The sequence below is a fragment of the Meles meles genome, chromosome X (genome assembly GCF_922984935.1).
Source record: "Meles meles chromosome X, mMelMel3.1 paternal haplotype, whole genome shotgun sequence".
NCBI lineage: Eukaryota > Metazoa > Chordata > Mammalia > Carnivora > Mustelidae > Meles > Meles meles.
This window is the reverse complement of record NC_060087.1, coordinates 83,538,432-83,667,558: the sequence shown is the minus strand read 5'-3', so window position 1 is coordinate 83,667,558 and position 129,127 is coordinate 83,538,432. Positions and strand designations below refer to the sequence as shown.

Here is a 129,127-nt window from a genome sequence, read left to right as displayed (position 1 = left end):
AAAAATCCAATGTAAAATGAGACACAAACTTGAATGTACATTTCACAAAGAAAGATATCCAGTCTTCAACACCTTTAGTAATCAGAGAAATGTACACTGAAATCATCACACACTCACTAGAATGGCTACAACCAAAGACTAACAACACCAAGTTGGTGAGAATGGAGAAACCAGAACTCTAACACATTACCATTAAGGATGTAAAATGGCACAACCACTTTGGAGAACTTTTTCTCAGCCTTTTATGAAGTCTAACATTCACTTGCCATATGACCTGGAGAAATACCCGGTTTATTTCTGAGTAGTTCATCAAGAAAAAAAATGAAAACTTATATATGTCAACACAAAGACTTGTACATGAATATTTGTATCAGCTTAATTCATAATCATCCAAAACAGGAAAACAATAGGAGAAAGGATAAACAAATCGTTACACATACATACAATAAAATACTACTCAGCAACAACTAATAAAATACTGATACATGCAACAGCATGAATAAATCTCAAAAGCAGTATGTTGAATGAAAGAAGTCAGACACAAATGAGTATTACAGAATTCTATTTAAATGAAACATAAGAGTAAAAACAATCCATGGTGATAAAAATCGGCAAGTGGTTGACTGGGGAATAGAGAATAATTAAATGGAAAGACGTATAAGAGATCTTTCTGGAATGATGGAAACGTTCTATGGCTTATTTTGTGTGGAGTTTGCATGGTTATATGCAATTGTTAAAACTCTTCAAACTGAACATTTAAGGTATGTGTGATATACTGCATGTAAATTATTTCAATACACCCCAATTTCCTCCCCAGAAAAAGTCGTTTTATTAGTTTGGATATTACATACTACACCTTTTTCTGTGAATTTCATACACATATATGTACCTATGGAAATGTTGTTAGGGGGCATCATATTGTACATACATTTCACAGCTTGTTAGTTTTCACTCATCAACATATCTTGGAGCTCTTTCCATGTCAGTAAATATGGATCTTCTTTTTTTTTTTAAGATTATTTATTTATTTATTTGTCAGAGAGAGCAGGAGCACAGAGAGCTGCAGGCAGAACAGGCAGAGCGAGAAGCAGGCTGCCTGCTGAGCAAGGAGCCCGATGTGAGACTCGATCCCAGGACTCTGGGATCATGACCTGAGCCCAAGGCAGATACTTAACCAACTGATCACCCAGGTGTCCCAAATGTGCATCTTCTTAACTATGTTCCATAGTGTGGCTATAGTATGGTTTATCTAGCCATTCCTTCACTGATAGACATTTAGCTTTTCTTTAATTTTTAACAATAACAATGTTACAAAAATTTTCTTTGAAAATTTTTGCCAATCAGAAAACTGAGAAGTGGTGTACCAATGTTGTAGATTACATTTTTCTATTAAGTGGTGAAATCGCACATCCATTCACATGTTTATGGTCATTTGTAGCTTCAAAAATTGCCTGTTCATATCTTTTTCATATTTTCCTGTTGTATTATATTTATCTTATTATTTTTGCAGAAGAGCTGCATTTAGTGTGGATAGCACTTGCTTCTCTGTTTCATACGTTGCAAATATTTTCTTCCAGTCTGTGGCTTGTTTTGATATTATCTTGTCTTTCCATACACTGAAATTTCCCAACTTTAATGTAATCAAATGCATCTTTTCATTTAAGGATTTCTTTCTTCCCAAACTAAAGCTTATGAAAAATACTCTCATATATTGTTATGATACTAATATAAATTTAAAAAAATCAATTTAGAATTTAATAAGTGACATGAGATAGTCTCTGGTGTCATTTATTTCCAAATAGATACCCAGCTTCCCAAAAGTATGTGTTGAAGAGTTTTCCCTTCTCCCACTGATATTTTTATTAACATGTAGTCTACACACAATGTTACATTAGTTTCAGATGTAAAACATAGTGATTCAAGAAGTCTGTATATTACGCTATGCTCAACACAGGTGTAGCTACTATCTGTTGCCATACAACATTATTACAATATCAGTGACTATATTCCTTATGCTGTACCATCCATACCTGTAACTTATTCATTCCATAGCTGGAAGCTGTATATTCTATATCCTTCACCCACTTTGCCCATCCTCCCACCCCCATCTGGCAACACATCAGTTTGTTCTCTGTATTTATGCATCTGTTTCTGCTTTGCCCGTTTGTTTATTCTTTTGTTTTGTATTTTAGATTCCACATATAAATGAAATCATATGGTATCTGTCATCTTCCACTGATTTGAAGTACAACTTTGACCATATATTTAGTTCCCATAATATTTGGATCTATATGAAAATATGTAGGTTAAACACCAAAGTCATCTTATACATACTTTTCTGTACTATGTTTTTTTTCACATTAATTTATAAATTTAGCACTATGCAATCAAACTTATTCTTTTTTAAATGACCTTCAGAGCAACAGTTTGAACTGGAACAGAATTTCTTATATTTTCTAAAACTATTAGACTGAGGAGAACTAAGACTGAGCAAAACCAAGGCAGAGAAGCCTTGGGAGCAATCCGTTTCATTAAAGGAAAAGAACTGGGCATTTGCCTACCTCTCTGTCCGGAACCGTATTTCAAGGAACAAAATAGCCCAGTTATTGAGCAAAAAGACTTGCTTACAGATTAGAAGAATGTTGGCTAATAAGCAGAGAAGAAAGATAGAATTCAAAAATTATCACTTTGTGATCCCCAATGAAATCATTGATTCAGGCAAGGATCATCTATAGATGTTTAAATCATCAGATGCTAGTCATGAGCAGAAAAGTATAACTTTACAAAAGAGGAATTATGTCATCACCAGCTTAACCCAGTTTAATTTGTTTATGGGTTTTTTCCTTAGCTTCTTTTTTTTTCCATTTTATTTATTTTTTCAGCGTAACAGTATTCATTCTTTTTGCACAACACCCAGTGCTCCATGCAAAACGTGCCCTCCCCATTACCCACCACCTGTTCCCCCAACCTCCCACCCCTGACCCTTCAAAACCCTCAGGTTGCCCCAACCTCCCACCCCTGACCCTTCAAAACCCTCAGGTTGTTTTTCAGAGTCCATAGTCTCTTATGGTTCGCCTCCCCTCCCCAATGTCCATAGCCCGCTCCCCCTCTCCCAATCCCACCTCCCCCCAGCAACCCCCAGTTTGTTTTGTGAGATTAAGAGTCATTTATGGTTTGTCTCCCTCCCAATCCCATCTTGTTTCATTTATTCTTCTCCTATCCCCCTACCCCCCCATGTTGCTTCTCCATGTCCTCATTTTTCCTTAGCTTCTTGAAGTAGATGCTTTGATGGTTTATTTCCAACTTTTCTTAATTTCACAGGTTTGTTTTTTGTTTGTTTGTTTTGGTCAGGTTTATTGCAGTAAAATTTACACACAGTAAAATTCACTTTTTTACATGTAAATTTTTGTGAGTTTTGACAAATGTATGCGTTCATGTAACTACCACCACAATCAAGATATGGAATATTATCCTCATCCCCAGAAAGCTCCTTTGTACCTTTATAATCAAGTATCCCCAACCTCAGTCTCTGGAAACCACTTATCTGATTTCTGTACCTCTAGTTTTGCTTTTTTCAGAATGCCAAATGAATGGAATCAGATTAGAGAGTCTGAGTTTCATTTAACATAGGGCTTTTGAGCTTGTCCATGTTCTTACTTGTATTAATAACCTGATTCTTTTTTAAAAAGATTTATTTATTTATTTGGCAGACAGAGATCACAAGTAGACACAGAGAGAGGGGGAGGCAGGCTTCCTGCTGAGCTGAGAGCCCGATGTGGGGCTCCATCCCAGGGTCCTGGGATCATGACCTGAGCCGAAGCCAGAGGCTTAACTCACTGAGCCACCCAGGCGCCCCAACCCAATTATTTCTGTTGCTGAACAGTATTCCGCTGTACATATGTAGCATGATTTGTTTATCCATTCCAGTTTCTGAACATTTGGGTTGTTTCCAGGTTAAGCCATTTACCAATGAAGCTGCAAGAAATATTTTCATACAAGTCTTTGTGTGGAGTTATGTTTTCACTTCTTCGGTAAATACTTAGGAGTGGGATTGTTGGGTGATATGGTAAGCATATGTTTAACGCTATTAAAAACTATTTCCTAAAATGGCTGCACTATCTCACATCCCACCAGATTACTTCAGTCTTCACCTGCACTTAGTTTTCAGTTACTTCAATCTCCACCTGCACTTAGTTTTGTCATTTTTTAAAAAACCACTTTAATAGGTGTAGCTATTCTAATCTTTTGCCCAGATTTTTCAATAGAGTTGTTTATTATCCTATTATTGAACTGTGAAAGTGTTCTTGTATATTTTGGATACAAGTCCAGAATTATATTAGCTATGCTGATTTACAAATATTTTTTTCCCAACCTGATGTTTGGTTTTTCATTTTCTTAACAGCATCTTATAAACAGCAGCAGTTTTAATAATACATCTAATTTACCTATTTATTGGCTATGGTTTATACTTTTTGTGTCCTATCAAAAATTTTTGCTTCAATAAATGGTGTTTGGAAGGCTGGACAGCTACATGCCGAAGAATTAAACTGGACCACTTTCTTAGACCATACACTGGCCTCAAAATGGAATAAAGACCTAAATGTAAGATCTAAAACCATAACATTCCTAAAAGAAAACGTAAGTAGTCATCTCTTGGATATCACCCTTAGCAACGTATTTATAGATATGTCTTCTGAGGCAAGGGAAACAAAAGTGAAATTAAACTATTGGGACTACTCTTAAATAAAAAGCTTTTGCACGACAAAGGAAACCATCAACAAAACAAAAAGGCAACCTACTGAAAAGGAAAAGATATTTGCAAATGATATATCTAGGGTTAACATCCAAAAATATATATAGAACTTATACAACTCAGGGTGGCTGTCTGCCTCAATTGGTAGAGCATGCGACTCTCAATATTAGGGTCATGAGTTCAAGACCCACATTGCACATGGAGCCTACTTTACAAAAAAAGAACTTACACAACTCAACACTAAAAAAATCACAATTTAAAAATGAACAACCTGAATAGACATTTTCCAAAGAAGATATACAGATGGCCAACAGACACACAAAGATGTTCAACGTTACTACTCACCACAGAAATGCAAATCAAACCCACAAGGAGATATCTCTTCACACCAGTCAGAATAGTTAGAATCAAAGACAAAAAATAACAAAGACATCCTTGTTGTCAGGGATATAGATAGAAAAAAGGTTGGCACTGTTGGTAAGAATGTAAATTGGTGCAATGATTATGGAAAACAATGGTGGAGCCTCAAAAGATTAAAAATAAAAATACCATATGATCCAGTAATTCCACTACTGACTATTTACCCAAAGAAAATGAAAACACTAATTTGAAAAGATACATGCAACCCTATGTTTATTGCAGCATTATTTACAATAGCCAAGATATGGAAGCAACCTATATGTCCATTGATAGCTGAATGAATAAAGAAATTGTGGTACACACACACACACACACACACAATAGGATATTACTCAGCCATTAAAAAAGCATGAAATCTTGCCATTTGGAACATGGATGGACCTAGAAGGTATATGCTAAGTGAAACAAATCAGACAGAGAAATACAAATACCATATGAGTTCACTAATATGTGGAATCTAAAAAGCAGAGCAAGCAAACAAACAAAACAGACTCTTAAATACAGAGAATAACTGCTGGTTGCCAGAGGGAAAGTGGGGGAGGCATGGACTGGGTGAAATAGATGAGGGGTATTAAGAGGTAAAAATTTCCATCTATAAACTAAAAAAGACATGGGAGTGAAAAGTACAACATATAAAATAGTCAATAATATTGCAATAACATTGTGGGGTGACTAAACTTACCATGGTAAGCATTGAGTAATATACGGAATTGTCTAATGAATATATTGTACACCCTTAACTACTATAACATTGTATGTCAATTATACTTCGGTAATTTTAGAAAACCACAATGAGATGATAATACCATGATTTCAAAGAAAAAGACACAAAACTCTATGTGTAGGTAAGCATGTGAAGCAGCCAGAACTGTTACTGGTTAAATTGAAGAAAATATCAACACAACCATATTGGAAACATTTCAGCAGTATCTGCTGATTTGAAATTACATACTCTATGATCCAACAAGGGGTATGTCTGTGTACTAAATGACATGAATGTACAAGAATTATCCATTAAAACCTCAGCCTGATCCGCAACCCAACTGTCCATCAGCAGTAGAATGGGTAAATAAATGGTAGTTTATTTCATTGCTCTACAGCAATGAAAACAAATTGCACCTATATGCAGTAACATGAATGAATCTCAGACTTATGAGTAGGTCAAAGCTAAACCCAAAATAATACACATCATATAGTTCCACTCACATAAAATTTGTGTATAAAGTATTCCTTTATCAGGAGAGAAGAATTAATCTTTGGCGTTAGGCAGTGATTGTCTTTGGGAAGGAGACACAGGCTGAGATTAAGAAGGGCACAGGATGGGGCGCCTGGGTGGCTCAGTGGTTTGAGCCTCTGCCTTCAGCTCAGGTCATGATCTCAGGGTCCTGGGATCGAGCCCCGCGTTGGTCTCTCTGCTCAGTGGGGAGCCTGTTTCTCCCTCTCTCTCTCTGCCTGCCTCTCTGCCTGCCTCTCCGCCTACTTGTGACCTCTCTCTGTCAAATAAATAAATAAAATCTTTATAAAATAATAATAAAATAAATAAATAAATAAATAAAAAGAAGGGCACAGGAGAGCTTCTGTGATCCTGCTATTCTTCTGTGTCTTGCTCTACTTATTATATGAGTATTTGCACATTGAGAAAATTAATTGAGCTGCATGCTTAAGAATCTCTGCATTTATTATACTTTAATAAAAAGTACTTAAAAGATAAAAAAAATGCTTGACACAGATTACAGAGATTTTCTATTATATTTTCTAGACATTTTAGAGTTTGACCCCATACATTTAGGTAGATGATGCATTTTGGGTTGATTTTTGTGTAAGGAATGGGATTTATTTTTTTCCATGTGGATGCCCAATTGTGCCAACATTCTTTGTTGAAACAACTATTCTTTTTCCACCGAATTACCTTGGCACCTTCGCTGATAATCAATTGCCCATTTTTGTGGGTATCTTTTCGGGCTCTTTATTCTGTTCCACTGTCTATCCTTTCTACCCAAAACCATACTCTTTTGACAACTATATTTTATATAGTCTCAACTTCAGGTAGTGTGAGCCCCCCACTTTTGTTATCTTCCAAAGTTGTTTTGGCTATTCTAGGTCCTTTGTTTTCCATAGAAATTCTTGTATAGATTTTATTTGTTTATTTATTAGAGAGAGCACAGGAGCGGGTGGGGGAGAAGCAGAAGGAGAGGGAGAAGCAGACTCCTCACTGAGCAGGGAGCCCCACAGGGCCTGGGAGGAGTCCATCCCAGGACCGCAAGTTCAGGACCTGAGCTGAAGTCAGATGCTTAGCCAACTGAGCCACCCAGGCGCCCCTCTATATACATTCTAAAATCAGCTTGTCAGCGTCTCATCCAAGAAAAGGCCTGCTGGGATTTTGCACCACACAAATTTTAATATGTTATCATTTCATTAACACTTAGTTCAAAATATTTCCCAATCTCCATGTTTATTTCTTCTTTGACCCATAGGTTATTTAAAAATGCACTTCTTCATTTATTCTTCTCCTATCCCCCTCCCCCCCCATGTTGCTTCTCCATGTCCTCATATAGCAATTCCCAATTTAATTTTTACTAGTTTCTACCTTAAATTCACAGCGGTTGGAGAACCTATTCTGTGTTATTTCCATCTTCACCATTTGTCAAGATTGCTTTATGCTCTTTATGGAGTCAGATTTTATAGATGTTCCATTTTTTGTGTTATTTAAATATATATTCTTACTGCTTTTTGTCTTTATTATAAATTTACCAATACAGGTAGGGATCTGCTAAAAATCTCCCATTATATTTTTACAATGAAATATTATACAACAATAATATGAATGAACTGCAACTGTATATGCAACCACATGGATGAATCTCACAAATGTAATATGGAATGAAAGAAGGCAGACCCAAATAGCACATAATGGATGATTCCATTTATTTATTTACTTTTTGCCTGAATTAATTTTATTTTTATTAAGTAGCCAACACAAAGTATATCAATATTTTCAGATGCAGTGTTCCATAATCAGTTGTGTATAACACCCAGTGCTCATCAGATCACATGCCCTCCCTAATGCCCATCACCTGGTTACCCCATCACCCCAGCCCCCTTCCCTCCAGCAACCCTCAGTTACTCCCCACCCCCCAAGTCCAGAGTCTCTCATGGTTTGTCTCCCTCTCTGATTTCTTTCCATTCAGTGTTCCCTCCCTTTCCCTATGATCCTCTGCAGAGATAAAATTTAAAAATAAGCAAAACTAATCTGTTTTTAGAAGTCTGAACAATGGTTACTCTTGGTAGGGGGAGAGAGTTTGTGACTGGAGGGGGACACCAGTGGGGCTTCTGGGATGCTGTTAATGTTCTCTTTCCTGATCTGGGTTTGGCCACACAGATATGTCCATTTTGTAAAAGTTTATCAAGGTGTACATGTATGGTTTGTGCAATTACTCTCTGTTACATTTCCAAAGGCACTCCTTCTTTTTTTAAAGATTGTATTTAATTTGACACACACACACAGAGAGAAAGTGAGAGAGAGAGAACAAGCTAGGGGAGCAGCAGGCAGAGGGAGAGGGAGAAGCAGACTCCCCGTGGAGCAGAGCCAATTCGGGGCTCCATGTGGGGCTAGATCCCATGACCTGAGCCCAAGGCAGATGTTTAACCAACTGAGCCACCCAAGCACCCCTCAAAAGCTCTTTTTTTAAAAAAAATTTTAATTAACATAAAATGTGCCATTAGCCCCAGGGGTACAGGTCTGTGAATCCTCAGGTTTACACATTTCACAGCACTCACCATAGCTCATACCTTCCCCAGTGTCCATAACCCAACCACCCTCTCCCTACCTCCCTCAACTCAGCAACCGTTGGTTTGTTTTGTGGAATTAAGAGTCTCTTATGGTTTGTCTCCCTCCCGCTCCCATCTTGTTTCATTTTTTTCCTTCCCAACCCCCTAAACCTCCCACTTTGCCTCGCAAATTCCTCACATCAGGGAGATCATATGATAATTGTCCTTCTCTGATTGACTTATTTCGCTCAGCATAATACCCTCTAGTTCCATCCACATAATCGCAAATGACAAGATTTCATTTCTTTTGATGGCTGCATAGTATTCCATCGTATAGATATACAACTCTTCTTTATCCATTCATCTGTTGCTGGACATCTAGACTTTGGCTATTGTGGACATTGCTGCTATAAACATTCAGGTGCATGTGCCCCTTCATATCACTACATTTGTATCTTTTGGGTAAATACCCAGTAGTGTGATTGCTGGCTCATAGGGCAGCTCTATTTTTCAACTTTTTGAGGAACCTCCATACTGTTTTCCAGAGTGGCTGCACTAGCTTGCATTCCTATCAACAGTGTAGGAGGGTTCCCCTTTCTCCACATCCTCGCCAGCATCTGTCATTTCCTGACTTGTTAATTTTAGCCATTCTGACTGGTGTGAGATGGTATCTCATTGTGGTTTTGATTTGTATTTCTCTGATGCCGAGTGATGTGGAGCACTTTTTCATGTGTCTGTTGGCCATCTGGATGTCTTCTTTGTAGAAATGTCTGTTCATGTCCTCCACCCATTTCTTGATTGGATTATTTGTTCTTTGGATGTTGAGTTTGATAAGTTCTTTATAGATTTTGGATGCTAGCCCTTTATCTGATATGTCGTTTGCAAATATCTTTTCCCATTCTGTCAGTTTTTTCCCATTCTTTTGTTTTTCTTGACTGTTTCCTTTGCTGTGCAAAAGCTTTTGATCTTGATGAAGTCCCAATGTTCATTTTTGCCTTTGCTTCCCTTGCCTTTGCTGATGTTTCTAGGAAGAAGTTGCTGCGGCTGAGGTCGAAGAGGTTGCTGCCTGTGTTCTCCTCAAGGATTTTGATGGATTCTTTTCTCACATTTAGGTCTTTCATCCATTTGGAGTCTATTTTTGTGTGTGGTGTAAGGAAATGGTCCAATTTCATTTTTCTGCATGTGGCTGTCTAATTTTCCCAAAACCATTTGTTGAAGAGACTGTCTTTTTTCCGTTGGACATTCTTTCCTGCTTTGTCAAAGATTAGTTGAGGGTCTATTTCTGGGCTCTCTATTCTCTTCCACTGATCTATGTGTCTGTTTTTGTTCCAGTACCATACTGTCTTGATGACTGCAGCTTTGTAATAGAGCTTGAAGTCTGGAATTGTGATGCCACCAACTCTGGCTTTCTTTTTCAACATTCCTCTGGCTATTTGAGGTCCTTTCTGATTCCATATAAATTTTAGGATTATTTGTTCCATTTCTTTGAAAAAAATGGATTGTATTTTGATAGGGATTGCATTAAACGTGTAGATTGCTTCAGGTAAGTGTAGATATTTTCACAATATTTGTTCTTCCCATCCAGTAGCATGGAACATTTTTCCATTTCTTTGTGTCTTCCTCAATTTCTTTCATGAGTACTTTATAGTTTTCTGAGTACAGATTCTTTGCCTCTTTGGTTAGGTTTATTCCTAGGTATCTTATGGTTTTGGGTGCAATTGTAAATGGGATTGACTCCTTAATTTCTCTTTCTTCTGTCTTGTTGTTGGTGTATAGAAATGCAACTGATTTCTATGCATTTATTTTATATCCTGACAATTTACTGAATTCCTGTACAAGTTCTAGCAGATTTGGAGTGGAATCTTTTGGGTTTTCCACATAAAGTATCATATCATCTGCAAAGAGTGATAGTTTGACTTCTTTGCTGATTTGGATGCCTTTAATTTCTTTTTGTTGTCTGACTGCTGAGGTTAGGACTTCTAGTACTATGTTGAATAGCAGTGGTGATAATGGACATCCCTGCCGTGTTCCTGACCTTAGCAGAAAAGCTCTGTTTTTCTCCATTGAAAATGATATTTGCGGTGGGTTTTTCATAGCTGGCTTTGATGATGTTGAGTTATGTACCCTCTATCCCTACACTTTGAAGAGTTTTGATCAAGAAAGTATGCTGTACTCTTTCAAATGCTTTTTCAGCATCTATTGTGAGTATCATAGGGTTCTTGTTCTTTCTTTTATTAAGGTATTGTGTCACATTGACTGATTTGTGGACTTGCAGCCCTGGAATAAATCCCACTTGGTCGTGGTGAACAATCCTTTTAATGTACTGGTGGATCCTATTGGCTAGTATTTTGGTGAGAATTTTTGCATCCATATTCATCAAGAATATTGGTCTATAATTCTCCTTTATGTTGGGGTTGTTGTCTTGTTTTGGGATCAGGGTAATGTTGGCCTCATAAAATGAGTTTGAAAGCTTTCCTTCCATTTCTATTTTTTGGAACAGTTCCAGGAGAACAGGAATTAATTCTTCTTTAAATCCTTGGTAGAATTCCCCTGGGAAGCCATCTGGCTCTGGGCTCTTGTTTGTTGGGAGATTTTGATGACTGCTTCAATCTCCTTACTGGTTATGGGTCTGTTCAGGTTTTCTATTTCATCCTGGTTCAGTTGTGGTAGTTTATATGTCTCTAGGAATGTATCCATTTCTTCCAGATGTCAAATTTGTTGGCGTAGAGTTGCTCATAGTATGTTCTTATAATTGTTTGTATTTCTTTGGTGTTGGTTGTGATCGCTCCTCTTTCATTCATGATTTTATTTATTTAGGTCCTTTCTCTTTTCTTTTTGAGAAGTCTGGCCAGGGGTTTATCAATCTTATTAATTCTTTCAAAGAACCAGCTCCTAGTTTAGTTGATTTGTTCTATTTTTTTGTTTGTTTGTTTCTATTTCATTGATTTCTGCTCTGATCTTTATTATTTCTCTTCTCCTACTGGGTTCAGGCTTTCTTTGCTGTTCTTTCTCCAGCTCCTTTAGGTGCAGGGTTAGGTTGTGTACTCAAGACATTTCTTGTTTCTTGAGGAAGGCTTGTATTGCTATACATTTTCCTCTCAGGACTGCCTTTGCTGTGTCCCACAGATTTTGAACAGTTGTGTTTTCATTATCATTTGTTTCCATTAAATTTTTCAATTCTTTAATTTCCTGGTTGACCCATTCTTTCTTTAGTAGGATGGTCTTTAGCCTCCATGTATTTGGGTTCTTTTCAAATTTCCTCTTGTGATTGAGTTCATTGAGAGCATTGTGGTCTGACAATATGCAGGGAATGATCCCAATCTTTTGGTACTGGTTGAGACCTGATTTGTGACCCAGAATGTGATCTATTCTGGAGAATGTTCCGTGTGCACTAGAGAAGAATGTGTATTCTGTTACTTTGGGATGGTATGTTCTGAATATATCTGTGATGTCCATCTGGTCCATTGTGTCATTTAAGGCCTTTATTTCCTGTGGATCTTTTGCTTGGATGATCTGTCCATTTCAGTGAGGGGGTGTTAAAGTACCCTACTATAATTATATTATTGTCTATGTGTTTCTTTGATTTTGTTATTAGTTGGTTTATGTGGATGGCTGCTCCCCTGTTAGGGGCATAGATATTTAAAATTGTTAGATCTTCTTGTTGGACAGACCCTTTGTATATGATATAGTGTCCTTCCTCATCTCTTATTATAGTCTTTGACTTAAAATCTAATTTATCTGATATAAGGATTGCCACCCCAGCTTTCTTTTGATGTCCTTTAGCACGGTAAATTGTTTTCCACCCCCTCACTTTAAAGCTGGTGGTGTCTTTGGATCTAAAATGAGTTTCTTGTATACACCATATTCATGGGTTTTGGTTTTTTATCCATTCTGGTACCCTGTGTCTTTTGATTGGGGCATTTAGCCCATTTACATTCAGGGTAACTATTGAGAGATATGAATTTAGTGTCAAAGGCTCTTTAAAAAAATTAACCTTACTAGTAATCAAGAATCTACAAATTTGAACTACAGTGAAATATTATATTCTCTCAGCAGAATTAAAATTCTCAGTATTTGTGTAGAGGTAGAGAAAAAGACACTGGCTTTATATTGAAGGTGGATCTTTTTAAAGCACTCTATAGTTATTTTTTATCCATTTGGACAAGTTTTGTCTTTAAATTGTAATGTTTAGGCTGTTTACCCATGATGTGATTACTGGCATATTTTGACATATATCTACCATCTTATTTGCTTTCTATTTGTTTTTCCTATACTATATTATTTCTTCTCTTTTCTCTTGCCCTCTTTTGTATTGCTTGATTTTTTTTTTTTTTTTAGAATTCCATTTCCTTCTGTCTAGTTTAGAGCCCTCCTAAATAATTTTCAATCTCTTGGCTGTATTCCTCATTCCCATCTGTGATTCAAAATGCCTGTGCTTTTTCCCTCAACACATCACTGCCTTGGAAACCAGTGATTTTGGTTCTATACCTCGGCCCTTTACCACAAGGAAAGGGTTTTTATCTTCCTTTCCTCATCTCATCAAGAAAAGTTAATGAACTTGTAACCATATGCATGCACCATTTCATGATATATGTGCACTGTTTGAAACAGCTGTAACATAGCCAAATCCTGATCCCTAGAAGTTCATCATCCAAAAGAGGAACCAATCGGATAAAATTGGGAAGTTATGCCTATAGAAGCCAGGGTAAGAACCCTGGGTGGATGTTACCTGGAAATGCTTTTTATCCTATCTTGACCTATCTTCCTGTATAGGTAGTGTCTGATATCCTCAACTCTACCACTAGATGTCAGCAAATCCCTGAAAGGATTGGGCGGTTCCCGTTGTAGGTGTTTATTCCAATTCTTTTTGTTTTATTGCACTTTCTAAATGTTACAAAGAATGTGTATCACTTAAGTTCAATAAAAATAAAACTATTACACATAGCAGGCACTTAATGGTGGTGAGCTCCATACTTATTCCTCTTTGTTAAGGAGCAAAATACAGCTCATTATCATTACTAAGCTATAACTGGATATCTTACCTCTGTAACCCTGGTATCTTTTCCAAAGATAAGCCCGGTTCTCACCCTCTCTGGGCCTCATGTTTCTATATCTCTAATACATGGATAACAATCCCCCCTCAGAAGGTTGATCTGAGTATGTAATATCACCATGCACATGCAAAGGGAATGCTCGGGGCAAGTTGCTCCCCACCCAGTTAAAGAGGCACACAAGAAACACAAGGGTCCTTTGAGGGAGCAGCCCATGGTTCAGGTTGCTCAAAACACAAACCACTTGGTAGACAAGGTTGGATATGTAGTCTGGATCCACCAAGTGGGGAATGCCAGCTGGGGAAAGGAGTTTGCAGTTCTCTTGGTAGGTAGCAAATTGCCTCTGAGGGTGTTTGTGTGGTAATATCAGAGCCAGTGGCAAAGAAACTGTTCTGGGCATCTGTGTGTAAAGTGGCCTGGAAAGAGGTAGATGGAAGACTTGGGAAGCCATTCCAGGGGTTTGGTACTTGGGGCTTAAGCCATCTGCTTTCTCCCCAAAGCGTCCTCTCTACAATGTAGACAGGTTAGCAGACCTTGATGAAGAGAGAGAGAGAGTAAGAGGGAAGCGAGAGAGAGAGAAGGAGAGAGAGAGAAATCAATGAATAAAGTATATATGAAACCGCACTGATAGTCTTTTAGTCTTTGTATATGAAAAAAACATTTTCAAGCACAATTTGTGCCATCCTATATATACTATTTAATAAGAGACTTTAAAAATAACATTTTGGGGATGCCTGGAAGGTGGTTAGGCATCTGCCTTCAGCTCAGGTCATGATCCCAGGGTCCTGGGATGGGGTACCGCATAGGGCTCCCTGCTCAGCGGGGAGCCTGCTTCTCCCTTTGCTTGTGCACTCCCTCTCTCTTTCTCTCTGACAAATAAATGATAAAATCTTTTCAAAAATAAGTAAAAAATAAAAATAACTTTTGTTTCTTTAAAAATGCCTTTTTGTGACTAGGTAATATTCCTGTGTGTGTGTGTGTGTGTGTGTGTGTGTGTGTGTACACTACATCTTTAGGAATGGGTGAAATAGCTGAAGAGTATTAAGGGTACAAACTTCTAGTTATAGTTATAAAGTAAACAGGTCACGGGAATGAAAAGGGCAGCATAGGGAATATAGTCAATAATACTGCGATAACACTGTATGGTGACAGATGGTAACTACATTTATCATGGCAAGCATGCATAATGTAGAGAATGGTGGAATCACTATGTTGTATGCCTGAAACTAATATAACATTTTATGTCAACTATACTCCAATAATAAAATTTTTTTAATGTCTTTTCATTTAAAAAAGAGGAAAAATGGGGACAGATGCCACCTGGTGATCAGAGTCAGAATTGCAGTACTGAAAAACAGGACAGGACGCTTTACAAGGGGAGGAGGAAGTAAGGGAGGGACTTGCATTTGGCCTCAGCCAGGTTTTCTTAGAATTTACCATCCACTGGTAACAATCTCTGACTATAGGACTTTCTGTGGCCCTAAAACTAGACATCTGTCTCCTGACTGAGCTGAAGGGAAAGCTGCATATATGAGTGTATTATCTGGAGGAAAGAAGTTTGAGACATAGAAATACACATTCACAGATACACTGTCAAATCACTTACTTTACTCTTTTCCCAGCAAGCAGGCATATTGTGAGCACGTTTCCAAAACACAATATGTGTGTACATAAATTTTGTCACTTGGGCTACGTATTTTTGCTCTTTACAATTTTATCTTAATAAATTTTCCTGATTACAAAATTTTAAACATGACAAAAACATATATGTGTACATTCAGCTATACTGTACATCCCATTTACCTAACCCTCACTCCCTGACCCAAAGATATTCACTGAAAATAGGCAGGTGAATGTTCTCCAGTTATGTTTCTCTGCATGTAGTTTATTGATGTAGTTACACATAAAGAAAACTGCATAAAATATATTAAAGCACACATGTTCTTCAAAGCTGTAATCATGTTACACGTATTCTTCTGCAATTTGTCCATTTCATTAAAATACGAAAATCTCTGATTTTCACTAGCATTTCATTAGCTAGTATTTACTGTGCACAAATATTGCCCATTATGTGAATTTTCTGTTGACATCATGGACCTACTCATTTAACATATCACAAATATGAACCCTATAGACTTTGCAAATATTATCTCTGCTTTTCACATAACTTTTACAGTTTTTCCTGCCACACAGTGTTTTAAATTTTGAATATTATTAATTAAAATTCATTTTGTAAATCTAAAATTACTATAAAATGACATTTATGCTAAAAATAAATAATAAGTGTCCCTTAGGTGGCTCAGCTGGTTAAGTGTCTGCCTTGGGCTCAGGTCATGATCCCTGAGTCCCAGGATGGAGCCTGCATCAGGCTTCCTGCCCAGCTGGGTGTTTGCTTCTCTCTCTGCCCCTCACCCTTCTCCTGTGCTCTATCTCGCTCTCTCTTCTTCTGTATCTTGCTCTCTCTCGCAAGTGAATAATAAAATCTTTTTAAAATAAAACAAAACTTTGCCTTCCTATTTTTTTTAAGATTTAATTTATTTATTTGACAGACAGAGATCACAAGTAGGCAGAGAGGCAAGCAAAGAGAGGGGAAGAAACAGGCTCCCCGCTGAGCAGAGAACCCAATGTGGGGCTCGATTCCAGGACTGTGGGATCATGACCTGAGCGGAAGAAGAGGCTTAACCCACTGAGCCACCCAGGCACCCCTGCCTTCCTATTTTAAATAAATAAATAATCGCATCCATTAGGAAGGATATTTTTTTTTAAAGCAAAAAATAACAAGTGTTGGTGAGGGTGTGGAAAGCAGAGACTCAGATATTCGTGCACCAATGCTCATAGCAATATTATTCAAACTGACAAGATTATTTCCTTGACCAAACTTTAATCGCGCACCTCTGAACCCTCTCCTCAACCTTGGACTTCCACGTTCATCTTTGCCTAGCCTAATTTCAGCAAAAATCCCGCTCAGGACATTCAGCAAGAGTCCCCACCTCAGATGTCTGATCACCCAGCCTGCTTTCAGCGAGGATCCTGGTCAGGTCATTTTAACCAGAATCCCTCCCATACTCCTGAGGCTTCCTCTTCTATTTTCCACCCTGATCTCTACTCTGTTCCTTGGTTATAAATCTCCAAGGAAGATTTAAAGATTTATTTATTTAGTTAGTTAGTTAGTTAGTTAGTTATTTGACAGAGATCACAAGTAGGTGGAGAGGCAGGCAGAGAGAGGAGGGGAAGCAGGCTGCCCCTGAGCAGAAAGCCAGATGCGGGGCTCCATCCCAGGACCCTGGGAGCATGACCTGAGCCGAAGGCAGAGGCTTTAACCCACCGAGCCACCCTGGTGCCCCTCCAAGGAAGATTTAGAGCTGTATTCAGAACTGAGCCCAGTTTACATTGAAGTCTCTTTCCCCATCACAACAGTTCCTGAATAAAATCTGTCATTACCACTTTAAATACTATACAGATCTGTTTTTCTTTTTCTGTTTTTTTTAAGATCTTATTTATTTATTTGACAGAGAAAGAGAGCACAAGCAAGGGAATCGGCAGGCAGAGAGAGAGGGACAAGCAGGCTCTCTTCCCAGCAGGGAGCCTGATGGGGGACTCAGTCCCAGGCCCCTGGGATCATGATCTGAGCTGAAGGCAGATGCTTAAATGAGTGAGCCACCTAGGCAACCCAGCTCTGTTTTTCTTTAACGACAATAGCCAAAAGATGAAAACAATCCTAATGGCCATCGATGGGTAAATGTATAAACAAAATATGACATATTCATAAAATGAGATACTATTCAGCCTTAAAAAGAAATGAAATTCTGATACATGCTACAATATGGATGAACCTTGAAAACATTATGCCGAGTGAAAGAAGTCAGACACAAAAGGACAAACACTGTATGATTCCACTTATGAGATACCTCTAATAGTGAAATTCATAGAGAAACAAAGTGGAATGGTGGCTGCCAGGGGCTGGGAGGATGGCAGCATAGGAAATTACTGTATAAGGGATATGGAGCAAGATGAAATGAGTTCTGGAGATGGGTGGTGGTGACGGTTATACAAAAAAAAAATGGATGTATTTATTTTTTTTAAAGATTTTATTTATTTGTTTGACAGACAGAGATCACAAGTAGACAGAGAAGCAGGCAGAGAGGAGGAAGCAGGCTCCCCACTGCGCAAAGAGCCCGATGCAGGGCTTGATCCCAGGACCCTGGGATCATGACCCGAGCCGAAGGCAAAGGCTTAACCCACTGAGCCACCCAGGCGCCCCAAAAATGGATGTATTTAATACCACTGAACTGTATACACACACACACACACACACACACACACAGATTCAGGGCGCCTGGATGGCTCAGATAGTTAAGCGTCTGCCTTTGGCTCAGGTGATGATCCCAGGATCCTGGGATCAAGTCCCACATAGGGCTCCATGCTCAGGGGGAAGCCTGCTACTCCATCTGCTTCTGCCTCTCTCTCTCTATTTCTCTCCCTGTCTCTCATGAATAAATAAATAAAATCTTTCAAAAAAAAAGATTTAAACGGTAAATTTATGTAATGCCTATTTTATAAATACGTACATAAGTACACAATACAGTCCATTTAACAAATTGAGCACTACCCTGCCAAGCATCAAACACCAACCCCCAGGGACATTTGAGCACTCAGCCCTGGAGGCTTCGGGACACAGGGCAAAGCTCTGGAGTAATTCCAGCTGTAACTACTTATCTCTGCTAACTCAGCCCACACTCAGTGATAGGAATTGTGCATTACTCACATGCATGAATACCAGGAGGCCTGGGTCATTGTGGCCATTTTAAGGACTTCCTCCTGCAATATCATTTCCCCATCTCTCTATATGGATTACTGGGAATGTTTTCTTATAGCGTGACAGTTAGTCCCAGATAATTTGCAAATATTTACTCTAGCCATTTCAGACAAGCTTTGCTCATTTATTTGCCATAGAGCATTTTAATTTTTTCAGTAGTATTATAATTTAAAAGTAATACAAGTCACTATTAAAAAAAAAAAAAGCAATACCCTGGCCAGCATCGATTGCCCAAGGAGATTAGAGCATTCAAAGTCTTGGCCACTTGAGGGGCACCTGGGTGGCTCAGACCGTTAAGCATCTGCCTCCAGCTCAGGCTGTGATCCTACAGTCCAGGGATTGAACCCCACATCGGACTCTCCAGAGAGCCTGCCTCTCACCTGGCTCATGCTCACTCTCTCCCTCTTTCTCTCAAATAAATAGTTAAAAGTCATTTTAAAAAATAGTTTATCGGGGTGCATGGGTGGCTCACTTGTTAAGCGTCTGCCTTCCTCTCAGGTCATCATCCCAGCGTTCTGGGATGGAGTCTTGCCTCCCTCTCCCTGCTCAGTGGGGAGCCTGCTTCTCCCACTCCCACTTGCTCTGCTTGTATTCCCTTTCTCGCTGTGTCTCTATCAAATAAATAAATAGAATCTTTAAAAAAATAGTTTATCAGGGGCGCCTGTGTGGCTCAGTGGGTTAAAGCCTCTGCCTTCAGCTCAGGTCATGATCCCAGGGTCCTGGGATCGAGCCCCGCATCGGGCTCTCTGCTCAGCTGGGAGCCTGCTTCCTCCTCTCTCTCTCTCTGCCTGCCTCTCTGCCTGCTTGTAATCTCTATCTGTCAAATAAATAAATCTTTTAAAAAAATAGTTTATCAAAGCCCTGGCTGGTTCAAGACCCAAGGGGAAATCTTTAGCGTAATTCCAGGCTTGACTACTAAGCAGGCATTTACAAATTTACTTAACTTCTAATTTCTTATGGCCTGATCTGAATTAGTGATGTAATAACAAGTAGCTCACATAGCTGTTAAGATCAAGGGACATCTTGGGGCACCTGGGTGGCTCAGTTGTTAAGTGACTGCCTTCGGCTCAGGTCATGATCCCAGGGTCCTGGGATCCAGCCCCACATCAGGCTTCCTGCTCTGTGGGGAGCCTGCCTCTCCCTTTCTCTCTCCTCCTGCTTGTGTTCTCTCTCTCTCTCTCTCTCTGTCAAATAAATAATACAATCTTAAAAAAAAAAAAAAAAACAAGATCAAGAGAGATCTTGGGAGCCTGGTGCTCAGTCCCTCACACACAGGGCCTTCCAGGGTGAGAGACAGGATGAAATCACAACAACACCACATGAGCTATTTTATAGACCAGTGATCGGTGCCCTTATACTTTAGGGGAGTGACATTGTATCACTCACTGCCCGAGTATATGGCCCAGACAATGGGCCTGGGTACACTGTATACTGCATCCCCTTTGACACAAAGCCACCTACATCCACCAGCCCTCTCAGGTCACTGTGATTCTCTAGGTATTCTGGAAAGGCTAAATGACACTTTTGTTTATTTTTCTATTAGCCACATTAATGGTTGTCTAACTGGTCCTTGGACGCACAGCATCAGCATTACCTGGAAACTTGTTAGAAGTGTTTATCCCTGGGCCTCACCCAGATGCGGTCCAGCAATAAGACTTTGCACATCCTACAAGTGATAAAGGGCAAAGTTGAAAAATTCTCGGCTTTAATCCAGAAATGACTGACAGTTTTATATGTTATCACCTCTCAGAGCCTCAGTCTCTTCAGTGAGTGTGAAAAATTGCACCACTTCATCACAGTGGTATGAGGAATAAGTGGGAAATCCTTTGCAAATGGTATCTGTTGATACTCCTGTGTTGGAAGATGAATTACCTCCTGGAGCTGGGAAAAGAACAAAAAAATCCTAACGCCATTTCCTTTTTTTAATATCCTGAGACTGTCCTAAAAATGAATACTTTAAAAAATGTGCTCCCGAGAAGCAGAATTGTAGGAAAGGACTTATTTGAGCTGGCCCTGAAGATTGGGCAAGATTCAGGTGAGCCATGATAGGTGAGAGGTGGGAAGGAACACTGCAGAGGGGAAAATCTGCCTGAGCAAAAAAAACTCTAACACGCCCACCTCCAGCACCAGCAACAACAACAGGTTTCAAAATGGCAAATGCGGATACTCTTCCATGATACATATGCTCTTATTGTTGCAATTAAATAAATCATCAATACCTTTTGTCTTAAAAAAAAAAAAATGTGCTCTGTTGTCCTTATGTTTTCTTTGCAGAGACTGTAATAAAAATATAGTGAGAAAACTATGTTATAATGTCTGGCACAGAATAAAATTTCAACAAATACTAGTCCTGGCCTACCTTAATTTCTCTCTCACATAAAAAATATGACTTTGGGGGCACCTGGGTGGCTCAGTGGGTTAAAGCCTCTGCCTTCAGCTCAGGTCATGGTCCCAGGGTCCTGGGATCAAGCCCCGCATCAGGCTCTCTGCTCAGTGGGGAGCCTGCTTCCTCCCCTCTCTCTCTGCCTGCCTCTCTACCTACTTGTGATCTCTGTCTGTCAAATAAATAAATAAAATATTTTTTAAAAACTATGACTTTGACACAAACTACATGGAACACAGCTATCATAGACAGCATCTGAAGATGTAATCAAGAAGTAAATTATGCATACATTTGCATAACATATAAAGCTTTGGTTCCATATCTTCATTGATGGGTGTGAGTTCTGAGGGGAAAAAAAATACTCCCACCATTTCCTTTTATTCCAGGTGCTTACTGGGCCTTAGTAGTTTAGCACAAGTTTGACATTGGAGGGGAATTATTCCTGACTGATCACTGTGGCTAGAGGTTTATCAATGCCCAGTCAACAGCAGCCAATCTGAGCCTCAAAGGTAATTAATGCAATCATTACCAACCCGCCTAGAACACCTTCTGTAATATACCAGCCACTCAGTACATTGTAATTAATTAATTAATAAAGAAAGAATAGTGACTCCTAGGCTCAGTCTCAGCTCAAATTTACACAACATTATCTCAGTAAAGCTCAGGGGAGAGAAGGAAGATGATATATTGAAGATTTGTTTTTTAAAAACTGGAAACAATATGCCAACATGTCAACAGTAATTTCCTTTGGCATATATATTTCTATACTTTCATAAATTTCTACAGAAAACAAATAATAACTGTTCACAAAACTAGAAAAAAGTTATCTGCCTTTAAGGATTTTGGTACATAATAGTACATAAAGTTGTATGAGACTAAATGTGGGTCAATTCTTTAACTTCTTCTTTTTTAAAGATTTTATTTATTTGTTTGACACAGAGAAAGAGAGAGAGAGAGTACAAGCAGGGGGAACAGGCAAAGGGCCATAATCACGATCTCGGGTAAATGCAAAGAAGCAGGTTCTGAGCACCTCTGTGCATCAAGCTTTGTTCTGGATGTTTGAGATACATTAGTGAACAAAACAAAGTCTTTGCCCTCCATGAAGCTTATATTCTAGATTCTTAGAATATAGAAGAAGCAAATAGTAAACAATTAAATACCTTATGCGCTATAATGTGAGGTAGTGATGTGTGCTATGAATATGCATGTGGATATGAGGCTTAATAGATGGAATTATTAGGGACGCCTGGGTGGCTCCGTCGCTCAAGTGTCTGCCTTCAGCTCAGGTCATGATCCCAGGGTCCTGAGACTGAACCTCATGTCAGTCTCCCTGCTCAGTGGGGAGCCTGCTTCTCCCCTGCCTGCCATTCCCCCTGTTTGTGTTTGGTCTCAGACTCTCTCTCTCTCTCTCTCTCTCTCTCTCTCACTTGCTCTCTCTGTGTCAAATAAATAAATAAATAAATAAAATCTTTTTAAAAAATATATGGAATTATTATACCGTAAACAGCTTGGAGAAATGGCTGATGCCAATTCTGGGGTATTTAATATATAAGATAAGGCTAGGCTATCTTGTCATATCATTCAGCAAAGAAGCTGTCAAAGATTGCTGGTGTGTGTTGGGGAGGGTGGAAATTAAAATACTGAGGTCATAGCCAGAGGAAACAGTTGATAACCTGAAGAGGCTTCTACTGACCAGAGATGGAACCTGAGCATTTTTTTAAAAGGCTATATTAGATGAAAACACATTGAATATAATTTTCTAAACTATTAAGTTCATTCTCAAAAAAGATAAATAAATGACTCTTAAATATGTGAAAAAATATTCATCCTTACTCATAATAAAAAGCGTATAAATTAAAAGTAAAATGAGATGCAATTTCTCATCAGATTGACAAAAATTCAAAGGTTTGATCACATAGACTTCTGGTGAGGCTATGAACAGGAACTCTTGTGCTTTGACAGTGAAAATATAAAATAGTACCACCCAGTGGAAGGGAAATGGTCAAATCTAGTAAAATTACATAAGTATTTACACTTTGACCCAATAATCCCACTTCTAGAAATCTATCCTAAGAGTACATTGACAAAAATTAAGACATATGTATTAAATTATGCATTTCAGTCCTGTATGTGATAGCAGAAGGTTAAAAAAAAGTCCATCAATAAGTGACTGCTTGAATCACCTCTAATATATTCATATGTTGGAGTATTATGCAGCTGTAAAAAGAATGAGGACTATGTACTCTATATACTCCTATGGAGTGATCTGCTGATATATTGCTAACGTGAAAAAAGCAAGAGTGGGCGCCTGGGTGGCTCAGTGGGTTAAAGCCTCTGCCTTTGGCTCAAGTCATGATCCTAGGGTCCTGGGATCAAGCCCAGCGTCAGGCTCTCTGCTCAGTGGGGAGCCTGCTTCCTCCTCTCTCTCTGCCTGCCTCTCTGCCTACTTGTGATCCCTGTCTGTCAAATAAATTTTTAAAATCTTTAGGAAAAAAAAAAGAAAAAAGCAAGGTAGAGTGAAGTATAAATAGCATGCTACCATTTATCTAAAGGGGAGAGTGGAAGGGATGAGTACACAGATGATAGAGAGAGGAAATGATAGATAAATAGGTCTTTTATATCAAATCAAGATAATAGGTAGACTCTCAATCCACTCCTATCTGGAATTCAAGCTGTGGGGAGTGGTAACAGTTAGGTGGTCCAGCTTTGTGAAGATCCACAGACCTCTAGTCACCCATCTTCCCAATGAGACCATGACCAAGAATTTTTTTTAGAGAGGGAGGTGGGAAGGGGCAGAAAGAGAGAGAGAAAGAGAATACTAAGCAGGCTCCATGCCCAGTGTGAAACCCAATGCGGCACTCAATCTCACAACCCTTGAGATCATGACTTGAGCTGAAATCAAGACTTTGACACTTAACCGACTCAGCCAATCTGGTGTCCCTAGGCCACCACCCAGTTTTTTAAGAAGAAAGTCAATTCAGCTGAAGAAACAGTAAAGAAAGAGCCCAAGAGAGCCACAGGTTGTAACCAAACCTGTTTCTGCAAAAGTTGAAACTAAGACAAAAACAAAAGGCAACAAGAAAAGATAAACCTTTAGGGAAAATGTGTGAACATGACAAAAAGGAGAAGAGCCACCGGAGTGGCTAACAAAAACACTAAAGACTTCAGGAAAGAAGAAAAAAAAAAAGGAAAGCACGGTCTCTGATGTAGCAAAACAGAAAGAAGTTGAAGTATGCCAGTTAGAACTGGCATACCTATACTAAGTCTTATCAGACATCACAGTACATCTCATCTTTTACAGCATAGAGGAATGGTTTTTATCAACCATTTTGAAAATTAAAATTTCTTAGCAGCTCCAGAAACACATTTTTTAAAAGGATTAAATTCAACTTTATACTAGTATACTAAAATATATATTTAGATCAGTGTAAATGAATGCTTTGTTTTGGAAGCAAAATCATGGGATGGCTGCTTGTTTCTCTGTAAAGCCAGAAATCAGTGGGTTATTGAATTAAAAAAGGCTTTGACTGCATCCCATAGACTGGAAGCAAGGGTAGTTTTTACATCCTGTCACAAAAGGCATAACTAAATGATAGAGTTGAGTCACAGTCCTGCAGTTAACATGTCACACATTTTTCAAATTACTTATTCATGTTGTTGTAATTATATCAGAAATCAAGAAAGCTCTCAAGGATAATTGGGATCATGTCCAAAGCATTCAGCAACCAATTTGAAAAGAGTCACAATGGCCAATTTCAGTATCATTAAAAATAATAACTCTAAGAGCTTGGGAAGATGGCAGAGTAGGAGGACCCTGAGCCCACCCCATCCTCTGCTTACAACTAGATATCATCCACATCCAAGTCAACAAACCAGAGAGAGATCCAAAGACTGACAGAACAAACTCCACAACTAAAAATAGAGAAGAAGCTCCATCTGAAAGGTTAGGAAGGTCAGAAAAGCAGAGAGAGGCTGCCTACAGGAGGGAGGAAGCTGTGTGTACAGATAGGAAAGAGAAACAGGCCCTCCCACTAGGGAGTTCACAGGGGGAACACTAATCCCCATAGTTCTGGCTTTAAATGCCAGAGGGGTGGAATTCTGTGAGTTTGTAAAACCAGTGGGACTAGGAGCCTGGGGCTTTAAAAGTCAACTGAACTGAGCCAGAAGAGCCACTGACAGCTGTGCCTCCGCCTTTAAAGAAACAGTTGCCTTTGGAGAAGCAACATAAAAACGGCAGTTTGGAATAGAGAACCCAGAAACAGACCTTCAACTCTATGGTCAACCCATTTTCAATGAAACAGGAAAGAAGATCCCATGGAAAATGGACAGTATTGTCAATAAAAGGTGCTGGGAAAATAGGACAGCCACATGTAGAAGAATGAAACTGGGCCATTTTCTTACACCATACACAAAAATCAACTCAAAATGGATGAAAGACCTCAATATGAGACAGGAATCCATCAAAATCCTAGAGGAGAACACAGGCAGCAACCTCTTCGACCTTGGCTGCAGCATCTTCTTGCTAGATACATCTCCAAAGGCAAAGGAAACAATAGCAAAAATGAACTATTGGGACTTCATCAAGATAAAAAGCTTCTGCAAAGCGAAGAAACAGTCAACAAATCTAAAAGGCAACCTACAGAATAGGAGAAGATATTTGCCAATGACATATCAGACAAAGGGCTAGTATCCAAGATCTATAAAAAACTTATCAAACTCAACACCCCCAAAACCCCAAAAAATCCAGTCAGGAAATGGGCAGAAGACATGAACAGACATTTCTCCAAAGAAGACGTACAAACGGCCAATAGACACGTGAAAAAAATGCTCACCATCCCTGGGCATCAAGGCAATACAAATCAAAACCGTGATGAGATACCACCTCACACTTGTCAGAATGGCTAAAATTAACCAGTCGGGAAACAACAGATGTTGGGAGGATGCGGAGAAAGGGGAACACTTTTACACTGTTGGTGGGAATGCAAACTGGTGCAACCACTCTGGAAAACAGTATGGAGGTTCCTCACAAAGTTGAAAATAGAGCTACCCTATGATCCAGCAATTGCACCACTAGGTATTTACCCAAAGGATACAAACATAGTGATTTGAAGGGACACATGCACCCTAAAGTTCATAGCAGCAATGTCCATAATAGCCAAAATATGGAAAGAACCTAGATATCTATTGGCAGATGAATGGATAAAGAAGAAATTTTATATATATGTATATACATGTATGTATATATATACATATACATGTAAATTTTATATACATGTATATACATATATACATATATGTATATGTATATAAAATATACATATATACATGTGTGTATATATATATATTCCTATATATCTATATATGGGAATATTACTCAGCCATCAATAAAGAATGAAATCTTTCCTGTGCGATGATGTCATTGGAACTAAAGGGTATTATGCTAAGTGAAACAAGTCAGTCAGAGAAAGACAAATACCATACAACTTCACTCATATGTGAAACTTAACAAAGATGAACATGGGGAAGGAAAGGAAAAATAAAATAAGGGGGGGCTGGTGGGTGGGGGCTGGGAGATGGAGTAACTGGGTGGTAGGCATTAAGGAGGGCATTTGATGTGATGAGCACTGGGTGTTATATGCAACTGATGAATCACTAAATTCTACCTCTAAAACTAATTACATAGTATATGTTAACTAAACTGAATTTAAATTAAAAAATGTTTTTAAATCCTGCTGACAATATGCTCCATCAACTCTATCTCCTTCTTTTCCTATTGGCATGCTTTTACTAAGGATAATCTGAAACTTCAAAGGCTTCTTTGGGAAAGTTAAGATCTCCCCCAAATTTGTTCCTCTAAAACCTTTACCTTACCATCACTTCTGCTCTTCCTTCCTCGTTTCACCTTTTTTAAATTATGTTCTTATTATGCCCAGTTGGCCAAAATATAGTACACCATTAGTTTTTGATGTAGTATTCAATAATTCATTAGTTGCATATAACACCCAGTGCTCATCAACACACATGCCCTCTTTAATATCCATCACCCAGCTACCACATCCCCCTCCTTTGTGTAACCCTCAGTTTGTTTTCTAGAGTCCAGAGTCCCTCATGGTTTGGCTCCCTCTGATTTCTTCCCATTCAGTTTTCTCTCCCTTCCCCTATGGTCCTCTGTGCTGTTTCTTATGTTCCACATATGAGTGAATCCATATGATAATTGTCTTTCTCTTTTGATCTTCCTTCTAGTTCCCTTGAATCCTTTGCTATGTCCCCTTTCAAACTCTTAGCTCCTCCATTCTTCTGTCCACTCTGACAGACTTACCTTCCCACTTCACTTACCTTCCCACTTAAGCTCCCCAAAGTCACTTGAACTGTGGACCCCTTACCTTCTGTTGAGGTCCCTCAAGGAATTCAAGGACTCCCAAAAGTAACCACCTGAGGCTGAATGGGGAGGGGGAAGGCTATTTGGAAACAGAACTAGATGTTTTATCCCTCAGATGGCTGTAGAGACATATCCAGACAGCTGCTCGGTGTCTTCTCAGTCACTTGCCTAAAATTTGGTCACCAGCCTCCATGAAATTACATATAATGGCAAAATAAAATCGTGTCTGCTTCAAAATATTAGTAAACAGGTGACCTTAACTTGTCTTGTTTGCCAGAAACATTATTTACATAAAAATATAAGGTGGAGATGAGTGGTAACTATTTTATATAAATAAATGAGTTTGTATTACTAAGTTTTACTGATTAATGGTTATAATTTTAGAGTAAAAGATATAAGACCTCTGTTTGTGTCTGTCCGTGTATTTATGTCTCTATGCATGTATGTTATGCATAAATGTTATTTTTTTTGCCTCTGGATAGTATTACCAAAATACTTTATAAAATCACTTAAAGAACCTCTATTCAAATTGGCTTAGTGATAAACGAGCATTTAAATAAATTAAGTATGCCCAAAACTCTCAGAAATGTAGAAGCTAATCCAAATGTGTTTTTAAAGTTCACATGACCTAGGATCATTGTTGGTAAATAAAGCTAGTTTTTAAATCACTGGTAAAATCAAAACAAGTGTGTCTTCACAATTGTCAGCATTAAATATTATGCAGACATAAAAAGATTTTCTATCTAGGTTTACTAATCAAACAAGTTTATGTTAAACACTAGATATTTAAAATTATAAAACTACAAATCTAAGCTAGAACAAAATGTAAAATATAAATCAATCACTTGATACATGTCAAGCATGTCAGTAAAAAAGGGGGGAAGAATGGAAGAACCATCTACTTAAATTTTTAGGATCTTTGCTTCTATCATATTTCTGACACTTCTCTGATTTGTCAACAAGAAAAATAACTGAAGATGATGGCTAACTTTAATGTCTCATGAAAGTCTCACGACCAGTTCAAGCATTATTGTTAAGAACAAGTAAATTAAATCTATGTAAGGGATAAGAGTTTATAAATGAACTTTTCAATAATAATTGTGCTTTATATCTGCTTAAAAATAGTTTCAATAGTTTTTTTGATAACTTGAAACCTAAATGATGGATATTCATTAAATATCTAGGTCATTTCCAAGTAAGATGAAATATTAAAACATTAATTGCTGAACATGAGATTAAATTTATTTACTTTTGGCATCTTGGTTTTTTTAAAGATTTATTTATTTATTTGAGGGGGGAGTGGCAGAGGAAAAGAATCTTCAAGCAGACTCCCCGCTGAGCACAGGACTAGATCCCAGGACCTATGAGATCATGATCTGATCTGAAACCAAGATTGACTGAGCCATCCAGGCGCCCTTTTGACATCTTGTTTTTATATGATTTAAAGAAGCTAACTATATTTGAGTCTGCTAATAAGCATGAGAAATTGTACTATGAAAAAGATATATGCCTCTGGAAATAATGAAATGATGTATTCTTAAATTTGCTACAGTTTACAATTGCTTACTTCTAGTTTTCTCTCCCAGAGAAAAGGAGGGTGTTACTAATGCTTAAAAATTTTAATCAATATATATATATATACGTGAAATTACTAGGAATAATAAAAGTAAAGAAAACACTTGGGGCGCCTGGGTGGCTCACCCAGTTGAGCATCAGAATCTTGATTTCAGCTCAGGTTGTGATCTTGGGGTTGTGGGATGGAGCCCCACATTGGGTTCCATGCTCAATGAGGGCTCTGCTTGGGAGTCTCTCTCTCCCTCTCCATTTGCCCCTCCCGCCGCTAAAGTAAGTATTCTTAAAAAATAAATTAGAAAGAGAAAAAAAAAAAAAACCCTCTGTGTGCAAGGAAAGTGGGATGTGTTTTTATAAGAAAAAAAAATAATTTTGTCCTAAATTAGAACAACTGATTGTTCCAGAATGAGAAAGAGGAAAGAGCAGAATAAAAGCCGAATGGATATTTAACAAATAAGTTATAGGAAGTTTAAGGAAAAGGAATTTTACGTGTGGTCAAGTTACTAAGGTCAAGTAAATTTATAAGTTTTTAAAAACTGAGTCAATATCCGAAGAACACTGGTGCAAAACTAGAATTTGGTTTTCTATTAAAAATGACAAAGTTTTCTTAGATTATTGGTCTTCTCTTTAAAAAGAAATCATATAAATGTTTTTCTTTACCTTTTAACTAATCTTCTTGGGAAAGCAAAATATTGTGTCTTATCAAAATAATTTCCTGTGCTTCATGTTGTCTTTATCAAGTCTTTGATTACTTAAGAAAACTGAATTTCTCATATTAAGAGCTAAAAGAAAGATATTAAGCCAATTAGATTTATTTGGTATGTTAAACTACATGGGAAGCCTTGTCAAATAAGTGATGATAAACCTTCTTAGTTTATATGTGAATGGATATATATTACAAATATAAATGCTGCAGAAATTTTGTGAAGTTCACAGAAATTTATCAATACCTTCCTTGTCCAGTTATTTATGTTAAAATGTATTTCACAGAAATAACTAAATTTCTTTTATATATATATATATATATATATATATATATTATTTATTTGACAGAGAGAAATCACAACTAGGCAGAGAGGGAGGCAGAGAGAGAGGAGGAAGCAGGCTCCCGGTGGAGCAGAGAGCCCGATATGGGGCTCGATCCCAGGCCCCTGGCTGGGAGCATGACCTGAGCCGAAGGCAGAGGCTTTAGCCACTGAGCCACCCAGGCGCCCCAAAATAACTAAATTTCTTTATCAAAGTTACTTTCATCAGATCTGTACCCATGGCTATTTTAAGTCATTTATTACTCACAGTTATTCTTCTCTTAGAGCATTTGATTGTTCTCAGAAGGCATTCTTCTCAGTCAGCTACAGCAAGAATCCTCTGTGATGACATCACTTGAATAACCTTGAGACGATACCACTGGACTCTTACAGTTAATATCAAGGGCCTGCAAGAGCATATGGATCCAGTAATACTCAGCATTGCATGTTTTCAAATCTGCTCATGTACAAGAGACAGAAATGGTATCATAAGCAGAGCTCTGGTGCAGAGAAGAACAACCATAAAATAGCTCTGGCCAAAATCTTGAACTCTAACTCAGCTAGCTATTCTTGATCTGTGACTACAAATTCCTAGACAACCAGAAGCACCCCTGGTTATTCCAAGAATATTTATGAATGACTACTCTTTAGTATTGCTACTCAAAGTATGATCTGAGATTAAGCAACATCAACATCACCTGTCAGTTTCTTAGAACTGGAGAATCTTAGGCTCTAGTCTGGATCTAATGGATCAAAATCTGCATTTTAAACAGATCCTCCAGGTCATACATATACATATTTAAGTTTGAGAACAGAACACTGAATTTTCTGAAACTAAGCAGTTGGCCCCTTAGAGTCATGGAGTTTAGGGTGTTAATGCTAATGGCACTTCATGATAACAAATACTACTTATGTAACATGAAAATATTTACATTCACTTTACCATTAAATCAAAAAAACCAACTCTACGACATAGCCAATTTTAATCAATCTGATCCTGAAGCTTGTAAGCTCACCATCTGAAAAGAAAGCACTCTACACACTACAGGCTTGGAAATTAAACAAAGCCTGGGTTTCGGTCCTACTCATGCCACTTGTTGAGTGATCCTGAAAGAACTACTTAGCCACTCCCAGCTGACCTTCAGAAGCATGTGAGATAATAAATGTTTATTCTTTTAAACTGCTAAATTTGGGGGGAAATAGTTATGCAACAATAGATAATTAATAAGACACTTTTCAAATAATTTGCTCCCCTCAAAACAGTAGACTTACATATATTACTAGAAGCAATGTATGAAGTTGCTACTCTATATCCCCAGGTTTTGCTTAACAATTATTTCCATAAGAGATATCGCTTATCTGTTCTTCCTTTTTTAATTTTTATTTATTTATTTATTTAGAGATGGTATGTGTTCAGGGGTAGGGACAGAGGGAGAGGGCAAGAGAGTATCTCAAGCAAACTCCCCACTGAATGTGCAGAGCCAGACATGGGACTCCATCCCACTACTCTGAGATCACAACCTGAGTCGAAGTCAAGAGTCAGATGTTTAACAAACTGAGCCACCCAGGCACCACCATATCTAATCTATTTTATTGCTGTTGTTGTTTTATTAACATATAATGTATTATTTGTTTCAGGGGTACAGGTCTGCAAATCATCAGTCTTACAGTTCACAGCACTCACCATAGCACATACCCTCCCCAGTGTTACCCTCCCCAGTGTCCATAACCCAGCCACCCTAGCCCTCACTATCCCTTCCCTCTAGCAACCCTCAGTTTGTTTCCTGAGATTAAGAGTCTCTTATGGTTTGTCTCCCTCCCCAGTCCCATCTTGTTTTGTTTTTCTCTCCCTACTCCAAACAACTCCCCCCATCCTGCATCTTAAATTCCTCAATCTTCTTAATGTATTACTCAATCAGCTTTTGTGGTGGCTATAGCATTTGTTTAGGGGTGAAATCGAATGGGCAAAATTAGCACATTGGAAACTATAAGAGACCAAAGAAAGAGGACCAAAAATCTGCTTTAAAATAACCAAGATACAAGAAATCAAGGTGTGTAGAGAGTAAAAAGTGGTTTCAAAGAGGAGTTAAAACATTTGCAGTATATTCTGCAGAGAATAAAATTGTGTTTTCTAACCAACAAAAAGTAAACTGATACAACTGAAAAATACTAATTTGGAAACAAATGGAAAAGCCAACATCATATATAGCAAATTTTCCTATCCAATTCACATATACTTCTATAAATTTGAAGATAGTGTTATAACAGTGGGTAAACAATTTGTCCTTGACACACTCTGCAATGAGAGCTTCTAGAACAAAATACAAGCATGTCATCACAATCCACAAACAATAAAGTCACTGTCAATTGGAAATAAACCTGCATTGATCACCTGTTGTGTGTCAGGCAAGGAACTCTACATGGGGAAAGTGGCTTACTTTACTACCCTCTATCTGGTAGCTCCTGCCCATGTATAGACCCCTCCTCCCCAGGCCAGCCTCTCCTCTTCTCCATCCTCAACACTTTCTCCACAAAATAGGTAAGAGTAAAGGCAAGGGATCTAAAAATAGAGCTAGAAAGAAAGAGAAAATTCCTGCCACTGTTGCTAGTGGGACTTCATAATAATAAATATCATTTATGTAATTTATATAAACTAAAGATTTATATTCATTTTGTTTCTGAACCCAGAATAACTTCATTTCCTCTACTCTTCTCTCATCTCTAGAAACCTGCTTCTTTACCAAAGGTTTTCTCCCTCTTTGAGGCTTGATTTCTTTTCTAAAATGAGGATAATGGGACACCTGGGTAGCTCAGTTAAGTGTCCAACTTTTGATTTCCACTCAGGTCATGATCTCAGCATTGTGAGATTGAGCCCCTCACTGGGCTCCACACTGGGCTTGGGAGCTTGTTTAAGATTCTCTCTTTCCCTCGCCCTTTGCCCCTCCCCCCTCTACATTCATTCATTAATTAAATAAGGATAACAATGCTCCTTGCAGGGTTGATCTGATCTTGTAATAATACCGTGTCATTATGACATCATGTGTGAGGGCCGAGCCCTGTGAAAACTAAATGCCAGCATGCTAAAGGGGTGTGGAAAATGCAGGAACTCCTTCAATAGACAGAAAATGGTGCAGTTTGCCAAGAGCACAGAGGGCTTAGGAGAAAGGACTAGAAATGTACTCTGAATCCATGGCATGAGGATCATTGAATGCCAGCTCAGGACTCTATAAATCATGTCAGAAAATCTGGCCTGGCTCAGTGGCTGTTGTCTGGGGCAGGAGTGGAGATACTTTGGTATAAGAATGTCAAGAATGATGGTATTATTTCAAGTGATAATGACATACACATGCTCTATTTTGTTTCCTTCCACTTATACAAGATTTTATTTATTGTGGTTAATATACATCATGTCTTATTTTTTAGAATCCCAACTCCTAAATTTAATCTCAGATAAAGCTGTGTACAAATATAACACTTATATTTTACTCACAACTTTCTGACAGCAATGTTATTCCAAGACCTTAGGGGATACAGAATGGAGGGAGGTGACAGCCAGGGCAAGCAGTGTGTTGTTCTGTTGATAGGCAAGTAGGATGCCTCTGAGAGTGTCTAGGTGATATGATGGCATCCAGCTTCAGGAAAACCAATCTGAGCAACTCTGAACTATTAAAGAGAAATTATTCTGACATTTGTTAAAACAATAAGAAAGATTTCATTCGACACTACTGCAGTAGGGGGGAGAAATTGAACTCAACTCCAAATACAACAAAGACAGCTAGAGATTTACAGCCAGTGAGTAGAGTGAAAGGGTCGGGGGGTGGAAAATTATTAAGAGGAGATAAGGTGAAGGGGATTCTTTTCTTTAAGATTTTATTTATTTATTTGACAGAAAGAGAGAGAGAGAGAGATCACAAGTAGGCAGAGAGGCAGGCAGAGGGGGAGGGTGAAGCAGGCTCCCTGCTGAGCAGAGAGCCTGATGTGGGGCTTGATGCCAGGCAGGGGTCAATCTCAGAACACTTGAGATCATGACCTGAGCTGAGGGTGAAGGCTTAACCCACTGAGCCACCCAAGCGCCCAAGGTGAGGGGGATTCTTGCTAAAGACAGGCCAAAGGCATAAGGCCAAGGTCATGGCTTAGTTCAGAAGAGGGTTCAGAGGAGCTTGACTAAAGTTTGGTCAAAAAGAGTGTCTTTGTCAAGGCACAGTTGCTCAGAAGAGAAAGACAGGGGTGAGGGGAAGTCTGGAAAGACTTTATAGAGGTAGAATCCTGGGAATATGGATGGGTTGCTTTCTCTGATGAGCCTTCCCCACTGTGTGGATGGCTCTCTTGATGTGGGAAAGGAAAGAAGCAGATTATCTGGGAGAGTGTCCTATCAATCACCTGTATGTAATGCCTCCAGTCAAGAGGCACTGGCCAGTGAGGTAGTCTAATAATGGCTCCCAAAGATATGTCTACATCCCAATCCCCAGAACCTGTAAATGTTACCTTATTTGTAAAATGAGAATTTGCAAAAGTAATTATATGAAGGATTTTGACATGGGGAGATTATCCTGGATTATCTGAGAAGTCCTAAATGCCATTACAAATGAATGTATAAGAGGCATGAAGGCAGAAGGAGATTTGCACACAGAAGAAGAGGATAAAGAAAGCAAAACTAAAAAAAAAAAAAAAAGACCAAACAGAAGGGGGACAAATACAGGGTATGCCCTGATGCTCACGTGAATCTTCTACTTCCATTTGCAATTACTCACTGGGAAAAGGGCAGGACTATGAAGAAGGCAGAGAGAATCTTGACAGCATGCTTATCCTAAAGAAACTAAGTTCTAACCCAGAAGTAACTGGGTTATCCTGAATTGGCAGATTTAGCTTTCAGGTCTCATTAAAAAGGTTTAGGATGGTGGGGTTGTAGTTGTGAGATAGGTTGACTTCAGTTATAGAGAAATAAAGTTACATTTTTGCAAAGAAGAAGGAGGAGGAGGAGGAGAGGAAGAAGAAGAGGGCACAATGTGATCATGGAAACAGAAATTTGAGTAACCTGGCCACAAGTCAAGCAATGCTGACAGCCACCAGAAGCTGAGAGAAGCAAAGAATAGATTCCTACCTAGAGACTCTGGACTGGGTATTGATAGGTCCCCCCAATAATGGGTCCATGATTAAAGGAGCTAGACTGATACAAAGCGAAGGTCAAGCAAAGCTTTATTTCGTGCCAAGCATCAAGAATCAAACCAAACGTTTGGGGCCGCACCTCTTACAAGAGAGGGCAACCCTGGTCTGTTTCACAGACTAGCTTTTAAGGGCAAAGGCCATGTGGTTGGGCCTGGCCACGCACAGGTGGCCAATGAGATTGTAACACACAGAGGAAACTCCACAGTCATGTTAGGTCACACATAAGTGACCAATTGAATTACAGTTTACTCTATAGTAGACATTTGACCTAGCCTATCACCTTGGTTAGAATTGGCGCCCAAAAGGCTCCCAAAGGGCGGGGCCCATACTCCTTGGTAGCTAGGGAGACATTATGCAACCCCCCACTGATAGGGTGTCTCCACCTGGCCTGATCCACCCTTGTATCTGGGCTTTGTTACCTGGGGCTGGTTTCCCGGACTTGTTTTTAAGTAAGTCCCCTGGGGGAAGGGGAGCAGGGACAGTTTAAGTTTTAGACAACAAACTTATCCTTTAACTGATGGAAGCGCTCTACCTAACAGGTCCTTACAAGTTATAGCCCTACCAACACCTTGGTTTCAGCTCAGTGAAACTGATGTTGAATGTCTGGCCTCCAGAACCAGGTAAGAATGAGTAAGTTTCTGTTCTGAGCCATCAAGTTGATGATGACTTGTTACAGCAGCCTCGGGAAACACATAGAGTCAGGCAGAGCAACCTCATTGTTAACATCAGCATTGTCACCCTGCCTGATACACACCAGCCACTCAGTATGTGGACCTGAATGAATGGAGGTGACTCCTGGCTCAGCCTCTGGGTGAACACACACATTCTCATGCAGGAGATTTTCAGGAAGCGGGGTCTTAGTACCTCTGATCCACAGCCACGGGAGGCCATCTGCTTCGCAGTCAGAGGGCAGCATATTCACAAGTCTGCCACCTTTCTCCCATGTAAACAAACCCTGAGCCAGGCTCCTCGCAGAAGTCCAAACACAACCCTGCCTCCCATCCTGAGTATTGAATTGAGGTTTCTCTGTGCTGAGGCTTTTGGGGAAATGGCTCTCAAGAATATGACAGAAGGGGTGCCTGGGTGGTTCGGTTGGTTAAGCATCTGTCTTCAGCTCAGGTCATGATCCTGGGGTCCTGGGATCAAGCCCTGTGTCGGGCTCCCTGCTCAACTGGGAGTCTGCTTCTTCTCTCCCTGCCCTTTCCCCTGCTTGTGCTCGTTCTCTCTCACTCACTCTCTCTCTCTCAAATTAAAAAAAAAAAAAACTTTTAAAAAGGGGGCACCTGGGGGCGCCTGGGTGGCTCAGTGAGTTAAAGCCTCTGCCTTTGGCTCAGGTCATGATCCCGGGGTCCTGGGATCGAGCCCCGCATCAGGCTCTCTGCTCAGCGGGGAGCCTGCTTCCTCCTCTCTCTCTGCCTGCCTCTCTGCCTACTTGTGATCTGTCTGTCAAATAAATAAAATCTTTAAAAAGGGGGGGGGCGCCTGGGTGGATGTCAGTGAAGCATCTGCCTTCAGCTGGGGTTTTGATCTCTGCCTGCCCTGTGTTGATCCTCTTCTTTCTGTCTGCAAAGGCATGCCTGCCCTTGCTTCCTGGTCCTTTCCTTATCTCTCTAAATTCGGGTATAAGTCCAAAGGTTTATAGGATATAGGAAATTGTATCCAAACTGGCACCTGGCAATTCTAGGGGGGTGGGTACCAGCACTGACACAAAAATGACGGCTGTGGGAGGGAAAAAAATGAAGCAAAATGGGACCGGGGAGGGAGACAAATCATAGGAGACTTTTAATTTCAGGAAAAAACTGAGGGTGGCTGGGGGGTTGCAGGGGAGGGATGGGGTGGCTGGGTTATTGACACTGGGCAGGGTATGATGTGCTATGGTGAGTGCTGTAAATTGTGTAAGACTGATGATTCACAGACCTGTACCCCTGAAGCAAATAATACATTATATATTAATTTTTAAAAATGACAGCTGCCTTGCAAATGGATCTACGGCAAGTTGATGAATGGTATTAGGTGAATTTGGAATTTACTTCAGAAGTGACAGCTACTGTTCCAGCTTGCTACATGTAGCAAATTACAAATTGTAATGACATCATACAACAACATTATTATTACCTCCACGTCACAGGTGAGGAAATCATCTCAAACAGGGTTTCATGTCCAAAATCACAAATCAAATAAAAGATTGACGCAGGATGCTGACCTAGACCTGTCTAATTGCTAAGGACTATGTATTTCATTCTAAAATGGAGTCTGGTCTAACGGGTTGCAATAGCCATGGTTCTGCTACCCATGGCCTCCACTAACACATGTGTAACACTGATTTGCCCCAATATCTGAATTTCAGAACCAAAAAACCCCCAAGCATGAAGCCTGGGATACAGAAGCAACTATGCTGATTGGTCATAACTCCAGCTCTGCCCCACACCCAGCTCCACCCCCACCTCCTACAAACGTGCACGGGAGCTTTCACTGTTAGGTCCGTGATCAAACGAATGAGACTGAGACAATGTTAAAGTTATGCAAAGCTTTATTTTATGCCAAGCATTAGAAGTCAGACTGATTGACCAGGGGAACGAGACTGAAACAAATTTAAAATTATGTGAAGCTTTATTCTATGCCAAACGTGTTAGAATTCAGACTGACCGGCCAGGGCTGCCTCCGAAGAGAGAGACCACCCCCAACTTACAGGCTCAAGAATTGACTGACTGACCGGTCAGGGCCGTCTCTGAAGAGAGCGACCCCTCCCAATCTTACAGGCTACCTTTTATTGGGTAAAACTGCAACCCATATTTTGGTATCTCAACTCACCAGGTTTGTGTGTCTCTTGCTGATTGGCTAGTTCCATCCGGTCTGGTGACGTGTTATTCAAGATTACCCTATATCAGGAAATGTTACAAATAGTACTTTTTGGGAGGGCTTAGTCAGTTAACATATTCAGTGTGAATAATAAGATCATCGTCCTTCAAGATGGAGTCATTTTGGTTTGGGCAAGACCTTCTCACTGTTACAAACAGTACTTTGTACTGATTAGATGTCTCTGTCTGGCCTGACTCGTCCTTGTATTCTGGGTTCTCTTATCAGGAACTAGCTGACTACATTTTACTGGTTTCCTGGACTTGCTTCTAAGCAAGTTTCTCGGGGGGGGGGGGCGGTCAATTTAAGTTTACTGCACAAACAACAAAATGGCTATTTAACCGAGATGGAGTCGCTCTGGCTAAATAGGTCCTTACATTCATAACAGCTTATCCCCCAACTGTGCAGCACCCATGGTCTCCTCTTGCCCCTCTTAGTTGCCATGGATGCAAACCTGGGTTTGCCCATTTAGCTTAACTTGGCTCTCTTCTGTCCTTCATGTAGCTTAGGTAAATCTGCCTTATGGTCAGGTTTGAACCAGACCCTGTTTATTCTTTTTTTTTTTTTAAGATTTTTTTTTAATTTATTTGACAGAGAGAGACCACAAGTAGACAGAGAGGCAGACAGAGAGAGAGAGAGGGAAGCAGGCTCGCCGCCGAGCAGAGAGCCCGATGCGGGACTCGATCCCAGGACCCTGAGATCATGACCCGAGCCGAAGGCAGCGGCTTAACCCACTGAGCCACCCAGGCGCCCCTACCCTGTTTATTCTTAGAACCTATCCCTTCTTCCGTTAATGAGTTGCAAAAACTTGAGGCAGGCCCCCTGCAGTCAGGACTAAGCAGGCTGAGTGGGATGTGTCCAGTGTGAAGAAGATACAGAGGGGGCATACTCAGGAACCTACTGGAACTGGGCAGATTTGCAAGACTGCAGAAAAGACTTGCACAAGTCCACTTGTGTGTGAGCTGAGGAGACTCCTTGGAAGGTACCCTTGATTCGTATGTATTTGGGGGGAACCTAAGAGACTGTTGGTGGCTGTTGGAGATTAAATGGACCCAATCAAAGTCTACTTGCAGTAGAGGCTCAGGAACCTCCAGGAAAGGACTCAAGCTATGTTCACTGCTTGAGACAAGGCGCATCTGAAGAATAGGCTTGCCATAAGACCATTTCAGGTCATAGTGGGGGTAGAGAGGTCTGATGCAAAAGGAAATTCATCCTGAGTGGAAACGGAGCCACGTACAGTGATGTCTGCCCAAAAACAAAGTCTTGTCATTAGGGAGGTAGGGTTATTCCAATGACAACACAGGGACTAGGACTCCTGATAGTACTTATTCCAATACCTCATAGTCCAGTATAGGTAAATGGTCCAAAAATAATTACTGAATAAATCACGGTGATTCTCGGATGTTGTCTCCCAGGACACATATCTTTTTTCAGAAAGCTAACATTCTCTTTTCAGCAGCTGGTGGCTGACAGCTGGTGGGAGGTGCGTTCTGTGCCTCTGTCTGTGTGATTGCTGCCAGGGGGGAGGACGCCTCCCACAGACAGGATCCAAGCACAAGCTAACCCTCTGCATGGGCTCCATGGACCCAGCTAACCTGGGAACCCCATGACATGACTGCCCTGCTTTCACAAGACTGAATTTTGGTCCCTGTGAGAGCAGGTTGTGAAACAGACCCTGTGACATTCCCAGCTAAGTGTCAGGTGCAGTGAGTGGAATGTCATTTCAACAGCGAGAGTCTGTTCTTGCAACAGCCCTGGAGGCCCGTCTTGGAGAAATCTTCCTTTTTGCTGACAACTTAGGAATTCTCCCCAAAGAGGAAGAACCTTGATTTGTAAGTGAATTTGCCATGTGTTTTCATACCAGTTTGGGAGGGGAAAATACAAGGCTGCACTAGGCATACAGCTAAGATTGTCTCTGGTTTAGTGACCTCCTTTAGGGTTGGATAAATGAATGCAGGGATAAACGAATGGGTGAATAACAGGATGCCTACATCAGCCAATGGTTCTGTGCATCAGAACCACCTGCAGAGCGTGTTAAACCACAGATCTGGGACGTCACCCCCAGAGTTTCTGATTCAGTCAGTTTAGGAGGGACCTGAGACTTTGCATTTCTAACAAGTTCCAGGCCAGGATGCTGGTGCAGGAAGCACACTCTGAAAACCACTGACATCAGCCATCAGCGGAGACCCCCTTAGGCCATGATTGTTGTGGCTGCAGACTTTCAGCCTGGGCCTGCCAAGTAGCTCTCAGGTTACAGTCTAAAATAAATCCCCTGGTTTGGTGGGATTTGCCAAGATGAAGGAAATGGTAGGTTGCCTGTTTCCCTGAGCCTTTCAGCAACCTTAGCCTCATGGCGGAATGGGGGAACCATGGGCTTGGAGCCAGGCACTCTGGGGGTTTGAATACAGGTTCTGTCTCTTAGCAGTTGTGTGAATTTTAAAATTTAGAGACCAGTGTGAGGCTCAGCTTAAATTTTTTTTATTTTTTTTTTTTAGAGAGAGAGAGAGCAGGTGGAGGACAGAGAGAGTGGGAGAGAATCTTAAGCAGGCTCCAAGCCCAGCATAGAGCATAGTCCAGGGCTTGATCTCACAACCCTGAGAACATGACCTGAGCCAAAACCAAGAGTCAGAGCCTTAACAGAATGAGCCACCCAGGCGCCCTTAGCTTCATTTTCAGTAAAAGGTTAGGATCCTGACTCTTACAATAATGTTGAAAGCATTAAATGAGAAACCCTGGGGGAAACATTTGGCACAGCACCAGGCACATAGAAGCCATTCATAAAATGTTAGTTCCCTTCCTACCCTCTGTTCCACTCTCATTTTGATGTTTTCTAAGACTCTCGGGTAAACTGCTTTCTGAGGTGGTCTCAAGGGTCATTTTGCAATATGTGAATACATCAAATCAAGACCTTAAACTTATACAGCTTAAATTTACACAACATTATCTCAATAAAGCTCAGGGGAGGGAAGGAAGATTATATATTGAGGATTTGTTTTTTTAAAACTGGAAACAACATGCCAACATGTCAACAGTAATTTCCTTTTGCATAAATTTCTACAGAGAACAAATAATAACTGTTCACAAAACTAGAAAAAAGTAATCTGCCTTTAAGGATTTGGGTACATAATAGTACATAAAGTTGTATGAGACTAAATGTGGGTCAATTCCTTAACTTCTTTTTTTTTAAGATTTTATTTGTTTGACAGAGAGAGAGAGAGAGTACAAGCAGGGGGGACAGCAGAGGGAGAGGGAGAAGCAGGCTCCCCACTGGGCAGGACCCTGGGATCCTGACCAGAGCAGAAAAGCAGACGCTTGACTGACTAAGCCAACCAGGCATCCCATTTCCTTAACTTCTTATCAGTGGTTTAGGAAACATTGTGTACTTCTGAGAAGGAAGTACAGAGTATAATAGAGCCATAAAACTATGCTCAAGACTAAATATAGAAAACATGTATTAAGGGACACTTCATCCTTCATCCAAACCTTGGTCATAGTGATAGATTTCTATACTCATTTTGGTATCCAAGGGAGGGAGACCCAACTCATTCTTTCTCCCAGATGCAATGTATATCCTGACAGCCCCTCTAAAGCGGGAGGACTTCCAGTTTCAAATCTGACCATTCCAAGTGAAGAAGATATCCTTACAGCATGGGAGGAAATATACACATGCTAAAAAGTAGGTTTTGGATACAGAGATAAGCATGACCATCTGAGACCCAGGAGTACAGGGAATGTGAGGAGAGCGACCTAAAGGGGGAGCATCTGAGCCTCAGATTCTTCAGAACTCCACCTCCAGGGAAGCCATCCAAAATACTGCTGCCTGAGGCTGAAAACAAGAATACTTTGGGGGTTAATAAGTTTCCCAGAATCCCACGGATCTGACACAATATTTCTTTTCTTCTTTCTGAGACTCTATCTCCACTTACCCTAAACCCAAATCTGCTCACTGCTAACACAGGTCCCTATAAGGGCCATGCTTCATTTGTGGAAGAGAGATGATTCCACTCAGGGGTTAACAATCACACTCACAGGAGTGTGTATAGGCACACTCACAGGCCTAGTATAGGTCACTGCTCAATAAATATTTGTTGAAGGAATAAACAAAGGGATGAATATGTAGATGAATGTCTGGCCAAAGCTTTGGTGGAAATTATGGGCCATCAATGTATGATTTGTTTCTATGGTTAAGCTGAATGGTTTTGGTTTCAGGCAGACATCTTGACTGATGGTGACTGCAAAGGGGCTGACACAGAGAAAGGCTGGCCTATTTGTCACATGTTCTTTATTCAAATATAAATATGTTCTTTATTCAAATATATATTTATTCAAATATAAAGCAAAAAGAAATCAAATCAATGGATGAGGATAAGAAATATTGCCTCTGCCACATATTAGCTGGGTGACTATCTAGGAACTAATTGTCTTTTCCAAAATCAAGTCTCCTCATCTCCAAAATCCAATAGTAGTACTTCTCTCACAGGATTGTTTAGACCCCTATAAAACAAATAGCTCCATGCTTGACACAGAGAAGTATTTAACAAATATCCATTCTCTTTTCCCTGCACCTTCCCTAAAAGAGACAGCTTAGAGGGGTGCCCGGGTGGCTCAGTGGGTTAAGCCTCTGCCTTCAGCTCAGATCATGATCTCAGGGTCCAGGGATCGAGCCCTGCATCGGGATCTCTGCTCGGTGGGGAAGCTGCTTCCCCCTCTCTTTGTCTCTCTGCCTACTTGTGATCTCTCTCTCTCTGTCAAATAAATAAATAAAATCTTTTAAAAGAAAGAGAGACAACTTGGAGATCGACTAACTAGCATAACTAGCATTCAAGGATGTCTAAAATGGGTCAACAAGGAGGGAAATAAATAGGTATATGTGTTACTGTCGACTTTCATGGTCATGTGGTAGGAATGAATTGGGGGAGTCTGACAGAGTCTGGGGTAGAGAAAAAAATCCTAACTCTATTTTTATTTACTTTGGTGACTGCAGTGTCTTATCATGCCCCCCCAAAAGGCAAGATACAGAAGACTTGTCCATGCTAGACCTATTGCCAACTATATAGAATCTTGGAGAAATCAAGATCTCTCCCTTGTCCTCACTTCTTTAACAGGATAGCAACAACTAGCTTTCTCCAATCAACCATCCAGGAATGTTGTGGAGGCCAATGAAAAAGCCCTCTCTGTTGTTCTTTAGTAAGAAAGAGGCTATGTAAGGCCAAGGACAAGGTTAAGAATCATAAAGAAGATGTGGTCCATATATACAATGGAATATTACTCAGTCATCGGAAAGGATGAATGCCCAACTTTTGCATCCACATGGGTGGGATTGGAGGAGATTATGCTGAGTGAAATAAGTCAAGCAGAGAGAGTCAATTATCATATGGTTTCACTTACTTGTGGAACGTAAGGAATAACATGGAGGACTTAGGAGAAGGAAAGGAAAAGTGAATTGGGGAAAATCAGAGGGGGAGATGAAGCATGAGAGACTGTGGACTCTGAGAAACAAACTGAGGGTTTTAGAGGGGAGGGGTGGGGGAATGGGTGAGGAAGGTATTAAGGAGGGCATGTATTGCATGGAGTACTGGGTTTGATGCATAAACAATGAATCTTGGAACACTGAAAAAATTTTAAAAAAATTTTATTAGATTTTATTTATTCATTTGACAGAGATCACAAGTAGGCAGAGAGGCAGACAGAGAGAGAGGAGGAAGCAGGCTCCTGGCCGAGCAGAGAGCCAGATGTGGGGCTCGATCCCAGGACCCTGGGATCATGACCTGAGCTGAAGGCAGAGGCTTTAACACACTGAGCCACTCAGGCGCCCCTAAAATTTTTTTTAAAAAAGAATCATACTGTAGGTATTAGTCTTCCTCCTAGTTGTTGTAGTAGTAACAACAGGAGAGGTGGTTTAATGTCCCAACAGAGCAGGGCCAGATGTCACCAGAAATTCAAAAGGCACAAGTTCACAACCAAATGAGGAAATCAGAAAGACTTCCAAATTCAAGGGGTTTCTCTGTGGCAAACAAAGTGCTTTACGTGTATTACCTCATTGCACTTTTTAAATTGAAGTACAGTCAACATACAATGTTACATTGGTTTCACATGTACAACATGGTGATTTGACAATTCTACACATACACAATGCTCACCATGATAAGTGTAGTTACCAAAACTGAATTCTTAAAACAAGCTCAGGGAGTAGGGATTGCTACACCCATGTTCTGAATGGAAAAAACTGAGAACCACAGAACTTAAGTCATTCCCCCAAAGTCAAACAAACAGTTAATAAGTGGTGCAGCAGAGATTCAAAGGCAAATCTGCCTGACTCCAAAGACATTAGCTCTTCGAGAAAGACCACAGTGGACATGAGGGTCCAAAGATACATATCTAATCAAGGTGCAAGGGAAGAGGAAAAAACGTCATTCCCAGGAGCCATCCCTCAACCCCAAACTTTTTAAATCCTACTCCCTGAATAAACTGTCCTCTATATTTTCCACTTAAGGGGGATGTGAACATTTGATAGGCAGGATTATGGGTAGATTGGCATCAGTGCCTAGATGTGCCATCAACTCTCTCTCAAAAGAATACAAGAAATGGAGAGTGGGATGGAGGGAAGGAGAAAGAGAAGAAAAGGTCAAAAGAAGGAGGAAGGGGACTGACAAAAGCAGTTGCATTTTCTTTTAACCTTTTTATTGGGGTATAACTTTCACACAGTGAAGTGCACAAATCTTAAATATACAGCTCAGTGAACTCTACATGTGTATCTGTCCATGTAAGACCAAGATATACAACATTTCCATCACCTCATAAGACTCCCTTGGGCCTCTTCACAGTTAATCCCAACCTCCAGAACTAACCACAGATCTAATTATTGTAAATATACATCAGTTTGCCTTTCCTAGGATGTTGTATAAATGGGATGATACAGTATATACTCCTGTCTTTTTGGTTTGGCTTCTTTCACTCAGCATTATTATTTGGGGATTTATTTATTTTATTGTTAAGTAGAATCTCACTGTATGGATGTACTGTAGTTTGTTTATCTATTCATTTATTTATGCATATTAAGGTTGTATCTGATTTGAGGTAATTACAAAAAGAGTTGCTACAAAAAGAGTTTGTTTGTTTTTTTTTTTTTCCGTTTTAACATCTTGTTAAAAAGACATTCAAGAAACCATACAAATCAAGGATAGTAGATACGCAGCCCTCATTCCAGGAATACAGTCTGTCAGAAGCATGAACACTTGAACAAACATAGGCTGGGAGGGAGGAGTCACAGGAGGACTGAGGGATATCAGGCCCAGGTCGGTATGACAACCTCTCCCTGCCTCCGTTGCTTTAGGAGGTGGCAGGAGGGACCCTGCCTGCTAGCACCACATGGGAAGGGATCTCCTGATCCAGAGTTCCCATTTCTATCTACTAGGAGCTGGGGGAAGAGCTAGACTGGAGACGTGGGGTTCAGAGCTGAACAGTCAGGAAGACCCAGTTCCTGAGGAAAGGACGGTTCAGGGAGGGTTCGGAAAGTTCAGAAGAAGGCTATCCTCTAAAGAAGACGCCCTCTGCACTCGATGGCCCCACAGCAGCAGAGCAGCTCCTTGCCTTCCACGCTGCCCACCTCGTAGTTGTAGTCCCAAGTGAGCTCTGTCCCAGGCCGGATCCTCTTGCTGGCAAAGAAGGCCACCCAAGGGAAGCGAAGATCGTGAGTGTCCACGAAGACATTCTGGACAAACAGGTTGGGGCTGCAGCTGTGGTTGAGGTAGTGGCCGAGGTTGCCTTCTAGCTTGGCATCAATGATGTAGCAAGACTCTTCCCCATCATAGAACTGGCGTGTGTTCTTAAGAACAGGTGCACTCTCCCCCTTTTCCACAGATGCCATGTTGGTGGATTTAATGGCAATCCCATGAGTGGACTTCAGAGCAAAGCCTCTGGTTGATTTTACTGCCACCTGGCGCTTTGTCAGACCAGACATGTTCTTCTTGTCCTTCATGTACACGTCTATGTACACATATGCATTTATTTCTCTTGGGTATGTACCTAAGGAAGAAATTGTTGGATCACAGAGTAAGCATTAAGTTTAGCTATAGCAGATTCAAAATCACCAAATCTTAGACCTCTATCCTCTGCATAACTTGGCTTTTTATTTAGGCAAGTTAACTTCATTTTTCCCCACAAAATGAAAATTACATATACTCCCCATAAAACTTTGGAAAATCCAGCAAAGCAGAAAGAGGGGGAATTACTCCTGTAACTCAGCCCCAAATAAGCTATCTTCTTTCTGGAATTGCGGGTCAACTATTGGCTGGCTTGAGAATGTAGAATTGTAGTTGGAGAATTTCTGAAAAATTAACTGAGCAGACTGTCAAGCATAAAACCAATTTACAAATCCATGGAGTCTCCCTCTATGAGAGAGTCAGGGGCCAGTATACTGTGATGAATAGTTTGGATGGAGCCTCTAGTCAGCCCCAGAATATAAAAACTGAAACAAACACAAAAACAAAAAACATGTTCTCTCCCAGCCTTCCTGAGCCTACTACTACGTGGCAGTCGGGGTAAAGAAACACATGACAGAGTTCCTTCCTGTCTTGGAAACTGAGCTTGTGCCTATTAAGAGAAAAATGTGTACGTCACATCCTAACGTGCTATATCTATACAATGGAACACAATACAGTCATTAAATATGATTTTTTAAATTTTTATTTATTTGACAGAGAGAGGGAGAGAAGTCACAAGGAGGCAGAGAGGCAGGCAGAGAGAGGGGGGAAACAGGCTTCCTGCCAAGCAGAGAGGCCAATGTGGGGCTCGATCCCAGGTCCCTGAGACCATGACTTGAGCTGAAGGCAGAGGCCTAACGCACTGAGCCACCCAGATGCCCCTAAATATGATTTTATAGATCTATATTTAGCAATAGTAAAGTGTGACCAGGACCTATATGGGAGACTTATCTTAGTGTAGTAGTTAAAACCATGGGCTTTGGAGACAGAATATTTGGTTTGATACCTGGCTCCAACGTAAGATCTTTGACTTTAAACAAGTGATGTCATTTTGCTGTATCCATTTCATGGATGAAATATCCATTTCATCATCTGTGAAAAGGGAGGGATAATAACATCTACCTTGTGGGGCTGCTTTGAGGATTAAATAAAATAAAATACTGGGACATGCAGAAAAGCACTTAGAACAAGTAAAGCTTGTTTCATGATAAATTTGCCATCAACAACCTGAAAGAAATTGGTCATCAACATTAATCCCCGTTCTTTCTACAATTCTCTGGTCAAGCTACTCTCACCCTTAGAACTGATTAAAACTTCTCCATTCTCTTCGAACTTCCAACTCCTCCTCCTGGTCTTCTATTCTCTCTACAGACAGATGACCACACTCTCATTGACAGAAATAATAGTAGGGGGAGCTTTCAGAAGGGAGCTCCCTCATCTTCCTTAACACCAAACATCTGACACCAGCTGACATCATGTCAGCAGTCCCTCAGTTTAGACAGATATGTTCTCTTCTACTGAATACTACATTCCCCACCTGTGCTTTGGCTCCCAGACCCTCCTCTTTCTCAGCAAATGTATCCTATAATTTATCCCTTTTCTCCATTATATTTTCAACCACACAACTCCCAATAGATTCTGCATTATAAACTTGACACATCGACAAAATTTCTCCTTGTTTAAATAAACAGGCTTCTCTGGACTTCTCCTCCCAATCCTGTGACTACCCTGACATTCCCATGCCCTTCTCAGCCAAATTGCTTCAAATAATTGCCTATACTCTTTGTTTCCATTTCCTTGCCTTTTCCACTCTACTAACCACACTTCAGTTCATTCCAATCCGGATGTCTGCCCTGTCACTCTACGAAAATAGATCTGGGTAAGGTTCCCAATGACCTTCCATATTCCTAAAAACAACACCTGCTTACCACTCTGCATCGCACTTGACCCCTCAGCACCAATAGACTCTGTTGACAGTCTACTCCCTACTTCTTGAAACAGTCTCTTCCTTTGGCTTCAATGACACGAGCCCCTCTTAACATTCTTTTTAACATCCCTGCCTGCTCTTTCCCTATCTTTGCAAGCTGATCCACCTCTACTCCACATTAAATCCTGGAGTTTCTCAAGGCTACTTTCTATCCTATGCTCTCCTACATTCTTCCTCTCATACTCTCTGACCTGGAAAATGTTATCTACACACAAGGCTTCAATCACTACCCATATGCAGTTTATGTCTCCAGGTTAGATTCCTCTTCTGAGCTCCAGATCCATCCACTGAGGTATCTGCATGGCTCTCTTGGTTTTCTCAAAGGCATCTCCAACACAGCATATCTAAGACCAAACTCACAAACCTCATCCTTGAACTTACTAGTTTCTCTGATCAATACCTCCAAACATCCAGTTGTACAGGCCAGAAATTGGGAAGTCCTTCTTGACTTCTCACTCTTCCTCATTCCCAATTCTAGTCTATCACCGAGTTTCATGGATTTTACTTCCCAGGTAATTGGGAAATTACTTGGGAATAAAATATACCTATTCCCTCCATTTAAACCAAGACTACTGTAGTCAAGCTTATCATCTTGTGACTCTAGATTGTTGCAATGGTTCCTAACAGGACTTCTCAGTACCTTCTGAGCCCTTCCCACTCCTTTGTCCACACTGTAGCCAAGGTGACATTTTCAAAAGACAAATCTGATTCATTATCTGCAACCCATGGGGCTTCCAGTGGCTCTTAGGATATAGATGAAATGGTTCAAGCTGACTTCCAAGGTCCTGTATGTCCTGACCCCCTACATCTGGGCACAGTGTCATTTCTTACAATGCTGTTCTTCCACTCTTTTGAACTCCAGCCATACTGGCATTCTTTCAGTCTCTTCTATTCACCATGCTATCTCTGAACAAACAGCTTTAAACCTTCTTCCCCAACCCCTACTTCCAACCTAATTCATCTCTACTCTTCCTTTACCTTTACCCCTCACCTCAGCTCGATAATCATGTTCTTTGGGCAGCATTCCTGACCACCTTGACCAAGCCAAATCCTGCTATTCTATAGGTTCTCATAACTCCATGGACCCATTCTTCCTGGTACTTGCTCTTAATGCAAGTGCACACTTGTATGGCTCTTTGCAGGCTATTTGGCTCCTCCACTAGAGTATGAGCACCATGAGAATATGGACAATGTAGATGATTTTTGCTCCCATCTGTTTCCTCGGCACCCAGCACAGTGCCTGGCAATAAGTAGACACTCAGCAAATATCTCGTGAACAAATGGGTGGGTAGGCACTTTTAGGTGGTCTTTTAAAAAGGAATTGCCCTCCCAGCAGGCCCGACTGATATATATATATACACTACCAGAAGCTCTGAGAATGCCTTCTGTCAAAGACAAACAGGACCAGACACTAGTTAAAGGTGGTAAAGACAGATTTTATTCAGTACTATTATGATGAGGGAAACCTGACTTCAATGTAGAAGTGGGCTCAATTCTGAATACAACAAATGCAAGTGGAGATTTGTAGCCAAAAAACAGAGTGAGTCCGTGTATAAGAAATTACTAAGACACATCGAGGGAGGGATCGGATTCTTACTAAAGGCAGGGCAAAGTCATCAGATGTCAAGGGCAGGGAGATGACAGCAAAATTCTTGCTAAAACTGAACAAATCTTGTCACAGATTAAATCCCAGGACAGGTCTCCAGGACCTTGAGGGGCTAGCTGTTGTCTGGGGAAAAGGTTATTCATTACCAATAATAAAAATCTTCTTGTGAGACCCTTTAGATGTATACCAGTGGGTCATATGCCTGAGAATGATCGCTGTCTCCTACCAAGGGTCCTTGTTAGTGAGATTTAGGTTACGAGAAACTTAACTTTATTTAGGGCTTGAGCAACTGAGTTATTTGCCTCTGGAAATTGTGCTATTGTTAATCTAGCTTCTTTGTTGTAAATCTCTAGGACATTTGTAAACCAAGGGAGACTCCTGCCTTGCAGGATTGTGATCTTTGCAAGTTAACTATTTGCTTTTTCCACACAGCAGCCAGGGGTGGCTGAGGAATGTCACACATACTACCAAGGGGAGGGGAGCAGGTGGAGAGGGGGTGCAAGGTGCCAGCTTTTGCTTTGCCAAGATGGCTGTACTTATGCTAAAGCTAAATCTGAGGTGGGTTGGCCTTAATTTTCTCAGCCTCCACACCCAAGGATAAAAACTACAGCCTAGGGGTTCTTGGGTGGCTCAGTGGGCTGCATGTTTAAGCCTCTGCCTTTAGCTCAGGTCATGATCCCAAGGTCCTGGGGTCAAGCCCCATGCAGGGCTCTCTGCTCAGTGAGGAGCCTGCTTCTCCCTCTCCCTCTCCCTGCCACTCCCCCTGCCTGTGCTCTCTCTGTCAAGTAAATAAATAAAATCTTTTTTTAAAAAAGGCTACAGGGGCGCCTGGGTGGCTCAGTGGGTTAAAGCCTCTGCCTTCGGCTCAGGTCGTGATCCCAGAGACCTGGGATCAAGCCCCATATCAGGCTTTCTGCTCAGCAGGGATCCTTCTTCCCCTCCCCTACCCCCACCTCTCTGCCGGCCTCTCTGCCTACTTGTGATCTCTGTCTGTCAAATAAATAAAAATCTTAAAAATAAATAAAAATTTTAAAAAATTTAAAAAGGCTACAATCTAGTCAAGCAAAAATCAAAACAGCCACACCTGAAATTACTTGAGAATCACCAAGCAACAACTGTGCAGCCTGATTATTTGTTCAAAAAGAATTAAGAAAAGACAAACTGGTGTGAACTGATGAGTGGGAGGAAGTTTCAAGGAAGACTGCAGGATATTTTAAGGCTTTGCTGCAGAGGAAACCCTCCCTCCTCCCCCTACTGCCAAAGAGCAAAATACTATGAGTTGAGAAATAAACAAAAGAAGCAACTTGTCTTCAGAACTTTTTATGGACTCCGGGAAACAAAGGGAGGGTTTTAGAAAAGGGGGGGAGGGAAGGGTTTAGCGAAACAAAGGGAGGGTTTTAGAAAAGGGGGGAGGGAAGGGTTTAGCCCGGTGGTGGATATTAAAGAAGGCACGTATTGCATGGAGCACTGGGGTGTTATAGGCAAACAATGAATCACGGAACACTACATCAAAAACTAATGATGTACTATATGGTGACTAACATAACACAACAAATAATAATAAAGCAGTATGTCTTTGCAAAAATAAAAATAAATAAAGTTCCAATACGATGTTGTGGCAGTTGGCAGGCTCTTTGTCCGTGATCCAGTAGGCAATGGGAGTTTCAAGAACAGAAGGAAAAGGATTAATCACCGGCCATAAAAGTTGAATCAACACTCAACCAAAATCAAAGTGTATTGAGCGCCTATCTTGTGCCAGGCAAGGGGCTCCACAGAGGCGCAAAGCGGCTTTCCGCTACGCACCAGAAACGGGCTCCCGCCTACTCTCACGGCTGCCCTGGGGCAGAGGAGCTAGGGGCAAAGGAAGCACCATTCCCCAGGGAACAGACCCTCAGAAGGGGCGCCCAGCAAGGTTCCGAGGCTATTTGTTCAGTGCCCCATAGTCCGGTTCGGCCGTGGCCTCCTGCTCCCAGCTCCCAGCTGCGCCCAAAGAAGTGAGAGGACCCTGGGAGGGGGAGCGAGGTGCCCGGACCAGCCTTAACTAGTAAGGCCGCAGTTATTGAAGCGTTAGGCTCGAGGCTCAGAGCTCAGTTAACACCCTTCTCCCCAGCCCCGGGTTTTGGTCCCCCGACTAAAGCCGCACTAACCACTCCCCCACTACCGCGCGCACCAGTCCCCGCCCAGCCGGCCGCCATTACCCGGGCCGCCTCGCCCCTCTCCCTTCCACGGAAAAACGAAATAACACAAGGGGAGTGGTGGCAGGGGCTGTGGAGTGAAGGTCTCCGGAAACCGGGAGGGGAAAGGAAGGAGTCGAATCTTATCAAACTCCCTTTCCGCTTTCCTGAGCCTCACGCCCACTGCTTGCCTCTTGGCAGGCTTGCGGGAGAGTCCGGGGACCAGGGGCTGAGCAGCGAGAGTGGAGGAGCTGAACTCAACGCTCGTCCGAGCCACCCTCACCACACAGGTCCCAGGACGCGGCTACTCTTACACCAGCTCATTCGGCTCTGAGCCGTACCCTCTTTCCCTGGTTAGACATCACTTCCTCCTCCTCTCCAGTATTCTGCTTCTTTCCCAAACACAAGATTGGTCTTCACCCTTCCTGAAACTCAGTTTGGGCATCTCTATAGTGGGGATGGCATTAACATGGAACAGCCTCGCGTGTAAGAGAAACAAGCTCCCTGCAAAGAAGTGGGGGTGGGGGGGTTGGCAGGAAGAGGAAGGGCTGGAATGAGAAAAAGGACCTTAGAAAAGGGTCCTCACGATATGCTTTGGAATAGGTAAATAGTTCACAAAATAATTACTGAATAAGTTACAGCCATTCTCAGATATTGGCAGGAGGTGCGTTCTGTGCCTCTGTCTGAGCAGATCGCTGCCAGGGGGGAGGACGCCTCCCGCAGACAGGATCCAAGCACAAGCTAACCCTCTGCATGGGCTCCATGGACCCAGCTAACCTGGGAACCCCATGACATGACTGCCCTGCTTTCACAAGACTGAATTTTGGTCCCTGTGAGAGCAGGTTGTGAAACAGACCCTGTGACATTCCCAGCTAAGTGTCAGGTGCAGTGAGTGGAATGTCATTTCAACAGCGAGAGTCTGTTCTTGCAACAGCCCTGGAGGCCCGTCTTGGAGAAATCTTCCTTTTTGCTGACAACTTAGGAATTCTCCCCAAAGAGGAAGAACCTTGATTTGTAAGTGAATTTGCCATGTGTTTTCATACCAGTTTGGGGGGGGAAAATACAAGGCTGCACTAGGCATACAGCTAAGATTGTCTCTGGTTTAGTGACCTCCTTTAGGGTTGGATAAATGAATGCAGGGATAAACGAATGGGTGAATAACAGGATGCCTACATCAGCCAATGGTTCTGTGCATCAGAACCACCTGCAGAGCGTGTTAAACCACAGATCTGGGACGTCACCCCCAGAGTTTCTGATTCAGTCAGTTTAGGAGGGACCTGAGACTTTGCATTTCTAACAAGTTCCAGGCCAGGATGCTGGTGCAGGAAGCACACTCTGAAAACCACTGACATCAGCCATCAGCGGAGACCCCCTTAGGCCATGATTGTTGTGGCTGCAGACTTTCAGCCTGGGCCTGCCAAGTAGCTCTCAGGTTACAGTCTAAAATAAATCCCCTGATTTGGTGGTTGGGTAGCTATGGGTAGGTTTCCCACTTTACCTCCCAGCGAACTCTCCTGGGTAGTGTTAGGTTGTTAGATTTGAGAGTTAGAAGGGGGTGTGTGTGTGTGTGTGTGTGTGTGTGTGTGTGTGTGTACACATCAGCACTGCTCCCCTAACAGGCACTGCTGTCCCTTTCCACACCTCTAGTGCTGACTGCTGAACTTCTCCAGGATCGATTGATCGATGGATCTCTCTCTCTCTCTCTCTTCCCTAAATGTCCTAAATGTTTGGGAGAGTCCTTACCCAACAAGAGCCGAAAACACCTTTGAGCACAGGTCTCAGCCAGTCCTTTCCTGGCACTTGGTGCCATCTAGTGGCTAACTGTAGAATCTATGCTCATACTTACAGAACATTCTGGAAAATTGAGCAACGTAGAAAGCAAAAACACTTACTTGTCAATTCCCTGAGAAGGGCTTCCTGAAGTCGCTTGGGAGGGCAAGGTAATGACTGGCACAGTATGACATGAGTCAAAATGTATTTCTTGCTCTGTTGGCAGCTGTGACAGAAATTAGAAGTCATTAAAGAATCTCAAATTACCTCTCACTGTACCCCCAGTGTGAATGATTTACTAGAAATGATACTCAACAAAAAGTGTCCTTGAATAAACGGGTAATACCGATTTGGTATTTGCTTCCCTCTCAGAGCATTTCTCTGGGCCCCAAGCTATAAGCAGAGCCAAAGATAACAATCTATGACCTGGCTGGTCAGGAGATCATAAAACCTACTTGTAGAATTCAGGTGCAGCTGGTAGTGACCTGAGGGCATCCGGGCCCTAAGATCACTGAGAGGTGTAATTGCTAACAGCAACTACATATGCTGTAAGATATGTAAGATATCTGTTACAGATATGTAACATATCTGTAAGAAATTTAAGATAACCCCTGGTGTCTCAGGTGTTTGAAGTCCTCCTGGGAGGTACAAGATATTGTAAACAATCATATGCAATCTGTACTTTAACAGAAAGTTTAAATTACTTGTTACAGGAATGTAGGGGAGACAAGCAGGATCACAAAGGAAGTTGCTTAAAGCTGGCATTCTGAACCTTTAGCCATTAAAGAAGAATGGGCCACAAATGCAGTCATTGAGACCAAGAGCATCAGCAGATTCCTAAACACAAATTACAGAATTTCAGAAACTCTAGGAGTGAGGCCCAGTAATCAATGTTTTTACAAGCCCTGCAGATGATTCTGGGAACCAGATTCTGAGAACCAATGGTTAAGAACAAGCTTTTAACTGCCCTGAAAAACCTTAAAGGGTGTTAGACACTATTAATAAACTCATGGAGGAAACTGATTTATATAACATAGGTTTCCTTCTTTTTTAAAAACATACAAAGGTGCCTTAGATTTTCCACTTATGATTAAATGAAAAGAAGGGGATGTATTTGCCTTTACTTCTTGGCTTTTAGAGAATGCTGTCTTGATGAAGTCCAGTCTCCAGAGTAGCTCAATAGTCCTGTGGACATTGAGATGGAAATGAGAGGTTTAGAAACAGAAAAATACTCCACCTCAATCTTAAGCACAGAAATTAAAATAGCAATGGGATACCATTTTTCAACTAACAAATTAGCCAAGACCAAGAATAATAATATGCATCACTGGTGGGGTGGGGAGATACATTCCTGGTGCAAACACAAGGTACCATAACCCTTTTTTAAATTATTTTTATTAACATATCATGTATTATTTGCCCCAGGGGTACAGGTCTATGAACTATCAGGCTTACACATTTCACAGCACTCACCATAGCCCATACCCTCCCCGATGTCCATAACCCTACCATTATCTTTCTGATAATGCAAAATCAAAAGCCTTAAAAAATGTGGGTATCTTTGACTCAGCAATTCCACTTCTGGACATACAGTTTAGAAATAATTAATGATATATGCAATAATGTATGTATAAAGATACTAATGTGCATTTATTAAAAATTTAAAAATTAAAAACAACTTAACAGGCAGAGGACTTGTATCAGAGAAATGGTTTGGGCTGCCTGAGTGGCTCAGTCAGCTAACTGTCTGCCTTTGGCTCAGGTCATGATCCCGGTGTCCTGGGATCAAGTCCCACATCAGGTTCCCTGCTCAGTGGGGAGTCTGCTTCTCCTTCTGCCTGCCTCTTCCCCTGCTTGTGCACTCTCTTGCAAATAATAAAGTCTTAAAAAAATGGTTCATATGAATGGGAAGAAATCAGAGAGGGAGATAAACCATGAGAGACTCTGGATTCCAGGAAACAAACTGAGGGTTACAGAAGGGAGGGAGGTGAGGGGATACAGTAACTGGGAGATAGGTATTAAGGAGGGCATGTATTGGGATGAGCACTGGGCGTTATATCCAACTAATGAATCATTGAACACTACATCAATAACTAATGAACACTACATCAAAAACTACTGATGTGCTGTATGTTGGCTAACTGAACATAATAAAAAAAAATGGGTCATCCAACAGAACATTTTTAAAAAGTCACACCGTACAAGATTATTTTTCCAGTTTTTAAAAGGAAGATTTATTTAACAAGTTTCACTTAGTACAATACATCTAATGGAAATCACAATACAAGGAAAGATTTAAATCAAAGCCTCAGAATCTCATACAAACAACATGACCAAACTCCTAAGGTATTGGTATTACATCTCAAAACTGTCCCAGATCTTTAAAAAAAAAAAAAAAAAGTAAAAGTGTACACTCACGTGCCTTACAGGATATTAAACCAAAAAGCTAGAATTAACAAACATGCCAAATGTTTTCACTTTGAATCGTAGACACAGCTCCTATATTTGTTTTACAGAAAAGCATGTTTCTCAACACGCGTCCAAAGTTTTCAATGTATTGTGGTATAAGAGCAACATTTAACATAAGTGAAACTGCTTTAACCTAAATACGCTTACTGCTTAGGTACACTCCTACAACATAACTAACTTGAGGAAAGCTGAAAATTGTTTTAACAGTTATGGTCAATACTGAACGTTGTTATTATACCCTAGATGAATGTTTCAGTGTTCGAAATTACTGAGCTTGAAGTTGTAAAACCTTGACTTCCACTTTACAGTAAGCATGAATCACAAGCCTGTAATGCAAAACTGTTAAACTTAATTTTTTGTTTTCTTTATAAAAAGGAAAGAAAGAAAGAAAGAAAAAGAAAGAGAAAGCTGACCAAGAGTGATCAGAATCAATGATATTTCCCATTTACCAATCATACTGGATATACTAGACATCACTCTCATTCTACAACTCCCAAAAATGCAGAGCTTTTATTTCTGTAATAGGTGTTTATTGTTCCTTCACCTAAGCGAGGTTTGACTGATAGTCACTGGAGTTTTCCTGCAGAACTTGGTCGTATCCACTCATACTGCTCTGACCACCGTAACCACCTCCGTAGCCACCACTCAGCTGCTGACTAGCAGGACCCCCATAACTAGACTGGTTGGATAAGCCCATCCCTCCCATCATTTGACTACCATAAGCACCGCCACTTGCCCCTGCTGTAGAATTCAAAAAGAGTTCTACATAGCTGTGGTCATATGCGCCCCCACTTGTTCCTGCAGTAGAATTCAAGAAGAGCTCCACATATCTGTGTTGCATATTAGCCTTGTCTTTTGCCATTGCTGCCACAGCATCTTCGTGGGTAGCAAATTCAACATCTGCCTCACCAGTAACTCGGCCATCGGGTCCAATTTCAATGTGCACTCTCATGGGGTTAAGAGGTGAGAAAAAATTGTAAATATCATTCTCAGTGGCTCTGTAAGGTAATCCCCTCATGTGTACACAGTGCCCTGTGGTGCTCTGGAAACTGGACCCACCATCTCCGTATCTATGATCAGACATTCCTGAAAAACAGTAATTGAGGTCTCTTCCAAATCTATCAGACCCAAAGCCATACCCATCATTATAGCCACCATAGTCATCATAGCCTCCGTACCCTCCACCATAGGCACCACGCCTCATCCTTTCAAACCCTGCCCCTCTGCCAATACTATTATACCCTCTGCCAGCCCCCGGCCTATCATAGGGACCTGGCCGCTGCATCGCCATGAGCTTTCGAGGGGGGTCGTAGTGGGTTCGGACTTCAGCTCGGCTACTCTTGAAGATTTCAATGTACCTGTGCCCTATTCTTTCCTTGTGTTTCTTTAAGGCCTTTTCAGCTATCTCCTGTGAAGCAAACTGCACAAATGCCTCCCCTGTGCTCCGCCCCTGAAAGTCCACCGGCAGTGTCATCCCATTTGGCACAATTTCCAACCCAGAAAAGAACTGAACAATCTCTTCCTTGCTACAGCCAAATGGGAGTCCTCTAAGCCGGACGAAGCCATCGTTGGCAGTATCGGGACTATTCGGACCTGTATGCTTCAACACCCAATCCATTTCAACACTGTTGGACTTGAAAACTTCAACGTATCTGTGTCCCATGGTTTCTCTGTCCTTCTTCAAAGCCAGTTTCACTTCATCTTCAGATTCAAGTTCGACAAATGCTTCACCACTTGGTCTGCCTTCTCTGGTGTAGATGAAACGAATACCTGATGTGCCATTTTGGATTTTACAATCAGAAAAGAAGCGCATCACTTCATCAGCTGAGCAGGACCAGGGTAGGCCCCTGACCTTCACCACGAACCCCTCCCTGCCTTCTGTGCTCAGCATCATGGTGACTGTTGGGCTCTTATTGGCAAGCTTGGCTCAATGCGATTTTGGTGTAGCTGAAAAAAATTAGAAGACTACTGTCATGGAAAAATGTTCACAGTACAGTAAGAGAAAAAAGCAAACTAGTACTGTAAAACTCACATGTATTAATTTTTTCTAAAACATTCATATAAATAAAAAGACTACACCAAATTTTTATTTTGTTTATGCAAACATTATTTACTCAATACCTATTATGTGTTGGATACCATTAACAGTTGTTATTTCTGGGCAGTAGGATTATGGGAACTTTTTGACTAAAGGAATATTTTCTTTGGACATTTCTGTATATTCTAAGTTTTCTACACTGAACACATATTAACATCACGTATATTCTAAGTTTTCTACACTGAACATATATTAACATCACAGTCAGAACATAAAAGCATAAAAACTAACAGGAACAAAATCACTGGAAGATGTGAACAAATACAAGATGGTTATCCCTGATTACATAAAAATGAAAAACTTCATTACATCAAAGGTAAGATTCAACAGAATTAAAAGACAATACAAAACAATACACCTGAAAAAATACTTACACCAATACATCACTATCCTTATTATATGAAAAACTTATGCCAATTAGTAAAATCACGGAAATATTAAGGCCTAAGAGATAAATGGAAAAAAGACATTATGGGTAATTCACACTTTCCTTTTATATTTTTTAACTGCAAAGTCCAGTACTTGTCTTTGGGATACAAGCATCAATAAGCCCAGAAAGGGTTTATGCTCCTACAGGGGCATTATACATCTTTACTAAAGACAAACGGGCAAATAAACAGTATCCCTGCTATGACAAAATTCTGGGCAAGGTGAAAAGGTGGTATAAAACAGGGACTAATTGGTCAATTCTAACAGTTGGCACAGAACTGTTAAATAAAACAGACTCACCAGTTCAGGGATCCACAAGTAAATTTTAAAAATTATGGATGGAGCATAAAACAGGATGAGGCTCGGTGAGAGGTAAGGCTGGCAAGGCAGACATAAGATCCCAAATACCTTACTTGATAGACAAACACTAAGGCCCTTCTAAGGATTTTTAAACAGGGGAGTGAGGACAGGGGAGTGAGGGTAGGGGAATGGGTAAGGGAGTGAGGAGAGGGAAGTGGGCAGGGGAGTGAGGGGAGGGAAGTGATGTAATCAAAGCCCTTTCAAATAATAGATCACCCTGGCAACAGTGTGGAACTCAAACAGAGGGGGCTGGTATGACACCAGCAAGATCAGCTAGAAACCTAGTCACTTTGAGGGAGACATAAGGGATTCACCTAAGGCAACAGCAGTTTTTTTTTGTTTGCCTTTTTAAAGATTTTATTTATTTATTTGACAGACAGAGATCACAAGTAGGCAGAGAGAGAAGAAGGGAAGCAGGCTCCCTGCTGAGCAAAGAGCCCGATGCGGGGCTCGATCCCAGGACCCTGGGATCATGACCCGAGCCGAAGGCAGAGGCTTAACCCACTGAGCCACCCAGGCGCCCCTTGTTTGCCTTTTTAAGATCTTATTTGACAGAGAGAGAGAGAGAGCATGCGAGCTCAAGCAGGGGGAGCAGCAGGCAGAGGGACAAGAAAAAGCAGGGTTCCCACTGAGCAAGGACCCACCCTCCCCCATCAGGACCGGAGAAGGCAGAGGCTTAACCAGCTGAGCCACACAGGCACCCTAAGACAACAGTAGTTTTAAAAAAGGAGAGTGCTGGGGTGGCTCAGTGGGTTAACTGGCTGCCTTCAGCTCTGGTCATGATCTCTGGGTTCTGGAATGGAACCTCGCCTGGTCAGGTTCTCTGCTCGATGGGGAGTCTGCTTCTCCCTCTCCCTCTATCCTACCCCCCCCACCCCTGCCCGCTTGTGCACGCACTCTCTCTCTCAAATAAACAAAATCTTAAAAAATATAAAGTAAAAATTTATAAAGAAAGCAGTGGATTCTGCGGTACTTGATAACAGATTAAATACAGGGGAAATATAGATGTGAGGATACAGGAGAGTTGTCTAGGAAATGTTCAAACCTCATCAATCATCAGAATTCCAAGTCAAAACCAGAATTAATAAATACTTTTCACCCACAAAGATAATAAAAATTAAACAGTAAGGATAAGCCAATGCTAATATTCAGGGTTCTTGAAAACTCCTAGAAGAGTGAAAGTAGATACAATATTTCTGGAAAGCAATCTGGAAACATGTATCACACTTTTTGATACAGTAAATCCAGATTATGTGCCCTAAGAGATGACGTGAAATTCGAAGATTTATGGAGCTCTATATTCTTCAAAAGGTATTTTATTAAGAAAGATTACTTATTTAAAAATTTTAATTTTAAAATTATACAAATTTTAATACTTAATTGTAAAATTATACAAATATTTAATAACATGAGGAAATACATATGCGATAATCTTATGAACCAAAATCATGGCTGCATCATAATCTCAACTAGGTAGAAAAATATATATATATGTTCACATATCCTTTGAACCTACTAAAATTCCTTCCAGGAACCTGGTCAACAGAAATACTCATATTATGTTCATTGCTACTGCACTGTTAGTAATGGCTGAAAATTAGGAACCTAACTATTCATCAATAGGGAAACGGTTGAATGAATTACAATATACTGTATCCTTGAAATGGAATCCTATGCAGCTGTTAAGGAGAAAGATCTGCCCTGACCTAGGAAGATTTCCAAAATGTATTAAATAAAATGTGCATAGTTATGATCCTACTTATTTTAAAATATAAGCGTGCATGTATTATGCATGCAAATACACAGAAGATCTGAAAGCACATAATACAAATCTGTTTTCTGAGAAAACAGGAACTAGAGGGTAGAGTGAGGTAAATTTTCACTTTTTACCCAAGATACTTCTTTACAGTTTGAATTTTTAAAAATCACTGTCATTGGAACAAAATGTTAGAAAAATATATATATACATGGGGAATGCAGCAAATGTTAATAGTGGCAGGTTTCTGGCTTTTTCAATGTTATTTTTTCAATTTCTTGTGCATTCTTAATTTTCTGTACACATTAATTTTATTTTAGCAAAAAATTAAATTTAAATGTTTGCTCTTATAAAGTTTTCTAATTTTGTATATGTGGATTTCTTATGGTCTGGAAACACTGGACCTCTTGGAAAGTACAAAGTGTAATAATTGCCATAAAACTACACTGAGGAGTCAACAAACATTTATTAATTGCCTATTATATGCCTGGCACACTGCATCTACAAATAACAGTCTCCCTATAAACCATCTTCAGGCTTGAATGATTTATGGACTGGTTTTCTGCATGCCTGAAGCACTCTAGAAATTAACATCCCCTCTATAGTGGCAGGGAGGTTCTGCTTCATTACTGTATCTCCTGGGAAGGCCACCTAAGTTGCTAAAGTAGAAACCAGGATTCCATTTGTGGGTTAAGAAACTGTATTTATATGTGTGTTATACACATACTTTTTATACACCAAAATGCTGAGTACCTATCTCCCGGTGACTGATTACGTGTAATTTTAAAAAAATTTATAGTATACTGTTACTTTTTGAATGTCCAAAACTGAACATGTAGATTGTTATGATAAGTAGAAAAATAGACGTTATTTAAATGTTCAATTTAGTAGTAACATTTACTGAGCGCCTCGCCTCTGTCAGGCACGCAGCATCTGCCTAGATGTGACTCTACAGATACAGTTCACTTGGTGCCTCCCCCTACAGACCGACAATCTGTGGGAACTAAGTGCCTGAATGGATGGACCGGCACTCCAGCCACTGGTCTCAATATTTGTTTTTCCTAATCCAGGGACGTGGTTTTCAAGCGTTTTCACCTCAGAGTTTCTCTTAAGGGTCCCCTGAGACCCGCCCAGACAGACAGATATACAAAAACACACACACAGTCACGAACGTCCACCATTTCCCCACCAGGCGCAGCAGAAGCGGCTTCCCGGCACTGGGCCCGGGGGGGGGGGGGGGGGGTGGAGAAGGGAGGGGGAGCGGGGGAGGGGAAAGCAGGGAACGAAAAAGGCGGAGGCGGCCCGCGGATCTTACTTTAGTCTTCAGCATCACCACCCTCGGGCCCCCAGTTCCCACCCACACACCAACCTCTAAAGATACCGGATAATTTTCCTCCTTCTTCCCTCAAACGGCTATAGCGAGACGGTAGACGACGACCAGAACTACTTCTGCTCACGTAAGCGACTGATCACGTGATCGCCTACGTCATGTGAGATCTCAGTCACGTGAGCAACTCTCGGCTCAGACTCGGGATCTCTAAAGTGCCGCACTTCCTTCTGGTATAGAAATAGGGCGGGCCAATATCGAGAAAGGCAGAGTGTGATTGGTTGCGGTGCGTTTTACGTGACTGATCATTGGTCCGCCTCTGGGGATAACCGTCCCAGTTGCCTGAGAAACAATAACGTCAGTATTTAATAACTCACCGGTGATTGGTCCGCTTCTAAAGTTAAACTTAAAAGCCCAGATTACCGGTGGAAATTTGTTCTGTGTTACGGTGGCGATGAAGCTGAAAAGCCCAGTGCCGCAGTCAGGCTTCCTGCTGGCACTTGGCTTCCTGGCCCTGGTTCTCTGGAGCTTCCATGGTGCCAGGACCCTGGATAATGGCTTGGCGATGACTCCTACCATGGGCTGGCTGCACTGGGAGCGCTTCATGTGCAACACTGACTGCCAAGAAGAGCCGGATTCCTGTATCAGGTATGAGAGATATTGAGTAACCCCTTGCATTCGCCTTTCCGTGAGTTCATTTTCTCTGTTTGGGAGGATGGAGGGCCGCAGAGAGAACATTTGAGCCTGAGGGAGGGCCCCCCTACTGCTGCTGCTTTTTTATCCCCAGCAAACTGCCCTGGTTGGAAACGAGAACTAAACTTTCTCTGGCGTGACCCCTCTTGCGGTAGGAGTCGGGTCAACAGCCCCTGCTTCTCCATCTCTCCGTGATGGATCACCCAACTAGGAAATTGATCCATTCACCATCCAGTTCTGTTCAGGCCCTTCTTGTGAACCGCTGTTCTGCCTCTGTCTGCCACGCACTGGTAGTGACCACAGCTGGGGTGAGTAGGAGAGACAGAGGACTAAGACACGTACGTGCTGTTTCTTCTGCTTTTGGGGCCAAGGGTTCCTTGGCTGTAACTGGAGGAAGTTTAGAGGAACCAGGGAGTCTCTGAAATACCCCACTCCCAGCCACCCTAGCCAGTGGCATCTGGCAAGAAGATTGACCTGGAGGAACTTTATGAAGGTTTCCCCTGCTGTTCAAAAGTTGAGTGTTCCATAAGCGGAAATGGCTTAAAGTGAAGAATTACCATTAATTTATATGAAAAATTTTTTGAGCATTCCCAGGCCCAAAATATAACCTCTCTTGGTTTTGATGCACAAAATAAATGAAGATAAATCACAGATGCTTCAGACACAGTTCAAAGCTGTGGTGGCTCAATACAGGGATGCTGAATGTACTTCCCATCACATATTTCTTTTTGTCTTTTCCTTTTTTTTCTAAGCAGTGGTGGGTTTATTTTTATATGTGGTAATAAAACTAATGCATGAAAACTGCAAAAAAATGTAGATAGTGAAGAAAAGTATAATGAAAATGAAGTTTTCCTGGCACAGAATAAGCACTTCACAAATGCAAATTATATATATATAACTTATTTAAGCAACCTCCTCTTTTTTTTTTTTTTTTTTTTAGATTTATTTATTTGACAGATAGAGATTACAAGTAGGCAGAGAGGCAGGCAGAGAGAGAGAGAGGAGGGAGCAGGCTCTGCGCTAAGCAGAGAGCCCGATGCGGGGCTCGATCCCAGGACCCTGGGATCATGACCTGAGCTGAAGGCAGAGGCTTTAACCCGCTGAGCCACCCAGGCGCCCAAGCAACCTCCTCTTGATAGATATTCAAGCTCTTCAAAAATTTTTTTTATTATTGTGAAGCTGTGTTAACCATCCTTTTACATTGTAAGATTCTTTCCTAAAAGTGTAATTACTGGATCCAAAGGTATGTTACATATCAAACTATTTTGTTACATATCAAACTATCCTCCCCACGAGTTTTACAAATGTACGTCCCCAAGAACAGTGTATGAGAATGTCTATTTCCCCACACCCTGGCCAACGCTGCATTTTTGTCAGTCTTTTAAAACTTTGCCAATCTGATGTTTTTATTTCCACTTAATTATTTTTAGTTGAAATGTTTTGGGTTTGGTTTTGGGGTTGTGTGTGTATGGGTGTTTGGTCTATCATATATTATGAAAATGGTGGTTCCAACTTATGTTGGCTTTTATGATTTCTGGCTCTGGCATCATGTTGAGAAAGTCTTTACCTACCTAAAGATAATATAGTCACCTACATTTTCTAGTAGTTTTTTTTTTTAATGGATTTTTAAAATATTTAAACGTTAATCCACCTGGACCTTATTTTCCTATAAGGAAAGCCACATTTGATATATATTAAATTCCTGGGATACCTGGTTGACTCAGTCGGTTAAGGGTCTACCTTCAGCTCAGGTGAGGATCCCAGAGTCAGTGAGGAGCCTGCTTCTCCCTCTCCGTCTGCCCCTCCACTCCTCGTGCACCTGTGCATGTGCTCTCACTCTTTCTCTCAATAAATAAATAAAATCTTTAAAAATATGTATATACTAGATTCCATGGTACCAGATGGCTGGAAGGATCTCTTTCAGAACTTTCTCTTTAATTCCATTGATTTGTGTATTCTAATGCTACTGGTACTGTACCAGCTTCATTTATCTTTTGTAGAATGTTCATATGTTTTATCTCTCAGGTGAAGTTTTGAACCATGTTGCCAAGTTCCTTAAAAAGTCCTTTTTGGGGGGGGGGCACCTGGGTGGCTCATTGGGTTGAGCCTCTGCCTTTGGCTCAGGTCATGATCTCAGGGTCCTGGGATGGAGCCCTGCATTGGGCTCCCTGCTTGGCAGGGAGCCTGCTTCCCCCTCTCTTTCTGCCTGCCTACTTGTGATCTCTCTCTCTGTCAAATAAATAAATAAAATCTTTTATTAAAAAAGTCCTTTTGGGGTTTGTTCAGGATTTTGTTAAATGTATAAGAGATGCCTGGGTGTCTCAGTAGGATTAAGCATCCTACTTTTGATCTCAGCTGAGGTCTTGATCTCAGGGTGGTGAGTTCAAGCCCCATGTTGGGCTCCACACTAGCGTGGAGGCTCTTTTAAACAATGTATAAAGTGTGTTTTAATATTGAGTTTTCTTATCCCAGAGCAAAATAACATCTCTCCATTTACTGAAATCATTTGGGAACATCATAGTTTTATTCATATGGATCCTGCACATGTCTTAAATTTATCTCTAGGTGTTTTAGGTTTTTCTGTTGTTTTTTTTTGGTTGCTCTTGTGCATGGTATCTTGTTGTTGTTGTTTTTCCAAACAGGTTATTGTTAATATCTAAGAAACTGTTGATTATAGTAACTTTGTTGTTTCTTACTTTACTGAACTTTCTTAGTTCTAATTATCTTTTCAATTTCATGTATTTCTCATTCCTAATTGTTTGAGGTTCTTAGGGTGGAAGTATTTGGCCAGGGGGAAATTAAAAAAAGGCCCCAGTCCATTTTACCTTGCTGATTACTACTGAACTGGGTAGTAACTGGGTTGAAAAAAAAACTTGGAAAAGCCAAAGATGCCTTATTATTTGTTCAATGAATTACAACAATTTTTGGAATTTCTCTTTCAGTGAGGAGCTCTTCATGCAGATGGCAGAACTCATGGAGTCAGATGGCTGGAAGGATGTAGGTTATCAGTACCTCTGCATTGATGACTGTTGGATGGCTCCCAAAAGGGATTCAAAAGGCAGACTTCAGGCAGACCCTAAACGCTTTCCAAGTGGGATCCAAGGCCTTGCTGATTATGTGAGTTTACAGATAATGCTCTTTCATTCAGGAGACTGTAAGCACTTTTGTACAGAAGCTTATTCAGAAAAACTGAGAAAGTAAAATAGCATCTATTATCTGAATATCAAATTGTAAGGCTTCTCAGATGGAATTTTCATTCCATCAAGGATCCCCAGATCCTTGTTTTTCAGTAGCTCTTGAGGCCAGTCTTGAAGAAGTTCTCCTTTTGCTGAAACCACTGAATTCTCTAGGAGGAAAAGGGAACTTGGTTCTTGACATATGTGCATATATTTCCGTATGCTTTGTGAAGCTATTACAATTGTAAGTATAAAGTAGAAGACAGAAGGAATATATTCTGGAAATTAAGGAGTAACAGAGCTGGATGCTAGTTAAAGGCAATGAAGACAGATGTGTTCAGTACTACTGTAATAAGGGAAAGAGCCAAGATCAATTTCAAATACAACAAAGATGAGTGGGGCTTTATAGTCAATGAGCAGTCTTGAGGGGGTCAGTGGATGGAAAATTACCAAGAGGAGACATCAAAGACAAGAGGATTCTCTCTAAAGGTAGGCAGGCCAAGGAGTTAGACATGAAGAGCAGGGGGGTGAGGAACTTGATTAGATATCAAGGGTAAGGCGATGACTTAGCAGGATTCTTGCTGAAACAGTGTGAGACCTACTTGAGAAGAGGGCACAGAGGAGCCTAAGGTATGGTCATGGTGAGAGTCTGTGTCCCGATAATTGTATCACTGCCATGGAAAGGTAACTTTTAGAATCCCATTAGAAAAAGATAAGAGTGATAGCTTTCCCTTTAGTTCTGTATCATAACTTATATATGTAGTTTTAACTCAGCAGCATTGGAGACTTTGTCTCCCAGCTAACTCATCTGGATAATTTTGGGGGTTTGTGAAAAAAGCCCCTGATACGTAGTGAAATATACTTATCTGTGCCCCCAGCCTAGAGTGGTTCTCTCTAATTCATGATTGCCCTTCTATCGTGGTGATGCTTTTCTCTCATTTCAGGTCCATAGCAAAGGACTGAAGCTAGGAATTTATGCGGATGTTGGAAATAAAACCTGTGCAGGCTTCCCTGGGAGTTTTGGACACTATGACATTGATGCCAAGACCTTTGCTGACTGGGGAGTAGATCTGCTAAAATTTGATGGTTGTTACTGTGACAGCGTGGAACATTTGGAAAAAGGTATGATTTACCCATGAGCAAAGGAAAGAACTTGGAGGCCAGGGTAACTGGAGCATTCCAAAGAGCTCATCATCACATTTTAAATGCTTAGTCACAACACTGGAAATAATTATTCTCAATGTGCCAGAGCTCCTAACTCTTTTCTTTCAGTTTGTCCATGCATTCCTTCATGCATGCATGTAAAATCCATACATGCCTAATCATGGCTTATAATGTGCACGGTTCATTCAGGAGGGCTCCAAGTTCATTACAAATAGTAATCATAACTTTCCATAACATCACTTGGGAAAGCATCTGGAATGTCAGTTCCAGAGAAAAGAGCATCTACTTTCCTCCCTTTCCTCAGTGTATGCACCATCCCACACTACCTCCTGAGAACAATCCCAGCAGTCTGGGAGGTACTAAACACAATTTAATCACAGAGCAGCCACCCATCACTGCTCCTGGTTTAAAATATAACCACGGCCCTTCCAGGCAGCCTCTTTTTAAAATATACAATGCCAGCTGGAAATTCCCTTCTTTCCCTTATTTTCCCCATTGTTTTCTCATACAGGTTATAAGCATATGTCCTTGGCCCTGAACAGGACTGGCAGAAGCATTGTGTATTCCTGTGAGTGGCCCCTTTATATGTGGCCTTTTCGTAAGGTGAGCTAGTGAGCACACAGTCCAACAGAGCCTTGCTGATAGATTTTCAGAACTTGAGAACAAAGGAGACTGAAGGGTCTCCTTCAAAATCCAGTCTTATTTAACAGGCTCATCCTACAATCTCTCTCAGGATCCAGCCACTTCTCACCCTCTCCCCTGCTGTAATTGAATTCTAATCTAGGAAATCAGTCATTTTTTATTCTTCCTTTTGTCCTGCAGTTCACAGCCTGTTCGCCAGCAGTCCTATCAGTACTATCTACAAAACACATCCCGAATCAGCCCACTTCTTTCCATCTCTGTTGCATTCACCCTGGTCTTCCAGCCACTATCGTCTCTGCTCAGCCTAGTCCATCTCCACCATCCTGCCATCAGTTTTCCAAGCAGCACCACAGTGACCTTGTTAAAATGTAAATCCTATCACTCCCCTGCTGAAAAAAGCCTTAACTGGCTTCTCATTGCATTTGGAATAAAATCACACTCCACTGATGTGGTCCTGGCCTGCCTCCAGCCTCCCCTCCCTCTTTCCATGACTGCACTGGGTTTTCTTTCTTTCCCTCAAACACACAAGCCTGCTGCTGCCCCAGGGACTTTACACTTGCATTTTGTTTTCTGCCTGGTACATTCTTCCTCCAAGATTTTTAAATGGCTGTCTCCTTTTAACATTTAAGTCTCAAACCAAATGCTACATATTCAAACAGCTCTTGTGTACTCTAAAATAGCCCTCTATCCATTTATTCTTTATCACATTGATCAGCTGAATTTCCTTGTAAGAACTTAGCACTGTATGGAATTATTTGTTTACTGGCTTATTGTCTGTCTCCCCCACTAGAATGTAAGCTCCAGGAGGGCAGGGACCTTGTCTGACTTTATCACTGTATCTCTAGCTTATGGTAAGTGTTTAATAATTACTTATAAAATGAATCCCTGTTCTTTCCTTCTAATCTCTGCAAAATACTCTCCCCTTTCTCAGCATCGTAAACCTGATATTCTCTCTCCCTATCTACAAACTTGTATTCGCTCCATTAACAAATTATGTACCTTGGATTCAGATTGCCTTATCCTATGCTTATTTGTCCTATGTAATTTTGCAGCCTTTATTCTTACTTATACAGATCATTTTAATTATTTGATTATGGAAGTGATACATGTCCATTTTAAGAAAGTATGAATATCCAGTAAGTTGTGAAAAAAGTTAAAATCTTCATAATCCCAATACTTAGTTACCATTTGGCAAATTTCCAGCATAAACAGTGTTAAAGCCATTTTAAGGAGAGATTTTAAGTTATATGGCCTACTTCTGAAGCAGACTTCTTACAGTGAAATTCCATTGTAATAGGGATTTAGCTCTTCTCATAGGATACCTTTAATCTGTACATTAAAGAGGCTGGAGGTGCCTCCTTTAAATTTGACTGTTTTCATGTTGCAAGAGTGGTAGTAGAAAGTAAATAGAAGAGTGATGTCTGTTTTCACAGCCCAATTACACAGAAATCCGACAGTACTGCAATCACTGGAGAAATTTTGAGGACGTTTATGATTCTTGGCAAAGTGTAAAGAGTATCTTGGCCTGGACATCTTCTAACCAGAAGAGAATTGTTGATGTCGCAGGACCAGGGGGTTGGAATGACCCAGATATGGTAAGAACCTGAGCCCTCCTTGTTCAAGCCCATGCAGTGGACCTGTTTCCTATTTGATTTTTCAAGGTAAATCAGAAGGGAAAATTCCTGGAAGCAGGCCTTACCTGAGAATACTCAGAGCAGGGTGCCATAGAAAGTGGCTTATGTCTAGGTAACTTTGAAAATGTTTCATCTTTTTAATTTAAATTCTTGCTCTTCTTTGTCCCAGTTAGTGATTGGTAACTTTGGCCTCAGCTGGGATCAGCAGGTAACTCAGATGGCCCTGTGGGCTATCATGGCCGCTCCGTTACTCATGTCCAATGACCTCCGACACATCAGCCCTCAAGCCAAAGCCCTCCTTCAGAATAAGGATGTAATTGCCATCAACCAAGACCCCTTGGGCAAGCAGGGGTACCGGCTTAGAAAGGTACAGTAAATAATGTTCTATGGGAGAAAATAGGAATTGGCCAGGAACTTACTCTTGTCTTCTAGTCTACATTTTATCCAAATGTTTGTGCATTTTAAGATGGAATGGCTTTATGCCCAAGTACCACCGTTGTCCTGGGCCTAAATCTGTTAAATAAGAGGATGTGCACTCATCTTTTGAGAGTATTTCTTTTAATCTTCATGTTATAATCAGTAATGAGGCTCCTTTTTTTGCTGACCATTACCTTATTTCCAAAGCATGCTGTAGGATTTTAATTTTTCCCAGAAGTGCTCAGTAGTTCTGACAATAATACTGAATGCCACTACCAACAAGGCAGCTTCTTGCTGTTACCAAGCTCTCACACCTATTTTCTTGGCTTACTTTTCAGGAAGACAACATTGAAGTGTGGGAACGCCCCCTCTCAGATTTAGCGTGGGCTGTGGCTATGGTAAACCTGCAGGAGATCGGTGGACCTCGTTTTCATACCATCTCTATTGCTTCCCTGGGTCAGGGGCTGGCCTGTATTCCTAACTGCATGATCACACAGCTCCTGCCTGAGAAGAGAGAGCTTGGGCTTTATCAGTGGACTTCAGATTTAAAGACCAAGATAAATCCCACAGGCACCGTTTTACTTCAGCTGACAGCGACCTAGACTACACTAAAAAACCTTCTTTAAAATGTATTTTGTTGTGGCTCCTGTGGCTCATTGATTAAGTGTTTGACTCTGTCTCAGCTCAGGTCTTTATCTCAGAGTCATGAGTTTAAGTCCCTACTTCAAAAGGAAAAAAATGTGTGTTTTGTTGCCACACTGACTTCCATTCCCACTTTAGCAGTCCTTTCCTTCAATAAAATTTTCCACAGTGAACCTTAAGAAAAACTTGAAAAGGTATCTCTAAACATTTTGAGGAAAGGCTTTTGAAACAAATTGCTAAATAATAGCTGTAATTTATTGGGCACTATAGTATGTGCCAGGTACTGTTCTAGATATATGAACTGTCGAGCCATTTGAATCCTCACCAACAGAGGCAGGTACTTATCCACTAAAGAATTATAGGCAAGATTTCAGCCCAGACTTTTAACCCTTAACTACCTACTGAGGTGCTTGGATGGCACTCTTTAAGTATAATCTTAGCCCAAAGGGAAGACAAAAACAAAGCTACTTTAATTGAAGGGCAAAAAAAATACCCCAGCAGGAATAACCTACAGAGGCAACCCAAGAGACCGCATTACTGAATCTTTATGGAACCATCTTAAGAACCATTCCACCACACAGGTTTCTAAATCCTAAGGTTTTTTGCAATCTAGAGCCAACAAATGCAGGTGACTTACTTTCACAAGCAGTAGTTGCTCCATTATGATCTCTGGCCAGAACACCCTCTCCCCTGGCAGTGACCTTCAGACTGGGGTATGTGGGAATGGATCCTTTTTTTTTTAAGGGGGAGTGGGTGCAGAAGTAAAGGGGATGCCAACCAGGCCCTGCACCCAGCCTGATGTGGGGTTCAATCTCACAACCCAGAGATCATGACCTATGCCAAAATCAAGTCAGACACTTAAGTGACTGAACCACCCAGGTGCCTCATGGAATGGATCATTTTAAAGGCATTTCCAGACATCAGAATTTTCTCCTTTCCCTACCATTTGCCTGAGGACCAATCTGTAGTCAAAGCTTCAAGCCTGCTCATCACCTCTCCCCTCTCAGTCAGCCTTCTCCCACAGAACCAAAGGCTCCACCATCTGAATGTGCAACAGCACAAAATTAGCAAGGGACAAAGGCCCTCCAAATACAAAGTGCATGTTGTTAACAATTCCTTTGCCTGTCAGGTGATTTCCATTTATTGTAAATAAAATTGGAGGAGTAATCATTTGCTAAACCTGGCAAACCCAGACTTAACCACCCACGGAAACAAGGCAATTTGGAACTGCTCCATCCCACTGAGATGTACTTGGTCACCAAAAGGTATAGCTTCTATGCTTTGCCTCCAGTTTTGCTGCACAAGTATGAAAAGCTGAACATCAGTTAAGAATCAAGTATACAGAGGCGCCTGGGTGGCTCAGTGGGTTAAGCCCCTGCCTTCGGCACAGGTCATCATCTCAGGGTCCTGGAATCGAGCCCCACATCAGGCTCTATGCTCAGCAGGGAGCCTGCTTCCCCCCTCCCCTGCCTACTTGTGATCTCTTGTCAAATATCTTTTTAAAAAGTTCTATTAGAAAAAAAAGAATAAGTATACAATAGTATACCAAGAGAAAAAGGATGTAAAATTTGCAATTAGACATCTTTAAAAGTCAGCAGATATCCCTATTAAATTCTGCCGGGCAGCTTACTTCACTAGAAATTATATCCTCTGCTGTTATTTCAACATGAGAATTTATGTCTACTTTGAAATCTGAGGGGGTACGTCAAAAGGTCTGAGCAATGTTAGAGTTAAGTCTGAGAACACAGATATATGTAGTGTGCTCTGTACAGTATGCTGTGCATAAAAACAGCCTAAATTCCTCACTGAACGACTGAAGTAGCAAGGGTATAGGAGAGAAATTCTATCGCTCTAGGTAAACTTTACATTCACTATGGATATAATTGGTAGTTACCATGGGACTCTACTTACATCCCATGATAATAACCCTTGTTTAACAGCAAAAGGAATCCCATGAAACCTCATGTAACTGAAGTGCCAAACTGGAAGATCACCATGTTTGATATGAGTTCAACCAATTCAAATTCAATCCAAAATAAGCAAAGTACCCAGAAGAATCATCAAGCATAAACTGCCCCACAAGAGGAATTTTATTGATACCAGTACTTTATTTCCATCTTAAAAGACCAACTGCAACCAAATGAAGTGAACATAACCTCAAGATTTTGTCTTCATAATATAATATGAAGCTTAGAACTGGATCACCTGGCCCTGTAATGGAACAGGAAAAAAAAGTGAGTTTTTTTTTATTTTGCAAAGAACCTCTACTCTCTCAAGTACACAATTATCCCCCTAAAGGAATCACCACCTTTTAATTAAGTCTCATTATCCCTCTACTACTCATGCCAAAACCAACACCAAAACCCTCATACCTTTAGCTATGGATCTAGCTATTTTTAAGAGGATTGCCCTGTTCCTGATTCCACCATCAGTTAAGTGGAGAGAAATGTTCACCTCACCCAACAGAAAAGATTGCACCTTCCACCTGCAATTATATACCTTTCTCTTCTTATCTCCTCCCAGTTCAAAATGTTTGCATCTTTTAATAGCCAGCATTCTCTTAGATCTGCAATTGGGCTCAACACATTCAAGCCTCAGCACAATCTTCTTTGTAGTTTTAGCCTGGAAAAAATGAAGTCAATCCTTTCATAAATCACTGCAGAAAATCTTTCTTCAAAATGGAGGACTGCTGGGTTAAGTACTACTTAAAGGGAAGCTTTGCAAATGACAGAGTTTTAGCAATTTGTCTTTAGCTATAGGGAGAAAACAGAAATGTGAAAATCAGTGCATTTAAGACGAAATTTAATAGCAAAGGTAGATCACCTAATTGCCATCAAATTCTGCATTCCCATCAAACACCCTGGAAGAGCTTCTTACCAAATGGTCATTTATCACACCACCTTGAACTTGTGGCCTTTCACCAGTTCTACATACTTGTACTCCCCACAAACAAAAATGGGTCAACCAAGTCCCTGAAACTATGAACTGAACACAACTTTCTCAGTAAACAGACTTTAATAATTGTTACTTCAGATTTATCAAGTCTCTGGAGACTACCTAAAATTATGTCTACAATTTATGTGTATTCAACTGTATCTATTTAACTCAAGGTACAGGAATCAACTTTTTAAGACTACTCCTATAATCAGAATTCTACCTTTGCCTATTCATAGTTCTCCAAACAGCCAAAGCCTAGGCAGAATCTTCCCACCTTCTGAACAAATTAGCCAAATGCGAAAAGGCAATCTTTACCACCTTGAGCTCAAACCATTTATGGCACCTAAATGAACACAACTGTTATTCCTTAGTACTTTCTGGCAAGAGGCTGAATGAGCAAAACACCAAAAGAAATGCTGTGTTCACAGGAATGCTGTTCCAGGCACTGTGTACTTTAAGGGGCACCAGATCACCTAGGGCAGAACAGAAACTCATTTGGCCTGGATGAGAGTGACAAGAAAATTCAGGAGTGCAGTGGAAGGCTTACATGAGGATTTTAAGGAACTTTAAAAACTTCATGAGGTTGGTTGCAGTATACAGGCTTCTGAACTGAGGAGCAAAGAGAGCAATTCTCACTGCAAGCAAGGGCTGAAGATTCACTAGGGTATGACAGGTAACGAAGAAAGGATTCACCGGTGTACTGAAACTTCAGTCCTTAGGAAATCAGAGCACATTCCTCTTTACTTAATTTTGCCTCTTCAAAAAGGTTAGGACAAAAATAATAAAACACCAAGCTAGTGCAAGATTGTAGACTAGAGTCTGACTAGAGTCAGACTAGGGTTGCGCTCACCGCTACACTGCCTACTAGATGTGTCACTGCAGGTAACGTAGGGAACTTCGCTGAACTATGAAAACACACACCTGTACTGTATTTAGGCTAGAGAAAAATGCAAAGTCTTTACTACAGAAGCATGTCAAATGGTAATTACTAACCTTTTTCCGGAAAATGGGCTTTGTCTGCCCACCATAGCCACTCTGCTTCCTGTCATAACGCCGCTTTCCTGGAAGAATGAGGTTATTTGTTACCGTATACCAAAGATAGTCACAACTGCCACACGAAGTCTTCTTACACGTTTTATCTTGGGTTTTCCCGCAAAAAACAATACCCAAGTGGAGTGAGGGACGGGGCACGGGATGGCATATGTATTACACTAGTTCCTGAATAATTAAAACCAAATTACATACAGACCGTCTTACCCTGGGCATAAAGAGAATCTTTTCCTTTCTTGTACTGTGTCACTTTGTGGGGTTGGTGCTTGCCACACTTCTTGCAGAAAGTCCGGCGGGTTTTAGGAACGTTCACCTAGTAAAGAAACCGTTCAGAACGAGCAGCATTATCAGATACCCATCGCACAACGCCCTAAACGACCCAGCCGAACCTAAGACATCCCCCGTAGGCTCGATTCTCAGTCCTCGCTAGCGCACACCACTTTACTAGAAGGTGGTACAGCCGCCATGTGCTTCAAGTCCAGCGGCCTCCGCTGGGCCCCGAAGTGGAGAGCGTGCATGTTCCCTCCAACCCCGGCTAAGTCTACCTCTTTGATCCCATCACTTCATTTCCTGACCCCGAAGCCCAGTGCCTTCGGGGCCGATCCCAGCAGTGCTGGGTTTCTTTGGTACAACGAGTCCGCTAATGGGTCTAAAGCCAGCCTGGGACGGCCTCCGTCGAAGGGGATGAAAAGATTAAGCTGGATGTTACCGGGCCCGCTCCCAAAGTCCTACCATGTTTGCGAGAGCGCAATCGACACAGAAAGAAAGACAGGCCCGGAAACGGAAGTATATAGGAGGTTTCTGGTCGCTCTTCCTCATGGGAGTCGGCGAGAAGGACCATAGAGTCTAAGGCTCTGTGAGCACCGCCCTCTGGCAGCTGAGAGGACTCGCTTCGGAGCCGTGGGTAGGAGCTTAAGGAAGGGCTCAACCTGAGGCCAATCCTGTTTGACTTGGGTCGGGTGCCCAAGCTTTTCAGTTTTTCCTCACTTCATCACCTCTGGCGGACGCCGCTAGGTAGCAGCGTTAAACGAGGGAAACAGTGCTCGTTCTAGACCCTCCGGCATCCCTGTCCCAATCTCCGAGGGAAGCGAGGACTAGGATCAAAGGGAGGAGCTCTACACACCCAGGTTCCTGTTACTGTTTCATATCAAGGACACTGGGAGTATCTTTGACAGGGAACTACTGCTTAACTGAAGGCTTGGAGGGAGCCAGTGCTCTAATTCATTTATCACATGGCTGTTTGGTCCATCCAACAAATGTTAATTGAATTCCTATTTTGTGTTGGGCACTGTTCTAGAGCAGGGACACGATAATAAAATAATCAGTCTCATAAATTTATAATTACAAAGTATTTTGTAAAACAGTATGAAGGATCGGCATTCAAGCAGCCCCCTTTTATTGAAGGAACAAGTTGGCTGTCCTGGGTTCTGAAAAGTGACAATGAAATTGTTCAGCTCGCACAATAACAATCAACAGGCCAAGAGATAAAAATATCCAGCAGCTCTTCCTTTCACTGCATACCTGGCAGAAGTCATGTGCTAGGTTTCAAGAGTCTAGCAGAGAAAGACTACAGGGTACTGAGTATTTAAAATGGATTGTCTCATAAAATTCTCACAATAATTCCAGGAGGTAGGTGGTACTATCATACCCATTTTACAGATAAGAAAATTGAGGCCATAGGATCATCAACATTTTGCCCACTGTAGATAGTATTTAGTGGAACCAGGACACAAACACAGGTGATCTGATTACAGGGCCTGGGATTCTTTATCATTATACAGTATGGCTGTTGTGGCCTGGAAATTATAATAGTTAACAATTACTGAGCTCTTAATATATACCAGGCGTTTTCCTAAACACCTCATCTACTACCTCTTGTAATCCAAACCACCCCATGCACTGTGTACCATTATTAATATTTAACAGGTGAGGAAACTGAGGCACAACACGGGTGGTTATTTTGTGGAGCTGGAATTTCATCCCAGGTAGTTTCTAGCACCACAGCCTTGCACCTAACCATGACATAACACAGTGCAAGCAGGGTAGAGGTTGATGAAGAACTGAGCGGGGACTCAGGAAGGGGTACCAGTGATTAGGGACTAAGGAACTATGAAAGCCTGGGGTCTCCTGCTGGCATAATTCTCCAGGAATACCCAGGGGTCCAGAGCTGACTCTCGGATTATCCCCTTTTTGTTGGGTGGTCTCTGGGAAGGAGATAATGAAAACAGTACCCCTACCTGCTACTACATTTCCTAAAAGTTTCTTTGCCAGACAGCCAGCCCATAGTTTCAGCATATTCTTCTCTTTGGGCTCTTAGGCAGTCTCACTGGCCTTTGAGGGGTTTCTAGAGGTTTTTGATGTTAGTAACATGGAATTATGAAGACAGTGAACATGGCCCCTCTTAGTCAACCTTAGATCTTTGTATCATACCTTGTATGGTGTGGCTTTGGGTTTGATTCCCTTCACTAATCCTGGTCTGTGTTTTGGACATGCTCCTGCTCATTAATTTTCCCTAACATGAGGCGCTCAGAACTGAACACAGGAGTCTAGATACGGCCTGACCTTGCAGAGTAGGCAGCCTATTTACTTTCCTCTATCTAGATATTTTACAGGAAGCCTGTTTTCACCTTGGATTTTCTGGCAGTCATGTTACTGACATGACATTTCTCTTCCTTACTATCAGCAAAAACCTCTGAACCATTTGCACAAATCCTACTGCTATCCCACCTTTACCTGGAGTCTTTTGAAGTTCAGTTCGGTGCCCCATTACAGGACATGACCCTTAGCTCTGGTAAAATACACTTGCTCTTCATACCAGGTGATCAAGATCTTTTTACAAATTGATTGCTCTGGTTGCAATCAAGACGGTCACCCAGTCTTGCCCCCAACAGCGTTGTAGCATTCACAAATTAGGTAGACTACTTTCTGTATCTTCCTCAAACCTCATTAGGAGAAATGTTAAATAGGATACTACCAAAACCAGAACCTTATATTACCTTGGGACTCTTTTGAGGTGACACTAGGCCAATTACTTGCATTATTTGGGTGCAGCCCTTCGATCATTTAGACAAGTGTGTTAAGGAAGGGCTTGTGGGCAGACAGTTTAAAAAATTGCCTAGGTCTCTCTTACCCTATCCCCTGTTCCACTCTCCCTTGTCCAGATCCTCCACTGTATGCCTATAAATTTCCAATCTCCACCCCAAGATGGATCTTGTGAAGAGATGGGCCAGGTGACAACAGGGAGCATCTTACTGAAGAAAAGGGGAGAGAAGGAAAATGTCTGTGACGGCGACTCTCAGACAGGAGACTAGAGCAGCTGTTCAGAGATGGCTAGTAAGACGATGTATGTTGTCAATGATATAGGGAGATCGTGCAAGACTTATTGCCCATCTATCTTGTGCAGATGTGAGGACTACCCACTCTACCATTCCCACAAAATGCTTTTTAAAAAAAAAAAAAAACCCTTGTTGTCTTAAAAACTCTGACAGACAGACTTCTAGTGAGATTTGTGATCTGCTCCTACGTTAAGATCCAGCAACTGGGGGTGAGAACATGGTCATGCCCCCTGTGTCAAGGTGGACTTGCAGACCAGTCAGCCAGGGCCACGCTGCCATCCTGGTTGGCAGCCACCACCAGCTGCATTTCCTAGGAGAAGGCTCTGAGAGAGGACTGCGGCTAGACATAGGCTAGGAAGTAGCTGAGGACACATTCAGGCTTTGAGGGACGCGTTTACTTGGGTTTATTACAGAGTTTTTTACAGAGTTAAAGAGAAAGGTGTACATGAAGAGTTAATCCCTGAGGCTGAATTTGAAAGGAAGAAAATCAACATCCACAGAAAATGGGGAAGGGCACAAGTCTTTGTGTGGGCTTACATTCAGACGTTTTTATCTGTAGGGGAAAAAATGCTTTCTTAGAAAATGACTCAGCAGGGGGAAGTCTTGTCTCTACCTCTCTCTCTCTCTCTCTCTCTCTCTCTCTCTCTCGGGTTCTGCACTTTGGGGTCCCTTTTGTGAGCACTCTCCATCTTTCCTTATGAAGATTAACGGTGTAACCCCCCAATGTCCTCTGCCTTCAAGGACAGGAGGCTCTAAAGACACTCTTCCTCATTAGACCCTTTGCTTTGTCTTTGCAGGTCTGCATTTCTCGTCCTTCCTGTAAGTCTCCACTCTCTGCTGATTATCCCCACAGTTCTTTAGGGTACAAGGTCCTTTTACCTCGGGGAGGTTGGCATGGTGACCTGTTTGCCAACCCAGCCTCATCTAGAGTCTCAGTGGCCCCAATAATGTTGAACAGAGCACTTTCAAGAGCACATTCAAGACAGGAGTGTCAGAGGTCCCAAGCAAATGAAGGGCGGGGACAGTTGGGGGTTGGGTGGGGGGATAAGGACAGCAGCAGGGAACCAGATACCGTGCTGCTGAGAAGAAGAAAAAAAAAGACATTGGTTTAAGTCAGGAAACAAAAAAAGGGAACTGAGTGGCTGTGAAAGGGTGGGGTTTGCTCAGACTGTCCTTCCTCTCTGGACTGTAAGAATATGTCTCCAGGGCCAGTGTCTTCTGAGATCGAATCACACCTTCAAAGTCCTGGCATCTCAATGCATCTGGGAAGCTACCTGCATTAAGTCAGGACTGAGGTGGGTCTGGGGTATGGCAGGGGCTGGGCAGCTGCCGCAAATCCTTTTCATGGGGACCCCCCCAAAGGTAGGAGAGAAAGCATGGCTCGTGCCATATAGTCTTGCCCGAAAAGGAGGCTGACAGAGGGTAGCAATGTCATCAGTGCAAGGCCCTGGCAGTCCTTCCCGATGATCAGAAGGGACTGAAGGGTTCGTTCTGAGTCAGGTTGTGGGGGGAAGAAGAAGAAGAGCAAAGAGGGACAAGAGGGGACCACTGGAACAGGTAGCAACTGTTGGAAGTGGGCACCCTTGCAAACCTTGACAGAAGAGGAATCTTGGTGATGGCAGGAGGATACAAATAAGCCATTTGGTCAAATACTGCCTGAAGATGCAAAAGGTAGATTTGTGTCAAGAGGCCCTTAGGAGAAGAAAATCTAAGAGACACGTTGAGAGAACAGTAAAATCTCACGTGCCTTTGTAAACTGGGGAAAAGCCCAGGCTAACCCTGAGGGGAAGTTGCCTGCCATGGGCTGCTTCGGCCGATGCTGCCAGGAGCAGAGCTGGCTTATTGGAAGGATTGTGTGTGCCAGCCTCGTGGTGATGTGGGTCACAGACTGGGCCAGAAGAAAACAGCCTCAGCCTCAGCCCAGACAGTGGGGCTGACCCCTGAGGTCATGGGCCAGTTTTTCCTATTAACACTGCCTGCCATGTGCACGGCTTTCTTTTGTCTTCATCATTTCTCCTCTCCCTTTCTCTTCTCTCCTCCTCTCCATTCCCCCCTCTCCATCCCCTTCCTCCTTTTCCTCCCCCTCCTCTCTCTACCTGTATTCCCTCTGCTTATACAGTGGCCTTTTATCTCGTTCATTACCGCATTCCCAGGAATAGATTCAGAGCTTAATGAACAGTTATTGAATTGCATTGGATTATTCCTGCCCTTTCCTTTCCCTGTTCTTTTCCCTTTTTCCTTTCCCCCTTCCTTTTCTAGTACCTTCCCCATAGGATTGTTGTGAATAGTAACTCTGTTAATATATATAAAATAGTTAAAACCTGGCAATTGTAAGTGCTAATATCTCCATGTTTGCTCTGATTTTTATCCTGCCTGAGCAGCTCTGCCTAGGGCAGATGGTGTGGCATTTAAAATAAAAGTGGTTGGTGGCCCTAATCCCTAATCAAGACATCCTTGGATGAGCTATTAGACCTCCAAATGGAATCCTGGTCCAATTTCCTTTTTTATTTTATTTTAATTTTTTTAAGATTTTATTTATTTATTTGTCAGGGAGATAGAGAGAGTACAGGCAGGCAGAGAGAGGGTTGGGTGGAAGCAGGATCCCCGCGGAGCAAGGAGCCTGACATGGGACTTGATCCCAGGACACTGGGATCATCACCCGAGCCGAAGGGAGCCGCCCAACCAACTGAGCCACCCAGGCATCCCCAATTTCCTTTTTTAAAAAAATATTTTTATTTATTTATTTGCCACAGAGAGAGAGAGCACAAGTAGGGGGAGTTGGAGAGGGAGAAGCAGGCTCACAGCTGAGCGGGGAGCCTGATGTGGGGCTCAATGCAGGGCTCAATTCCAGGACCCTGGGACCATGACCTGAGCCAAAGGCAGACACTTAACTGACAGAGCCACCCAGACGCCCCAGTCCTGGCCCAGTTTCCTGATCACCCAGTTCTCCAAGCTCAAAATCTCTATGGCATGTTGTGGGTTTCCAGATGCAGAACAGCAGCCAAGCCCAGAGGTAGGGGTCTATAAAGCTGAGGGACTGTCCTCCCTACTGTTAGCTGTGTTCTAGCTCTGCTCCTTCCCTCCTTTTGCATGCCAAGCCCCTGAAACCAGGGTGCTATAGCTTCTTGGGAGCCTCAGTTATTTGATAAAACAATGCCATCCTCCTAATAAGCCACAAAATGCAAACACTCATGGAACCTAAAGCATTCAACCAAAACAGTATCCATTAAGGCTAGCCCTGTTTGTTCTATTCTGACCCCCTTTATAGCCAAACTGTTTAAACTGTCTCTGTTAAAGCCCAAATTCTGTTGCTTATGGCCAGTGGTGTATTTGTCTGGAGCCCTTTGTGAACTCTTTATGGTGAGAAACAGTGCAATTTTCCATCCACTTCAAGGGTCTCGATGCAATTTTAAATTATCATCACCATGATATACTATTTCCATTTGAACAAATCTCCTACAGAGAATTTCCTTTCAGTGGACTCAACCCATACCAGGAAGTGACTTAGGTGTAAGGGGAAGACATGCCTTTTGAAAACCAGTTCGGATGTTCTCCAAAGAGTTGCCAGATCCCTGCTGGCTGTTTGCCCAAAGATGCTATGCTAAGATAAATTGCTAACTCCTGGGAATAAGAAAGAGCTAGAATTTTCAGTGAGGCAGTGCTCAACAAGAAGCTAGAAACAAGACATTGACCTAATTTACTCCAAAGCTGCTTGGTTATGCAAATGAAGCCATCAGGGGAGGGAGAGAGAGAAGTCCTCTGAGGACCCTGAAACAAATAGGCCACGTGTGACTTTCAGTTTCTACAGAGGTTCATGTGCACTGACACAGGGTGTTTGAAACACAAAATCCTTAATCCCAGGCTTTCCTTCTTACTCTTTGAGAAGCATCACCAGATGCCTGAGAGTTAATGTTGCTTATCTGAACGTCAAGCTCATCTCACAGCCTTGCTTCCCTAAAAACAATAAACTATAGTCAATTAGCTCATCCCTAGAAGACAAGATTCTAAAGAGTCAAGATAAGTTAAATTTTAGACAAGTTGTAGGTTGGAATACACTGGAGTTCCAGATCACTGGCTCAATGAAAAAGCAGACTAGTCGGCAATAAAAACAGAGTAAAAAAACTGACTAGAAATGGAGCAGAAAATAAATAAAGGAATGGGAAAAGCAGGCTCTCAAAAACTGCTGTCTGGAGTGGAAATTGATAAAATGCCTCTGGAAACTACTCTGTCAATATATTTCAAAATGCAAAATGCACGCACTTTCTGACTTGGTAAATGATACTTATATAGAGATCCTAATACCATGGAAAAATAATCAGGAATACTGTTAAACAAGACCTTCAGATATTTTGGGGAAAAGGTGTGTTGGGAGGATGGATGGATAGATAATGTTAAGAAATGCAAGGAAACTGCAAATACTATATGTAACACGATCTCCAACCTAAGAGAAATGCACAGGAAAAAATGGAAGGAAATATGCTCCAAGATTAATGCCTTTGCATAATGAGCTTGTAATTGAGGTTTTCTTTTTAATATTCTTGTACTTGAAACATTATTTATAATGAAATGTGTTAATTTAATATTGAAAGAGAAAACACAGCATATGTTTAAGCCAGGGAAAACAAAAACTGAACCGAAAAAGAAGGCCAAAGGGCCCCTCAAGTCCAGAGCTAAAAACAGACACCACAGGAGTCACCCTCGGAGCAGAGGGACAGTACTGAAAGTATTACCACCAGTCTGATGCTGAGTGCAGACTTCAGATTAGCCATCTGGCTCTCATGTTCAACGTTAACATGACGAGAGGCTGAGGAAGAACCAGAGATCCAAGACCTCTTGGAGAGGACTGCAGGAGGTGAGAAGTTCCCTGGTCAACACACAGCCAGAAAACTGATTTTGGCTGGAGGGCCTCACCACAAATTTGGTCATCTGTTGCGCTGACCATGAAGCTTATCAAATAATTAGATTTCACTGATGCCTGACTAGAGCTTCTTGGGAATTTAGCAAGAGTAATTTGGTTTCTTTGTTGCTGTAGTTATATTCTAAAGAAGACGTCTCTTCTGGTTCCCAGGCCATGGAATTCTCAGTGAAAATCTCAATCTGAGAGATGCTTCTTGGGACTGAGCAGAGATTTGGGGGGAAGCTAAATTTAGCCCATCATACTCTATTCTAATTTCAGACAGTTGCTAATCCTACCAGATTCCGTAGTAAAACTTCAGGAAGACAGGATTGAAACGGGAACAAGGGAAAACACAAAGCACATAGGCCAACAGATAAGCCAGACCTGGGTTTGCCACTTTGTCTGAGTAACAGAGTGAAAAACCATGATCACTTGCACAAGGATGTGCACAGCAGCATCGCTTATAATTGAAAACAAGCAATCTGAATATCCATCAATAGGAGAATGGACAAACCAAGTGTGATGAATTCATCATACAGAATACTTTAAACATATAGAAATAGATTAGAGCTACCAACATAAATAAATCATAAACTATTATACTGGGAGAGGCACCTGGGTGGCCCAGCAGGGTAAGCATCCCACTTGTGATTTCGGCTCAGGTCACCATCTCATGGGTGGTGAGATAAGCCCCACGTGGGGCTCTGCACTCAGCTGGGAGTCTGTTTGGGATTCTCTCTCTCCCTTTCCCTCTCCCTCTGCCCCTCGCCCCACTCACACCGAAGTGTGTTCTCTCTCTCTCTCAAATAAAAAAGTAAATCTTTTGAAAAAATTATACTAAGAAGAAAAACAAGCTGCTGAAGAATATGTGGCTCAGTGGGTTAAAGCCTCTGCTTTTGGCTCAGGTCATGATCCCAGGGTCTTGGGTTCAAGCCCCTCATTGGGCTCTCTGCTCAGCAGGGAGCCTGCTTCCTCCTCTCTTTCTGCCTGCTTCTCTGCCTACTTGTGATCTCTGCCTGTCAAATAAATAAATAAAATCTTTAAAAAAATGTAAAACATGCAAACCAAACTAAATACCTTTTATGGATATTTACATATGCAGTAATAATGTAAAAACATGCCTAGGAATGGTAAACACCAAATTCAAGATATTGTTAACCTCTGAGGAAGGACAGGGATTGATTGCAGAGGAGTATCCAAAGAGGTTTTGACTCTATGGGTAGTATTTTATTTCTGAAAACACTGGAAGAAATTATGGCACAATGTTAGGATTGTATTAGAGCTTGGTGAGTACCTGAGTGTAGTGTTCTTCTCTATACCATCTATTTGCAACATTTTATAGTGTAAAAGAAAATACATTTGATCAAAATTTTGTATTCACAGGATGCAATAACAACCCTAGGGACAAAGAGTGGATGGGTGTTTCACCTAATCTTATGCTTTTATCCCATCAACAATGAAAAGAAATCCTGAAAAGAAAACAGCAAGTAACACCAGTTAGGATCTCCTTATGGAAGATTTAAAAGAAAATTTGGCATGACTAAAAAGAGTCAACATGTGGGAGAAAGTACAGTTGACAGTTAACAGGGCTAAATCATCCTTTTTACTAGGAGGATTATTGCAGAGGAAAATGCTCCAGGATCTCGCAATCTCTCTCATCCCCTGAACTAACCAACATTTTCTCTTTTGCCAAATGTTCCTAGAAGATGCAGAGGGTCTCTCCCAACTGCTCTTTGATGATAACATGGGGGATGACAGGGTGCTGAAGTGGATAGCATCAAAACTCATTGAAGGCGGGGCACCTGGGTGGCTCAGTGGATTAAGCCGCTGCCTTCGGCTCAGGTCATGATCTCAGGGTCCTGGGATCAAGCCCCGCATCAAGCCCCGCATCAAGCCCCGCATCGGTCTCTCTGCTCTGCAGGGAGCCTGCTTCCTCCTCTCTCTCTGCCTGCCTCTCTGCCTACTTGTGATCTCTCTCTCTGTCAAATAAATAAATAAAATCTTAAAAAAAAAAAATCATTGAAGGCAAAAAAATAATAATTATTATTATTATATTATAATAATGATATAATCATAATGATATTGTTATATAATATATTAGCTATTAGATATATAATATGATATATATTAATATAAAATTAATATATATTAATTAATTAATATAAGATTAGATATATAATATATCATATACCTAATATCTAATATATTTGATATATTTGATATATAGATATAGATATTCTATATATAATATATATTATATATCTAATATTACATATTAGATATTATATACTTATTATATATACTTATATATTATATATAATAATATAATAATTATTATTATTATTTTGCCTTCAAAAAATAATAATTATATATAATTATTCTTTTGCCTTCATTGAGTGTGTGTATATATATATATGCCTTATATATCCAGGAGGCAATGAGGTAGGTATCTCAGAAACAGCCATGGATGTGGAGTCACAAATGGATGAGGTTGAGCAAGTCACACAACTTCCATGAGTCTCATTTTCCTCAGCTCTGTGTTGAGAGAAATAAATGAAATAATGAGTATAGACTCCACTGAGAGAAACAGGAGCTTCCTTCCATTCCCCTGGGGAGAAAACCAAACAGACAGTCTCTGGGCAATTGAGTAATGCTTTAAAGGAGAAATAAAGGGAGAATGATATTTCTTGGATATTCTAGCTAAGTAGCTATCTGAACTATGACTGACTGGTTATTTCTAACTAGCATCTCTAGGACTCTTCCCAATCATAGGCAGGCTGTGTAGTCTTCTGAATTTTGCTCTGGTGTTGTCCCTGATAGTGTTTCTCTTAGCTTGAGCAATGAGAGGGCCCAAGGTGGTTTAGTTTACTGATCCTGCAGGTGCTTTTCGTATCAATTCCTTGGCATAGTGAAGTTTCTAAGACGGTCGAGCTCTTACTCGCAAGCATTCTCTTTATGAATTCTGCTGTTCCACAGGGAGCTGGGAGGCTCCAAATGTGGCTACATGAAAATCCTTGCATTTGTAGTGTAATAAAGAGAACATTATAATGCTGGAATTCTGTATTTTAAATGAAGAGCTCTGTGTTTTTCTATTATTTTTCTTCCTCTTTCTTTATATGAACAACAGTGTGTGTGTGTGTGTGTGTGTGTGTGTGTGTGTGTGTGTGTAATATTCATGTCACTTCTGGTTTCCACCCCCACCCCCACTGTCTGAGTGAAGTGGAGGGTCAGCCCTCACGGTGCGTCTTTTGTGGTCAAATTGACTGTCAGCTGCTGATATGGTTAGAAAAAAACTTAGAACCTTCCACAAATAAGTTGCAGCTGCCCTCCAATGCAGAGGGTCCATCACACATCAACCTTCAGGAAGACAAAAAGACAGATGCACCTTCTTTCACATTATATTGGTGGATGGAACGGTAATGGCTAAGGAGGAACTACCACATTTTCAGGCTGTGTGTGTCTGGACTGGATCACAAGGAATTAAGGGGAAAGCAGCCAAAGAAGGGGCAACCAGACCTTGGAAATCCTGGCATTCCTTCAACTCAATGGTCTAGCGGTAGAGGCCATTTCACCCCTTGCTCAGAGGGGTGATGGCTAGTGAGAGGCTCGCTTACTTCCTCATATTTAGACCAGCACTGAACCTTAACCCAACAGACACTTGAAAGAGAGGAAGGCGTCCTCTTGTACAAACTGGATTTGTTCTAAAAGAGAAAAAGAGCAGAGGCAGCTTCCAGAAGGACCTATCTTATAGGAAGTAAGAGCAGAGGCCAAGACTAAAGCAGATGCTGGGACAGAGCAGGGAATGTGTCCATCAGGAGCTTGCAACAAAACTGAAGGTAAAATGATGGGTATGCTTTATTCAGCTAACAGAAGGAAAACTGGATGTAGTTTGTTGGGAGGCTTCTGATCCAATTTACTGCTCATCCTACTCACTTTCATTAAGGCTTTATTTTTTCCTCTGTAATCGGAGTCTTTTTGATTGTGAAAAGGTACTTAATTGGAATTCACGGTGGGAAAAAAAAGTGGTATTGTTACAAGGATCTCAATGAGTTGACAGTTCTTGAGAATACAGTATCATTACTTGGTTACCACTACTTCTGAATAATTGAATAATTTCAGGATTGACAGAAATCTCTGTGGGTGTTGAGCATTAGAAAGTCCTCCGGTTGTAAAGTCTTATCAGTTCGTCACTCCTGTGAGAGACCATTTAAACCAGGGAGTCAGGGAACTGTGGCAAAGTGTGGCAAAGAGGTACGCTCCTTGGCCTAATTTTTCTCAAAATATCATTTATAAACCATTGAATGAATCCAGCACCAGAAGAGAGTCGCATCAACATTGTGAATAAGTGGCAAAGTGATCATTCTGAACATCCCCGGTGTTCCTTTAACCTATTTTTAATGTCTCCCCAGTATGATAATAGAATTTTCTACACCACAGGAAAGAGCAAAAATAACGGTGCAGATAGCCTCAGCCTTTGATAAAAACCGCTCCCTTGCTTCCCTGTTGTGAGCAATAATCTGTGCTTGGCAGGTAAAGAAGTGATGCTGACTTTATTTATCCAGCATCCACGGTGTCACCAGAAGCATAAGGAGTTTAGATTTACAAAATGCCATCTATTCCCCCCTTAAGAAAAACCCACATGTAACAAAATTTGAGGCAAGCTGGTGATTTTTTCAATACTTATTTAATGCCCCATTTTGTAATGTATTTCTGTTTTCACTTTATCTTTCTAAGGAAGGTTTGGAATTTGTACTATGTAATTGTGCATAAATTTTAAGTGAATAACTAATAAGAAACATGTTTTGCGTGAATAAAAAGAGCCAATGGTGATTTTTCATAAATTTCTTTGCATTTCTGTACTTCAGTTACCTAAACTGAGTCTTTCTAGAGTACTGTGAGTTTAGAGAGGGTAAACAGTTACTTTTAGTAAATAATCAGAGATGGCATTCATAAGAGCAAGACAGTTGCATCACTTCTGTATGACAATGTCTACAAGAACCAATCTAAGAAAAAAAGGAGAGGAAAAACCAAAACCAAAACCAAAACCAAAAACAACCAATAACTCCCTCCCCCAAAATTGTTTTTCAGTTTTAGAACAAAGTTTGTATCCTTTGTAGCTCAGCCAGTGGTTGATGGGCAAAATCAGTTGGCGGCAGTTAGTATATGTCCATAACTGCAGGTGCAGCCTCCGTATTCTTACTAGACCCCTTGGTTACAGACCCGGGGGGACACTGTTTGAAAAAATTGCATTCACTATCTAGGAAACTGGGAACTGAAAGTCCAATATCTGCCTCAGTGGAGCTCTGGCACCTGCATTGTCCCTTCTGGGGATATCAGAGTCAACAGTTGCACTGAGACTTCTGCTGTTCACAGATTCTGCCTATACAATAAAGGGTGGTTAGTATAAAGTGGCCTCCAGACATTACCAAGCACACAGGTATGTGGCCTTTGACTCCAGAGCATTCCATGACCTTATACAAAAAACCAGTGTACGTGAACTCACGCTGAACCCGTCCTCCCTATTCAATGTGCATCCACTACACCTAAATACTGGCTGAGATGGAGGCTGTGGAAGAAGGATGTGAAGGTAGGAGGAAGGCTCTTCATTAGCTTTGCATGATTCTGTTCCATTTGAAACTAGGTGGCCAGGCTGAGGGGAAACCAGGAGGGATGAGGATTTATGTGCTGGGTCCTCAAGAACTTTCTTTATCAGTAGCATACAAGTGAGCTCCAGAAAGAAGCTATGGCGGCCGTGATACTGGAGAGCATCTTTCTGAAGCGATCCCAACAGAAAAAGAAGACCTCGCCTTTAAACTTCAAGAAGCGTCTCTTTCTCTTGACTGTGCACAAACTTTCCTACTATGAGTATGACTTTGATCGCGGGGTAAGTTTCTCTGCTGTGAAACCTGAGTATCTAGGACTTGGCCTTAGATCTTCCTTGAGGAGGTAGATAACTTTTTGGTTAGAGGAGGGAGGTGGGTAGGGACCTAGGTCTATTTTAAACTCAGGAAAATGTTTCCTAGCCTAGAACTAAGCAGCCACACTGGTGCAAAAATTCAAAGGTGCTAAGAAGCCATGGGCAAGGAGGGGGGAATCTTTCCATTGGAATCTTGCAGTTGGTGATCATTAAATATTGTTGAGAAGGAAATCCAAGTCTCAAAAATTATTCTTTATTTTTTATGGTAAAGGCACACACAGTCATCCACTCTTCTATAGTATTTGCCCTCTATCTGGTAGTCAAAAAAGTTTAGATTAATAGCTGGAAGTTTCCTTGCTTTTTTCTTTTTCCCCAAAATGACAGGTCCTGATGGACAGAGTGTGGGTGTCACTTCACAATGTTGAATGATTAGATGACAAAATCTAATTATCTGGTTGCTTAGTCACTCCTAATCTTTCTCCATTTTCTTCCTCATTCTCTTTCTCAGAGAAGAGGCAGTAAGAAGGGCTCGATAGACGTTGAGAAGATCACTTGCGTTGAAACAGTGGTTCCTGAAAAAAATCCTCCCCCTGAAAGGCAGATTCCAGTAAGTATAGCCCATTGTCAGGGCAGGAACGGGTGGTTAAGAAACTTAGAACACTTCAGCTCTCTGTAAATAAACCCATGATGCTGTGCAATGTGTTAAAGCTCCCTCACAAAATTCTTCACTCTGTTCTTGGTTATACTGAGTTTCAGCATTTTTCCCCCAGATGCAGAACAACTCACTTAATGTTGAAAAGTTCTAATACCAATTTTATGATGACATATCAAATTTTCTCTCTTTTTTGGAAGGATTTTATTTTTAAAAAGGAATCTCCAGACATTAGCAGAAGGAAAGGAAAAATACTGGGGTGGGGATTGGAGGGGGAGACAAACAATGAGAGACTATGGACTCTGGGAAACAAACCAAGGGTTTTAGAGGGGAGGTGGGAGGGGGATGGGTGAGCCTGGTGGTGGGTATTAAGGAGGGCACGTATTGCATAGAGCACTAAGTGTTGTACATAAACAATGAATCTTGGAACACTAAACCAAAAACAAATGTTGTATTGTATGGTGACTAACATAACAGAGTAAATTTTTTTAAAAAATAAATAAAAGGAATCTCCACAACCAATGTGGAGCTCGACCTCACAACACTGAGATCAAGAGTCACATGCTCGGGGCACCTGGGTGGCTCAGTGGATTAGGCCGCTGCCTTCGGCTCAGGTCATGATCTCAGGGTCCTGGGATCGAGCCCCGCATCGGGCTCTCTGCTCCGCGGGGACCCTGCTTCCTCCTCTCTCTCTCTGCCTGCCTCTCTGCCTACTTGTGATCTCTCTGTGTCAAATGAATAAATAGAATCTTAAAAAAAAAAAAAAGTTTAAAAAAAAAAAAAGAGAGTCACATGCTCCACTGCCTGAGCCAGCCAGGAGTCCCAATATGTGAAATTTCTTTTTTTTTTAAAGATTTTATCTATTTATTTATTTGACAGAGAGAGAGAGAGCTCACAAGTAGGTAGAGAGGCAGGCAGAGACAGAGGGAGGAAGCAGGCTCTCAGCCAAGTAGAGAGCCCGATGCGGGACTCCATCCCAAGACCCTGATATCATGACCCAAGCCGAAGGCAGAGGCTCCAACCCACTGAGCCACCCAGGCACCCCTCAATATGTGAAATTTTCAAACTGATCAGAGGTGATTGGTTTTACTCTCTCAGATACCAGGATCAGATTTATAGGTTTGAGTTCGTCTGAAAGCCAGAAGCCTAGGGCTCTGAGTCGTGAGATTCTTTAACAACTCACTCTTGATTCTCCTCTGATTTCCCAGAGCCTCTCCAAGGCAAAATGCCTATGGATTTCTGAGTTGAGTTTTTAAAAAATATCATTTATTATTTTTTCCTAATTGCAAGAGTAGTGTGTACCTATTACAGAAACTCTAGAAAATACAAAAAAGCACAATAAAGAAGATAAAATCATGCATAATCCCATTATTCAGCTAGAAGTGACTAATGTATATTGGTATACAGACTTACAGTTGTTTTTCTCCACTTGCAACACATATATTCACACTAATATGTATATTGTGTATTTATTTTTGTAAAGTTTATTTACTTAAGGGGCGCCTGGGTTACTCAGTTGGTTAAGCATCCAACTCTTCGTTTTGGCTCCTGTCGTGATCTCAAGGGTCCTGGGATCCAGCCCTGTGATGGGCTTCAGGCCCAGCCAGGAGTCTGCTGCTTGAAGATTCTCTCCCTCTGCCCCTCCCCCCACTCGCACTCTCTCTTCCTCTCTCTCTCTCTCCATCTAAAATAAATAAATAAATCTTTAAAAAATGTTATTTAAGTATCTCTACACCCAATGTAGGGCTCAAACTCAGGACCTTGAGATCAAGAGTCACATGCTTTTCCTACTGAGTGTGCCAGGTGCCCCTGTGTACTTACGTATTTAAAACTTAGAATCAGGGGCGCCTGGGTGGCTCAGTGGATTAAGCCGCTGCCTTCAGCTCAGGTCATGATCTCAGGGTCCTGGGATCAAGCCCCGCATCAAGCCCCGCATCGGGCTCTCTGCTCCGCAGGGAGCCTGCTTCCTCCTCTCTCTCTGCCTGCCTCTCTGTCTACTTGTGATCTCTCTGTCAAATAAATAAATAAAATCTTAAAAAAAAAAAATAAAATAAAACTTAGAATCATACGGGGCGCCTGGGTGGCTCAGCGGATTAAAGCCTCTGCCTTCAGCTCAGGTCATGATCCCGGGGTCCTGGGATCAAGCCCCGCGTCTGACTCTCTGCTTAGTGGGGAGCCTGCTTCCTCCTCTCTCTCTCTCTGCCTGCCTCTCTGCCTACTTGTGGTCTCTATCTGTCAAATAAATAAATCTTTAAAAAAAAAAAACTTAGAATCATACTACACATCGTGCTTTGTAATGTACTTTTTCAATTTAACAATATATGGAAACTTTTCCCATGACAATAGATACTCTTTAATAATGTGATTTTAATGGCTGTGTGGTATTCAATATTATGAATATATTGCAATTTGTTTAACCAATCTCTTACTATTACACATTTAAGTTGTTCCAACTTGATATTATAACCACACTGAGAACATCGTTGCATACATCTTTATGTACTTTTGCTGTTCTTTTCCTCATAATAACTTCCTAGAAGTAAAATATTGTTCTTCTTTATTAAATCTGCACAATTTGGTTATGTTTATCTTTTTATTTGATTTTATTTTCTAGCAGTGTAATTTAAATTTTGCACATTCCTACAAGTTATACATGAGAGTATCTCTATTTCTCTACATTCTTTCCAATACCAGATATTTTTTTTTTAAAGATTTATTTATTTGACAGATAGAGATTACAAGTAGGCAGAGAGGCAGGCAGAGAGAGAGAGAGGAGGAAGCAGGCTCCCCGCTAAGCAGAGAGCCCGATGCGGGGCTCGATCCCAGGACCCTGGGATCATGACCTGAGCTGAAGGCAGAGGCTTTAACCCGCTGAGCCACCCAGGCGCCCCCCAATACCAGATATTTTATATGTTTGTTAATTTGACAGTCAAGGAAAGTGATATTTCATTGCTCACTTATTTTTCAATATTTGGTTACTCATAAGGTTGAACATTTATGTCTTACAGTTCATTTACATTTTTCCATTTGTGAATTGCCTGTTCATTTTTTGCCATTTTTCCATTGAAATGTTTACCCTATTGCTAGTACTTTTTAAGAGATATGGATATATTAAAAGTATCAGTCCTTAATTATAATACATGTTGAAAATATTTTCCCCAGTTTTTCATTTATTTTTGAACTTTGTTTACGTTTTTTTTTACTTGTTCATTTTTACCATTCTGGGTTTTTAAATCTATGTCATCAAATTAGTTCATCTTTTCTTAATGTGTCTAACCTTTAGCATTATAGTGGGAAGTCTTGTCTCCCATAAAATTATATATAGTCATTTAATTCTTTTCTCTGTCCACTCACTGTTCCATTTTTATATTAAGCTTTGAATCCATCCATTAAGCTTTTGAATTTACTTTCAGGTATGGTGTGAAATAGTGCCCCCCCCACACACAAAAATCAGTGGTAACCTCCCTTTCCTTGATAGTTTGAGATGCCTGAGGTTTTTTTGAACATGTATGTGCTGGATCTTATGGACATGTGTCCCTACTGGATTAAAGGAAGCAATATCTAATAATTAGCATTGTCTATGCAGGAAATTCTTCTGGTGCAACTACAGAGGACTCCTAATACCTGAGGAAATCCAAAAAATAACAATGCATCAACCAATAACTATGCTTTCTTTTTAAGTTTTTATTTTAATTCTAGTTTGTTAACATGCAGTGCTATATTGGTTTCACGTGTACAATATAGTAATTCAACAGTTCCTTGCATCTTCCTGTGATCATCACAACTGCACTCCTTAATCCCCATCACCTATTTAACCCACTCACCCACCTCACCTCTGGTAACCATCAGATTGTTCTCTATACTCAAAAATCTGTTTCTTGCTTTGACTCTCTCATTTTTTCCTTTGCTTGTTTGTTTTGTTTCTTAAATTCCAAATACGAGTGAAATCATATGGTATTTGTGTTTCTCTGACTTATTTCACTTAGCATTATACTCTCCAGCTCCATCCATGTTGTTGCAAATGGCAAGATTTCATTCTTTTTAATGGCTGAATAACATCCCATTGTATAAATATATCACATTTTCTTTATACATTCATTAATTGATGGACACCTGGGCTGCTTCCATATCTCAGCCCTTATAAGTAATGCTCCTGTAAACATTGGGGTGCACATATCCCTTTGAATTAGTGTTTTTGTATTCTGCGGGTAAATACCTATAGTGAGATTGCTGGGCCGTAAGCTCTATTTGTAACTTTTTGAGGGATCTCCACACTGTTTGCTAGAGTGGCATATGCTTTCATCTTTCATTGCAGAGAAGGGGTGAAGAGTCCAGTGAAATGGAGCAGATTTCAATCATTGAAAGGTTCCCTTACCCCTTCCAGGTAAGGTGTTTTCTCTCACCAGCTCTCAAAGGTACCTGTAGTATAATAATTAGGGTTGGGGTGCAGGGCACAGGGAAGAATACTAGGTCCCAGTGAACAGAATTTGAGGTGGACAAGGAAGCTGAAGGGAGAAATGAGACTGACATGGGCTAAGACTGTTTTCTTTTCTATTTTCCCAATTTAACATGGTACCTTTTAGTCCCTACACCTCAAAGAGAATCCATAATGACAGTAATTCTATTATAGTGTGTCTTGTCTATGGTAACTGCATTGAGGAAGATGCTTTGTTTGTTGGGTGAGCATTTCACTTCCTTCTGGTTCTGCCTATCTGTCTAGTGGTGGCCATGTGGGTTGAAAAGACAGAAAAGGGGAGGGAAGGAGTAGTTATTAGGAAGTTCGGTATGGGGAAGGCTTATTACACTACACATAAACCTAAATTCTATTCTAGTCTGAAGTAACTGAAGAGCCACATAGACGTCTGTTTAAGACATGCACTGTAACCCATAAAGGAGAGCAAAGCTTCAGATTCAATCTTTAATTTGGTTTGCTTGTGTCCTAAAAACTCTGTAGGTCACATGTTGTGAACATAGCAGCCTCTGCAAACAGTGAAAGCCAGAAAAGGAAGTGGAAAGTCTCAGGGGAGGGGGCTTTCTGTCATGGATTATGAGCACAGCTAGATTAAGAAGCAAAGAGAAAAATGTGCAAGGATCTTGTTCATGTCCCTGACTGTATCAAAGTCTACAAAACCTGTGAAGGAGGAGTGTTTTAGACATAGTTTTTACTACCATCTTTCAACAAGATTTGTTTGGTTGGCTAGTGGATAGTGCCAAATAGCAGATAATTCAAATTAATTTACATCTGATTTCATAATCCACTATGTAATGTCTGTTGAGTCTGTGAGGATTGGAACCACATGTTTCATGAACCTCCAGAATACCTAACACAATGCCTTGTACATGTGAAGTGTTTAAAAAATTACTGCCTGTTTGATCTGAAGACAATGCTTAATATATATTTTTCTCTTTTTGAAGTAAATATATACTTTACTCTTTTGTGGTTTCAAACTTGGTTTGTTTTGGCAAGGGGAGGCCACTAGGCAGTAGGAGAAAAATTAGCCATAAGTTAAAATTTTGCTTCATACTATCCAAGTGAATAACCCTCATCTACAAAACTAGACTTAAGTTATACAAATCATTACTTCCATTTCTCTTCTATACAAACTCAAGATTTAATAAGATCATAAAATATTCTTTGTTGAATAAACACAAATCCTGTCTCCACCAAGGCTTGGGGAAATATTATGAACTAAGTTTACACACAAATTGAAACATAAGTCAAGAGGATCTGGGACTATTTAAAAAGCTAAGAGTTTCTAAATCCTACAACCCTGGATACTGACTGAAGACACTACCTTTCTTTGTTTTCCACTATGGATATACAAAATTGTAGCTTAAGATTAGTTCCTTCAAAGACTTTCTTCTTTTTTCTGAATCCTAACTGCTGAAGTCTGTGTGTCCATTGCTTCATTCAGGTTGTGTATGATGAAGGGCCGCTTTATGTCTTCTCCCCGACTGAAGAACTGCGTAAGCGTTGGATTCACCAGCTCAAAAATGGTGAGAATTATTTGGAAAAGAAACTAGTTTCCAAAAAAAGAAGGGAAGAAAGTGGGGAGGGAGAAAAAAAGAGAGAGAAGAGAGGAAGGAGAAAGAGAGATGGAGGGAGGTAGAAGGAGAGGGAAAAGAAAAATGGATGGGAAGAGGGAGATGAGAGAAAGAAGAAAGAAGAGGCTGAAGGGAAGGAAGGAAAGAGAGGAGGGAGGGGGAAGGAGGACGACAGAGAGGAAGGATGGTAGACTGCATTTTCTCAATTATTAGTGATACAATTGAGTTTCATATTCCATTTTATGAATAAAATACAATGTGCTAGACTCAGAGTTTCAATCCAGTTCTACCACTATCTCTCTAGTGCAATTCTACAATTGTAGGCACCTCTATATCTCTATCTATAAAACAGTCCCACTCTTTACACCAATTATGAGGGTGGTGTGGTGTGTCATTCAATGGTCATTGCAATATTTCAAGTCCCAAATATAAAATACTTAGTTCCAATGATTAGATGATCATGAGAATGCTTGAAGTTAGAGTGGGGAATCTCCTTCCAAGCCCTCTACCACCACAAATAAACTGGGTGACCTTTGGAAAGTGGGCCAACAAGCTTCTTCTGAGGCATCGTTTCTTCTTCTGAAAGAGAAATCATAACAATGTCTGCCATACCTACCTCCAAGGTTGTCCAAATGATCCAATGAGGTAATGTATGTGAAAACTGTAAAACACTGTACAGGAAAGCACTGTACATCTTTTCATTGTGGCTAAATATTTTCTAAGGAACACGTTCATGTTCCTTATTTTGTGAGGACTTAAACTTGAACACAGTTTCAGCACTTGACATAGCCCACACAGTGTGCTGAGATAAACTTCACTCTAAAGGCTTGCAGCACAGGATGCATGCAGACATATTTTTGTGTATATATAGCCACATGTCAAGTGACTGAGAGATTAACTGGTTGAGTTGACATCAGGAAAGGCTGCCTAGAGAAACAGGAAGGATGGCAGACTGATAACAGCATGGTTGGGTTATTGCACGACAGCCCTTTGTCTTAACATTTAGATTCTGATATTCAGTGGCTCACTGTACCACCCTTATTCACTCCCTTGAATGCAAGTCTGATTGGCCAAAATAAACATCACCAAATCTTTCAAGTTGAAAGAGGAGAGGAGAAAGGAAGAACAGGGTCATTTATTGAATCCTTGCTACATGCCAGACACCAAGCTAGATATCTTACATTTATTATCTCATTGAATTCCCACAGTTACCTTGGGTTCAAGACAATAGTAATAGCTAACAGTTAATGAGCACTTAGTATGTTCCAGGCTCAGTGCCGACTGTTTCAAGTGTACTAGATTTAATCCTCATGATAAGCTTATGAAGTATGTATCATTTCCCTATTTACAGATGAGGGAACTGAGGTTCAAAGAGGTTTGGTAACCTGCTCATGGTCACACTCAGGGGCAAGCAGAGAGGTGAAGCCTGGGTCTTTACCATATCCCTATGTCTGTAGGACTCCAGAACCTAAGCTTATTGCCTAGTGTCATGCTGCTTGGGTGTTCTCAAGTCCAGAAAGTACACCTGTAGTTGGCTGCAAGATATTCTAGAAGAAGGCAATGTTGAGATTTCAAATTGGTGCTATCTTGTACCATGAAGTCCAGTTCTTGGCATGTTTTGAAGTAAGAGGCCTGCTTTAGCCCTAGGGGTACAAAATGAGCACACAGAGGGCCTGTATATTTGCACTTCCTTGGTTTTCTCCACAGTGCGTCATACAGTGCCTTGCATACGGAAAGGGAGCAGTAGTTGTGTCAACAGATATTTCTGTAAGGGTAAACAACCACCATGGTTGGTTGGGCTCCATGCTGATGGACAGCTAGGATTTGGTTTGGAAATAGGGGATGATGGGACATACTGAGGGAGAACCAGAAAAGAAAAAAAAATGTAACATGTGCAAGTTAGTAACTCCTTTACTCTTAAACGATAAATTTCAAAACCAGTCATTGATTAGCCTAACAAATAATTCTAGAGTGTCCTCTACATTTAAGGTATGAGCAATGACAGAGGATAAGAATATTCAGCTTGTAAACTTGGTTTACTGACTCATATGGCAAACCTATCATTCTGGTTATACACTACTATTAAAGTTCACTGGGCAGGTAAAATTACAACAGTAAAAATAAAGCCAAAACAAACAGAAAACACCACCCCTTCAACTGGGTTATGAGCGTGGATGGTTAGTGTGGGTTAAGGTGCAATGTTGCCTTCTCTCTCTTGCATTTGACTGAAGGCATTTCATTTCCAGTTGTTCTAGACCTGGGTGTGTGTCTTGTTGAACCTGCCTGGGTCAACAACATGACCCAAAAGGAAGCACCTTGCAACAAATTACATGAGGGAACCTTCTCCGGTCCTGGATCTGAGCCTCAGGATGCCTGGGTGGTTCAGTCAGTTAAGCAGCTATGTTGGGCTCAGGTCATGATCCCAGGAGTTTGGGATCAGGTCCCGCCTCGGGCTCTCTGCTCAGAGGGAAGCCTGCTTTTCCCTCTCCCTCTGCCTGCTGCTCCCTTTGCTTGTGCTCTTTCTCTCTCTGTCCAATAAATAAAATCTTTTAAAAAAATTTTTTAAATAAAAATAAAAAATAAAAGTAGGGCTTCAGGTGCCCCATATCCAGCTGCCATCTTTTTTCAGTGGCACCTTCCATGTGGAGGTTGCCTCCCTGAGGACCTAGCCATGCACTCTCTTCTTCCATTTCCTTGAACACAGCTGTGCGCACTTTAATGGTATAGCACCACAGATAGGTGTCTGCATTCGCTCTAGAATCTTTCTTTGGTTGAGCTCAGTGGATCCTCTCCAAATTGCACCATCAAAAATAAGCAAAAGGCCTGAGCTCACCAATAATGAAAGAAAGAGGGACATTGGCAAAACTCCAACAACCAGTATAGGGAGGACTACTTCGTGCATGCCTGAAACAGAGTTTTAGATGTTATCCTGATGAATATGAATATGAGAGAGCAGCCCATTAAGTACTTGGAATATGTGCACCAACCATTAATCTTCCCAGATAGGACTGGCCGTATGCATCTGTGCAGTAGTCTTTCCTGGCCCTCTCACTTGGATACAGTGGTGATCATCTCGGGTTGTAATAAAAAAAAATACCATAGACCAAGTGGCTTACACAACAAATATTGATTTATCACAGTTCTGGAAGCTGGGAGTCCAAGATCGATGTGCCATTGGGTTTGGTTTCTGGTGAGAACTATCTGCCTGGCTTGCAGAATTGCTACTTTCTCATATGCCAGAGAGAGAGAATCTCTCTCAAGTCTCTTCTTACAAAGGCACTATTCCCTTCATGAGGACTCTGCTCTTATGACCTAAGTACCTCCCAAAGTCTCCATCTCCTAATACCATGACATTGAGGGGCTTTATCTTATGAATTTCGGGGGTGGGGAGGGACACAAACAGTCCATAACAAACACTCTACTTTGGCAATTCTCACCTAAGTAGCTAGAAATACCAGCTCTGGATTGGGCAACAAACGGAAAGGGTGTCATCTTCAAGGGACCTCTTAAGAGGCAGGCAGTATTTGGGAACATAGGGTGAGCTCCTTATGATCTGCTGGAAGTAGAGAGGGCAGAAAGCATTGTGTGCCCTCATTAGCTTATTCGCACACCTTAGTTTATCAGAGTAGCCAGGGGTTGATTAGGAATTCTTGGCAGATCAAAAAAAAAAAATGAAATCTTGCCATTTGCAACAATGTGGTTGGAACTAGAGGGTATTATGCTAAGCGAAATAAGTCAATCAGAGAAGACAATTATCCTATGATCTCACTGATATGAGGAATTTGAGAAATGAGACAGAGGATCATAGGGGAAAGAAGGGAAAATGAAACAAGAGGAAACCAGAGAGGGAGACAAACCATAAGACACTCTTAATCTCAGGAAACAAACTGAGGGTTGCTAGAGGGGAGAGGGATGGGAGGTTTGGGGTGCCTGGGTGATGGACCTTGGGAAGGGTATGTGCTATGGTGAGTGCTGTGAATTGTGTATTACTGATGATTCACAGGCCCACACCCCTGAAACAAACATTACATTATATGTTAATTAAAAAAAAAGAAATTCTTATATGCAACCAAAAAAAAAAAATAGAGAGAGAGAGAAAGAATTCTTCACAGGTCTACCAAGGTCTAGGCCTGTACCAGAGGGTCTTCAAATCCCTGGGTGAAGAATAATGGTGGGGGGAGGGTGGGAAGAGAGTGGAGGCAGTGAGAGCAATCAGTTCAGTTGATATCTGGAACATGGTTCAGAATTGCCAGGGGCTGGTAATAATAAAAGAAAGACTTTGGGTTGGTTTCATTATTGTTTTAAAATCCTCTATAGATGGGTGCCTGGGTGGCTTGATCGGTTAAACCTCTGCCTTCTGGTCAGGTCATGATCTCAGGATCCTGGGATCTGGGATCGAGCCCCCATGTGGAGCCCCTCACTGTGGGGCTTTGTGCTCAACAGAGAGTCTGCTTCTCCCTCTTCCTCTGCCCCCCCATGCTCTCTCTCTCTCTCTCTCAAATAAATAAATAAAAATCTTTAAAATATTTTTAAAAATAAAATAAAATAAAATTCTCTACAGACAATGCAACCCCTTATCTGAATAGCTCCCACCACACTGTGCTTGGTACAATGGTGAAAGGGAGTGCTGAGAAAGTAAGGGGTGAGGATGGACAGGAACTAATGGTTAGAAGTCTTCAGATGCTCTTAGAAAAGCATTAAAATAGCCCTAAAAAACCCAGCACGTTTGTTCATTTGCCTGTAAAATGCACCTGGCCATCACAAGCTTCTAGGCTTCCCCCCAAAGTCTTAAGTGAATGAGTATAACTAGCAAGTTCTTAAGAACTTGAGTTGGTCTCTATAGAGGAAAGTTTTGCCTTGTTTTTTAATCTTTTAAAGAAGCTATGTGGACTTCCTCTTAGCAGTAAACACTGAAATGTGTAGGTCCTCAAATGTACATGTTGTATTTTTTTAAGATTTTTTTATTTGAAAGAGAGAAAGAACATGGCAGGGAGGGACAGGGAGAGAGGGAGAAGCTCTAACTTCTGAGCAGGGAGCCCAACCCCAGGACCCTGGGATCATGACCTGAGACGAAGGCAGATGCTTAAGCAATTGAGCCACCCAGGCGCCCCTCAAATGTGCGTTTTCTTAGACCATTTGAGGTCCTTTTGCCCTCATGCTAGCTGTTGTCAATTATTTCAGTTGTCTTTGCTTCTCTGTTATCTGACAACATGATCCCAGGAGGACTTGTCTAATTGACTTCATGCTAAGATCCTAGAGATAACACAGTATTAAAAAGAGTGATGCCAATTCCTCCTATCTGCAAACCATTGTATTCTTTACAAAGTACTTTGGCTTCTGGGGCCTCTTTTGAGCCTCATGACTCTGTGAAGGAAATGGAGGTGCTGTGTTTGTCTCCCACAATGAGCTCAGGCCACCTCAGTGGCCCTAGGAAGAATGGAACCAGGAAGAATCACTTCATTTGCTCCTGAGTTCCATTCTGTTGACTATTCTCTGAACACCAAAAGCCTGATGCAGACATTCTCACTAAAGCAAATATCTCTAAAAGATCACTTAGGGGACGCCTGCGTGGCTCAGTTGGTTAAGCATCTGCCTTGGGCGCTGGTCATGATCCCGGAGTCCTGGGATAGAGTCCTGTGTCTGGTTCCCTGCTCAGCTGGGAGCCTGCTTCTCCCTCTGCCTGCTGCTCCCCCTTCTTGTGTTCCCTGTCTCTGTCTGTCAAATAAATAAATAAAATCTTAAATAAAATAAAAGATCACTCAGGTAGCTGGGACACTGGTATGCTGAGAACTGGAGTAAGAGTTTGGCTTGGGCACATTGCTTCCTGTATCTGGAAAAGAACACCTTCATCAACACTTTGCCTTATGAGAGGATTGAAATGGTTACTGGGAAAACAGATTCTGTGTGTGTGTGTGTTTCTCTTGGGCTCTGGAGACATCAGATATTCTTATCTCAGTAGTCAGGAGACAGTCATCATGACAGCCCACTGCAGAGAACTGCACGCGAACTTTCCAGAGCCAGGGATGTGAGCTAACTGGTTTGTTGTCTGCTTTCCTTCAGGGTGGGGGAGGAAGGGGCAGTTGTTCGAAGCTCACCACTACCCTTTGTCAAAGAGGAAAACATGCAAATGGTGGATTCTTCAGAACGTCAGATGTGATCTCTTTCTCTCTTTTCTCCCTCTTAAAGTAATCCGGTACAATAGCGATCTGGTACAGAAATACCACCCTTGCTTCTGGATAGATGGGCAGTATCTCTGCTGCTCTCAGACCGCCAAAAATGCGATGGGCTGCCAAATTCTGGAGAACCGGAATGGAAGTAAGAGATCTGATCAAGATAAATTTCTGCCTCTTTGGATTCTATCCATCACTCTTTAAAGGGTTGGCCAATGCACAAAGGGGCCTGGGGAAGGGGATTAGTTGGAGCCCAAATACCACTGGCGCTCTGCTCTCCAAACCATGTGACTTGGCACAAGTCTGTACCCCCTCAGACTTCTCCAAACTGTCTTAAAGGCACTGTGTACAAAAGCTAAGTCCCTGAGCAAACCTGTCCCTGGGCCCTTTCCTAAGATGCATTCTATATCAATACTGGTTTCTTACTTTGCAGGCTTAAAACCCGGGAGTTCGCACAGAAAGACAAAAAAGCCCCTTCCTCCCACGCCTGAGGAGGACCAGGTATACAGGGAAAGTATGCTGTTACTGCTTAAATAGAAACTTACACTGGTGCCTGGCTGACTCAGTCAGTAGAGCGTGTGACTCTTGATCTTGAGGTTGTGAGTTCAAGTCCCACGTTGGGTATAGAGATCACTTTAAAAAATAAAATTTAAATTAAAAAAGGAATCTTGCAGTCACACTCTGAAAACACACCAGTCTTAGAACTCCCATGGGACTTGGTGGTGTTAATTGATGTTCATGTGGAGACATGGGATTTGTCCTGAATAGGACAAATCTTACCACTCTTCAGTGGTGAGAGAGGGGGCTGTTAGGAAGTTCTTGGCAACAATTTAATCCAATCACCTGTTTAAAACAAAACAAAGCCTGGTTTTTTAAATAAAAAATATTTTTCAAACAAAGTTGTAAGAATTTAACAGTAAACACCCATATACCCAATACTTGATCCTACCACTAATATATTATTTTAAAAGTTGGTTTTTTGGTTACTTTTTGAAGTCTAAAAAGCACTTTCACATTTTGTAAGTTAGCAGGGTAGGAGTTATTATGCTCATTTTACAAACAAGGAAACCAAGATTCAGGGCCACTTAACAGATCCATGTACTAATTTAGTGCCAAGCTTTCTTGATCGTGGCTGTTCGTGGTTTTTGTCCAGGAAGTTTAAAAATACTGATGCCCGGGCCCTGCCCCTGAGATTTTGACGTGATTGGTATAGGAAACTGCCCAGGATTGCTAACCACTCTCCAAATGATTCCAACGTGCACTCGAGGCTGAGAGCCCAGCTCAGATACTTGAGAATCATTGTTGAATGAATGCTGAATAAACCTTTTTTGTTTATGCCTGATTTAGGTTAGACTGGTATTTCAAGTAAGCTAGAGAGTTGTGGGAGAAGAGGTGGGTGCTTGGTGCTTGATATTTAGCCAAACACTCCTACTTTTCCCCCCAACTACACAGATCTTGAAAAAGCCACTGCCCCCTGAGCCAACAGCAACACCTGTCTCTACAAGTGAGCTGAAAAAGGTTGTAGCCCTTTATGATTACATGCCGATGAATGCAAATGACCTACAGCTACGAAAGGGTGATGAGTATTTTATCCTGGAGGAGAGCAACTTACCCTGGTGGCGAGCACGGGATAAAAATGGGTGAGTCCACTCCAGCTCTTCTGGAACCCTCTCCACATGTATGCAGAAGCTTGCAGCTTAATTCCCCTACGCGGTATCCCAGTCAGTAGTTGTTCTTTCCACCCCAAAGGGAATATGCTGTCCTGCCAAATCCTTCCCAGAGTGCTCTGCTTGTGGTCACATCTCTAAGCCTATAGGGTCTGGGCCATAGGTTGTCATGCACATATAATCAGTGCCACATGTGCAGAAACTACACACTTCACTGGCCTAGCCATGCATCAGTGGCATGGTCCTCTTTGAGGGTGAGGAGTGGCTTATAGATCTCCATTTGAGATTGGTTCTGAGCTCAGAGATATGGGGTGCATATGAATCTGTCTCCCCCCACCCCCCGCAAGGATGGGAAGTGCTGGGTGATCTATCACATTGTCTCCTCTTCAGGCAGGAAGGCTACATCCCTAGTAACTATGTCACCGAAGCAGAAGACTCCATAGAAATGTATGAGTGAGTATGCTTATGTGCCCAGCGCACAGTCTTCCCAGAGGAACTGAATACAGTGTATACATGTTTATACTTACAATACATTATTTCAAGATACTTATTAAAGTCAGTATCAACTGGGTCAAATGATGCCACCATCCTAAGTTAGTAGCTATGTCTTACCCTCACTCCAAACAGCTGGAGGGGTCATCATGCCCTTCATGCCCTCCCCCCAAAGCCAGAAGAACCAAGGAAAAGGACTTGACGGCTGGATAGGAAGCATTTGAAAGGGTGAAAATGTCAACCTTCTGTCACTGCCCCTTCTCCTGAATTGTGGAAATGGATTGTCCTTGGGTGCCCTGTCCCTGATCTCATCCCTGCATCCCTCTGCCACCTGCCTTTTGTCCTCTACTCTTCATTTCCAGCCAGGCTCTGGGAAAGGGATACAGGGTGCTATGCACATGATAGGCACTCCATAAGTAGGAGTTGAGTGATCTGGATTTAACCACTGGCATAGATGAACTGTGGAAGGCGCTCTAACCTCTAAGCAGCTAATGCCATGACCACTGAAGAGCCACTGAAACATTCTCCCTTTACAGGTGGTATTCCAAACACATGACCCGGAGTCAAGCTGAACAACTGCTAAAGCAAGAGGTAAGGGTGTGACCACAGGCAAACAGCATTCTCCTTGCAGAAGTGAGGGCTTGCTGCTCTCTGTCCCCTCAAGGCAAGGCAGTGTCAAGACTGTCATATTATGGGGGGTGGTGGTCTCAATTAGACTTTTCACTATCAAAAGCAGTGATGTTGCTGCTCAAACACAGCACTCAGTAGTAAAATTCAGTCTTCAATTTTTCTCTCAAGTTCGGGCAGGCAGAATGCAGGTGTGAGTGCCACTTCCTCCTTAAAGTCGACTTCTTTTTTGTTTTTCAGGGGAAAGAAGGAGGTTTCATTGTCAGAGACTCCAGCAAAGCTGGAAAATATACTGTGTCTGTGTTTGCTAAATCAACAGGGTGAGTGTTACTGTGTCAAGGCCCTGGGGACAAAGGACAGAGGTGTTTTCATGGTGTGCCCCTCCTATGGTCTCTGCCCCTTACACGCAAAATTCATTTCACTTTACTTCTTGGGTCCTGCTGACCCTTGCTCCCAAGTCACTGACCTAGCCTCCACTTCTTCAGGGACCCTCAAGGGGTGATCCGCCATTATGTTGTGTGTTCCACACCTCAGAGCCAGTATTACCTGGCAGAGAAGCACCTTTTCAGCACCATACCTGAGCTCATCAACTACCATCAGCATAACTCTGCCGGTGAGTATCAGAGGCACCAGAGAAGAAGCATGTGACAAGAACCAGGAAAGGCAATTCCAGGCAAGGCGGTGAGGGGAAGAAAAAGCCTCACAGGGCAGTGCAAATTTGGTGAAAGAAAACGCGTAGGATGCCAGGTCAAGATCAAGTAAAGAGGAAGTCAAAGAATGACTTTACAGCAAGTAGTGAGTGACTTATTTGGTGACTGATGCTCAGTGCTAAGGAAAGACATAGAAGATCCTGGTAATTAAAAAATCAGCAAGTACTCATTGAGCTCCTACTGTATACACAGCAATGTTCTTGGTACCGGAGGAGAACACAGTGAAATTATCAGTCAAGGTCCTTGCCCTCAGAGAACACAGATTAGAAAATACCCAAAGACAGTTTCTAAGTAGGGTAGACATTTAAAAACCTGGAGATTGGTGAGGACATGAAGACATGGGATAAACTTCATTAGGAAGACTTGCTGCTTTCTGCTACCTCCACGCAAGGCAGTGTCAAGACTGTCATTTTAGGGGGTCCTTATGATGCTTTTCAGTAACAAAAGCAGAAGCTAGATGTGAACTAAGCCTGGGCTGGGAGGTGGGGATATATTTAGTTGAGGAGTGTACGTCAATGAGTATTTTCTCTCTCTTTTTTTTCTCTTCTGAAAATTCTTTTGTGAGAGGAGAAGTTTCCAGAAACATTTGGGTTCATGGAGATCTCCTGGGATTCACAATGTACCAGAAGGATGACTGTCAGAAGTGCGAGGCTTTATGTGAGGGTGTGTGCAGCATCCCGTTTCCTACACTGCACCAGCAACATGACCGTCTCCTCTGTATGTTTCAGGGCTCATATCTAGGCTCAAATATCCAGTGTCTCAACAAAACAAGAATGCACCTTCCACTGCAGGCCTGGGCTACGGTAACTGCTTATTTCTCTAGGGTAGGGTGGATGGGCCAGTGACAAGGACTACCTTGGGCAGACCCAAGCAGACCTTGCAGCACACTGCTCTGCACTAGCTGCCTCGAGGAAGATTAGGGCAGAGCCAAGCAAGTTATTTAACAATTTTTCTCCCTCTGGTGGCTCCTACAGGCACTGCAAACACATCGATTCATGAAGGGATTATTTTTTAATTGTGTGATTAAAAAAATAATCATAAAGGGCTTTTAAGAGGTTATCCAGTTTCTCCTTCCTTTATGGCTGCCTGGCACCTAAAATTCCAATCCCTCCAACCAGTAACCACCCTGTCCCTGAGATTTACCTGAGCAAAGATAGATTAGTACTCCTGAGCATTTCCCTTTTACTGCCTGCCTATTTCTACCCCTAGTAGGGATTCTTATCTATTATAGGAATTATACATACACAATTCCCCCAAAAATCATATCGAGGCTTTGTTGTTATAGGATCATGGGAAATTGATCCAAAGGACCTGACCTTCTTGAAGGAGCTGGGGACTGGACAGTTTGGGGTAGTGAAGTATGGGAAATGGAGAGGCCAGTACGACGTGGCCATCAAGATGATCAAAGAAGGCTCCATGTCCGAGGATGAGTTCATTGAAGAAGCCAAAGTCATGATGTGAGTTACAGCCCAAACTCAACCCTCAATCCAGTTGCTGGAGTCTAGGAATTACCGGAACAGTTTCCACCGTGGCTTAAGGTGACTTGGAGTGAGAGAGATTTGGGGCCAGGGCCTGAGGTCAATCTTTGATTGGCAGAAGTACTAACTGCTAAGGTAACCATTTCTTTGTCTTCTATATTGGCGATAACAGTGTCGGAATTGGGTGTGTACTAGCTCAGTAGCATTTGGTGATAAGTGTTTAAAAGTGAGACTTTCAAAGAGAAGACAGATTCTGACTAGCCTTAGTGTTCAGTTAGCCCTGGGCTTATTTTCTGTTCTGTTTGGGCTCTGTATCCCTGCCCGGCCCTCACATATTAGGCACTTTTGGGGTTTAGGGTGGGAAGGAGGACTCTCGACTTGTTATCATGGTCCCTTATCTGATGCTCTACTTCCGGACCAGGCCCTTTCCTCTCCAGCCCCTTTCTCATTAGTATGGAGAGCCAGAAAGGGAGGACTGGGTCGTTGCCTCTCCCATAGGAATCTTTCCCATGAGAAGCTGGTTCAGTTGTATGGCGTCTGCACCAAACAGCGCCCCATCTTCATCATCACTGAGTACATGGCCAATGGCTGCCTCCTGAACTACCTGAGGGAAATGCGCAACCGCTTCCAGACTCAGCAGCTGCTGGAGATGTGCAAGGATGTCTGTGAAGCCATGGAATACCTGGAGTCAAAGCAATTCCTTCACCGAGACCTGGTAGGACCTCAAAAGGACTGGCCTGAGATCAAGGACTGAGGGGGTGGAAGTAACAGTGGAAAAGATATCATACCTGGATGAGGAGGGTGGCCGGGATCATCATCTCAGTTTTATCTAGAAAACATTATGACTTAGGTGAGCCTGTGCCCCAGTGGTCAGCCAGTGAAGCATCTCCAGCCTCAACACTACAAGTCGCGCCATGGTGGGAGTGGGAGCCATCACTCGTGCCCAGCCCCCGACGGCAACAAGGAAATGGTGGGGTCCCCCACCCAGGACAGAAGGGCAACCCCACCTCTCAGCGGGGCTGCTCCTGGCACAGAGCCATTGTTTGGTTACATCAGAGTCATTTGTTTTCGTTTTTTGGTTTTTTTTTCTTTTATTAGCTAGCAAACACTTAAAAAACACATTTAAAAAACCTGAATTGGGGCGCCTGGGTGGCTCAGTGGATTAAGCCGCTGCCTTCGGCTCAGGTCATGATCTCAGGGTCCTGGGATCGAGCCCCGCATTGGGCTCTCTGCTCCGCGGGGAGCCTGCTTCCTCCTCTCTCTCTCTGCCTGCCTCTCTGCCTACTTGTGATCTCTCTCTGTCAAATAAATAAATAAAATCTTAAAAAAAAAAAAAACAAACCTGAATTTCCAGCTTCTCTTGACAGTCTTGGCCATCTTGAAACACCAGACTCATTCTCATAGGCCACGCTAACAGTCGCCTGGAGCCCAGGAGCAGCTTCTCCTACAGACCCAATGGTGTGCTCTGCATTTTCCTGCAATCTACCCACCCCTAGTCCCTCTACCACTTTGCCCACCTGGCCTCTAGAGGCATCAGAATTTTGTGGCCCTGTTTATTTCAGCCAGACCAAGGCTCAAATTGTCTTAGTCCCACAGGCAGAAAAGCAAACAAAACACACCTGCATTTGGTTCTCCCTCATTCTCTCAGCAATTCAGTAGAGGATGGGGTGTTGGAGAATCATCAGTGTGAACGAAATCATTCTGCGTGCGCTCTGGTGCTTTACTTCTGTCTAGACAGCAGGTTGCTTTAGATGTAGTGGCAACACATCAGAGTTTCTCAGTGGTATCACCTGACTCCTGTTGGGTGGGAAAAGGTCTCTTGAGCTGAAAGAAATGAGGCTTCCCTGGCTTCATTCCCCAGTGGGCAGGAGTTTTGTGCCTTTAACCCATGTGCCAGGGACAGAGTCTCACTGCTACCTATTGTTACTACAGGCGGCTCGAAACTGTTTGGTAAATGATCAAGGAGTTGTTAAAGTATCTGACTTCGGCCTCTCCAGGTGGGTGTGCCTTTTTTCGTCTTTCCCTCTAAGAGGAAAAATAGCACAGTACATACATGAGACAGCATTATTGTTTTGTATCCTCTCCCTTTCTGGTTGCTCCCTCATTCTAGTCTTTTTCACCCTCTTTCTCTTCTCTTTCTCTGAATTCTTTAAGTCACTTCTTTCCTCCTCTTGGTTTATTGTAATATCCCTCTCCTTGCCTTTCTCCCTCCCTCTTTTTCAAGCGAATATTCCCCAATATCTTACCTTGATCTGTTAATCCTGTTGTCTTTACCAGCACCCCCCCCACCTGTGCCTCCTTCTTTCCTAAGCAGTCTCATTCCCGTTGGCAATGGCAGAATAGAAAGAAGGGTAAAACAGAGAGGGGGACAGAGAAGAGGAAGGGAGTACCCAATAGATCTTACTTCATGTCATCCTTGCTGTAACCATATTGTCCATCTAAAGCTAAATCAGATCCGAAAACAGGAATACATTAAAAGAAACATTTGGAAAAGACAGTGGGGCCGGCAGGCATGTATTTGTGTGTCTCCTGCCACTGTGCCAAGAAATTGTAAGTAAATGTCAAGCTCTCTAAAATTGTAACAGTAACAAGTCCTGAATCCTCTGCAGGTATGTCCTGGATGATGAATATACCAGCTCAGTAGGCTCCAAATTTCCAGTCCGGTGGTCTCCACCAGAAGTCCTTATGTATAGCAAGTTCAGCAGCAAATCTGACATCTGGGCTTTTGGTAAGTGGAGGATATATACAGATTACACAGCTCAAAGGAAGAAGAATGCAATGGGGAAATTGACACTTTGCAACCACACAGAGAGATTATTATGTGTTGTTTTCCTGCTTCTAATCCTTAGGGAGTGCTTACTATTGTCAGGTACCACAGGGGTTCCTGAGGATAAAAAGAGTAACCTAGACATGATCCCTGCTTTCTTAGAACTTAAACAATATATTGAGAGGAACAAACAATTTATTCAGTATTCCACAGCTTCTGAATACTGATTATGTCCTAAGGGACTCTGCCAGACCTGTTAGTTACAAAGACAAATAAGAGGCTGTCTCACTGCAGAGGAGCTAATTGTCCAGTACAACCCTGATTATCCTCCAGTGTGGTCAGTACTAGAGCAGAAGTTTGAATGAAATGTAAAATTCAGAGTGGGGAATCAGCGGAATCTAGTATTTGAGGTTGATCTAGGAAGACGAGGATCCCAACTACCCAAAGAGACTGCAAATCGACTTAGTACATTTTTTTTTTCCTTTTCTAGGGGTTTTGATGTGGGAAATTTACTCTCTGGGGAAGATGCCATATGAAAGATTTACTAACAGTGAAACCGCTGAACACATCACCCAAGGCCTACGCCTCTATAGGCCTCATCTAGCTTCAGAAAGGGTATATACCATCATGTACAGCTGCTGGCATGAGGTAAGTGTTTGGGGGGGGGAACCTCTTAAATTATTTCCTTGAGCCTCCTTTCCCATTTAGCCAGCCAGGCCCCCAGTCCCCACTCTCCCTGGCCGTGTGGCAGCTGGGGACACACTGACAACCACACACATTCTGGCACCCGGCCTGTACCCCACTCCTTTGATGGCCAGAGACTTTCCCAGGCTTATCTAGTTCTCACTAGAGTAGTCTCAGCAGACCCCATTACCAACTCAGCGTTAGGGGAGGGGATGTTGTGAGGCCACATCCCCTAGCATAAGCAGGCAGCTAAAGGCACTCAGGCAAATGTATAGACACATAAAAAGAAAAGCCATTAAAATTTATGTTAATTCCTTTGGAAGCCATTAGACCTTTCTTCCACTTTACTAATTAACTGCCAACCTTTTCTGGCTGTAGTCCTAACTGGAATTAAAAAAAAAAAAACGTCCTGAAAGGGAACTAAAATTCATTTTATTCATTTTTTTAAAAATGGTGTACATCATGGAGTATGTGGGTAAATGTGGTATTTTGAAAGTAAGGAGTCTGTCCCACTATTACCAAAATGTTTTGGTGCTCTGAACTTGTGTTCTTTCAGAGGTGCTTTCTCCACTTTTCAGTAGGTCCTTGGCAACCTTAATTTGGCAACCGAAACCCCTAGTAGGAAATGAATGCTGCACCACTAGAAACAGGGCAGGACGGTGTCCAACAAGCACATATGTGAATCTGGAGCCCTCTTGGTGGGATGAAAAGTGGGTACTTGGATCAGAGCGCGGCTCCTTTCCCTTCAGCAAATGACTGAGATCACAAAGGAAGCATGGAGAAAGGGACAACCATTTCCTTTTCTCTCTCCTGTGCCATCCAGGATTAAGGGGGATTGACTATGCTCCCTCCCAGCTAGGACATCCTCACTCTGCTAATTTAACTGTTTCAGACAGGCCCTTTCTCCACAGCCTGTTTAAAGTAATACTCTTGAAATTGGATGCATATCAGAATCTCTGGGGAACTCTTAAAAGTGCAAATGACTTGGGCCTTATCCTCAGAGATTCCAGTTAGGTATGTCTGAAGCAGAACCCAGAAGTGTCCTTTTAAACTTCCCAGGAGGGGCGCTTAGGTGGTTCAGTGGGTTAAAGCCTCTGCCTTAGGCTCAGGTCATGATCCCAGGGTCCTGGGATGGAGCCCCGCATTGGGCTCTCTGCTCAGTGCGGAGTCTGCTTCCCCCTCTCTCTCTGCCTGCCTCTCTGCCTACTTGTGATCTCTGTCTGTCAAATAAATAAATAAAAACAAAAAAAATTAAACTTCCCAGGAAATTCTGATACTCAGCTAGGTTTAAGAGCCACTGATTCAAAGGAACAAGAAACTGATGACTTTTTGGTTCTGATGGATTGAGACCCTTCTGGCATGAAGATGCTGTGAATCACTAAATACATCAGGGGCTTATGGACCATGGCTGTCACTAAGGGCCTCAGTCTAGAGGCCAGACAGTGGTAATAAAATGTCCCAGGTGCTCAGGATCCCTGCTCAGTGATGCAGCCCATGGTCTTGAAATGTTAATTCCTCTGCAAAACTTCGGCTATGGGATGAGAAAACGGTGTTTTAAAATTTACAAGATTTCAGTTCTGGCAAACATTTAAACTTGTTTAGTAGCCATTTTTCATTTGAGGATCCAAAATAATCATGCACTGTTGTACAATTGTGTAATGAATTCGCCCTCAGTTTTTTTTTTTTTTTAGGTTTTATTTATTTATTTGACAGAGAGAGACACTGCGAGAGAGGGAACACAAGCAAGGGTAGTGATGAGAGGGAGAAGCAGGCTCCCCGCTCGGGGCTCAATCCCAGGACCCTGGGATCATGATCTGAGTGGAGGAAAGCAGATGCTTAAAGGCTGAGCCACCCTGGTGCCCCCCACCCTCAGTTTTTAATCAGTGTTTGTCAGTTTAATCTGCAAATTGTCATCATCACATTAATAACCTCAGTTACTAAAAATGAAAAGTGAACAAGGACTTCATGGAGCACTTCTATTTCTCTTCCTTTTTCTTTCTTGTGTGTGTGTGTAACTGACACGGTATGCAACAGGGCATATAGTATGTACTTAATAAATATTTCTGCTTACTCATTGCATTTCCCTTGAATTCTGGATTCTAGCCCACTGTAACACACTGCTTTTTCTTTGGTTTTAGAAAGCAGAGGAACGGCCCACATTCAAAGTTCTTCTGAGCAACATCCTAGATGTCATGGATGAAGAATCCTGAGCTCACCAATAAGCTTCTTGGTTCCATTCCTCTCCTTCACAAGCCCCAATTTCACTTCTTCAGAGGAAATCCCAGGCTTACAGGCCCTGGAGCCTCTGTGCTCTCAGTGAATACACAAAGGCCCCTCTCTACATCTAGGAATGACTCTCTTCTTTGATTCTCTGAGATAGTGCCTTCTGAGCAAAAGCCAAGGAATTACTGTGCCTGGTATTGACCTCAGAGAGAAAATTTTCCAGTTTCCAGGAGTCAGGACAGACGGAATTTGGGATACAAAGTTTGGGGGAGGGAGGGGTGTAAATAGCCTGACAAGGGATCCAACAGATCTTTGGGTAGGCATTAGAGCTTGGGGGGAGGGAGGCAGAATTTGGCAAGAATAAAATGGTTTCATAAAAATGGGAGGGGAGGGTGTTTTGATAAAATAAAATTACTGGAAAGCATGAGGGTTTCTTGCTATCTCCATTAGTCATGCAACCTCCCTCAAGCGCCCTATCTCGGTGTTCCAGAAAACTGTTGTGTAGCATTGGTTTGGCATATTCCTACTTTAAGAACTCCACAAGATCCTCAGCAATTTAACCCCTGCTCTGAGTCAGAGACGAACTCACAAGCAAAGCACCAGTGCCTGGCACACAGCAGAAATGTAATATTACGGGAATGAACCTGCAAGTTGGGGACAATTTCTGTCGGAGTCTCTTTCTCCTCCGTTAGGAGGGAAAACACCCTCAAAGAAAACTGGGACCCCAGGACGGCCAACAGATGGGCCAAGTTGTCTGGGCTGAGGCAGAACCAGCACCGTAACACGAAAAGCGCCGGCCAATTTGGAAGTGGGCAGGGGCGGGCCTGTTGGGCCGGCGGAAACTGGCCACGTGACGTTAGACAACTTCCTTTTTTACTTTTCTCGCTTTCTCTTCGGAAAACTTGTCAGCACCGCAGCACTGGGCTGCAAGCCGTGAGGCCTCAGGGTTCACCTGAAGCGCGGCAGCGGCGTCGCGGGCGGGAGCCGGGCGCACAGGCGGCTGGGAGGAGCGGCGGGCGGGGCCACGCACAGGACCGCGCGCCGACGCAGTGCGCTCACGGGGCGGGCCCAGAGACAGGCAGGTTGGGGTTCCGGTTCCGTCGCGGAGACACGTGAAGGTCGGTGAGTTGGTCGGGAGTTCGTCTCTGCAAGCGTGGCGGCCCTGGGATGGATTCCTCTTCGTCTTCGTCCGCGGCGGGTTTGGGCTCGGTGGACCCTCAGCTGCAACATTTCATCGAGGTGGAGACTCAGAAGCAGCGTTTCCAGCAACTGGTGCACCAGATGACGGAACTTTGTTGGGTAAGCAGCCTGGGGTTGGGACCTGGCCACTGTGCCTGCTTTCCCCCTGTCCTTGCCCGGCGGGGCTGCCCAGGACGTCCGGAATTCGGGGAGCGGGAGGACCCGGTAGCAACCCCTTGGTTTCCTCAGGTTTCTTAGACCAAGCCGGAAGATAGAAAAGGTGAAGGTGACTCCGCTTCTCCGGGGACTCTCACCCCAGACTTTGGCTTTGTTGTTGCAGAGGACTGGGGATCGCAGCCGACTTTTCCCCTGTCCCAAGCAGCTCATTAGGCACCTGAGGTTGAAGCTGCCTAGTGCTGGCCACCAAGACTGATGAGAGCCACCAGCACAGAGATTTTTTCTTTTTCTTTTTTTTTTTTGGAGCCCCGAGTCCCAGGGAGTGAGTCTCCTGTTCCTGGGCTACTCAGGGTTTACCTGGATTACCCAGTTGCTTTAACCATCGCCCATGAGAAATGAGTGGCTCTAGCCCAGCAACTGTAAAAGTGGCGTAATTTATCTACCCTGCCCCCCCAACCCCCCCCCCCCCCCCCCCCCCCGCTCCGCACACTTATTTGCTTTCTTGTTGGATTGTTGTGTAATACCAGGCTCTTTCAGGTCTGAAGGTTGAGGAATTGAGTGTGCCCTGTCAGGGGACTTTGGCAGAAGGGTGGAAGGCATTTGCAGCTGGGGATCAAAGTGTTCTTTGGCTGCCAAGGACAGCATAACCGGCCTGCCTTGTTGGGGAGGGGGGTGGAAAACCCTCATGTATCCAGAGGCTAAGGATAATTGTCTTGGAAGTGGAGAGTGTGAAGCTTGAGTACACAGCAGAGAATAACGAATAAAATTCATTTGAACCACTTATCTTGAACTGAATGCAGTCATCAGTTCCATAGTCCCTTTCACATAAGCTTATGGTATTGTTGGTCTCTGACCCCTAACAGATGCTTACCTATATACTCCTTGGTGCTTTATTATTTTTTTTTAATGTGATTCATTACATTTTAGCCGGGAGGGGGTGTGGTTAAGGACTCCTTTAAGAATTTGTAAGCTCTAGGCCCTTTAGGAAGATTTATATAATTTTCCATTCATCTTGAGAGCATTCAAGAATTTCTGGCTTAACTAGACAGGGTTATAGAATCTTGGGTAATAGATTCCTTTTTTCCTTTGGTAGGTTTTAGGGTGTCACTGCTGTGATTTATTCTTTCACCCTTTTTTCCCCCTGCACTTACTCTAAAGGCATTTAATGGTGGCAGCCTTCTGGAGTTACAACCAAATTCAGTGAAAGTTTACTTCACTTGCATTTTGCTTCCCCCCCCCCCCCCCGCCCCGCCCCGCCCCTTTTTTTGGCTCTGTAATAGCTCCACCATTTTCTGTTAAAATAACTTTGGGTAAGATATCTCTGCCATGGTTTCCCTCTTTGTAAAATGAGGATTAATGATAGTATCTCTTTTGTAGGGTTGTTGGGAGAATTTAACGTAAGGCTCTAGATAACTGCGTGCTACATGTCAAATGTGAAATAGTAACATATCAAATAGTGTTTTAGGTGAAGTTTTTCCTCTAAATAACAAGAAGTAACCTTTCCTTCCCCACCTCCTGATTTTTTTCTCAAGTTCTCTTTGTGTTTCTGTATCTTGTCCTGAGCAGGAGAAGTGCATGGACAAGCCTGGGCCAAAGTTGGACAGTCGGGCTGAGGCCTGTTTTGTAAACTGTGTTGAGCGCTTCATTGATACAAGCCAGTTCATCTTGAATCGACTGGAACAGACCCAGAAATCCAAGCCAGTTTTCTCAGAAAGCCTTTCTGACTGATCTCAGCATTACGTCTTTGGAAAAGGAAGGTACTTCAAGAAATGAAGAGCGGTTGATGGGATAATTGAAGAAAAGGCTATGGGGGAATTGGCTCCCACCTTTTTCACTCTTGGGACATCCTGTCATCTGAGAATGAACAAAGACCAATGTGTGTGTGTGTGTGCGCGTGTGTGTGTATGTGTGTGGGTGGGTGGGTTTTGCGGGTCATATGTGTACTTGGTTGTGTTTTTTAATGCTAATCTTATGAAAACAATTGACAGATGAATGGAAAACTCTGATAGATGCATATTACGGTATGTGGGACTGTGCTTTCTCAAAGCCCCATTAACTTCTCCCTATAATTTTGATAGTGGAACTGCTTTCTATAATTTGATTGTGGGACCACATAAGGTAAAAGGGCAGCAGTGGGAGAAGAGTAATTTGGTACTTAACTGTAGGCTTCCTTATCTAGTGTTTGGACTATCAGTGCTGGAAAAACTCTATGGGATAGTCAAACAATACACTGAGCTTTCTAGATTCTCTCCTTTCCTTATGCTGTGACTTACTTTAATGTATAAGATATGGTCTCAAGGTAGTACAGGTAGCCTGAGTGTCTAGAGACCTTTAGTTATAAAGGAATCTAGCAAGTGAGCATAATTCTCATTACTAAACTGCCACAAGGAAGAAGCTTACTTACCTTGTATATCAGAGTCCAAAAAATTCAAAGATGTGCCTAAATAGGTAATAAAGATTTAGGCCAGTCAGAAACTAACTGCAGTTTCAAGTAGAGATGCATGCCTAATGTTAATCAGTGTAGACTCCATTTACTGCATTCTTTTGATCACTGAAATAAAGCCTTCTACAAAATACAACTCTGATTCAGAAAGCTCTCTATTCTGGTTATCACCTGCACCCTGGAGAGATTTGGTGTAGGCTGGTTCCAAGACTGAAGTGCCTGTCTGGATACTTGCTCTGTGCAAGGAACAGCATGGTATTCCAGGGATGTCCGTCTGATGTTTTTGTGAGAAAGGAGAACCTTGAGATGAGATGTGGAGGGAAGGGATTCAGTGTTGACAGTCACTTCTCACAGTGTAGTGTAGTGGAATAGATTATATTGACTGGATTCCCCTTCCAGCTTCAAATGCCAGTAGAATGAAGTGTAGACCTAATAATGGAACTACTTGTTGGGAGCCTCTAGTTCAGATCATGCTGTTTTTGGTGCCACGGCTTCAAGAGTGCACAAAAAAACAAAGTCCTTGCCCATGTAGAGTTTATGTCTATGAGAGGGGAAGTCAGGCAACAAACCCATAAATATGCCAGTATAAGGAGTGCTATGGAGAAAAAGCGGAGTCTGAGGTATTAGGGAATGTTTGTGGGGCTGTTATTTGAGATAAGATGGTTAGAGAAGACCTCCTTGGGAATGTGGCAGTTCTCAGAGACCTGAAAGAATTAAGTGACCAAGCCATGTTGGCATCTGGGAAGACTATTTCAGGCAGAGGTAACAGCAGGTCCAAAGATCCCATGGTCAGAGCAGTATGCCATGATGCTGAGGGAGAACAGTCAGAGTCCACAGGGCTGGAGCAAAATAAGTAAGGAGAATGGTAAATAAAGTCAGAGATAAAAGCATGAGACAGATTGGGGCTGGGAGGCAGGTAAATGCACTGATCATGTAGGGGGTTATAGGCCATTGAAAGGACTTGGCTTTTAGCAAGCAAAATGCGAAGCCATTTGAGGGTTTTTAGCAGACGAGTGATATAACTTAAGTTTTAGGAGGGTCTGGCTGCTGTTTGGAGAACATGTATGTGTATAGTAGTAAGAATAATGGCAGTTTGAAGTTCAGGAGAAATCAGGCTCTTAGGGTAGGTATCTGGCATACAATTTGTATCTATATATCCCCATTGATTTTTTTTCTCTACAAAATTTAGTGTGTTCACAGAAAACCTCCAGTCATAAACGAAGGGTCCTTTAGTCTTTGCTTTCTTGAATCCATTCCTCCCTTTTTTTATTTTTTTAAAGATTTTTATTTATTTTATTTGACAGAGATCACAGACAGAGAGAGAGAGAGGAGGAAGCAGGCTCCCTGCTGAGCAGAGAGCCTGATTCCGGGGCTCGAGCCCAGGACCCTGGGATCATGACCTGAGCCAAAGGCAGAGGCTTTAACCCACTGAACCACCCAGGTGCCCCTCATTCCTCCTTTTTATTATATATTACTGTTTTTTTAATTTATTAACTTCTTAGTCTTCCTTCATATTGTATTAAGATATTCTCATCACATTTAGACACAAATGTAACTGTTTTCTTTTACAATATTAACTGCTTGCTCAGCTATTGTACATAATGAGAGAGAGGGTCTGTCGGATTTATACAATATGCTTGAGCACCAAGTATATGTTCAGTACTACTTGGTACCAGATAATGGGAGAGAGAAAAGGTAGAACATTTGTCCTCATTGTCAAGGAGGTTAGGTATACCAGAGCAACAATTTGAGCTTTTGTTTGCTTTGTCAATCTCAGAAGCTTCAGAATCTTGATAGAAAGGTGGTACTCTCAGCCCTAATAACACTCAAGGTTCTCATTTCAATATTCAGGGTAGCATGCTTAAGACCCCAAATATGAAACAAAAGGATTGCAATAGCAGAATCTTTCCCTGAAATGAAATCTTACTTCGAAGCCTAATATATAAAATAGAAAACCAAACCTGCATTGGAAGAGGCCCATTGTTGTCACCCCTACCCCCATTTCACCGACTCCTGTGGTGCCTAAGGCACTGTCTTAGGACCTCTGGGTTTTACTAAACATACTGTGAAAATTGGACCAAGACTATCCCTAAGGCTCCTGCTCATGAGTCTATAAATGAACATTAGGGATAACAGATACAAGGAAACCAAGCAAGAACTTTGTATTTATTTATGGTAACAAATCTAGAGAGTCTAGATTTAAATAGAGCAAGTTAGAGGACACCTGGGTGCTTCAGTTGGCTAAGAGTCGACCTTCGGCTCAGGTCATGAACCCAGAGGGCATCAGGCTTCCTGCTCAGCAGAAAATATGCTTCTTTTTCTCCTTCCCTCTGCCCCTCCCCACTGTTGGTCTCTTTCCCTCTCTCTGAAAGAAAGAAAATCTTTTAAAAAATATGTCAATAAACCCCACGTAAGATAACATTTACATGCAAAGCAATCAGTGGTCTTAAAAAAAAAATTTCACTCCTATCAGTACCTTAATAAAAAAATCTTGGCCTAGGAAGATTTTATTTCAAAGACCACTCTGGTGTTTTAAAACTCTTCATACTCTCTTCCAGTTTCATCTTCTGGACTCAAAAAATGCTGATGCAGAAGAGTCTGGTAACTTGCATGTTTATTCCATGGGAGAGTAAGAATATTGCTTAGATTAATTGAAATTCAGTCAAAGGGCAACAGAGACAGACCACAAGGGACATCTTAAAAGGTGTGGCAGCAGGGCGCCTGGGTGGCTCAGTGGGTTGAAGCCTCTGCCTTTGGCTCAGGTTATGATCCCAGGGTCCTGGGATCGAGCCCCACATCCGGCTCTGTGCTCGGCAGGGAGCCTGCTTCCCTTCCTCTCTCTGCCTGCCTCTCTGCCTTCTTGTGATTCTATCTGTCAAAAAAAAAAAGTGGCAGCAAAAAGGCCAAGAACTATGGTAAGGAAACCACAGGTGGTACCAGCCAAGGCTGTTGAGGGCCTATGCTGCCATTCCTAAAAAGAGTGGGAGAGAAGGTTAGGACAGGTGTTTGGAGAGGCAAACAGTACATGGCCATGACTGTGTAGGGACTGAAAGTATCCAAGGCCTTGTTCAGATAGTTCATTTGAGTGCTACACCAATCACAAGGCAAGTCAAGAGTATCCCCTTGAGGGATGGCTTTGTGATTGACTTCCCTAAAACAGCTGCTTCAAGGTGATGCCCAAACTTGATACCCAACATGGAAAGTGAGCCAACAAGAGCAGATAGGAATATACAGTAGGAGGTTACATGGGCCATCATGAGGTCCCACTCTGAAGATGAGCAAGTGGAACTGGTCACTACACATAGCAAAACTGACAAATCCTGCGATAAAAGAAAATAATTGCATTACTACTGTTAGTACTCCTACAAGAAATGCTAAAGCAATTTGACAATTAAATCATTATATTCCGTGACACCTTAGCAAATGAGGAACATTTCAGCAGTCATTTAATGTAAGAACTAATAGAATTTGTGTTCTGTATCTAAAGCTGTATCTTTTTTTAAAGATTTTACTCATTCGTTTGTGAGAGGCAGAGGGAGAAGAAATGCAGGACTTGATCCAAGGACCCGGGGATCACAACCTAAGCAAAAGGCAGACACTTAACCGACTGAGCCACTCAGGTGCCCCTGAAGCAATATCTTTTTAAAAAATCACTCAGTGCTGTGAATTGTGTAATAAGGCTGGTGATTCACAGACCTCTACCCTTGAAGCAAATAATACATTATATGTTAATAAAAAGAAAGAGAGGGGCACCTGGGTGGCTCAGTGGGTTAAAGCCTCTGCCTTCGGCTCGGGTCATGATCCCAGGGTTCTGGGATGGAGCCCCGCATCAGGCTCTCTGCTCGGTGGTGAGCCTGCTTCCTCCTCTGTCTCTGCCTGCCTCTCTGCCCACTTGCGATCTCTGTCTATCAAATAAATAAAATCTTTTAAAAAATAGAAAAAAACTAAAAAAGGCAAAGCCTGCCTATACAATGTAATTATGGTACTTTCTTTTACACCGAAATACATAGAAGGAACAATTAGGATCTAGCAAGCTAAGATTCAGATGTACTGATCAAAAACTCTAGAGGAACAAAAGGGCCAACAGAATTTTGAGATGTATCTGCCATATATTGATACTAGCTATGCTTTGCTGAGGATATGCATACTATTTGCCACATTATTTTACATGGGTCATCTTTTTAAAAATTACAACTCTATGAGATAGGAACTATTATTACCATACCCACTTATAGACAGAGAGCTGAGGCTCAAGAGAAATTAACTTAATTCAAGGTTACAAAGCTAATAAGCTAAAGGGATGGTATTTGAATCCATGCAGTTTGACCCCAGAACTAATGGTCTGAACTACGATGCTAAACTAACTCCTAAACTTCCTACCTAAAGTTAGGAAGTACTGCTTTTTTAGAAGGTAGGGCCAGAGTGACTGGAACATTTCATTCTAGAGATAGCATGGTATAGTGGAGAGAGCATAGGTTTGAGAGTTAGGCAGAATAGCGTTCAAATCCTGATTCTACCTGCCAATGTTTGTGTGACCTTAGGGAAGTCACTTAACCTCTGATCTTCAGTGTCTTTATAAAACAAATGGTAATGCCCACCTTACAGTGTTGAAAGATGAGATCACAATGTAAAGCACTTGGCACACTCCAGATGTTTAAATGGTAGCTCTTTATTACTGTTTTTCAGAACTGAGCATATTTGATAACCCTGGCAAAGTCATTATCTGGGAGAACAAAAGAAAAGAAGTCAATGAAGTTGACTAATTGAATGGCAGAGCTAATAGAGTGTATGATATTAAGAATTTTGAGTTTTATCTCACAACGAGAAACTATTGGAGGATTTTAAACAGTGGAGTAATATGATTTTGTGCTTTTTTAATGACAACAGTACTATATGCATGTTTTAAAATTTCAAACAGTATAGAATTGTTTGAAATGAATGAAAGTCCTCCCCTTGCTGTCATGTATGTATTTAGATCACTTTAGCAGCTAGACGGTAGCTGGATTAAGGCAGAACAGTAGTAAGAGTATTTCACTTATTCAGGCAAGAGACTGGAGGATTGGATTTAAATAGTGCAAGTGGGGACATATTAGGAATGTGGGGGATCTGTGAGAGAAATCTGGAATAACATGGAAAGTGAGTAAAACAGATAGGAAAGGAGGCAGGGTATAGAATAATGTGCCAATGAGAGGTGTCTTGAGGTTCAAAGGGCAGCAAAGTTGAGTAGGGAGAGAGGAAGGTATAAACTAATCACATTGAACAGGCTGCAGAAGGGAAGGTACACAAATGGCCATCCCCATTCCATAGTTCCAGTGTCTGGGTAACCCCTGGAAATATATCTTGACATCTTCCAATTTAAGGAACATAAGCATACCCCTAATGTTGGATACTTAAAAGATTACTCATAAATACAATGTTCTATAAACTTTTTTAAAAAATATTTATTTGAGAGAGAGCATGAGCTGGGGCAGGGGAGGGGCAAAGGGAGAGGGAGAAGCAGATTCCCCACTGATCAGGGAGCCTGACGTGGTGGCTCTATCCCAGGACCCTGAGATCATGACCTGTGCGGACCTGAGCTAAAGGCAGTTGCTTAACCTACTGAGCTACATGGGCTCCTCTAGTGTTCTCTAAACTTTTAACAGGGAAGCTGAGAAACAAGCCTTGAAAAAGTAAGATTAAGTCCCACTTGGGTTTTAATACTGTACTTTGGTAAAGAAGGGAGACAGGAGTAGAATGACAAAAAGGAAAAAGAAGGAAACGAGAGTCGGACTCAGCAATATTTGTTGAACTGCACTTGAGACCTATAGTCACTTCCTTAAAGGCTTAAGCCATTTTCTATATGATGTAACTCACTTGGGTACTAAACCAATGTTGTTCAAATTAAAAATCTAATGTCATGATATTGCTAGTTGTACCCTGTCATGAAAAAGGAAACATTACCAACACTGTCTAGTTCTTTTAATTTTCTTTTTTTTCTTTTTGCCTAGTTCTTTTTCTAAACAGCTCTCTTTCATTATAATTGTGTGGCAGGTTACACCACCAGGTCGGAAGAACTGATCCCCATTTTTCAAGCACTTTCTTCTTTTTTCCTTCCCTCAGTCAGGTCCTAGAGATGCTTTCTCTTCCTCTTAAAGCTGCCAATACTTCAGGAGTCTTCTTCCTATCAGATTAAATATTATTCCCAATTCAGCCCATTCTTCCTATTCAAGAAAAACACATAGGCCCTCAACATGTTAAGGGTTTTGTTTTAATCACTCTGGGGAAATAGACTATGGAAAATAGACTATGGGGACAAAATACAGAATAAATATGGGGAAATTACAAAGGCTATGGAATTTTAGAAATTTCTAATGGTCAGCTGATTCACATTCCCTTCCTTACTGATATAGTGATTATTAAGATCCCCTTTGTCTTTATTCTTGAGTGAGTTTTCATCAACAAAACTCAGAAGCCATAAAATAAAAGGTTTTTAATTTTGTCTACATTAAAAAAAAATTCTGAACAGCAAAAACTTCCATAAGCAAAGTTAAAAGAGAAACAACAAACAGGAAACAAATATTTGAAACTTTTTTACAAAGGACTAATTTTCTTATTACATAAAGGGTCCCTATAAATCAATAATAAAAGACCATTCAATAGAAAAATGGACAAAGGGTATAAAGAGACAATTCAAAGAAATGGAAATACATGTGGCTCTTGAACATGTGAAAAGATGTTTATATTTAAGAGAAATTTAAAAACATACACTGAGAAGCAGAGTAGCACAGCGGAAGTGTGCTGGGCCCTAAAAACCTACACTGAGATGTCATCTCTTACTTGTTAGACTGGCAAAGCAAAAGCCTGATAACATACTGCTTGTGGCCAGTGTAAGCAAAACAGTTGTCCTTACATTACTGATGGTGGTGTAAATTGGTACCATCTCCATGGACAACAGTCAAATAGTATCTACCAAATTATATATGTACGAATCTATTCCAGAAATCTGACTTCTAGGAATTCATCCTGTAGATATATTCACATGTTCACAATGACAAAGTTACTCACTGTGGCATTGTAAAAGAAGGAGAATGGAAACAACCCAAGTGTCTCTCATTGAGATATAGATTAAATAACGTTCCTAAAATGAGATACTTAACTATGCAGCTATAAAAATGGATGAAGAATGCCTTTACATATCAATGTGAATTGAGTTCCAATATATAGTTAAATTAAAAGAGCAAGATTCAAGACACAATGTGCTACCATTTGTGCAAAAGGAGATTAAAATATATGTACACATTTGCTTGAATAAGCATAAATTATGTCTTGAAGGATATTGTTAAACAACTTCCTTGTTAGTTGCCTCCAAGGAGAGGGGCTAGCTAGGTGGTTAGAGGGTAAGGATGGGAGGAGACTTTATATTTTCTCTGTATGCCTTTTGAATTTTGAATCATGTGAATGTATTACCTATTCAAAAAATAAATATTATTTTAAAAATAAAATTTCTCCCACTTCAGAATTCTGAGCTCTATACTAAAAAGTGGGAGGTATGGTGGAAACCACTTCCAGGAATAAAAGCTCTGTATTTCAACTGCAATATTTTGAGATGCCCACTAGTTGCAAATGCATTATTTATATACCTAAGGATCTCAAGCAAGGGTGGGATAAGGGTGGGATGAATAAGGCACTCACTGTGTGCACAGAATTTAAGGGGATACAAAAAGAAAACCTCCATACTCTAGACAATTCAGTATTTGTCATTTAAAATTTATGTAGGGGCACCTGGGTGGCTCAGTGGATTAAGCCACTGCCTTCAGCTCAGGTCATGATCTCAGGGTCCTGGGATTGAATCCCTCATCGGGCGCTCTGCTCAGCCGGGAGCCTGCTTCCCCCCCTCTCTCTGCCTGCCTCTCTGCTTATTGTGATCTTGCTCTCTGTCAAATAAGTAAAATCTTAAAATAAAATTCATGCAAAAATCCATGATGAACAGAATATCAAAATTTTCCATAAGGACAGGATCAACAAAAGTGCCATACTGAGCCATACTGGAGCCTGATGCAAAAGGAAAAATGTGGGCCCCATATACATGTTTTTATGTATTCCTGAATGGTTAATTTTTTCCAGAACATTAAAGTAGTTGAAAAATTGAAACATAGATACATTAAAACTTACAGCATTAAGGTTCAATATTCTATTTACACCAATGCCAGAATTTATTAAGGTTTACTTTCCTGGCCGAGATGGAAGCAAATTCATCAATAATATTTTTGTTAAAACCAATAATATTTTCATTAAGTGTTTTCTTAGACCTAATAAGAATATGTAGAGTTTGGGAGGAAGTGCTAGTAATCTGGTGAAACTGAAATGCAAGGTATGTACTGGAGACTCTTGAGATAAGAATCGTGAGGTAGACATAGACTATTTAGTATGCTATGCTAAGGAGTTTGCATTTTATTTTGAGGGTGATGGGGAGCATCTAAAATATTTTAAGCGTATGTTTCAGGAAGAGGACAATCACAACAGTGCCAAGGACAGAAAGACAAGACTAGAGGTGGAGACCGGATAGATTTTTAAGGTAGAAAGGCAATTCTGAGGTAGATAGGCTGGGTTTTGATAACTAAGAGGGAAGAAATCAGGATGCCCAACCATTCAAGATTCACCCATTCACAACTTATTCTGTATCCATATTATATTATTCATTCATTCTTGAAATATGTGAAAGGAGGTAAATTATTCTCTCTTTTCTAAAAGGCATGCTAAACAGCTTTTACTTTTGTAACAGAGCTCACCAAAAAACTGGAGAGTCATTCATCTGATCAATTTTCTCATACTAAAAATGACCCATTCATAATATATGCACATATGTGAGATATATCCTCCCCACCTTCACTGTAGTCCTTGGCAAGAAACTGGCAAGAAATCTGGTATTCTGCCAAATGTACCAAGATTTAGGTAAAAAGAATAATAAAAGAGGCAGTAGACCTCAGGTAACTGATAGGTTGACAGTTCTGTTTCCTTTTTTAGGCAAGCAAAAATATTTTAAAATGGAGTAGGTCAGGAAAAAAATCCATTTACATTCTTCTGTGAAAGGGGGATGGCCTCCTCAGTGAAGGATTAACATCTAAGCCAGTGCTGCTTGCCATCCTATGATTATTTTCTTTAAAAAATAATCTATCATGTCCATTTCCAGTAAAGTGGTGCAAGTAACCTGAAAGTCTGTTTGTACCGTAAGACATGGAGAAATACAGAATAGAATATAGTGTCCTTTCAGAAATATAGCTGGGTGTGCAAGTAAGTAAAGGAAGTCACTAGGGGTCCAAACACAAAGTGGAAAACCTCAAACCAGAGCGTTTAGCAGGATTTAGCTGCTTTAATGACAGGATGCAGGTGGCTTAGATTTTGAAGACTAGGCAGAGGCAGGAAACAGCCTTGAGCCTAAAAGTAAGACGGGTTTGGAACCAAGACTCCTGTAGAAAGTTGAAACTTTCAGGGACTACCCCTACGATAAGGGTGAACTAGATGAAAATCCAGTCACCAGTATAGGACAGACAGCCTTGTACCTGGAAAGGCAGTAAAAAGGTCTCATAAGGATTGGTAATCTCAAGCCTGCTTTCACATGGGTTTGGGATTTAAAACATCCTGCAAGGTCCAAGAATACCCCCACGTCAAAAAATTAGTAGAAAGTGTTTGCTAGCTGTTGATATCCCTTGAAAGACCTGGCAGAAGCAACCTAAAACAGCTCTAATGGGACAAATCTTCCACAAGATCCCCACAGATAAAACCACACTGAACATGATTTATAATAAAAATATTACAAAACACATGAAGCAATACCCCACCAGCAGCCAATGCCTGAAGACACAATAGTAGGACTGGACTCCAAATTTTCAGGTAACTCTTCAGTGTTAGAATCATTGAACACAAGAACTCTGTGTAAAATGATTACAGACATAATTGAAAACATGAGAAAAGGACACTTAAAAAAAAAGACCAAATAATTTTTTTTCATCAGTAGAAAGGATCTCATTTCAATCTATCAACTGTTAAAACAACATTTGTTGATTTCTGCTTTTTTCACTATCCTTTTCTCCCCAGCAGAAGAAGATGAACATAAGCTGAGAGAACCAGAGTGGTGTGTCTGAGTTCCTTCTCCCGGGGCTCCCCAACCAGCTAGCGCCATGAGGTGTGTTCTTTGTCCTGTTCCTGGACATGCATCTGACTGTATGCTGGGGAACCTGCATCATCCTGCTCATCAGGCTGGATTCTGGCCTCCACACCCCTATGTACTTCCTCAGCCTCTTGGCTTCACTAACCAAAAAAAAAAAACAAAACAAAACAAAAAAACACCAAAAAACAAACAAGCAAACAAACACAAAACAGAAAACAAAACACACCAAAGACCAAATTAAAAAATAATAATAATTCTAGAACTGTGGGGCATCTGGGTGGCTCAGTCAGTTAAGTGTCTGCTTTTGGCTCAGGTCACGATCCTGGAGACCCAAGATTGAGTCCGAGCGGGGAGCCTGCTTCTCTCTCTGCCCCTCACCCCACTCTCTCTGTCTCAAATAAATAAAATATTTTTTAAAAAAACAGAACCTATGCTCTTGATCGTTAGGCTACATTCTTCTTTGATATATTTGAATGGCTTCAGAGTATGTACAGATCATAAAGCTCACCACCATATTCCCCAAATGTTGCACATTTAGACCTTTTTCACTTACTTCCTATCACAGATAACCCAGTGAAGAATATATTCGACCATAAAACACTGTGTGCAAGTTAGATAGACCCTTTAAGGTAGTTACTCTGAAGTGGACTTACTAAGTCAAAAAGTATGAACATTTTAAAGCTCTTATATGCTGGTAAGCTCCTTTCCAGAAAGGTCAAAATATTTACATACCTTTGGTACTATATGAGAATAAGGTTGAACATTTCTTCTCACATACTGACCACTTATCTATATGCTTTTGCTCATGTTTCTTTAAAGATGTTCATCTTTCTAATTTGTTTGCATGTTATATATATTATATATGTTAATATGTGTATACATGTTACATACAATATATTGGCATATATTAACCTTCACATATAGTTTGATACATATTGGTCAGTGTCATCACACACACACACACACACACACGGATGTGTATATTCTTTTTTTTTAAGATTTTATTTATTTATTTGACAGAGAGAGATCACAAGCAGACAGAGAAGCAGACAGAGAGAGAGAGAGGGAAGCAGGCTCGCCGCTGAGCAGAGAGCCGGATGCGGGACTCGATCCCAGGACCCCGAGACCATGACCCGAGCCGAAGGCAGCGGCCCAACCCACTGAGCCACCCAGGCGCCCCATGTACTTTTATATTGAAGTACAGTTGATGCACAGTTACATTAGTTTCAGGTGTACGACAAAGTGATTCCACAAGTCTATGTAAGTCTATATACTGTGCTATGCTCCCCACAAGTGTAGCTACCATCTGTTACCTTTCAACACTATTACAATACGATTGACTGTATTTCCTGTGCTGTATCTTTTATCCTCATGACTTACTTATTCCATAACTGGGAGCCTGTACTTCCCATTCCCTTTCACCCATTTTGCCCATGCTCCCCACCCCTGTGCCACTAACAACCACCAGTTTGTATTTATATCATACATATAGTTTAACCATCTTTTTATTTTAGAATAGCTTTAGAGTTCAAGAAGTTGTGAATGGGACACCTGGCTAGCTTGCTTAATTGGTGGAGCATGTGACTCTTGATCTCTGGGTAATGAGTTTGAGCCCCATGCTGGGTATAGAGATTACTTAAAATAAAATCTTAAAAAAAAAGAAAAATGGTGACGATTGTACCAATAAGTTTTATATGCCCCACACTCAGTTTCTGCTGTCAACAGCTTACATTAGTATGGTACATTTGTCACAATGAATGAACCAATATTGATACATTATGATTAACTGAAGTTCATACTTTATTCACATTTCCCTATTTTTCACCTATTGTCTTTTTTGGTTCCAAATCTCATCCAAGATACCACAATACATTTAGTTGTCATGTGTCCTTTGACTCCTTTGGCTGTGGCTGTTTTAGTCTATCATATATTTTTGCAAATTTTTTTACTTTCTATTTATAATCTGCTTTTCTCATTTATGTGTGCTGTTTTGTGATGTGTACAAAAATTAAATTATATAGAATATATATATTAAGTTCAAGTATATCAACATTTTCTTCTGTGATATCTTCTACTGTCTTTATACTTAGAAAGTTCTTCCTTATACCCAAATGAGGGAAATGTTTACCTACATAATGTCTTACTGTTTCACATTTTCATTTTTTATGTTTATATCTAACTCACCAATCCATATGGAGTTTATTTTGGTATATGTTATAAAGTAGGGGCCTAATTTATTTTTTCCAAATAGTTGCCATTTCTCTGAAACCCTCACTTACAAAATTCTTCTTTTCTTAAGATTTTATTTATTTGAGAGAGACCTCGGGATCATGACCTGAGCTGAAGACAGACGCTTAACCAACAGAGCCACCCAGACACCCCCAAATCCTTCCTTTTCCCACTGATCTGTGATTCCCTCTTATTAATTAAGGTTTGATTTTAGGCTTTTCTTTTCCACTGTTAGGATGAACAACCATTCTAGTGTGTTCAGAAGTGTCTCAGTTTTAGCACTGAGAGTTTTGTGTCCTGGGCAACCCATCACTCCCAGGCAAACTGGGGTGTTTGGTTGCCCTATCAACTGCCTATTCTTGTGCCATTGCCATACTATCTTATTGTTACTTTAGAATACATCTCAATACCTATTTGAGCAAGTATCTCTCACTGTTCTTTCCAAAAACTGTCTGTTTCCTCTCCTAGGTGAAATTCAGAATATTTTACCCAATTCCAAAATAAAAATCCTATTGGGCTTGCATTACAATTGTAAATATTTTTTGCAATATTGAGTCTTCCCCTCACGCAAGACTCAATATTGCAAAATATTGAAGACTTCTTTCAAGTCTTCTCTTGTGTTTCTCATTAAAGATTCAAAGTTCTTTCCATATAGGCCCTTACATGTATTTTATTCCTAAGCAATCTAAAATTTTACACTGCTGGGTGCCTGGGTGGCTCAGTTGGTTAAGGATCTGCCTTCGGATCAGGTTATAATCCAGAAGTCCTGGAACTGAGTCCCAGATT

At 41.5% G+C, this 129,127-nt stretch overlaps 5 protein-coding genes across 10 annotated transcripts; 3 read left to right on the top strand and 2 right to left on the bottom strand.

Moving 5' to 3' along the window:
- Window positions 1-56,093: 56,093 nt before the first annotated feature.
- On the bottom strand, window positions 56,094-62,322 carry HNRNPH2 (heterogeneous nuclear ribonucleoprotein H2). 2 transcript variants are annotated; one of them, XM_045996290.1, is made up of 2 exons: window positions 62,190-62,322; window positions 56,094-58,124 (listed from the first exon to the last, which is right to left on the bottom strand). In XM_045996290.1, exon 2 carries the CDS (start codon window positions 58,069-58,071, stop codon window positions 56,722-56,724), a length of 1,350 nt encoding a protein of 449 aa, XP_045852246.1. In that variant the 5' UTR covers window positions 58,072-58,124; window positions 62,190-62,322; the 3' UTR covers window positions 56,094-56,721. The 2 variants fall into 2 exon arrangements, with proteins under 2 accessions (XP_045852246.1, XP_045852247.1); XM_045996291.1 differs by having other exon boundaries at window positions 62,202-62,311.
- Window positions 62,323-62,554: 232 nt separating this feature from the next.
- On the top strand, window positions 62,555-70,505 carry GLA (galactosidase alpha). Its single transcript, XM_045994508.1, has 7 exons — window positions 62,555-62,795; window positions 65,783-65,957; window positions 66,961-67,138; window positions 67,692-67,783; window positions 69,256-69,417; window positions 69,626-69,823; window positions 70,212-70,505. Exons 1-7 carry the CDS (start codon window positions 62,602-62,604, stop codon window positions 70,473-70,475), a joined length of 1,263 nt encoding a protein of 420 aa, XP_045850464.1. The 5' UTR covers window positions 62,555-62,601; the 3' UTR covers window positions 70,476-70,505.
- Window positions 70,506-72,587: 2,082 nt separating this feature from the next.
- RPL36A (ribosomal protein L36a) lies at window positions 72,588-75,370 on the bottom strand. The gene is made up of 5 exons (XM_045994616.1): window positions 75,235-75,370; window positions 74,710-74,815; window positions 74,446-74,513; window positions 73,015-73,137; window positions 72,588-72,726 (listed from the first exon to the last, which is right to left on the bottom strand). The coding sequence occupies exons 1-5, from the start codon at window positions 75,319-75,321 to the stop codon at window positions 72,706-72,708; spliced, it is 405 nt and encodes a 134-aa protein (XP_045850572.1). The 5' UTR covers window positions 75,322-75,370; the 3' UTR covers window positions 72,588-72,705.
- A 3,629-nt stretch (window positions 75,371-78,999) lies between these two features.
- Window positions 79,000-113,158, top strand: BTK (Bruton tyrosine kinase). Of its 4 annotated transcripts, none has more exons than XM_045995162.1 (19): window positions 79,000-79,132; window positions 88,448-88,618; window positions 89,160-89,258; window positions 93,619-93,687; window positions 95,219-95,300; window positions 101,535-101,663; window positions 101,952-102,019; window positions 102,971-103,158; window positions 103,576-103,638; window positions 104,214-104,268; window positions 104,545-104,624; window positions 104,790-104,917; window positions 105,743-105,817; window positions 106,300-106,471; window positions 106,991-107,207; window positions 108,425-108,489; window positions 109,102-109,220; window positions 109,750-109,907; window positions 112,082-113,158. In XM_045995162.1, exons 2-19 carry the CDS (start codon window positions 88,478-88,480, stop codon window positions 112,151-112,153), a joined length of 1,980 nt encoding a protein of 659 aa, XP_045851118.1. In that variant the 5' UTR covers window positions 79,000-79,132; window positions 88,448-88,477; the 3' UTR covers window positions 112,154-113,158. The 4 variants fall into 4 exon arrangements, with proteins under 4 accessions (XP_045851118.1, XP_045851120.1, XP_045851117.1 ...); XM_045995164.1 differs by having other exon boundaries at window positions 79,014-79,132; window positions 88,451-88,618; XM_045995161.1 differs by lacking the exon at window positions 79,000-79,132 and adding an exon at window positions 86,102-86,570 and having other exon boundaries at window positions 88,451-88,618.
- A 92-nt stretch (window positions 113,159-113,250) lies between these two features.
- On the top strand, window positions 113,251-126,290 carry TIMM8A (translocase of inner mitochondrial membrane 8A). Of its 2 annotated transcripts, none has more exons than XM_045995167.1 (3): window positions 113,251-113,465; window positions 115,089-115,279; window positions 126,043-126,290. In XM_045995167.1, the coding sequence occupies exons 1-2, from the start codon at window positions 113,334-113,336 to the stop codon at window positions 115,248-115,250; spliced, it is 294 nt and encodes a 97-aa protein (XP_045851123.1). In that variant the 5' UTR covers window positions 113,251-113,333; the 3' UTR covers window positions 115,251-115,279; window positions 126,043-126,290. The 2 variants fall into 2 exon arrangements, with proteins under 2 accessions (XP_045851123.1, XP_045851122.1); XM_045995166.1 differs by having other exon boundaries at window positions 126,040-126,290.
- The last annotated feature ends 2,837 nt before the right edge of the window (window positions 126,291-129,127 follow it).

What these genes read in the sequence shown, in the direction of transcription:
- HNRNPH2 (XM_045996290.1), bottom strand. Translation starts at nt 58,071, where the DNA reads ATGATGCTGAGCACAGAAGGCAGGGAGGGGTTCGTGGTGAAGGTCAGG.
- GLA (XM_045994508.1), top strand. Translation starts at nt 62,602, where the DNA reads ATGAAGCTGAAAAGCCCAGTGCCGCAGTCAGGCTTCCTGCTGGCACTT. An exon ending in CGTGGAACATTTGGAAAAAG is followed by an intron (nt 67,139 to 67,691) that starts GTATGATTTACC and finishes TTTCTCATACAG; the next exon opens with GTTATAAGCATATGTCCTTG. An exon ending in AGGGGTACCGGCTTAGAAAG is followed by an intron (nt 69,824 to 70,211) that starts GTACAGTAAATA and finishes CTTACTTTTCAG; the next exon opens with GAAGACAACATTGAAGTGTG.
- RPL36A (XM_045994616.1), bottom strand. Translation starts at nt 75,321, where the DNA reads ATGAGGAAGAGCGACCAGAAACCTCCTATATACTTCCGTTTCCGGGCC. An exon ending in ATTGCGCTCTCGCAAACATG is followed by an intron (nt 74,816 to 75,234) that starts GTAGGACTTTGG and finishes TTTCTTTACTAG; the next exon opens with GTGAACGTTCCTAAAACCCG. An exon ending in AGATTCTCTTTATGCCCAGG is followed by an intron (nt 74,514 to 74,709) that starts GTAAGACGGTCT and finishes TCATTCTTCCAG; the next exon opens with GAAAGCGGCGTTATGACAGG.
- BTK (XM_045995161.1), top strand. Translation starts at nt 86,517, where the DNA reads ATGCTGGGACAGAGCAGGGAATGTGTCCATCAGGAGCTTGCAACAAAA. An exon ending in AGTATGACTTTGATCGCGGG is followed by an intron (nt 88,619 to 89,159) that starts GTAAGTTTCTCT and finishes TCTCTTTCTCAG; the next exon opens with AGAAGAGGCAGTAAGAAGGG. An exon ending in CCATCAGCATAACTCTGCCG is followed by an intron (nt 104,918 to 105,742) that starts GTGAGTATCAGA and finishes TGTATGTTTCAG; the next exon opens with GGCTCATATCTAGGCTCAAA.
- TIMM8A (XM_045995167.1), top strand. Translation starts at nt 113,334, where the DNA reads ATGGATTCCTCTTCGTCTTCGTCCGCGGCGGGTTTGGGCTCGGTGGAC. An exon ending in AGATGACGGAACTTTGTTGG is followed by an intron (nt 113,466 to 115,088) that starts GTAAGCAGCCTG and finishes TGTCCTGAGCAG; the next exon opens with GAGAAGTGCATGGACAAGCC.